Raw genomic sequence first — 144,179 nt, forward strand, 5'->3', positions numbered from 1 at the left:
AACAGGGGATAACTAGCTAGTCTTGAGTTCATTGGACCTCTTGGAGGTGAGAAAATTCAGTGATAATGGTGGTTGGGCTCCATGAGGCTTCTTCCAGGGGTAGACCTTGCCATTTGAAGAGGTACTCCTTGATGGATCGAGATCTTAAGTACTTATCTCATTGCCCAATGATTTCCTCAGGGTATATTGAATGATACCTTCTTCATCTATGGGGGAAGTTTGTCCATATAGTCCACTAAGGTGCCAATGAAGGGTTTCAATATAGCTAACATGAAGCACATTGTTGACTTTGGTGGTAGGGGGAAGCTCTAATTGATAGGCCAAGTCACCAACTCTCTTCATGATCTCGTAGGGGCCATAGAAGCGATGGGCCAGCTTGTTACTACTACCCTCTTTGAGAGTGGAGTAGTGGGACTTAGGCACTTTCAAGAGGACCAGCTCCCCTTCTTGGAATTCCAAATTCCTTCTTTTCTCATCAGCATAGAGTTTCATGTGAGTTTGTGCCTTTTGAAGATCCACTTTGCATTGCTGAAGTAGAACCTACATGCGATGCAACTCAGCCTAACTTTGAGGATCGATCTTATAATTGAATAAGACTGTAGGAAGGAGGCTCTTATACCCATATAATGCCTCAAAAGGGGCTGGCCATTAGTCTAAGGGTGGTATCTAGTGGATGGAGCAAGCTTAGTACCTATAGATGTGAACACTATCTACCAAAAGTTGCTCATAAACTTAGCATCTCGATCATGTATGATGACTTGTGGTAAGCCATGCAACTTGAAGACATATTCCATAAACTAAGTGGCCACCTCAGAGGCAATATATTGGGTCTTAGTTGGGGCATAAAGTGGGCAGCTTTGGTGAGACGATAAGCTACCGCATATATACGATTACAACCTTTCTTGGTCACATGGAGGCTAGTGAAGTTCATTGTGATTTGAGTCCATTTCCCTTCAAGAATAGGGAGAGGTTGCAAGAGGCCAACAGGCCACATGAGTGTGCTATCCTTGTTCTATTGGCATCGGACACATTTGGTCACAAAGTCCTTGATATCCCTCCATAAGCCTTTCCAATGAAAGCTCTTGGCAATCTTGTCATATGTTTTGAAAACACCCAAACGGCCAACAGTGGGATAAGAATGCATCTCTTCCATGATCATAGCTAAGAAGCCAACTATAGCCAAAAAGCCAATTATCAATAAGAAGTGAGTTGTGGGTGAGAAGCTAACTACAACTAATATAAAGAAACCCCCTAAAAAAGGAAAGGGAAAGAGAACCAATGGAGAAATGAAGGGTGCAAATAAAAAAACATGCAATAAAAAGTAGATGCAATATGAAAAAAAGGGCTCAAAGGGTCCACAAGATAAGGGTCATGAGAGGAAAGAAGAAGGGTAGGAAAGTTTTGAGAGGGAAGCCTAAAGAAAGACCCCATAAAAGGCTCCAAAAAAATCCCCCAAAAGGAGAGGAAACTCCAAAGATCTGCTAAAAGGACTCCTAAGAGGACACTAAGGAAGATGACATAGGATACTGCATATCTCCTAAGATACTGCTAGAAAGATCCTAGCTAGGGATCCAGAGTTTCTTAACTTTTATTCATTTCCTCTCTTATAGAATTGTTAGTCTCGAGAATCTTGTATTTTTGTCTATTCTACAAGGCCTTCCACCTTTGATAGTCTCAAAATTCCTAATGAATATTGTAAGTTATGTAATGAGAACTTCGGATCTTAAAGAATACAATAAAGATATTTTTAAGAAAATCAATATGTCTCCTTGTAAGTTTCCTAATCTTAAATGAAGTAAAGCACTAAAAAGGCACATGAAAATTGACAATAGTGGAGGCTTTGAAAATTTTACAATGCTATGCTAGGCCAGCTCATCATATGTATAAGCTTTTTCTAGTCTTCTTCCAATCAATTCACCCCATTAATCCCAAATTGGAATCTCATGTCCATGGTTACAGATAGATTTTGAAGGGCTTCTTTTACATCTACCAATATCCATTTCTTATTTATTGATAAACACTTCAGACCCTTATCCTCTAAATGGATAGGTATAGTAAAGTGATCGTTGCTTTCCTCAAATTCCAAATGAACTTATGCATCCTTAGCCTTCTTTCAAATGGATAGTCAAGTAAAGTGATCATTAATTTCCTTAGATTCCAAAGATACACATGCATCCTTTGCCTAATTCCATCTTTTGCACTAGAAAGTTGAATGTAGTGTTTGTTTTTGAATGTTATATGATAAGGTAATGAGATCCTCTTAAATTTTTTGGAGAAACAAATCACCTTCTTGTACTTTTTTTGTTGACTTTTAGTTTGGTCCAAAGGTTTTAAGAATGCTATATAATAAGGTAATGAGATTCTCTTAACATTTTCAGAGGAACAAATCACCCTTGTATAATTTCTTCATTGACTTTTAGTTTGGTCCAAAGATTGTAAATAATGTGGTGAATGATATTTCCCTATCCAATTGCATTGTTTTTGTTCCTTTCAAATCTATTTCTTGAAAGATTGATCCAAAAACATGAATCAAGATAAACCAAGATAAAATGATTCTCATTGATATCATCCCCATCTTCATAGAAGTTTGAATATTTTTTATGACCTTTAACTTAAAGCTCTAGATGGTTCCATAATTGAAAGTACCCCAATTTTTTAGTGATTGAGATTAGGTAAAGAAAACTTTTCTAACCTTGGAAATTCTTTTGCATTTGTTGGAATAAGTTAAGTTGCAAAGTAAAAATATAAGGTCTCTTAAATGAAAAACGATGAATATAGAGGTGATCAACTGCCAAGACCCATGGACCGCTTATTGTTTCAAGCGTTCCAAGCCGAGCACTAATGGCTACCTCTCACATAGCCTATGCTCTATCCATCTCTACGGGCGAGTCACCTCCTCTCCCGAGCACTTCGGTAGCTCCACAATCCAAGTGCAAGCTTTAAGCAAGCTCCATCCTCAAGCTCCATTTTCGCGAGCAAGACAAGTGAAGAGAAAAAGAGAGGAGAAGATGGAGAGCTTCTCCATCATAGTCCCTCACCCTCACATACTCACTCCCTCACACTCTCACACTCCCTCTCTCAAACACAACCTCAAGCAAGCAAGAATAAGAAGAAGAAGAAGAAAGCTACTTTTGGCCACACACAAGAATGAGCTTCTCATTCACTTTTCAACTTTATATACAAAACCCTAAATTCCTTTCGGGCGGTCATCCCCTTATCCCCTTTTTTACATGGCTGGCCGTAGCTTAGGCCATTTTTCCCATTGTCCTCCTATCTTCTTAGCTTCCTTCCCACCGCCCATCTACTTTTACAATTTGCACGGGTGAGAGCCCGCCACTCTTAAAATAAATCATGGTGCGCCTTGCGCTCTTTTACAAAAGTGTTGACATGCACTTTTTCTTGTGCACCTTTCTCCGTGATTTAGGACTTTCTTGCATTCTTGTGTTTCCAGATTTTTCTTGGCATGCCTTCAACTTTTGTTCCACTTTTGCCTTGGCCTTGTCCTCCATTTTATATTTTTTGGATTTTCCAGCTTGTTCGTTTGAGGGTTAACATTTCTCCCCTCCTAGATGAGTGCCAATCCCATGGCACTCATTGTTGTAGGTAGTAGGCTTGGGCATGCACCGAGATGTGGATGGAAGGGGCTGTTATGGTTTGCCTTGGAGGAGTTTTGGTGGTGGTGTGGATGAAGGTGGTTGGTGGCACTTTGGTGGTCTAATTGGTCAGTGATAGGGTTGTTGAAGTTGGTGATAGGGCTGGTTTTGTTGGGAGTTGCACTCATGGGTTGGCATAGGTGTTGATGTGCTGTGGGTTTTGCGGGCGATGAGTTGTTGGTGGGCTTGCAGGGTGATAAACCATAAGAATGTAGAGTTGATTGTTGATGAAGAGCTGATGATATTGTCGCTGGAGTCTTCAATACCTGCAATTGAAAACCTCTCATGTTTGGTCTCTCCCTAGGGTTAGTGCTAGTCTTCTTATCATGCACAAGATGTAGTTGGATTAGTTTGGGAGACAGGTCAAGCTACCAAGAGTAATGTCCTGCACTTGAGGATCCAAACTGTGTATAGATTGTGGTGCATATATTATGTGAGTGCACGTGCATACTTAGATATTACGTAGTGGTCTGGTTCCTTGTAGCAATGTTTGGATGAAGCAAGGGTTCAATGGGGTGGAAAAAATTATTGATGTTGAGGAGAAGTACACTTGAAGGCTTCATGAGACATCATTTGTGATTTTGTCAATACAATGTAGCATAATTGAGCTCATTGATGCCATAGCTTTTGGTAGCTGGTGGCTACTTGTATTGTTTGAAGAGTATGGTGTACTTTCCATGGTCTTTCATGCCTTTCTTTCCACTATTGATTGCAATGGTACTACTTAGATGGAGTGCAAAAAAGAATTGTTCAAATAGTTTAGGGTGACAAGTCTAACCATAGGCGAGACAAGCTCCCTAGGTGTGTCGTCTAGCCCTTGATGTTCCTTGAATCATTGTGGGGGATATGTAAAGGGCTAGGGAACTAGGGACGGAGCCAATTGACCAAGGTCACTGGACGTACCTAATTCGAGGACCCCTAGGCTGTGCTGTGATTATGAGTGTTTTTTTTTCTTTCTTTCTTTTTTGTTCTGTTCTATTCTTTTCTTTTCTTTTTGTTTTCTCTTTTGTTGATTTCTCTCTTTTTATTTTTTCACTTTTTTTTTGGATGAAATGAATACAACAGATGCAATACATTGAGGCTATCAGCCTTTCATTTGGACTAAAAAATGTTGAGATCCAAAGATTGTGAATAATGGATATGATAAGGATGATTGTGTTACTAGCCTCAATGCCAGAGGAACAGTTGTTGAGACGAAGAGATACATTTGAGATTTTGCAAACCTCTTTGTAACTTGTGAGACATCGGAACAATCAAGGTAGCAACTGCAATGAGCGGAATGTAAGTCTGGGTAAGAAAGGGAGAGTAGCCAATGACTATGCTTCGGGCCATGCTCAAATGCAATGTGTACTTTTTGCAAGGGTGATTTTCTCTTCCAGCAGGGCTTTCGTCAATCACGACTCTTTGTTTCTTGGTATTTCTGTCACTTTCTCCATAATGGTTCTTGTGGGGTTGGTGGTCTTGCGCTGACTTGGACATTGAACGCTTTTGCACAAAGACCTATGTCATCCTACATTCACTTGGCAACTTGTGAGAGTACCTACAAGTCATATGCTTCAACCGTAATGAATAGGTGCAGCTCAAAAAGACATCACTTATCTAAATCCCAAAGTGTTGACTTTGATGCATATTACATGCACTTGATTATCATTGCTTATGTGTGCATGCTAGCTTTGCTTCTTTTGGTATGATTTATACACAGTCACAAAACACATTGTTTATTTGTATACATGTTTATAAATCCATGTCACTTTGTGAGGATAACAACCAATTGTAGAACTTAGGGTTATACTAGAGTGTGGCACATACATCTAGTACTCGTGGGGCAGCCTACTCAATAACAATAAATATTTTGCAACATCGAGTAGCATGGTACCTTGTCTGAGTCTACTAGCAACATGTAGCTCCTCCTCAATGAGAATTTGATCAATCAGAGAGTTCTCTTGGCTAGCTCCGGCTAAGTCCATACCCCGAATCACAGTTAGTACTCGAAAGGAAGTTGGTGCCACATAGGTTGGGTCTCTTTCAGACTATCATTTAGCTAATCGCTCCTCTGAGACTCTCATAATCTGGGCTCCAAGTTTAGTCATTGTAGCGTGGTTTTCAAACCAACATTTTTCAAATTGACTTAGACCCTTTGATTGTCGCTTTAGTTTCTCTATCTCAAAGAGATTTGCTTTGTTGGGGATAAAGGCGCCTCCACCTAGCTGCCCGTGTATTACTAAATTGATAGTACCTGCCATTGCACACACTGTAGGTGGCGGGCGCCCGTCATAGTCACTTATTCTTTATTCGTTTAGTGACAGTTTGAATAAAGGAAGGCCCGACTACACATTGTGGTTGTTGGAGTTTCCACTTTTGAGTCTCTCTCTCTCTCTGTCTTAGCTCTTGCTCTCCATCTGCCATAGCTCTCACCGCCAAGCTTCTTCCTCCTAGGTTCCACTTCCCTTTCAAAGTATTAGAGCAAAGGCATTGAAGCTTGCCGACATTCTCTTCAGCCTGGATTTGAAGAGCTTCAACTCGAGCTTCAATGGCAACCGTGGCACCTTCATTTGCAGGTATGTTTTGATCTCCCGCCTCCTCCCTGAGCTTCCAGACCTTCAATGACTTCTTCTCGGGCTACATCGGAGTCCCCCTCGACATTGCCAAGTGCCCCTGAGGGCTGTAGGAGATCCCCCAGTCCCTAGGACCATCCAATGCAAAATGTGGTGCATTTGTAGGGGGTTGGGCTGATCCCCTCCTGGCATTTACAGCTCCTACTCCGGCTTCGTGGCATTATTTGCAACCTTCCCGACATTCTTCAAACTCCCCGACATTGGATCTTGGCTCTCGGTGATCAATTTGAGTGCTTCCCCCTTCAGCCCTTTGCTGTATACACAGTCCCAGGACTATCAAAACAGGGCAGCACTTGACATTTACTATTTCATGCTTCTTGGCATTGCTCGTTTGATGCCTATTGATGCCCGGTGATGCTCGGATGTTATGTCTATGCTTTGGGACTGATTTGGAGCAAATTTGAGCATTTTTTGAGCTTCATATAACAATAAATTTCTTGCTATAATACAATGGGCTGAAGCTCCTTTACTTGGTGTATGCATTGGTTCATGGATACGGGGTGCTTTCTAGAGGTTTGAATGATCATACCAATGTATTTGGAGGTTGTTAAATGCTTCTTCTTTGGTTTTGGAATGCCTTTGACCTTGTATTAAGCTCCAACTTGGTTGTTCTTCACTGGCATTTGGCTTGAATTGGCATGCTTTGGACCAGTCTATGCCTATTGTCATTGCTTGACATTTAGGCATTTTGTATTTATGCTTTGGTTAGATATGGATGCCATTTGGTTTGCCCATGCTTTACGGTTACTTGGAGCTTCATCTTCAGATATATTTGAGCATTTTGGATCTATTGGGCATTACATTTGGTTGTGAGTTACATGCTCTTTGAATGCTTTGAGGCTTATGCTTTACAGGTCTGAGATAGCTTGGGATTTATGCTCTGGATGTACCCTATTGGGATTTGGCATGTCTGATGCTATGTATTTGATGTATTAGAGCGTTGCTTGCTCTCTTTTCATCTGACTTCACTTCCGGTGGGAGCCTCTTGGTAATTCGGATGTACACAGAGTCTTATTTATAGATGAGCTTGAGCTTGTGGGACAGTTACATGCATTTGCTCTCTTGAGAGCTTTATGTCTGGAGTTTGTCTGTAGTGGGCTGATTTGATATGACTATTGGGGCACACACCTATCTCTGTCATAGGTTTGTTAGTTTGGTATACATCTTGGATGGTTATGTATTGAGCTTCTTGCTCTATCAAATTGTTCTTATGTTCAGTCTCTTCTCTTACCTCAAGACCCATTACATGCATGATTTTTGGACCTATGAGATGTATCTTTCATGATAGGTTATTGGTTTGATAGTTCTTGGTAGCTTCTTGCCCCATGAAACTCACTGTTGGATGTATCTTGTTACATGGCAGTTGCAGTGACATTTGTATCAATGATTGCTTCATTTTGGGATAGTTTTACATACTACTGTCATTTATTATAGTAAGCTAAAACCTACAGATTTTGAGCACTTCTATGAGGGTAATGCTTACTATTTGATGTTATCTTGGCCATATTTGGTGGACAAGTGCTTCTCTTGGTAAAATCCACCCTTTCAGCTAGCTTTAGCGGTGGTTTTAGTGCATTTTCTACTAATTAGCAACCTGCAATTCTACCTTTTTGCTTTTATTTGGGACAGTAAGGCTGGTCATTTGAAAGATACATCTCTCGTTAATATTGCCAAGTTGGATGGTACCAACTATGGATATTGGAAGTCCCAAATATGACAGGTTTTGGTGCAGAATTTGCTAATTAAACCCTTGCATTTCAAGGGTGTCAAACCTAAGGATATGGATAATGATGTTTGGATGGAAGTTGATGAGCTGTGCAAGTCTACCATTATTTTTTCACTCTCAGAAGAGGTCCATCATAATGTTGTTGAAGATGAAAATCAGAGTGCATGGGATTTATGGGAGAAGATTCAGGAGCTTTATGTGCAGCAAAGTCTTGCATCATAGATGTATTGGTTGAAGCAGTTAATGGAACTTCGCATGAAGGAGGGTGAAAGGAATGCAGAAGACATGGGAGAGAAGAGCACACACAATGTAGGTGCTGCCAATAATGTTATAACAACCTTATTACACTTTCATATATATATATGAATAAAGAATATGGGCCGTCACTATACATGGGTCGGCCCAAGGTCCTTTTACCCCAACAACCTCCCACTAAAAGGCCAATGGTCCAGGGAGTGAAAAAACAAAACAAAATAAAAGAGACAGGGTGAGGAATCATGACATCTCACCCAACACCCAATTGGAAATCGAGCTGTGCAATAAGTGTTGGGAATCTCTGAGTCCAAAACATACAAGAGAGGCAAGTGATCCCACAGCTCCATACAACAGAGCAATCCAAGACAACTCATGAGTGCAAGGCAATACATCATCATCATCAGAGTAGTGCATAGCATCAGTGTGGTGCATACAAGACAGTGGAGAGCATCCAAACTCTCCAGGCTCAATCACTGAAAGAGGGCCAATATCTCGGACACAAGTCAGATGGGGTCTCAAGACAGTATGCAGCCTCACCGAAGTGGAAGACTGACATACAACTGTAGAATCAGCCATAAAGCCACTGAACATGCATCAAGAGGCTTGAGAGGCATCTGTGTCTCATAAAAGATAGCATGACGACTGTGTAGAACCTGCTGGGCATCTAAATCCCAAAACCTGTAAGCCGTAAAGTCACCATCTCCATAACCAAGGAGTATGCATTTGCCTGACATAGGCTCATGTGGCATACTGCTGTGACAGCCAAACATCCTCAAGTGATCATAGGAGGGTCTCATGCCACTCCATGTCTCATGCAGAGTAATTACATCCAAAGAGAAGCACAACATCCGATTAACCAAGTAGACTGCTGTCATAAGGGCCTTAGCCCAAAAGCCATAAGACAACCTAACTGTGGCAAGCGTAGAAGCAACCTTTGCTTGTAAAGTCAGGCACATGCCATGAGTAATCCCATAATATCATAGGCATAAGAAATCAATGCCATATTGCTGACAAGAGGTTCGTAAGCTGGGAGAGATAGCATGACTCTCATAATCCATCTGCAAGCATCTAGGCCTGCTACTAGCAGAATCCTAAAATTGTCAAGCATAGTAACATCATCCTCAATTCGTACCAAAGGGTAAGGCCAAACATGGTGGGTACCATGATCCATGAAGGTCACAAAATATGACGCTCCACCAAGTGACTGGCAAGGCATAGGTCCATATACTACAACATGGACTAGATCTAGAGGAGCATGCCTCACACGATCGCCATAAGCCAAAGAGGCTCTGCATGGACCATGAGTACAATCAGGACAAGTAGTATGGAGAAGAGGAGAAAATAAGCCCATAGTACATAAAGAATCCATCTCAGTGTGTCGTACATGGCCTAAGCGACAATGCCATAACAATGCATGTGGTATCTATGTAGCTGCAACCATAGAATCTCCAACATGAGAGACATGCACTACATAATCACTGCCATGTTTGGCACCTATGGCCAATACCAAGCAACCACGATGGATTTTCCAAGAAGTATTCCCAAGAGAGACATAATATCTTGCACCATGCAACTGAGTGACAGAGATCAGGCTCTTACTGAGCGTAGGTATATGCAAGACATCATAGAGCATAAGAGAAGACCCATTTGGCAAAGCCAAGTGTATATTCCTTGTACCAATAACATGACAATCCTGCTCAAGGCCCAAAGAAATGCATTTGTCAACCTCCCTGTAAGAAGAGAACCAAGTTCTATGTGGAGTAACATGACAAGATGCCATAATGTCTAAAAGCCAATCAAAGGTATAGGCCGTATCATTGAGCAAGAAATCTGCAGGGTAACACGATGCTAGGAGTCTAGGTTCAGCTGCATCATCATGGGTAACTACATGCACCATACCACTATCAACAGTGGTCTCACCTATTATATCATTGACTCTGCTCTCATGTCTAGTGCGGCGCAATATTTTCTGCTCTCTAATCCACTTGAAGCATTTATGCTTCACATGCCCTGTCTTTCCATAATGAAAGCAAAGAGAACCTGTAAAACCTGTAGAAGAGGACAACTACTTTGTAATAGCATGAGTAGGGCTATCCAATATATCCAAGGAGCTCAAAGAATCAGGGAAACTCTAATCAGAGAGAATAGGCTCATCAAGAGGACTGTCTGCATGACTAGAAGAGCTAGAAGTCGTCATGGCATACTGCAAAGGGGACTCATCCAAACCAGAAGGGGAGAACAAAAGGCATCAAACCAGAAGGGGAGAACACAACGGCATCAACCACCGATGCAAAAGCTCCCACACAGATAAGCCTAGTAGACAAAAGCATGACATATCCAACCACTATAGCTCATAGCCATAAAAGCATAAGCATGCCTCGGAGCCATAAATGCATAAGCATCTCCGAAACATAGGAGTATACATAACTTTGCAGTGTCTCATACCATGCACTGACATACATGTCCAGCCAAGAACGAAAGGTGGCAAATAAACCTGCAAGAATCAAGCTCCAATAAAAGCCCAAATATCTGTGTAAAAGCATCCAAGTAAGAGGCTTTGTAAAATACATAGCAGTAGACCATGCACATACATGGGTGGCCATAAAGATCAACTGCTCCCTGACATATACGAGCAATAGCAGCCCAAATAACATATATGCCATACAACAGAGAAGCACGACGGCCATAACTGTAAATCCTAAGCACTATCCAAGTCCATTGATCAGTAAGTATCCCACATATCAAATGCAAACGAGCAATCATTGCTTAATAGGCAACTGCCAAAACAAGGGAGCAGTATACTACTCAATACTTGTAAGTGCATCCAAGTAATAGCTAAGATCCATATTCAGAGCATCAAATCCCATATAGCATCCAAGGTCGTAACAGAAAAGGCTAAGTCGTAACGGAAAAAGCCAAGTCAATGTCCAACTTCTCAAGGGAATACTCAAATGAATGTCGAGACGAGCTCAAACAACTACCATCCACAGCCAAAGCATAAAGCATTCACTAAGACATCATAACCTGTACTGGGTAGCCTAGGCATAAACCATGGCATAGATGAAATATTAGTTGCAAATAAGTGATAGTCAAATCCAAATAGAGCTCTAATTTCAGCTCAAAAGCATTCTAGAGCGTAAACAAGACATGTGACATAGTCCAAATACATCATGATATCATACTGAGTAGCCCAGGAGCACTCGATGACCAATAGGCATAACCCAACTGTAGCATAAATAGCTTCAGCCACAATCCAAATGTGAGTAAAATAATGCTCAAACCAAGCTCAAATCAAGTGCCAACTCATAGGCATGCGTTCCTAGACATGTAGGCACCAATCGGGCATAATCGGGCATCAAATGCCAAGACTTGTAAGCATAAAATTGAAGTAACAGGTGACTACCCTGTTTTGGACAGATCTGGGACTGTTTAAAATAGTCAATGGCTAAGCTAAAGTAGCTCCAAATTCATCTTACATAAGAGGCATAACATCCACAAGTGATCCGTTATCAATAGACATTAGTAGAAGCATCACATAAGCCATAGGCATACAAATACATGCTGTCTCAGACCTAAAATCTATTGAAAAATATTATATCATCAAAATTTGGCAAATCTAACATCAACCTCGCGTCTGGAGCGTGCCAAAATCCCAACTTAGACTCTTACCTTGCTTAAATCAGGTTTCAAATGCCCGAGATATGACAAAAAGAGTGATTTTTGAGCCATTTTTGTAAACATGCACAAATAAAACATGAGCATGCTACTGTACTTGAGGGGACAAATCAGGGTGGGTAGGGGATAAGCAAGAGCCCAATGAAGGCGTACAATGGGTCTACACAAACCTAGGATAAGTCCAAGCAAGCGGTGAAGAGAACAAGCTTCAATGATGGAAGCTATGGCTGCCTCTTCATGAAACCCTGCTATTCATGTCAAAGAATGGCTGAGAACTGAGTGAGAAGCAAGATCTTATACCTCGTGTAGATGCTGGGAAGAGCTCGCAAAGGAGTGGCTATGATACTAGTTGAAAGGGATGTAGAAGATGCGGGAGAGAAGAGCACACACAATGTAGGTGTTATCAACAATGTTATGACAGTCTTATTGCACTTTCATATATATATGAATAAAGAATATGGGCGGTCACTGTACATGGGTAGGCCCAAGGGCCTTTTACCCCAATAGAGGGGACCTCCCTTTTGTCTCATTTTAGTCAGTTTCATGCTATCATGAAGAGTCTATTGTCACAGGGTATTGAGTTCAAAGACAACTTGCACTCGTTGTTTTTGCTTGGAACCTTGCCTGAATCATGGGATGTCTTCCATATTGCTATGTGCACGAACAAGCTTGATGGGATGAAAATCAAAGATGTTGAGAGTGCTTTATTAACTAAGGAAATCAACATGAGAAACAATGATGCTTCCTGCTCTTCACATGCATTGACCGTTAGAGGTGGCATAAGTGGCAGGCATGACAATGATCATAAAGGTAGGGACTCTTAGAAGTCCAAGTCCAAGTCACGTGGTCACAATAAGTCCCGTGGACAGAATTCAGATCTTACCTGTCATTATTGTGGGAAAGTAGGACATATTAGGCCACGGTGCCATAAAATGTGCGATGATAAGAGCAAGGAAAAGGGAAAAGATAAAGTGTAGGAAAAATCTTTTGAGCGCAGCATAGTACCTACAAAGTCTAGTGTGAAGATAGAAGAGGTTAATGTCATGCAGGCCACTGATTCACATGATGATTGCATACTTGTAGCTTCTTCATGCAATGCCTTACAGACTTCTGAGATACACTCTATGTATGCGCAGTGCTGGCTCTTTGATTCGGGTGCGTCATTTCATGTGACACCTTGTAGAGATTGGTTTCTTTCCTATCGTACTATGCATCATGTAACTTTAAATCCAAACATTGTAATTTCTAGTTAAAGCTCACATTTTATCTTTTCTATTTGTTGATCTTGTGAGGAATTTTATAAGAGGGAAGGATTTTTATCCAATCGTGGAGCTTGTATGTTATTGGATATCACATGCCATCATCTATTTTATTGTATCACATACACACCAATATAAAGATAGATGGTCCCTTAGAAGGATCCATCGAAGAATAAGTCTGTGGTATTGATGAGATTGAGGTTGGAATAAGAGTAGAGGTAATGCAAAAAGGAGCTTGGAGGAGCTAAGGTGCCAAAACAATGAGAGATATAAGATGAATGCACAAAGGTGATTTAAAAGAGACTCACTTTTTTAAAAAGTCACATCAATGTGATAAAAGAAAGAAAAATGAATGATAAAATATAATTATCAAGGACAAGAACTTTGGTTGGAATTGTCTCATGATGATAAGTTTAAAGGCCACTTTTTATCTTTTTGCTAGAGCAGCATGAAGTTTGGCCAAAATTAGTGTTACATTGGACTGCACATTGCATTGTCATATACTTCTTCATTACTCTCATTCTAGTAAAGACTAATTAAAAGTCTCTTTACCCTCTAAATTGGCCCTAATGGGAGGCAATTGTCATGAGTAAGGTTGTTCAGTGTGATTTAGTGATTGGACAACACTAGTAAGGCTAAGGTAGAGGGAAACATTATCAATATTGATTTGATCTCACAAGCCCATAGTTGGAATGACCCTATACTTACAAGCTCATAGCATATGCCCCATGAGACAATACAATACTTGGTTGGCCATGAGCTATCTATGTCATGAGTAGGGCATATCATAATAGAGTGCTTTTGGCTTTTTCATGATCCACCTTTCAAGTTGTTGTGCAAGTTCCCTTGTAGTTGACAAGCTTGATAGAACACAACCATGCTATTGACCATGACTCCTCACACCCTACTAGGGCACACTTGTGATGAACCTACCCCTAGCTAAGCTAAGGGAGAGGACATTTGGTAGGCTATCCTAAGTAGTGTCATTCAAACCCTTTAGGATTAACCACTTTGCTAGTTGGGAGTCTACCTCACAATAGAATATTTAGCCATGACCCATTAGGATCCACCTAAGGGACTTATGACCTAAGAGTCTCTACCAACTTTCTAGCACGTAGCCATGAAGATCACATTATAATCTATTATAACTAAGAGTAGACTAGTTGCCACATTTGGTTCAAAGAGAGAGAGAGAGAGAGAGAGAGACAAGGGGGAGCTAGGCTCAACCTCTCTACACATGAGGCATAATCTCAACTTCAGTCCCCTAAAATAGTGCATAGTTAGGTTCTAAGACATGGAATTTGTCTCTATTCATATTCTCAATCTTTTAGAAAGCACTTGTCTAATCGTGTCCACCCATCCATCAGACACAATGTTAGCATAAGAATTACCATCCACCCACTTTCCATGCACACACTCAGTGTACTTAATTATCTGAGTACGTTCTTTCTCATTGTCAAATATGTAAAATCAGATCCCCAAACATTCTTTTAAACATTGTTTGTTGAATGTATTTAACCACATACACAAAAACAATGAAAATAATCTTTTCAACGAGTGAAGACATTAATCTTTCCAAGATTCTTCTCTCTTCTCTAGAGAAATAACCAACCCATTATTTTTGGGCACTCAATACTCATCACATTGTACTAATTTTCCCACATTGTACTGAGAGTGGAATTTAGGTGACGGGAAGTGCTTAAAAATAGCTAAAAATTATGAATATCAAGGGAAAAATATTCACCGTCAAAGGCGGCGGCTCGACCTAGGACGATTTTAAGCGTCAAAGTGCTTTAAAGGCACCTAAGCGACACTTGTTGATTTTTCATAATTTTTCAGACAGTCATGCGGGTTGGCACGAGCTACTGGCCAATGCGGGATGCTAAGCCAGACGCCTAGGATTTTTCAGAGCTCGATTCCGAGTCCGGACGGGGAAATGGCCAAGAAACCGGTCAAGATACGAAGAGGTGGACTTATTTTTGGCCAAAGTGGGCATGACCCTTGGGAGCCCAAGAAATTTTATGCAACATAAAAGATAGCATGAAATCGTGGAGAGAGAGAAGATGAAGAAACGTGGGCAGTATGGCGCCGATTTTTGCGCTTGATGTTGATGGATGCTCCCTCCTGCCTGCAAACAACCATGCCAACTGATCACTGCCCCTCATTCCCTCCTGGATGCCAATCATTTCGCCGCCCTTCGCCCGTCGAATGATGCTCTCTTTGAAGACCTCTGATTTCAGTCTTTCTCTCTCCTCCCTCTCTCTCTTCTAAAGGCAAGTTCATGTGGGAAGAAGGAAGAAGAAAGAATGATGGAGGCCTGTCCGGCATGGATCAGATTGCTCCACGGGCTGGAAATGGTGATTTGTGATTGTGCTGGACATGAAGTGCTGCTGATTTCCAAATTTGCAGCCATGGACATGAAACCCCAAAACCCGCAAATAAGCGGTAATTCAAAATTTTCAAAGGAAATTTGAGATGTCATGGCTTTTGATTGATAAAATGTTGTTCATGTGGGCTAAAAAAATTTTATGTTGCTGTTTTCCATGATTTCTTGCTGGTCATAATCAGAAAATCAGAAAAATATGCATCTTGTGGTTCAAAATAATATGCTAAAACACGTAAAATATGGAAAATCAAGGGAAAATGATGGTTTTGGGCATAGAATTGGGAAAGTGAATAGGAACACCAACTAAACTTTCATTTTTGCTGCAAGAAAAAACTAAGGGCCACAGCCCATAACCTATTTTGAATTTTTAGTAATAAAATAATGCAAAAAATAAGGAAAAATACAAGGAAAATGGAGAAAAATCACTAAAAATAGGGGGAAAATGCATTTTAGGTGCGGAAAATTAATGAAAATTAAGAGCAATGTTTGTGAATGTTTGTGGGGACTAAAGCATGAGGATTTTCCTCAGTTCAACCTCACCTTCTTGTTCTAGTGTGTTTTTCCCGCTTTGTATACATAAAATGATGGCAAAATGCCCTATAAATCTATAGAAGAATGCAATATTTGATCGGTGGGAGGATAGAGTAGTTGAAATATGTCTAAATTCTGTGTGAGATGATGGAAAAGTGGCTGATTTCTATGCATAGCATTTAGGACGGATAACAATTATAAAATGGGCCTAGTAGCACGAGGGTTTCCTCGGTGCTAGGTCTGTGCAACGCCGCATAAGAACGGTAGTTGGAAGTCATTAAAAGGATGTTTTCCACATGTGCACAATATTGATTCCATAACTTTTTGAGCACTTGGCATTCACACTATGCATAAATCATGGAAATATTTAAAGGTATCAGAAATCCTGGATGCACAGCAATTGTTTTCATTAGGACCTTGACCTACGTTGAGTGAGAGACAGGACACCCTAAGCCATAAGCTAGTTGTGGGGTCTAGGGAAAAGAGAAGTAAGGACAATGGTACATTCCTGTATACGATTAAATGGTGCCTTGAGTGGACTTTTGTGCGAAATGTTTTTATGTTGAGCGACGCATCGAGGGGCCAATCCCCAAGGTGTAGGAGAGTCGCAGAGGGTTGACGGCATTCAGCCGTAGGAGGAACCCCATGTGTATGTGATTCGAGCCTTTTGGCTATGTGAACGGGACTCCATCTGAGGAGTAATATTGGGTTAGGATCAGTTGGACTACAACGTATTACAAACGCAATGTTTAGGAAGGCAGAGATTTTGATAGATGCTCCTGGCCGCAAGGCCGAGGGGTTGTCTTGTGCGTAGTGACGAGGCCCGGCTAGTGCATGAGCCAGTGCCGGCCCATTTTTAGGTCCATCAGTGGTGCGTCTGCCGGGGGCCGCTTAAAAGTGGCGGTCCTCGAATCCTGGTTGTCTAGGGACCAACTAGCAGTTTATGCCAAAGGATACTGAGATTGATCCGTTATTTATTGATAAGCATCGTCTAGCAGAAATCCAAAAGCAAGAAAGAGACGAAAGAGCTAGGCGACGTGCTGAAATTTTTAGGAGATATTCTCCTAAGCGTAGCGGTGCTGAACCCTTGCGAGGGAGTGGATCTAATGGTCTTGGGGCCACAAGCAGTAAGTTAGGAAAAGGTGGAAGCTCTAGTGCTCCCCTTTCTGCCATAAGCCAGTCCACGTCAATTGCGGGAGGTGTAACCCCACCGTCCCCTATTCCTAGTGCAAATCCAATCCACATCATGGCGCAGCCTATTGCAATTCCAGCAAGAATGACGGATTTACCGGCTCTAGGTTACCCGCTACCCATTTTTAATGGGCTAGTTGAGGAAGATGCCGAACTCCACATTAGGGAGTTTCAAAAGCTGATGTTTAACTATCGCATTCAAGAAGAAGGACATTTAATGATGTTCTTCAATATGACTCTCAAAGGAAGAGCCGCTATATGGTATCATGGTTTAGAAGCCAGAACCATATTGAACATTGATGCATTTTATGGAGCTTTTCGAAGGGAGTTTGCCCCTGAAAGGGGTGGGCAATATTGGTTGTGTGTACTCAACGTGACCCGCCAAGAACCACACGAGGATATTCGTGCTTATGCGAAGAAAATAAAAGAGGTTTTCCGTAAGTTGGACACCTCTATTCCTATCCCCGCAACTGCCCAATTGCAATATTTCCTGCATGGTTTGGACTTTAATATCCAATTGCAGTTGAGTAGTGTCCCCTTGGGGGATATAGATACTTCCACTACACGAGCACAAGAGGTGGAATCCCGACTACAAGCAGCCTATGCTTCTCGAGGCAATTCGAATATGGGTTTAGTATTGGGAAACAATATGGCAATGGCCAATGGCAGTAGTGGTCAAGGGATAGCGATGGCTAACCCTAATGGGAGAGGGAACATGATACAGAATGTCCCTTTATTACCAGCTCCCTCTAGCATGTCGATGCCTACGGACAGTCAAATGGCTCCAAGTGGTGGAGGCCAGGCGATCAATTCTAACACCATGCATGTGGTTCAACAACCTGTGCCTAATCGAATTGTTAGGCCGATGGATCGACATGGTAATGACCAAGGCTATGAGTCAAGTTCTTCCAATGTTCTTGGCGAGGTTAAGGACATGATGAAGCATTATACCGACATGATTACAAAGCAGTATTGACAAATAGCTGTTGATGTCAACTTCCTTAAAAAACAACAAAATTTGATAGGAAGTAGATACCTAGAGGAGGGTGCACCTTCGAGGTTTAGTTGCAAATGGTGTGGTGGGCAGCACTATCCAAGAAATTGCCCAAATGTTAAGTGCGACATTTGTGGAAAATCTGGCCATTTAGCAGCTACTTGCTAGAGTAAGATCAGTTCCCTCCAGCGGGGTGGTCGGCAACTAGGGCCTGTTAATCATCGTGCACAAGGAAATGATTCCCAGCGAGAAGATGGGCCTAAACAAATACTTCAACGACCAAAGACTATAGTGGAGGAGCTACCTAGTGGTAGTGGGGTTAGTTTGATTGAGGCTGTACGCGTTAATGATGCTGAAACCTCTAATCTGTGTGCTGTTCTTACAAGAGGTCAAAAGGGTAGAGAAGCCGACAAGGATAAGCCTATCGACGGAAACCCTAAACAAGGCGACAAAGGAACACAAGTTTTGGATCCTTCCATGGAAGGGGGACCTTTGAAGCCCGTGGAAAGTAAAGCCGATAAGGAACCACCAAAGAAGAAGGTGAAAGTTAAAAAAGAGGCATTAAAGCCAGTTCAGCGACCTAAAGAGCGGATGGTTTGGCGTGAAAAGCGAGCTCTATCAAACTATCATGAATTCGATTTGGCGAGCTCTCTTTGTGAAGTCAAGCCGGATGTGAATCTCTTACAGCTTATTAAGCTTTCCCCAGGAGTACGTAAGGAATTTAGAAAGATTTTATGTACCGGGTATATCGTAGAACCTTTGGGTATCGCGCGAGTTGGTGATGACTGGTTCGAGCATGCTGAGAAGCATTGCCCAAGGGTTGTAGCCTATGTCGATGGGATATTAGTAGACTATGCCATTGTCGACACGGGATCATCTGTTAACATTATGAGTTCTGAACTGATGGAACGGTTGGGTCTTGTGATCCAGAAAGATACCTCCACAATTCTCAGAATGGCAGATGATAGTTTGAGACAGCCGGAAGGCTGCATTACTAAGGTCCATGTCACTGTTGCCAATGTAGAATGCTTGTTGGACTTTAGGGTGATTCGTTTTGCAGGCCGTCCAAGTTACCAAGTATTATTCGGACGACCTTGGATCTTGCAAGCGGACTGCCAAGTGGATATACCCGCCGGTCGGCTAATATTCGGCAGAGGTGCCCATCATGTGGTGGTTGATGCTTATCCTGAGTCCCCGCAGAGTAAGAGAGCTCCTCTATCTTCTACAGAATTGGAGACATTAGAAGATTTATCTGCCAGTGAGACATCATCGAGTGATGAGTCCAAAGAGGGATCCACCACGGAAGACATCTATCAAATCACTTTGAATGAGCCGATAGAGGGCCAAGAGCGTATAAGAGATGCAGATGTTATCGAGCTAGACCTTGGTATGCCTGATGATTCGCGGCCAATCAAATTAGGTTCTATGCTCAGCACAGCAGAAAGGGAGGACTATGTGGCCTTGATTCAAGAATTCTGCGATATCTTTTCCTGGAGTTATGATGAGTTGAGAGGCATCCCTCCTAGTCTTGCTGTTCATACAATTCCGTTGAAAGAGGGCAGTCATCCTGTACGGCAGAAAGTAAGGCGTATGCCTTTCGAACTAAGGGACGGCCTGTTTGAAGAGTTACAGAAGCTTCGAAAAGCGGGTTTGATTTTTCCTGTGCAACACACGGAATGATGTTCGCCAGTTGTGATAAGAAAGAAGAAGAATAATCAAATCCGTTTATGTGTAGACTTTAGGAAGCTGAATAAGCAGTCAGTTAAGGACTACTACCCGTTGCCATTTATTGACCAGATTTTGGATCAATTAGCGGGTAGGGAGATATATTCGTTTATGGATTGCTTTGCAGGATACAACCAAATGGCAATTGCAGAAGAAGATAAGTTGAAAACAACTTTTATCACTGTATTTGGTACTTTTACGTACCATGTGATGGCCTTTGGTTTATGCAATGCGCCTGGTTCGTGGCAACGAATAGCAGATAAGACATTCGGTGACATATCCCCTGAGGAGTTGAAGGTGTTTATTGATGACTTAGGGGCCGCCACCGTGAGAGGAAGGCAGTTGATTATTTTAAGAAAATGCTTCGAGCGCTGTAGACAATTTTGCATCGCCCTAAACCCACGGAAGTGTGTTTTTGGAGTACCTTATGGGCTATTGCTGGGTCATGTGGTCAGTTCGGTAGGAATTGCGACAGACCCCGAGAAGGTTAAAGTTATACTTGCTATGGGTCCACCACGCACTCCGAAAGAGGTTCATAGCTTTCTATCTTCGGTTGGTTGCTACCGTAGATTCATCAACGCCTTAGCAGAAAGAACGTTGCCACTTACAAATTTATTGTCCTTTAGCTGTTCGTTTGTATGGGGTGACCCTTGTAAGGTAGCATTCGAGGATGTGAAACAAGAGCTAGCAAGAGCGCCCGTTTTAAAAGCACCTAAAAGAGGAGAGGTGTTCTATATATTCTCAGCGGCCACCATGTATAGTATCAGCTGCTGTTTAGCCCAAATTTGGGAAGAGAAGTGGTACCACCCGATTGCTTTTGCTAGCCGAAAGCTGGGGATATCTGAAATCAACTATACTTACATGGAGAAATTGTGTCTAGCGATGGTCTTTGGGACCAAGAAATTCAGGCATTATATTCTCTATGAGAAAGTCGTGCTTTATACAAAGGCGGAGGGACTTCGATTATTGATGAACAAGCTACAACCGCCTGATCGTCTAGCAAAGTGGTTGATCACTTTGCAGGAATTTGATTATGAAATCAGGAGTAAGCCACCAAGGTTGCAAGGTATCGTGGAATGTCTTGTGGACTTTGGGGAGCCGAAAGAATATGTGGCTGAAGGTAGTGACATGGAGTCGTTATTTAAAATAGATATGGCATCTATTCCCTCCTGGTATGCTGCAATAACGCATTATTTATCAACAGGAGAGGCAGGATCCGAATTATCTAAAGCTGAGAGAAGGAAAATTAAGCAGCAAGCGTTAAAGTTTGCTTTGATCGCAGGTACATTATATCGGCAAGGGGTTGATGATATCTATCGCCGGTGTGTGATGCCTGATGAGGTGCCATTCATTTTGGAAGAGTGCCATGATTTTGCTTGCAGTGGCCATTTTGCTGGACGGCTTACAGCACAAAAGGCTTTAAGAGCAGGTTATTGGTGGCCTGCCATCTTCCAGGATGCGTTTGCGTATGTCAAGAGATGCAATATTTGCCAATGACATGATAGTCGAGAGAATAGGAAACGACCACTCACCCCTATTATGGCGATACTTCCATTCGAGAAGTGGGGAATAGACTTTGTGGGTCCTAGTACTCCGTCGTCGACTACACAAAAGAGGTACATCATTGTAGCAACTGACTACTTCACAAAGTGGTCAGAAGCACGTGCAACAAGGAAAGATGATGCTAAAGAAACTGCTAGTTTTCTTTTAGAGCAGATAATATGTTGGTTTGGTCCGCCGAAAGAATTAGTGTCGGACTGCGGAACCCATTTCCTAAATAAGGTGATTAAAGGTTTGACAGAGATGTGGCAAATCAAGCATAACAAGACAACCCCATATAATCCGCAAGCCAATGGGCAAGTTGAGAGCACCAACAAGCAACTTGTGGGCATCCTGTCCAAAATTATGTCGGAAAAGAAACGGGATTGGGATAAAAAGTTATATGTGGCAGTGTGGGCTTATAATACGACCTTCAAACGAGCCACTGGCCATACCCCGTTCAAGTTAGTATATGGGGAGGAGTGTGTCTTGCCTTTAGAAATTGAGCTGCCGACTATTCGGTTTGCCATCAATCATTCTTTGAGCGATGAAGACACACTTTTTGAGCGCTTGACGACACTGGCACATTTAGATGAGCTTAAGCTGCAGAGCTTATTGCACCAAGAAGTGGCAAAGCACCGAATGAAGCAGCTACACGACCTCAAAGCCAAGAAATATACCTTCAAGAAAGGACAGCTTGTTCTGTATTATGATGCACGACGTGAATTATTTCCAGGCAAGCTAGAGCCCAAATGGGATGGGCCCTATAGGATCGTTAGAATAGGAAAGAATAAATCCACAGTCTTGTTAGCTGACCTTGAGGGGATAGAATTTAAAAATAAGGTTAATCTTAATAAGATTAAACTTTATTATTTCTGATTGCACTAATGCTATTACTGCCTTGCAGGTCTAGGCGAGATTGATCAAACATCTGCAAGGAAATCGTGATAGAGGTTGATGGGTCGTCTGATCCCTTATTTAGAACACGCATATTTAGAACAGAGGTATCATCAAGGAAAGCTCATTTGGTGGAGCAAAGGATACAAGGTGATTGAGCAAGAAGGCGGGACATTTATTTGGGAGATCAAGGTCTTCTGCCATCACTGCTTACAAATTTTGACGAGCATCCCTGTTGAATTCAATGATGATGGAGGGATGGAGCCTACAGTCCACCCATTGAATATGCTGAATTTCGATTACCATAATTACGAGTAGAGTTCCGGATGGCGGGATATGTAAACCCTTTATGGACGTACACCTTGTACTTTGATGGGGCGTCCAGGGGTGCATGCAAAAAATGAAGTGTCGGAGTTGTCATCCGAGACCCCCGAGGATGCATTGTCATGAAGTTAGCTGGTTATCTCGGGGTGAATTTTACCAATAATATGGCAGAATACAAAGCCCTGATTATGGGTTTGAATATTGCAAAGAAGGGTGGTATCCGCCAGTTATTGGTGAAAGGGGACTCTTAGTTGGTTTTAAATCAACTCAATGGGACATACATGGTACGAAACCCCATCCTTTGTATGTACCATCATACTACCATAGCCCTGCTAGACAAATTTGATAGAGTGTCTTTTCAACTGATTCCACGAAATTGGAATCAGTTTGCAGATGCTTTGGCTAATTTTGCGTATGAAGAAAACCTCTTCTTTAATTGCGGCCCTTGTCCCGATATATCTATTGATGGTGAGATAGGACCCGGTCGTTTGTGGGGTATGCTTTCTGAACATGCCCTCTTTGGCAGACGATGGTTGATCTGGATGATGCAGAGGGTAAGCGAGACTCATCTGCCTTTATTATCTAGGACCCACAGACTGATTAGACGACATGTGATGCGAACACCTCTTGCGATATACTCAGGAGGGATAGGTCATAATTTAATGCACCTAGTTTAGGGCTACGAGCCCTGTTCCCTGGGAATGGTATGCTTTGATGTCTATCATAGTTGTTTCCAGGAGGATATTATGTAGTATTGTTTGATTTCATTAGGCCAAGAGGGCCAATTCAATTTTGTAGTGAAGTGTTTCATTTCATTAGGCCAAGAGGGCCATTTGCATGTCTAGTGCAGGTGCGTTTAATTGGGTTTTTGTTTTAAGTTCTGTGCTAGACAGGTTTGAAGACAAGCTTGGAGGGAGCCTTTGTCGCGGCATCGATGGAAGCTTCTTGTGTCCAATCCAGGTGATATCTCTCCTTTACGAGTACCTTTCTTTCCTGTTATATGTGTATTTGTACTTGTCGAGCGGACACATTTTGGTTGGGGACCGGCAGCCAAGGCATGAAGTCCCAGGTTTAGGTTAAGTGTGTTTGAGGGAGGTCGGAGTAGTCATTGCCTCTTGTAAAGACATTGTCAAGCATCGAAAGACCTGTTTTAGAAGGAAGTCCTAGTGGCCCTGTTCTGCTAGCCTGCTAGGCAGCCGTTCTAGGAGTTCTTGTTAGTAGTGAGGCAGTTAGAGAAGCCTGCTAGAAGCTAATAATGATGATGCCAAGAAACCCTGTATATCTGTTAAGATGAATATAAATACGAAGGTGTATAAAAAGGGGTTCTAACCCCTATCAAAGAAAAGAAAAGAAATGGAAAGATATAAGCAGTTGATCATTGCCTTGCGAAGGCCTGGTAGGTTCCTGGGGACGAATCAAACTCGGGGCCGATACCTTGTCTTCCTAAGGGTGGATTCTTGCTGGAAAAAATGACCAAACAAGGAAGGTTGGAGCGAAAATAAAAGTGAGTGTTAGAAAAGGATTGAGTGTCGCCTTGCGAGGGCTTGGTAGGTTCTTGGGTGCCGAGACAGGTCCTGAGGCCGTTGCCCTGTTCTCCTTGGGTCACTACGCTCAGCTCCCTCCTTTTTACATGCCCAAGTATGTTCATCCAATAACAACCCTAAAAGAAGAAATGTATTGACAGAAAATACTCTTTGATCAGGCTATAGGAGTCCTCGCCTTGCAGGAGCTCCTAGTGGTGTTGTTTTTAGTTGGTAAGTAGCACAGACTACCACTTAGGGCAACCTCTTTGATCGGATTTTTTAGTTTGGCTGTGTTGGAGCAGCTGGTTAGTGACTCACTTCGGATCTTCTATTGGATGATGCTAGGCCTACTCCTTGTGGATGTCATGCCTTGGTTCTGTCCAGGGGTAGGGGAAGCATTGAGCTGAGTTTTATTATATAATTGTTTTGTATCAGTTTGATGCTTCTTTGGTTGTTTATGTGCAGATATGTTCGTGGATTCGACGGGCTGAGTCGCCCTATCCCGTGGTCGCCAATGAGAGCGGAATTTAGGTGATGGAAAGTGCTTAAAAATAGCTAAAAATTATGAATATCAAGGGAAAAATATTCACCGTCAAAGGCAGCGGCTCGACCTAGGACGATTTTAAGCATCAAAGTGCTTTAAAGGCACCCAAGCGACACTTGTTGATTTTTCATAATTTTTCAGACAGTCATGCGGGTTGACACGAGCTACTGGCCAATGCGGGATGCTAAGCCAGACGCCGAGGATTTTTCAGAGCTCGATTCCGAGTCCGGACGGGGAAATGGCCAAGAAACCGGTCAAGATACGAAGAGGTGGACTTATTTTTGGCCAAAGTGGGCATGACCCTTGGGAGCCCAAGAAATTTTGTGCAACATAAAAGATAGCATGAAATTGTGGAGAGAGAGAAGATGAAGAAACGTGGGCAGTATGGCGCCGATTTTTGCGCTTGATGTTGATGGATGCTCCCTCCTGCCTGCAAACAACCATGCCAACTGATCACTGCCCCTCATTCCCTCCTAGATGCCAATCATTTCGCCGCCCTTCGCCCGTCGAATGATGCTCTCTTTGAAGACCTCTGATTTCAGTCTTTCTCTCTCCTCCCTCTCTCTCTTCTAAAGGCAAGTTCATGTGGGAAGCAGAAGGAAGAAGAAAGAATGATGGAGGCTTGTCCGGCATGGATCGGATTGCTCCATGGGCTGGAAATGGTGATTTGTGATTGTGCTGGACATGAAGTGCTACTGATTTCCAAATTTGCAGCCATGGACATGAAACCCGAAACACGCAAATAAGCGGTAATTCAAAATTTTCAAAGGAAATTTGAGATTTCATGGCTTTTGATTGATAAAATGTTGTTCATGTGGGCTAAAAATTGTTTATGTTGTTGTTTTCCAAGAGTTCTTGCTGGTCATAATCAGAAAATCAGAAAAATATGCATCTTGTGGTTCAAAATAATATGCTAAAACACGTAAAATATGGAAAATCAAGGGAAAATGATGGTTTTGGGCATATAATTGGGAAAGTGAATAGGAACACCAACTAAACTTTCATTTTTGCTGCAAGAAGGAACTAAGGGCCACAGCCCATAACCTATTTTGAATTTTCAGTAATAAATAATGCAAAAAATAAGAAAAAATACAAGGAAAATAGAGAAAAATCACTAAAAATAGGGGAAAAATGCATTTTGGGTGCGGAAAATTAATGAAAATTAAGAGCAATGTTTGTGAATGTTTGTGGGGACTGAAGCATGAGGATTTGCCTCAGTTCAACCTCACCTTCTTGTTCTAGTGTGTTTTTCTCGCTTTGTATACATAAAATGATGGCAAAATGCCCTATAAATCTATACAACAATGCAACATTTTATCGGCGGGAGGATAGAGTAGTTGAAATGTGTCGAAATGCTGTGTGAGATGATGGAAAAGTGACTGATTTCTATGCATAGCATTTAGGACGGATAATAATTATAAAATGGGCCTAGTAGCACGAGGGTTTCCTCGGTGCTAGGTCTGTGCAACGCCGCATAAGAACGGTAGCTGGAAGTCATTAACAGGATGTTTTCCACATGTGCACAATATTGATTCCATAACTTTTTGAGCACTTGGCATCCACACTATGCATGAATCATGGAAATATTTAAAGGTATCAGAAATCCTGGATGCACAGCAATTGTTTTCATTAGGACCTTGACCTACGTTGAGTGAGAGACAGGACACCCTAAGCCATAAGCTAGTCATGGGGTCTAGGGAAAAGAGAAGTAAGGACAATGATACATTCCTGTATACGATTAAATGGTTCCTTGAGTAGACTTTTGTGCGAAATGTTTATATGTTGAGCGACGCATTGAGGAGCCAATCCCCAAGGTGTAGGAGAGTCGCAGAGGGTTGACGGCATTCAGCCGTAGGAGGAACCCCATGTGTATGTGATTCGAGCCTTTTGGCTATGTGAAGGGGACTCCATCTGAGGAGTAATATTGGGTTAGGATCAATTGGACTACAACGTATTACAAATGCAATGTTTAGGAAGGCAGAGATTTTGATAAACGCTCCTGGCCGCGAGGCCGAGGGGTTGTCTTGTGCGTAGTGACGAGGCCCGGCTAGTGCATGAGCCAGTGCCGACCCGTTTTTAGGTCCATCATGTACCCTCTCTTCATCTCAAGTCCCTCCAATGCACCCACATCATGCACTATGCTCATTGGGAATTCTTTTCCTATCTTAGTGGACCAGTTTGAGTATTACTCCTAGAGCTCCACTAATTCTCGACTGCTTTAAGAAATAAACCTTCCTTATACATTTGACTCTCATCTAGATGGCAGTCTATACTCTTGATAGTGGCCGGGTGTAAGTTGTGTTGGAAAGACTTAGGGGAGAGTACATGTTGGTCATGATGTTGCCTCATGTAGCGAATCTACACCATCTGTAGTATTGTAGTCTTGCCTCTTGTGATAGTGTTGCCTCTTGTGGCACCAAATCTACACTATATCTTCATATCCTATCTACTTGACTTTTTGCATATGGTATTTCAAACACATGCAAAATCAACCATATTCATCCATAACTAGAAATAGCTTTAACTAGGCCAAAATATATTTATTAGTCACATTCACCCATAATAAGAAATATGGATTTAACTAGGCCAAAATATATTTATCAAGTAATAATTTCACCATTAGCCTTCATTTTCGACTAAAATACTTCCATTAATCAAATAATACTTTTTATTCATATGCAATAACACATTTAATAATACTATAACGTGTCCACATGTAAGAAGCTGGGAAGAATAAGGATTTAGTGTGCAAATAATATTGATGATTATGCCATGTCACATTGACATTGGTATAAAAGGAGAGGACATGTAAATTTTTTCATCTTTTGACACATTAATACATTACTGTCCTTCTCTCATCTTGCTCATAGCTTCAATGGCTTCTTTCTCTTTCCTATCTTTCTCTCTCCTATTCTAGTCTTTCTCTCTCCTCGTCACTCTATTTCCCTCTCTTCTGCACTCTTCCTTCTCTCTTTTGCAGTCTTCTCTCTCCTCTTTCTCTCTCTCCAATCCACTTCTTGAGAAGTGGTATCAGAGCTTTGTCTTTGGTCCATTTTTCATTCTATTTCTATCCAATTTTTCTCCATCAAAATCAACTTTAGACAAGCACTTGACAAAGACAGTGACTAGTGGAGGGTTGCAGACCTTCTACAGTTAGCAAGAGACTAAATCTGGAGATCTTCAAGGTCAGATACGGCAAAGGATGGCTAAAGTAGCAGGTTGTCATCAAAATTTCATGCTATTTGGTGGTAGCAAGGTTAAATGGGAGTTAATCGAGCTTAGTTTGGGGTTAAACTGTGGTTACTTTTCAAAAGAGGACTCTCTTTCCTCTTTCTTCAAGCTTTGGCCAAGCTTCCATGGAGTTTTTAGTAGAGATCTTCTCCTCCTTCACCGATCCTTGCTCCGCTTCAACAATGGCATGCATAATGGCCTTCTAGGCATCAAATCCAATAGGTAGAACAACATTTTCATGACTATATGGATAACCACGTGTGTAGGACAATAGCCCAAAATTTGTGTTGATTATTCCAGCCCTATTCTTCATCAATATTCAGCAAATCTTCAGCACTGATGCTTCTCAATGATCATTGGCATTGTTTACTTCAACTCTCTGATGTGTAAACTCTCAAATGAAGCTATATTCTTCATCCTTTCTCTCTCTTGAAACCCTAGATGAATAGTCCATGGGCAGCCATGAAAGCTTCAGCCCAAGCTTTCATTTCTCAACAATTTCTTGAAGATTCTTCATCAATTCAGCTCGTGGAACAATTTTAGTGAGGATTATTTAACAAATTGCAAAGATTTCAGCTCGTGGAGGATATTGGAGCTCATATTGAAGGTTTATTTTGGGGCTTTTCTTCAAGAGGCTTGAATATTTGGTATTCAAGTGTTCAAGCAAGCTCAAGGCATTGATTCTTCACAAATTTGGTCATATTGGAGCTTATATGGATTGATTTCATGGATCTTTCAAGCTTTATGGTGGATTATGGAGAATTCTTCCATTGATGGGATTGGAGTTGACATTTAGCATCCTCTTCAAGCTTAATCAATGTACTTTTCTTACTTAATCTATGAAATCTCTCAATAATCCACTTGCTAATGCTTCTCCACTTATTGATGAGAGATTATTGATCAATTAATTCTTTCAATTGATCAATAGATCAAAGATTAGTATTATTCCTATTAATCCCAACCCGTTTAATTAAATTTCAGCATTGATTCAATCATATCTCATCATAGATATCATTTGCCAAGTTTGATCCATAACCTTGATTTGTTTGGTTGAAATTCTTTTACCCAAGATGAAATATTGTAAAAGGGTAAGTACTAGCAATCAGTAAGTAATTGAGTTGTATCGAGAAGACCCTCATCTTATCCAAATTTTCAAGAATTCATCCAATTACATCTCATGAAAAGGGACTGAATGAATATATCATAAATGCATTTCATGCTCGTTGATTAGAATAGAATGCCACTGCCATGTTGATATACCCACTGAGTAAAAAGGTGGATGCCATGGGAGATAATGGGACAAAAGAGAGATGACCCTCCCTCGCTATTGAAGATCTTGAAGGGGTGCAATCAACTGACCTGAGGGGAACTTTGCCCACCTCCCGATGACTTGGAGCCCATGTAGGGAGCCTGTCCTACCATTTTATTCCTCACATAGGTACAACAAGTGGAGATTTGAATATTTAAGAGTTTCCAAAGGTTCAAGTACCTTGAGGAGCAAAACAGGGTAAAATAAGGACTTTACAGGACACTACAGGGCATTTACATGTCCTTACAAGTACAAAATTCATTAGTGAAGTATAGGTGTAGGTACTACAAGGTATCCAGAGGTCGTACTCAGCCTTCTATAGGGTTTGGTAGCCATTTGGGGTTACTATTTTACCTTATAGGGTGGAAACATGGTATTCACTAGTTAAAACAGGGTGCAGGCTTGGACAGTTCAAACTCAAAGATTGAGTTGCAGATTTTTTTTTCCTAAACTTGTTATAGCGTGCTATAGCTCATCTCAAAGAGGGAATTCTTAGCTTTGATTTGAACTAAAAAAATTTTGAATCAGATTTTCCTAGCCCAAGTTATAGCCATTTTTTCTGACAGGGGGGTATTGCAGGACTGTACTATTATGGCAGGGCATAAAGGTAAAAATAAGGTCAAAGATGATTATGCTTAGCAAATCAGAGATTCTATATTGGAGAGTATATCCCAAGAGAGACCTGAAGAGTCTCAATAACTTGGAGAAATTGGTGCACTTAAAAATACCTTATGTGCACATGAACAAATGCATCAACAATGTCATATGGACCTATTATCAAGAGTGGAGCAGATGGTTTTATCTACTGATCAAACGAAGTCTTCTATTGAGAAATTAGTGGATTCAATGACTCAAACAAAGGCTTCTATTGAAAAATTGGTGGAATCCAATGCTCAATTATGACTCAGTTCTCCTAGTGGATGCAAATGCAAATGCAAATGGGATCTAAAGAAGCAAAGGAGAAAGCTTATTCAAATAGTGAGCCTTCAACCCCACTTCAGCCATCTAACCAAAATGGTAAAGGTCATGGAATTATTGGACGAAGAGGTGTCCCAAATAGCCAAAATGAAGTAGGTGAAACTTACAAAGGCATGATGACTATTTGGGCGGTTTGAATGGAGCCAACTCCCAAGATTTTGGACTGAATACTCAACTTCCTAGAGGTCCTCTACCAACGGGAAGATTGCATAGTGGTTCTCAGCCACCTATTGGGAGATTTCCATCTCATTTTGGGGGCTCAATTCTTGGCACTCATGATCAGTCTATTTTGGAACAACAACCATTCCATGAAAGAGAGCTGAAAGACATTATCATTTTGGCCAAGTCCAATGGTTAGTCATCTTTACCATCTAATTTAGAGGAGCGGATATCCAAAATGGAATCTTACTTTGACATATTTCCTAAAACTGATGACATGAAGATTCATTTTACTTCCTTGCACTTGGAGGGATTTGTGCATACTTGGTGGAGGTATATTAAAAAGAAGAACATACTTGTAGAGAATTGGAAAGCTTTCAAGACACTTACGGCTGAAGTCTTTGTCTCTCCTCTTGAAAAAGAGAAATTGGCATGGAGATGTTATGGTTTGGAGCAAAGAGGCCTAAGTCTAAGAGAGTACACTAACCAATTTCTCAACCTAACCATGTATGTAGAGAGCATTAGTGATGAGGCTAATCTCCACAAGTACATGTATGGTTTAGAGCCATCAACCGATGTCATGGCACAAAACCCTACTTCTCTTTTTAAAGCCATTGAGCTTGTGGAGCGCCATGGAAGGTAATATAGAAGAGAGTCTTCATTTCAGCCTGGTTTTGGATAGCCAAGAATGGTTTTAAAACAGGGGCAAATTGGTAACATTTATGGCAACAATCGTGTGCCAAATGGAGGCTTAAGAGTGCTAATTTATCCACTGCTCAATGCTTCAAGACCTCAAGGTAATTTCAGGATAGTAAGCAGTCCTAGAGTTGACTTCAAACAAGGGGACAACAAGCTTAAATAGATTTCAACCAATTTGAATCCTAAGTCTATCCCTATGGATCTCTACAAAGAAAGAAAGGAAAAAGGATTTTATGTCAAGTGTGGGGAAAAGTATACACGTGATCATGCCACAAAGTGTGTATACAAAAATGCCAAACCCAAGCTTCAAAGTATGTTAGTCTTTGAGGATCCTGAAGATGAGATTGATGAAGCTAATGCAATTGAACCTAATACTGAAAATGATGATCTTGAGGAAGAAGTTGGGCAAGAGTATTTTTATGATCCAGCCAACTCTTTTCCTTTTGATCCAAGTGGGAGTGTTTCTTTTGACCTAGGTGGGACTTATCATGAGCCAGTTTTGCTGCCACTAGTTGTTCCATTTCCATTGATGCTTGGATAGGTTCTAAGAGCCCTAATACACTTCGTATGAAGGGTAACATTCATGGAAAGGCAGTGTTCATTCTGATAGATAGTGGCAGGACACATAGTTTTGTGAATAAGTCCATTATGGACAAGCTAAATTGTCTTCCCACTGATTTATAGTATCCCATTAGAGTTCAAGCGGCCAATGGTGAAGAAGAAATTAGCACACAAATATGCCCACATGTTTTTTTATAGTAGCTGGCTGAAAATTTTGAAGTAAAAGTAAACCTGATTACCTTGGAAATGGGGACTATAGATATTGTATTCGGTTGTGATTGGTTGATGACATTAGGCAAAATCACTATTGATTTTTAACAGCTGTATATGGAGTTTATCTTCAATGGACAGCTCATCCATTTGCAGGGAATTCCTAGTAGATCAAATTTTCAGCTTATTACCATTCAACAACTCAAAAGGGAGTACAAGAGGCATTCACAAATATTTGATTTACATTTGAATAAAGAAATGGAAGATTATCCCAATAATTTAGTAAGTCATCTAACCTTGACAGCTCTTCTTGAAGAGTATAGGGATTTGTTTGAGGTGCCTACTTCATTGCCTCCTAAGAGAGCAGTATATCACCCTATTGATTTGGAGCCCAACTCAAAGCCAATCAATAAGCCACCTACAGATTATCCAAATGTGAGAGGGAAGAAGTAGCTAAGAAAATCAAGGAGCTTCTTGAGATGGGATTCATTGAACCAAGTTCTTCACCTTATGCATCTCCAGTTTTGTTAGTAAAAAAGAAAGATGGATCTTTCAGAATGTGCATTGACTATAGGGATCTTAATAAGATCACAATGAAGAATAGGTATTCGATACCCAAGATTGATGATTTGCTTGATAAGCTCAAGGGAGACTCGATTATTTACGAAGATTGACTTGAGACCAAGGTATCATCAAATCCGCATGCGAGAGGGTGATGAAATCAAGATTGCTTTTAGGACCGATCGAGGGCTCTATCATTTCTTAGTGATGCCATTTGGTCTTAAAATGCTCTAGCTACCTTCCAGATCCTGATGAAGAAGATTTTGCAGCCTTTCCTCTTTCAGTTAGTCTTCTTTGATGACATTCTGATTCACAGTAAGACTTTACATGATCACTTATCACACATGAGGAGGGGTTTTGATGTATTGAGATATCACACTCTTTTTGCTAAGGAGAATAAATGTTCTTTCATGCAGACTGAAGTGGAATACTTGGAACATATTGTCAGTGAAAAAGGGATACAGGTTGATCCTAAGAAGGTGCAATGTATAAAAGATTGGCCCACACCTACTACTACTGCTACTACTACTACTACTTCTCTTAGAGGATTTCTTAGTCTATCTTCATTCTATTGTTGCTGATTCATCAAGCATTATGTGGCTGTAACAGCTCCTTGACTGACAGGTTGAAGAAGGAAGCTTTCTTTTGGGATGCTCTTGTAGATAGTAGCTTCAACCAATTAAAGAAACTCCTTACTTCAGCTCCTATTTTAGTATGCCCATACTTCTCTAAAGAATTTACCATACAATGTGATGCCAATGTGACAGATGATTTTTGATGCCGAGAAGTGCTTAAAATTAGCCAAAAACTATGAATATCACGGGAAAAATAGACTTTGTTGAAGGTGGCGGTGGCAATCTGTACGATTTTAAGCAGCAATGCCTCAGAAATGCTTAAAAGAGCCACTGGATGGCGGCTGGAGAAATTTCACAATTTTTTAGCATACGAGACAAGACCCTGGGAGATGCCCCATAGTGGAAGACTTCAAGACAGACACCTAGGATTTTTCAGACCAAGAATCCGACACCGAACGTGGAAAAGGGAGTGCCTGGGAGGCCAAGCCCAAATTGACAAGTGTGGAAATGGACTTTAGGAGAGCCCAAAGGGTATGACCCTTTGAGGCTCCCTTTGGGAGCCCAAAAATTGAAAAAACGTGTGGGGGGGGATGCGTTTTTTTCACGAGATGCAGAGATAGGCACCATGAATCCATGATTTGAGGAGGGGGGCTATGGCACTTACAAACAGGGCCCCCAACTGACCAGATACATGATCTAAATTCTATATTCGCTCTCCATCGCTCCAGACCGCTCCTCAATTGGCTGCCTGGTTATGGAGATAAAAAACTAGTCTTTCTCTCTCCTGCATAGAGGCAATTCATGTGTAAGAAATCAAGAAGAGGAGTTGAAGAATGCTTGTCGGGCTGTGATCGGATTGCTTCAAGATGAAGAGGAGGCTGAGGAAAGAGGTTCAGCACTGAAGAATGGTCGTTGATCGGTCTATGGGCTGCTCAAAATAATTATTAAAAAACCCGCAACATGCAAGACACACGGTATGCTCCAATTTTATGAAGAAATTTGCTTGTTTTTGTTGTTTCATGGTCCAAATGTTATTCATATGCGATGAATTTTTGTTTGAACCTTTTTTGTATCATATCATGGTTGAGGGTTGTAACTACAAAAATGTAGAACCCGTAATGATTTAGAGCCGTTATTAATTCTTTAAAACCCACAAAATGTCATTTTTAATGAAAATTAGTGGTTTTTTTCGATTTTGAGCTAGGAAAAAAGAATGAAAATGGGATAAAATCAAAGAAAATGTTAATTTTTAGTAAAAATAATAAGCCAAAACAAATAAATCATAAAATACCTATTTTTCATGAATAATAAGTAGAGAAAAATAGTAAAAAATAGAGAAAATTGGGGTTTTCGTGCTAAAAAAATATGAAAAAATAAGGTTTAGATGCGTGAATGTTTGGCGAGATTAAAGCATGAGGTTAAGCCTCAGTTTGGCCTTGTCCTTTGTGTTATAGTACATGTTTATTGCTCTTTACATACAAAAATGATACAAAACAACCATCTACACCTATGCAATGCAACAACACCTAAATGGTGAGGGGGAAAGGAAGTTTGTGTGACAATCTAATTGCTAAAAAGATACAAATTTCAATTTTTCTATTTTTGCATAGCATTTAGGGATTGTTCTATAATTAAATATAGGTGACTAGTAGCACGGAAGTTCCAATGCTAGTCCCTAAAGCAGCGCATAACGTAACGCTTAGTTAAAATTCATGAAAGGGCCATGTGGTATCTCTTGAAATGCATTGCAATTGATTGATAAACTTTGACCAACGCTAAGAGGACAGGAAACCTAAGCTATAGGTTTAGACGGATGCTTCCATTGGGAAAAGTTTTGTGAGGCAAATCAAAATCTCCTAGAACACTGAATTATGAAAGAGTGGAGCTTGTGTGAATGTTATATGTGTTAGTGGCGCATCTTGGGGCTAATCCCTTAGTATAGGAGAGTCGCAGTGGAGCCATGGCAATCAGCCGAGAGGTGCTTTCCTATGTGTATATTACAAGGCATTATGCCTATATGTTATGGGATCTCTCTTTGAGGAGAAGGGAAGATGAATGTTGCACTACATATTGGAAACAAATGCAAAATCGTTATAATAATTTAGTGTAAAATGAGTCTTAGATGCTCCTGGCCCGCGAGGCCGTGTGGTGGGGTTGTCTGTCGTATGCATGAGGTCCGGCTAGTACCATAGCCAGTGCCGGCCCATTTTAGGTCCCATCAGTGGTACGTCTACCAGGAGCCGCCAACAAGTGGTGGTTCTTGAATCTAGGGTTTTTAGGGACCAAATAGTTGGTTTATGTCCTCTGACAAGCACCGTCAAGCCGAAATACAGAAAGCAGAACGTGCTGAGAGGGCTAAATGGCAGTTGGAGATTGTAAGACACTATTCTCCTCAATGGAGCAACCCATTACACATAAGTGGCAGTGGTTCTAGTAACCTAGGTGTTACGAGTAGCTCTTTGAGTGCAAGTGGAAGTCTTGGTACTTCCCTATCTCCAGTTAATCAACCCACAACAAGTGGGGGTGTAGTGTTGCCTACACAAACTCCTGTTGTCAATTTGATTGTAGCCATGGCATAACCTATCGCAATTCCAACAGGAACACTAGATTTACCAGCATTAGGAGCACTGTTGCCCATTTTCCATGGGTTAGCAGAAGAAGATGGAGAACTCCACATTAAGGAGTTTCAAATGCTCATGTTCAATTATCAAATCCAAGACGAAGGACACCTAATGATATTCTTCAACATAACGTTAAAAGGAAGAGCCGCAGTGTGGTATCACAGTTTAGAAGCTAGAACCATAGCTAGCAATGCCCAATTCTTTACGACTTTCCGTAGGGAGTTTGCCCCTAAGAAGGGTGGACAATATTGGCTGCGTGTTCTGAACGTAACACGCCAAGAGACAAATGAGAATGTCTAGGCATATGCCAAGAAACTAAAGTAAGTTCTTCGCAAACTTAACGCTATATTCCCATTCCAGCGGCTGCACAGTTGCAATATTTCCTACATGGATTGGATTTTAATATCCAGGTGCAACTTAGTAGTATTATGTCGAATCTACCTATGTTACCAGCTCCTCCTACGATGACTATGCCTATGGCTAGTTAGGCGGCCTCGCTAAGTGGTGGAAACCAAACAATGAATCCTAATGTCATCCCAGTTGGTTAGTGGTGCGGATAATTCCTAATCAAGTGGTTAGGCCCATGGGGTGACAGATTGACGATCACGGCTATGAGTCGAGTGCTTCTAATGTCCTGGGTGAAGTTAAGGACATGATGAAGCACTACACCAATATGATCTCTGAACAATATTGACAAATAGCTGTGGATGTCAATTTTCTTAAGAAGCAATAGAATTTGATAGGGAGCCGACGCCCTGAAGAGGGTGGCCCCTCAAGATTCAGATGTAAGTGGTGTGAGGACCCACATTTTCCTAGGAATTTCCCGAATGTCAAATGTGATATTTGCGGGAAGTCTGGCCACTTAGCCACTACCTGTTAGAGTAAGATCAATTCTCTCCAACAAGGGAGTAAACAACCAGGTCCATTTAATCATCGTGCACAAGGGAATAATCTCCGACAAGACAATGGACCAAGGCAAATAGTGCAAAGAGGAAAGGCTGTCGTAGAAGAGTTACCTCATGGTAGTGGAGTCAGCCTTATTGAGGCTGTACGTGTCAATGATGCTGAAACTTCTAATCTACGAGCTGTAACAAGAGGCCAAAAGGCTAAAGAGGGTGAAAAAGATAATGCAAAACCTGTCAAGGGAAGCCCTAAGCAAGATGCTAGGGAAAAGTGAGTCCTGAATCTTGATAAGGAAGGTGGACCGTTAAGACCTATTGGCAATAAAGTCGATCCCGAGGAGGATAAAGGATTGCCAAGAAAGAAGGTAAAGGCTAAAACAGAGGCACCAAAGCTGATGGAAAGACCAAAGGAGAGAATGGTTTGGCGCGAGAAGAGAACTTTGGCTAATTACCACAACTTTGATCTAGTAAGTTTCCTTTGCGAAGTCAAACCAGACGTGAATCTCCTGCAATTTATTAAACTTTCTCTAAGAGTACACAAGGAATTCAAGAAAATCCTGCATATAGGGTATATAGTAGAACCTTTGGGCATAGCTAGAGTGGAGAAACATTGGTTCAATCATGCTGAAAAGCATTGCCCTAGGTTTCCAGCATATGTGGATGGAATATTAGTGGAGCACACTATCGTGGACACTGGATCCTCCGTCAAGATCATAAGTTCAGACTTGATGGAGAGGTTAGGTCTAGAGATCCAAAAAGACAGCTCCACGCTTCTTAGGATGGCTTATGATAGTCTAAGACAACCAGAAGATTGCATTACTAAGGTCCACGTTACAATCGTCATACACCTTGCATCAAGCATGCCATGTGGTATCTCCTGGAATGCATTGCAATTGAATGATAAAATTTGACCAACACTGAGAGGATAGGAAACCTAAGCTGTAGTTTTAGACGGGTGCTTCCATTGGGGAAAGTTTTGTGAGGCAAATCAAAATCTCGTGGAACGCTGAATTATGAAAGAGTGGAGTTTGTGCAAATGTTATATGTGTTAGCGACGCATCTTGGGGCTAATCCCTGAGGTGTAGGAGAGTCGCAGTGGAGCCATGGCAATCAGCCAAGAGGTGCTTCTTTATTGTGTATTACGAGGCATTATGCCTATATGTTATGGGATCTCCCTCTGAGGAGAAGGAAAGATGAACGTTGGACTACATATTGGATACAAACGCAAAATAGTTATAAGCTTTTAGTGTAAAGTGAGTCTTAGACGCTCCTGGCCCGCGAGGCCATGTGGTGGGGTTGTTTGTCGTATGCATGAGGTATGGCTAGTGCCATAGCCAGTGCCGACCTATTTTAGGTCCCATCACAGTGGCCATGGCATTGGGGTTGTTTTGTTATAGAAGCATGGAGTGATTGCCTTTGAACGCCGTAAGCTTACAGATAAAGAAATGGCCATGAATATTTATGACCAAGAGATATTGGCTATCTTGCATGCAATAAAGAAATGACACCATTATTTGTATGGCAGCCAATTCAGGATCCAAAGTGATCACGGGATTCTTAAGTATTTCCTTACCCAGTCCAATCTTACTCCTAAGTAGTGTAGGTGGGTAGATACATTGTAGAATTATGACTTTGACATTACTCATATGAGGGGTAAAGTCAATATAGTGGCTAATTCTTGTTCTCATATGTGGGCTTGCAAAGTTTCAACAATGACTGAGCTGCACAATGATTGGATTGAAGAATTACAGGAGGCTTATCTTTTGGATGAAGATCTTAGCCATATTTTTCAAAAATTACACCAAGATCTCATAGAAGATAACTTGCAATATCAACTTAAAAATGGCCTTATTTGGTTAAATGGCAAGATTACCATTCCTTCTATCTTTTCTTTTACATGAAAAATTATGGAGGAATTACATTCTTCCCCTTTAGCTAGATACCTTGGAGTTTTCAAGACTTATGATAGGATTAGCGAAAGTTTCTATTGGAAAGGGCTATGGAAAGATGTCAAGGACTTTGTCATGAATGTATCCCTTGTCAGTAGAATAAGGATATCACCCATAAGCCAGGTGGTTTGTTGCAGCCATTACCCATTCCTATAGGCAAATGGACACACATTACCATGGACTTCATTACAGGCTTTCCTACAACCAAGAAGGGATGGAATAGTATATATGTGGTGGTGAATAGACTCACCAAAATAGCCCATTTCATTTCAACCAAGACCTAGTTTACTGCTTCTCAAGTGGCCAGTTAGTTCATGGATCAAATTTTTAGATTACATGGATTACCAAAAGTGATTGTTTATGATAGAGACTCAAAGTTCATAAGTAACTTTTGGTAGACGGTATTCACATCTATGGGTACTAAATTGGCTCCTTCTACAGCCTATCATCCACAAACTGATGGATAGACAGAAAGGGTAAATAAATGGTTGAAGACTTATCTTCGTCATTTTTTCTATGATGTCCAAAATTTATGGGATTCTTGGTGAACTTGGATGAGTTTGCCTACAACAACTCTACTCATGCTAGCATTGGAGTTTTGCCCTTTGAGGCTATGTATGGCTATAAGGTTCCCTTACCCACAGTTATCTTTAGTAAAAGAATCAACCCTCATGGGAAAGAAGAGTTGGAAAGAATGCAAACACTTCTTCACTAATGTAAGATGAATCTTAGGAAAGCTCAAGATCAAATGAAGATGTATGCTGATGAGAAGAGGCGGCCTTTAGAGTTCCAAGAAGGAGAATTGGTCTTATTGTAGGTGCCCAAGTCTAGGTACTCTACTTTGAAAGATGGATCTAGTAACAAGCTTGCTCACAGATTTTATGGCCCCTATCGGATCCTAAAGCGCATTGGAGACTTGGCATATAGATTAGAGCTACCCTCTTCCACAAAGATTCATAATGTCTTCCATGTAAGTCAGCTTAAGCCTTTCTATGGTGATCCAGTTGATACAATTGATGAGATGCCACCTATTGATGAAGAAGGTCTTATTCAGGAATTTAGGCACTTACATATGGTCAAAGTACTCTTCAAGAGCTATGTTTTGACACGTGGTACGCCTCATTTGGACACTTCTACTAGAAGTTATGGTAGATTTGGTCTAACAGGGTCTATTTACACAACAAGGTCTAATAGGGTCTATTTACACAACAAGCTATCTACTTCATTTTGAGTTTATCAGTCAAAAATTTTATGGCTCCATAATTTTTGAAGCATTCGTGATTATGTATATAGCGAAGGCTTACGTTTTTTCTTCCATTTTAGTCCATATGTTGGTCATTTTTCACTCATTTTTTCATTTATAAAGTTGTAAAAACAGAGTAGTACTCTATTCTATCCATCCTTTTCCAGTCTTTTAAGTTTGTTTTTGAGGAAAAAAACCTTTGGGATGGAATGGATTGTAAGAAACTGGGAAGAATAAGGATTTAGTGTGAAAATAATATTGATGATTATGCCATGTCACACTGACATTGGTATAAAAGGAGAGGACATGTAATTTTTCTCATCTTTTGACACATTAATACATTACTGTCCTTCTTCTATCATCTTGCTCACAACTTCAATGGCTTCTTTCTCTTTCATGTCTTTCTCTCTCCTCATCACTCTATTTCTCTCTCTTCTGCACTCTTCCTTCTCTCTTTTGCCGTCTTCTCTCTCCTCTTTCTCTCTCTCCAGTCCACTTCTTGACACCACCCTCATGACCGTGTATTTATATAGTTTATATCCTCACCTGTGCATGACCATTCTATATCATCTCCATACTTATTGCAGCATCTACACATAAGAATATTTCAACAAGGCCTCTAATCTTATAAGCGCCTTCTATATCCCATATGTGTTATTTACAAATCCTAGTCTAATGCATTCAGGTACTCATATGCTTATATGATTCCATGTTGTTTTTCATAGGCTTTATCATCATATTGAAGCTTTGAAAGGTTTTCCTATTTCTTTCCTCAACCCTTACCAGTAATGTTTTTTGATTCTTATTGAATCATACGTATACTATAATAAAATTTTCCCTATAAGGAATACCTCACTTGGCAAAAACATAAGGTCTAGATGACCCACTATGTAACTGTCTCATTAGGCATGTTGACCTTTTTTCGAGGGGGCATGGTGGATAGAGAAAAGAAAGGGCATATGATGAGGTAAAAAATATTATTGACTTCAAGAAAGTATTTTGAGAATTTTAGTATTCACCTTCTCTCTTACTCTCAACACTCTTGTATTTTTTTTTGCTCCTTTGTATTGAGTATCCTCAGCTATCTCTTGCCTCTCCTTTCTTTCTCTCTCTCTACTTTTCTTATTCTCTCATTCTCTCTCTATACCTCTATCTCTTTCTCTCTATTGTCTCTTTAGCTCTTCAATCTCTCTTTCTCTCTCTTTGCATGCCACGGTCACTAACACCCACTTATCTCAACATGGCTTCACTCTTTTGCTTCCCATGCTCTCTTCTTCTCCCCTTAGCCTCTATTTGTAGGAGAGGGGAAGATGCTTCTCTCATGTCATCAATATAACTGAGTTGTCATAAGGTTACACAAGGAGAGGGATTTTTTTCTATAATCATAGGAGAATATACATTTGTCAAGTGGTGGCATAAAGAGGGAAATATCTTTTTTGGAAAAGCCTTCATATTAGGGGAGTTTTGAGGTCTCAAAAATACCCTATAAGTGATCTTAGAGAGAGAAAATATTTTGGAAAGTAAAATTATTTTTTAATTTTAAAAACTATTATATTTTGATAAGTAAAAATATAAAAAATTGTTAATAAGTTATTGTTGTGATATTCTTGTGGACACATCAAACCTAGAAATATAGGATACCATAAAGGTAACAAAGGTTTTTATAATAAAGATCTTACTCATCCTCATTAAAGTGAAAACTAATATTCAATTTGAATTTTATTGGACGTTTGATTACCTCACTCTTGTTTCATTCCCCTCCTTACTAGTTTCTACTTCATTTTCCTTCTTGTTTTTGACTCACATAGGTTTTCAATCCAATCTTCTAATCACATCCTTAGCTATGGATCAAACATTCAATGATCTTTGTAGGTCTAGTAAAAGGCCTCTCAATCATTTTCATATTGAGTTGGATAGTGAGTATGAACTAATAAGGAAGAGGAAAAAACCCATAACTATTATAGAGTCTACAAAACATATACTTGGGTTTGAAGAAAAGAAGAAACTTGATATTTGGTTAGATTGCAGGCTATATTCGAAAGATCCTAGCGAAAATAGCACTCCGCCTTTCTTTAATAGCTCTTCATTTTGATGAGGTTCATTAGTGATGGTTATAATGGATTTCTAGGTTATATACTTAACTTAGTTTGTAGAAAAGGATATCCTCGTATTAAAGAGCCATCTTTTATCAAAACATAACAATGAGTTATTGTAGAAGCTAGAGGGTAGTCAACAAAGGATTCATTTTTTGGAAAAATGCATCAAATCTTTAAATGAAAGTAAACTATTTTAGGACTTCGAAATTGACAAAGAGCTCTTAAAAACATTGAGAGTATCAAACAAGGAGAAGGTGGTTGTAGTAAAAGAATCCAAGCAACAATGTATATTTTTTCACTTAAATAATATAAATATGAATTTTTAAATAATTAATTGTATTGATTTATGATGTTAATTTTTTTAAGGTCTTCTCTTCAACCAAATGTAAGTGAAAGAGATTATTTAAAAGCATCTTATTTTTATTATCATTTTCTTCCTTTAGTAATTTCAAAGGATATTTTTTAGAAGAAGAAAATTTAAAAGACAAAGAAACAATGCTTGGAGTCATTTATAAAGGATCATTCTTTGGATACTAAGTTAGTACAAAACCCATTACATTGTATTGGTATCACTTGAGATACTTATATGTAAGTTTTTCCATTTTTACAATCAAATGTGAAGTAAGGACATGTATGCAATTGCATATTTTCAAGGCCATACTGGATTGAACTATCAGACGACAGAGAGTGAATAACAAAGTGATGGAGATTCTGGGTGAATGACAGATGATTTTTTATGCCGAGAAGTGTTTAAAAATAGCAAAAAATTACGAATATCAGGGAAAAAATAGACTTCGTCGAAGGCGGCGGTGGCAATCAGTACAATTTTAAGCGGTAATGCCTGAAAATTACTTAAAAGAGCCATTGGGACAGCGGTCGGGGAGTTTTCATAATTTTTTGGCATGACAGACGAGACCTTGGGAGATGCCCGGCAGTGCAGGACATTAAGATGGACGTGCAAGAATTTTTGGCTTGCAGTTCGGGTACCGGACGTGGAAGAGGGAGTGCCTGGAAAGCCAAAGGCCACAATGGCAAGTGAGAATGGACTTTAGGAGAGCCCAAAGGGTGTGACTCTTTGGGGAGCCCAAACATCAAAAAACATGGGGGGAGAGGGGGTTGCATTTTTTTTTTCTCATGCAAAAGGAGAAGAAGGCACCATGAGACGAAATGGGGGAGAGATGGAAGATGGGGCCAAAAAACAACCCCCCAACTGATCTTGGCCCTGAGATGCTTCTATCCTTCACTCTCCATCGCTCCAATCCACTCCTCCAATGGTTGCCTGGTTGTGGAGATGCAAATCTAGTCTTTCTCTCTCCTCCCTCTCTCTCCTGCATAGAGGCAATTCATGTGCAAGAAATCAAGAAGAAGAGGGGCTAAAAAATGCTTGTCAATCGGATTGCTTCAAGATGAAGAGGAGGCTGAGGAAAGAGGTTCGGCATTGAAGAATGGTTGCTGGTCGGTCCGTGGGCTGCCTAGAATATTCATTAAAAAACTCGCAACACGCAAGACACACGGCATGCTCCAATTTTATGAAGAAATTTGCTTGTTTTTGTTGTTTCATGGTCCAAATATTAGAACCCATAATGATTTAGAGTTGTTACTAATTCTTTGAAACCTGTAAAATGTCATTTTTAATGAAAATTAGTGTTTTTTTAAATTTTGAGTTGGAAAAAAGGAGTGAATATAGAATAAACTTAGAGAAAATGTTAAGCTTCAGTCAAAATAATAAGCCAACATAAATAAATCTTGAAATACCTATTTTTCATAAAGAATAAATAGTAAAAATAGTAAAAATAGAGAAAATTAAGATTTTCGTGCTTAAAAAATATAAAAAAAAAGATTTATGTGCGTGAATGTTTGGCAAGGTTAAGGCATGAGGTCAAGCCTCAGTTTGGCCTCGTCCTTTGTGTTATAGAACGTGTTTATTGTTTTTACATACAAAAATGATACAAAACAATCATTTACACCTATGCACCACAGCAACATCTAAACGGTGAGGGGGGAAGGAAGTTTGTGCGATAATCTAATTGTTGAAAAGATGCAAATTCTGATTTTCCTCTTTGTGCATAGCATTTAGGGATCGTTCCATAATTCAATATAGGTGACTAGTAGCACTAAAGTTTCGCTGCTAGTCCCTAAAGCAGTGCATCACGTAACGCTTAGTTACAATTCATGAAAGGGCTATTTTCCGCACCTCACATGGCTAATTTTTTAATCATAAAATGGTTGTGCACAATTTTCATACACCTTACATCAAGCATGCCACGTGGTATCTCCTGGAATGCATTGCAATTGATTGATAAACTTTGACCAATGCCGAGAGGACAGGAAACCCAAGCTATCGGTTAGACGGGTGCTTCCGTTGTTGTGTAGATTTTAGAGAGTTGAATAAGTAGACTGTTAAAGATTACTACCCATTGCTGTTTATTGACCAAATTTTGGATCAACTAGTAGGTAGGGAAATCTATTCATTCATGGACTGCTTTACAGGGTGTAACCAAATGGTGATTGCTGAGCAAGACAAGCTAAAAACGACGCTTATTATAGTCTTCGTACCTTTTCGTACCATGTGATGGCATTTGGGTTGTGTAATGCACCTGGTTTGTGGTAAAGAACAACCGACAAGACCTTTGGTGACATCTCCCCAAAGGAGCTAAAAGTATTCATTGATGATCTGGGGGTAGCCACCATAAGGGATAGACAATTGATCATTTTGTGCAAGTGTTTTGAGCGTTGCGGACAATTTTGCATAGCTCTTAACCCACGGAAGTGCGTCTTTGGAGTCCCTTATTGGCTCTTGTTAGGCCATGTGGTTAGTTCCATAGGGATTGCGAGACTGATCCTGAAAAGATCAAGGTCATAGTCGCCATGAGTCTGCCACGTACTCCAAAGGAAGTGCATAGCTTTTTGTCATTAGTAGGGTATTATCGAAGGTTTATCAATGCCTTGGCAAAAAGAACGTTGCCATTGACAAACCTATTTTGTCATTTTACATGGAGTGATGCTTGCAAAGTGTCTTTTGATGATGTGAAGCACAAGCTTGCCAAAGCACCTATTTTAAAAGCACTAAAAAGGGGCAAAATGTTCTATATATTTTCAAAAACAACCATGTATAGTATCAGTTGCTGTTTGGCCCAAATTTGGGAGGAAAAGTGGTACTATCCAATAGCTTTTGCTAGTCGAAAGTTGGGCATATCGGAAGTTGGGCATATCGGAAAAGTGGTACCATCTGATAGCTTTTGCTAGTCGGAAGTTGGGCATATCGGAAATTAACTACACCTATATGGAGAAGTTATGCCTTGCGATGGTGTTTGTGACCAAAAAGTTCAGGCACTACATTCTTTATGAGAGGGTGGTTTTTTAAACGAAGGCAGAAGGGCTTCGATTGTTGTTGAATAAGTTATAGCCACCTGGCCATTTAGCAAAGTGGTTAATCACTTTGCAGGAATTTGATTATGAGATTAAGAGCAAGCCACCGAAGCTTCAGGGCATTGTAGAGTATCTTGTGGATTTTGGAGAGCCAAAAGAGGTTGTGGTTGAAGGAAGTGACATGGAAACTTTGTTCAAGATTGATATGGCATATATTCCCTCCTGGTATGTTGGTATAACACACTATCTTTCTACGGGAGAGACTGGAGTTGCTTTATCAAAATCGGAGAAGAGGAAGATTAAACAACATGCATTAAAATTTTCCTTGATCATAGGAAAATTATATCGGCAGGGTGTTGATGATATCTATCGTTGATGTGTGATGCTTGATGAGGTTCCCTTTATTTTGAAAGAGTGCCATGACTCCACTTGTAGGGCACTTCGTTGGGTGGTTAACAGCACACAAGGCTTTAAGAGCTGGATATTGGTGGCCATCGATTCCTTTGAGTACGTTAAGAGATGTGATACATGTCAAATATATGATAGTTGAGAGAATAGGAAACACCCACTTATGCCTATCATGGCTATCCTTCCATTTGAGAAGTGGGGCATTGAATTTGTGGGTCCTATCACCCCTTCGTCTACTACTCAGAAGAGGTACATTATAGTAGAACTGATTACTTTACAAAATGGTCAGAAGCACGGGTGACAAGGCAGGACAACGCAAAAGAGACTGCTTGTTTCCTACTTGAGCAAATTATCTGTTGTTTTGGTCCGTCAAAAGAAATAGTATCAGACCGTGGAACTCACTTTTTAAATAAAGTGATAAAAAGTCTCTGACTAAAGCTTGGAAAATCAAGCATAACAAGATGTCCCCTATAATCCGCAAGCAAATGGACAAGTCGAAAGTACCAATAGGTAGCTTGTGGGTATCCTATCCAAGATAGTCTCCAAAAAGAAGCGGGACTGGGATACAAAATTATATGTGGCAGTTTGGGCGTATAATACGACATTTAAACGAGTCACTGGCCACACCCCATTCAAATTAGTTTGTGGGGAGGAGTGTGTCTTGCCCTTAGAAATTGAGTTGTCAACCATTAGATTCACAATCAATCATTCTTTGGGTGATGAAGATGCCCTATTTGAGCGATTTACGACTATAGCCCACTTGGATGATCTCAAATTGCAAAGTTTGTTGCACTAGGAGGTAGCTAAACATCGGATGAAATGGTTGAATGATTTGAAAGTGAAGAAATATACTTTTAAAAAGGGGCAGTTAGTTTTATATTACGTTGAGCATAGGGAGTTGTTTCTAGAAAAGTTGGAACCTCGATAGGATGGCCCTTACAAGATATTTTGGATAGGTAAAAATAAGTCCACAGTTCTATTAGCTGATCTACAAGGAGTGGAATTTAAGAATAAGGTTAATCTTAATAAGATTAAACATTATTATTTTTAAGTATGCTAACGTGGAAAAATGCATTACAGGTCCATGCTGGGGCTAATTGGAGACCTGCAGGAGAGCTTAAATTGGTTGATGGGGCGATTAATTCCTTATTTGGAGCACCCATATCTCGAGCAAAGATATCATTAGGGGAGGCTTATCTGGTGGAGCAAGGGATATAAAGTGATTGAGCAAGAAGACGGTACCTTTGTATGGGAAATTAAATTTTCTACCATCACTACCTACAAATCTTGACAAGCATCTTTGTTGAGTTTAATAAAGAAGGTGCGACAGAGCTGTCAGTTCATCCTCTAAATATGTTGAACTTTGACTATCATAATTATGAATAGGGGAGTTTTTGATGGCTGGCTGTGTAAACCCATTATGGACGTATACATTATACTTTGATGGAGCGTTCAGGGGTCCTAATAGAAAAGGAAGTGTTGGGGTAGTTATCCGAGATCCCCGACATAGAGTTACAATGAAATTAGCTGCTTATCTCGGGGTAGGATTTACTAACAACATGGCCGAGTATAAAGCTCTGATTATGGGATTGAATATTGCTAAGAAAGGTGGCATTAGGCGGTTGTTAATAAAAGGGGATTCCCAGCTAATCTTAAATCTACTCAATGGGACATATACAGTCCGAAATCCTCTCCTTTGTATGTATCATCGAACTGCTATAACCCTACTTTATGAATTTGAGAGCATATCTCTTCAGCTGATTCCACGTTATTGGAATCAGTTTGCGGATTCCTTAGCTAATTTTGCTTATGAGGAGGACCTCTTCTTCAACTGTAGTCCTAGTCCGGATGTTGCTAATTTTGCTTATGAGGAGGACTTGGTCGCTTGTGGGGAATGTTATTAGACCACGCGTTATATGGCAAGCAATGGTTGATATGGGTAATACAAAGAGTAGCCAAGATCCATCTACCGTTGTTATCCTAGACCCATAGGTTGATCTGACGACATGTTATGCGTACACCTCTTGTTATATATGCAGGAGTTATGGGTCATAATTTGATACATTTAGTTTAGGACTGAGATCCCTATTTTTCCCCTTGGAATGGAGTATATTTTCGTATATTTGCCTTTTTCCAAGGAGGGATTTCTATGAGCTAGTTTGTTTGTTTTATTAGGCCAAGAGGGCCAATTGCTTTAAGTAGTTAATTTCTGATTTCTTTAGGTCAAGAGGGCCAGTTGTTTTCAAGTTTTAATAATCTATCTCTTTAGGCCAAGAGGGCCAGTTAGTTTGCAGTGCAATGTGCCATTTCTTTAGGCCAAGAGGGCCCTATCTCTATTTGCTGCAGGTACGCTTAATGCTTTGTTGTTTTAGTGATTGTACCACACAGATTGACGAAGTCGCTTGAGGGAGCCTTTGCTACAAAGAAGCTTCTTATGGCCATTCCAGGTGGTTTCATCCCCTTTTTGAGTTTTTTCCTTAAGCAATTAATGGTATATGTGCAAGTTTTGGGGACCGGCACTTGAGGCATGAAGTCCCAGGTTTAGGTTAGGCATGTATGGGGGAGGTCTGAGTAGTCATTGCCTCCTGCAAGGCATTGTCAGGCATTGAAAGACTTGTTTTAGATGGGAGTTCTAGTGGCCCTATTCTGTTGACCTGCTAGGTGGCTGTTCTAGGAGTTCCTGTTAATTGTGAGGCATTTAGAGAAGCGTACTAAAATAATGATGGAAAGAGACAAAACCCTAAAGATTTGAAAGACAACATATGAATATACAGAGGTGTGTAAAAAGGGGTTTGACCCCTATAAAAATAGAAAAGGACAGAAAGAAAAAATCCTTGAACTGTTGTTTATTGCCTTACGAAGGCCTGGTAGATTCCTGGGGATGAGACAAGATCCAGGGCTGATGCCTTGTCTTCCTAGGGGTGGCATCTAGCAGAAAAATAAAGAATATAAGAAGGTTGGAGTGAAAATAAAAGTGAGCATTAGAAAAGAATTAAGTGTCGCCTAGCAAGGGCTTGGTAGGTTATTGGGTATAGAGACATGACCTAAGGCCGATGCCCTATTCTCCTTGGGTTATTATGCTTAGCTCCCTCCTTTTTACATGCCCGAGTATGGAAAAATAAAAGCCTAAAAGAAGAAAACTGTGCTTTAAAAAAATATAATACCTTTTGATCAGGCTATAGGAGTCCTCGCCTAGTGGGAGCTCCTGGTTGAGTTGTCCTTAGTCAGGAAGGTAGGTCACACCACCACTTAGGATGACCTCTTTGATAGTTCTTTTTGGCTTGGCTGTGTTGCAGCAGTTGGTTAGTGACTAGCTTCAGACTTTATGTCAGATTATGCTAGGCCTACTCCTCGTGGATTTCATGTCTTTGTTTTGATAGGGGGTAGGGTATGAGTTGTGATGTGTTGTGTTGTGTATTTTTTGTATCAGCTTGATGCTCCTTTTTGTTGTTTATGTGTAGATCTTTTCATGGGATTTTTAATGCCGAGAAGTGTTTAAAAATGGCCAAAAATTATGAATATCAGGGAAAAAATAGACTTCATCAAAGGCGGCGGTGGCAAATAGTACGATTTTAAGTGACAATGCCCGGAAAGTACTTAAAAGAGCCACTAGATGGTGGTCGGGGAAATTTCATAATTTTTTGGCATGATAGACAAGACTCTAGGAGATGCCAGGCAGTGCAGGACCTCAAGACGAACGTGCAGGAATTTTCAGCTCGCAGTTCGGGTACAGGATTGGAAGAGGGAGTGCCCGGAAGGTCGAAGGCCAAAATGGCAAGTGAGAATGGACTTTAGGAGAGCCCAAAGGGGCTCCCTTTGGGGAGCCCAAACATCAAAAAATGTGGGGGGGGGGGGGAGGGAGTTGCGTTTTTTTTTCTCACATAGGAGAAGAAGAATGCGCCATGCCATGAAATGGGGGAGAGATGGAATATGGGGCTAGAAAACAACCCCCCAACTGATCTTGGCCCTGAGATGCTTCTATCCTTTACTCTCCATCACTCCAATCTGCTCCTCCAATGGCTGTGCGGTTGTGGAGATGCAGATCTAGTATTTCTCTCTCCTCCCTCTCTCTCCTGCATAGAGGCAATTCATGTGCAAGAAATCAAGAAGAATTGTGATTGGATTGCTTCAAGATGAAGAGGAGGCTAAGGAAAGAGGTTCAACACTGAAGAATGGTTGCTGGTCGGTCTGTGGGCTGCCTAGAATAATCATTAAAAAACCCGCAACATGCAAGATACGCGATATGCTCCAATTTTAGGAAGAAATTTGCTTGTTTTTGTTGTTTCATGGTCCAAATGTTATTCATATGCAATGAATTTTTGTTTGAACCTTGTTTACATCATGTTCGAGGGCTGTAACTATAGAAATACAGAACCCATAATGATTTAGAGCCGTTATTAATTCTTTAAAACCCGTAAAATGACATTTTTAATGGAAATTAGTGTTTTTTTTCGATTTTGAGTTGGGAAAAGGGAGTGGAAATGGGATAAACTCAAAGAAAATGTTAAGTTTCAATCAAAATAATAAGTCGACACAAATAAATCAGAAAATACCTATTTTTCATGAATAATAAATAGAAAAAAATAGTGAAAATAGAGAAAATTGGGATTTTTGCACTAAAAAAATATGAAAAAATAAGATTTATGTGTGTGAATATTTGGCGAGGTTGAGGCATGAGGTCAAGCCTCAGTTTGGCCTCCTCCTTTGTGTTATAGTACATGTTTATTATTTTTTACATACAAAAATGATACAAAATAACCATTTACACCTATGTATCGTAGCAACACCTAAACGATGAGAGGGGGAGGAAGTTTGTGCGACGATCTAATTGCTGAAAAGATACAGATTTGATTTTCCTCTTTGTGAATAGCATTTAGGGATCGTTCCATAATTAAATATAGGTGACTAGTAGCACGAAAGTTCCGGTGCTAGTCCCTAAAGCAGTGCAGCACGTAACGCTTAGTTACAATTCATGAAAGGGCTATTTTCCGCACCTCACATGGCTAATTTTTTAATCATAAAATGGTTGTGCACAATTTTCATACACCTTACATCAAGCATGCCACGTGGTATCTCCTGGAATGCATTGCAATTGATTGATAAACTTTGACCAACGCTGAGAGGACAAGAAACCCAAGCTGTCGGTTAGACGGGTGCTTCCGTTGGGGAAAGTTTTGTGAGGCAAATCAAAATCGCTTGGAATGCTGAATTATGAAAGAGTGGAGTTTGTGTAAATGTTATATGTGTTAGCGACGCATCGAGGGGTCAATCCCCAAGGTGTAGGAGAGTCGCAGTGGAGCCGCAGCAATCAGTCGAGAGGTGCTTCCCTATGTGTGTATTACGAGGCATTATGCCTTTAAGTTGTGGGATCTCCCTCTGAGGAGAAGGAAAGGTGAACGTTGGACTACACATTGGATACAAATGCAAAATCATCATAAGCATTTAGTGCAAAGTGAGTTTTAGACGCTCTTGGCCCGCGAGGCCGTGTGGTGGGGTTGTCTGTCGTATGCATGAGGTCCGGCTAGTGCCATAGCTAGTGCCGGCCCATTTTAGGTCCCATCAATCAATCTTTCCATATCAAGGCTAGCTTCGAGGGTATGAAAAAAGAAGTTGCATTCAATGAATTTAATAATATTTTCCTTGAGTTTTTCACCTACAATGTTTAATGATCAGATTCTATGATTTGTCACTAGAAGAGGCACAAGGAGTGGCTAGATTTTTGGTTAAACTTGATGAAAGTGAGATTTTGAAATGCACAAAATTAGAGAGATTCTCTATTACCTTGATAAAATAGAGCACTTTTATCAGCTCATTACAATTATTCAATGTGATTTAGTGTTCAATCTTAATACAATATTTGGCGATTAAGAGCATTCGGAGTAGATACATATGATTTTGATATCTTGTATTGGGTTTTTCATCAAATACCAATACTTGATGTTATTAAGAGAAAACACATAGAAAAAGAGGTATTTGTTGAAGGGTTTGGGAACTATAAGATTGAGTTACACATAGCTAGTGACTTAAAGATACTCAAATATATATACAATGTGTTAAAGGGAGCCAACTCCAAATCTCCTTGCCTATATTACATATCCCCAGCCATAGAGTTGAACTCAAGCAATTGGAATAAAGCTCCCTTTAGGCACAACAAGGATCCACAATTTAAGCCAGTCCTAGATATTCCTTTAGTGAATGCTTATATTTGTATACTTGATGTGCTTTGCAGGATAATTGAAAAGCTTGTTCATCTTTATATAGGGTTTGCATGGAAGTTGATTATCAACTAGAACAGATGCTATAACAAAGATTGAAAAAGTCTTATCTACAATTAGTTTACATGGTGGTAATGTTGTTATTGAACCAGATCTTCAAAAGTCTAAGGATAGCAATTGTATCCCCAAAAATCCATCTATTGGTGGAGTGAAGGCTAGAAGGTTCCTAGGCTTTCATGGGAGACTTGGTAAGATAAACTCTAGGAATGGCGGCTCAGCTACTATTATAGATACAATTAGTGGAAGTCGCTACATAATGTAGTTAAGCATCATGCTGATAATGGACAAGCTCGGAATAGAAAAGCCAATGTTTGGAAAACACTAGACAAAGTATTCTGTTATTGTGAAAAAACTAAATGGAATGATGATGATCTCAAAAACTTCAAAAACCAATTAAACCTTTTTAAAAAGGCAATGACAAAAGTTTGGGGTGATCCACACTTCACTCATTATATGATAAAAAGTTTGCATATGTATGGCTCTTCATTATCTAACTCATATAAGATTTTTTAATTAACTTTCTTTATTGGTTAACTATGTAGCATATTTTGTACAACTATGCTCCATATTTTATCAAGAAATATGGATCTCTATCTATTTGGTCAATCCAAGGTATGGAAAATCCACATTATCACAAGAAAAAACAAAATACTTTAAACACACAAGATATGGAGGTGGAAGATACAAAGCAAATAGTTTATTAGAGGTCTTTCAATGGTTCTATAGAAAAATTTGGCACAAATTCAAGCTCAAAGACACAACCACATCATATAATACATCATATTCGGCAATTCAGCAAGGACTATACAAATTATTACCCAAAGAAGAAAAGATGAATATTTAAACTCTTGTGCAATTCAAAGATTTTTAGAATGGTTACAAACTAGACAAAGAGATGGAAAAAGATGGTTTTCAAGGAACCCTTGATATCTTTTTGTCTCACTTTGTTACAGAAGAGTCTCTAGTTTCAAGCAACTCACTAGGGCCTCTAGATGAATCTTTTGTTTCATCCCACTCAATAAGACCTCCACATTTCAAGAGGTCATGTTTTCTATAGCTTGAAAGGCACTTCAAATTCTTAGCATCTCCTACATGGGAGAGAAAATAAGAGCGAAGAACTCCAAAGTATCTTGCCCTAGATCCAATAGATTCAAACATAAAGCCAAAAACTCTTATAGCTTCTTCCTTCCCCACCAAAATTATCTTATCAGATCCTCTATTGAAAACTTGGGATCCAATCACCTTGGAGATAGCTTTCAAAGCCATCATTGGCATGCTTGGAGAGCTTTGTTATTTAAGCTTCCAATATAATGATGACCAATGCCTTGACTTTTTCCAAGCTTCAACAACCTTGAGCCATTGGCTCTTCCAAGAAAGTTGTTCGGATTTTCAATATCTATCTACACAATAAACCACAATAGTGTAAGATGTTAATAGATAAATATCCTATAATATTTGTCTATAATGCATAACAAACTCACATAAACGTCAATGGATATCTTAAAATGATCTTCCATACCTTAAGGTTTTTATCTTATTCAAGAAGACTATCATCATAAATATTTATTGAACTTTGTGGTTTCTCCTCAGATTGGAGACTTCAGTTTCTCTTCAAACCCCATGTCATCAATAGTAGGTCTTTGGTGAATCTATGAGAACTCTTCTTCTATAGGGTAGCCCCTCCTTTTCATATTCCACAATTTGATTAATACATAAATGCAAGGCTACATAGTTGTCTTGAAAATTCTCTCCCTCAACATCAAGACTTGCTTGCAATTCCTATTCATAACTTATAATATTCTTATCATTTTGATCCCTTCCTGCAAGGATTGTTAAGTAGTAATCTTCTCTGAGATAAAAAAGGTGTTGAATATAATTTAGAAATACATCTCTTTTTATTGATGAGATAAGTGGAAAATTTTGGGACACAATCAAGAGGACCTTCAATTTGTATACTCAACTCTATCTCCTTTTCTTTCACTTTTGTAATATTCTCACTTTTAAACAAAGCAACATCAAATCTCTGCACTAGTTGGTTCTCAACATCCTCTTGAAACATTTCCCCCTTATCTTCAATCTCTTTATCTTTACTTGCAATATTCTTTGTCTTCTTCTCTTATATTGTATCCAAAGAAGAATTGCCTATATACTGAAGATATACAAGAAAGTCAACATTCTTGTGGACAAGAAGACATTGATGTTAATCCTGATGAAAAGGGAAATATGCTTCCTACTTCTTGAATTTCTCACATATATGAGGCTAAACCTTGTTTGCAAAGTTGTTTTAGCTACATTGGTAGCTTCCACTACATCACCGTAATGAAAAAATCCTTCACACTCTAGGCCCTACACATGTTTATCATAACAGTCCATGTAATCCTCCAGTTTTTCTTCAAGATCTTTCAAGAGATCTTGCAAATTAAAGGGAACATTTAGCATATCTCTGATGTAGTTGAATTTGGATGAATTTCCAGTTGCATGGAGGAAATCAAAGAGCTTCTCATCACACATATCCTCTAGATCCTCTTCCTCCGTTTCCTCTAGAGAAATCTTCCTTTTAATCATCTTGATTACTCATAGAACAAAATTTTGAAACAACAAGACAAGTTTAGGAATAGAAAGAACCAATCCATATTTACATACATTCAAATAAGTAATTTAGATTTGTATAATTTATAATTGCCTTCAAAAAATAAAAGGCCTTAACTCAAAACGACTCAACAAAAAGTGGCAATACATTTTTCAATCTACATCACTTGGAATATTCTCTTAATATGGATATTTATGAGTTTAGGATTTATAAAATGTGAGTTTATTATCCAAGAAATAAAATATGGCATCAACTTTCGTGTTTCATCCAACATCCATAGTTTATGAGTTGATGACTTATGAAATGTGATGACAGAGGTTAGAGAAGATTTCTGGAGTCTTATCACATTTCATTAAATAAAATATATAGTTCATCAATGGAAAAAAGTAACACACAAAGTAAAGATCGACTCGTTACTCGTACATTTTAAAAATAAATTATTTAATCATTTCTATTGCTTCCAGTGGAATTAAGAATAAATTGCAATACCTGTGCATAAGAGAAATAACTAATAGAAGTTTGTTACCTTAGAAATATATTGCTTTGTGAGCATGAACTGGTTTGGTCAAGAGCATGCATATTCTTGGCATATGATACGCAAGGTATAGGGTTGTGGGAGAGAAAAAGATGCATAGAAGAAGAATTTATGTAAACAATAGCCTGAATTGGCTTTACAATATGCATTGATTTATAAACGGCCACCTTTGGAACTCGCTCAAAGGAAGGTACCATGCACTAATTAAAAAATACTATATTTAAACTAGAAAAAGAAGGCTAAAAATTCATCCATTTCACCTAAAAAATAATGCCATAATGTCCGAAAATATCAATGACATGCGACACAAGTTTTGAGGTGACAATGATATACTTGCTACATGTGTGGAGTAAATTGCTCATTATACTTTGAGGAAAGGTCCTTTTAAAAAGAATTTTCAAACCACAAAGTGAATTTTTAAACCATTAAGCTCCTTTCTTTCTCTCACTTCACCAGTGTTGCAAGGCAACTTCATCATAAGACAAACGTTTCAAATACCCAACACACAATGTAAGATTTCATCACACACAAGGCCCCATTGTGCACTTGGGTTGGCTAAAATACTACCTTGACGAATGGTTTGATGAAGTATTTTCTATACTCTTGGGCTAAAAAGAAAACATTTTCTCTATAGAAATGTAATTTTCTCTTTGACAGATCCTAGCTAGCTCTATATCATTTTTTGTTTACGCATTTTCTCCAAAATAAAACCAAAATTAATTTTTCAACATATGAAACATAAAAATAGTTTCTCTCATGGATATGTATTCATTTTGCATTTCATACATCACATGAAGTGTGTTGTCATACACTTTGAAGCTAAGAACTAGTGTCATTCAAATATCTCATGATAATCTATATTGCCTTCTAATGCTTTTTGCCAAGGTTTCTCATGTACATGCTAGCCACTTTCATTGTATAGGTAATGTAAAGAGGTATAGCAATTATGGCATACATCAAGTTTAGATGATATAATTTACAACTTAGCATTTTTTTGGCTTTCTTTCAAAGAATTTATGAGAAAACATTGTTTATCCACACAGTCTATTCCAATTAAGCTCCAATGAGAACTGAAAACAATCATATTTCAATAATTTAGCAAAATAGAATCTCATAAAATCTAACAGAATATCAAATTACTTACTTTTCATTGTATGAAATTAGGAGGAGTTTCAAAGTGTCAAAGTCAATTAGATTGAACCAATGATCAAATACACTTGCATCAATCTCACTCCTCATATAGTATGAGATAGACAGATCAAGAACCTCAATTTTTTGCAGTATATCAAAGGGGAGCTCATGCATTACACACCTAGCAAAAGAATGGAGATAGTGAGCATAAATATAAAAAATCTATTGCTTAAAAAATATAGTAAGTAAAATTAAATTTGGGTATATTATACCTCATCCTAAAAAGAACAATAGAGTCATTTTCTTCTCTCATTTTATTCTTGATGAGTTGACAAGCAGAGTCAAAAAATATCATATTAGATCTTCTGTTAATCTCACGAGGGTAAAAAGTAAGAGACATTGAAGCCCTCAGGATCAGCCCTTCTAAGAAGGGTAGATAGCTCTTTTTCAAAATATGGTAGCTACTCTACTTCTTTTTCTTCTATCTTCTTCCTTCTATACTCCTTCCATTTATCTGCCTGCTCTTACATGGCCTTTTCCTCTTTCTCATGCCATCTTATGCCTTTTTCATGGGTGACATCTTCAACCTTAGTATCTAGATCACCTTTGTTTTTCTATACAGAGGTACATTGAAAACATTGAAAGTCTTCTCATCAGTAAGGGGGACTAGCTCAAGGGCCGTTGAAAATTTGTATCTCAACCTCTTAAGAATTATCATGTCTTTGTCTATACGTGTAAGCCTACATGCATGAGCAGCACAGATATAGGAATCTTGAAAAAACTCAATCAAAAAATCTTCTACAGTCTCTTGGATATAATTGAGAGTTGTCCTTGTCTATCTAAAACTATCAAGACTATGCTTGTCACAAATTTCTCTAACAAGCCTTTGAAAGGGCAGTTTTGGAATTGCATTATCAAGATCCTTCATTGCACTTCTAATCTCCCTCAAGCATCTAACATGTTATAAAAATCTTCTCCTTGGTTGTGATTTCCTTGGAAGTTTAGAAGGCTTGGAGGATTGACGGATCTTTGAAAACAAGGCCTCTAGGATCAACTTTCTACTTTTTTGCAAACTTAGTTATAGCGATCTAAAATCTTGAGAAAAAACAAAAAAAAACTCAAAATTAAAACAATCCCAAGTCAAACAAGCAAAATTTTGACATAGCCAAGGATCTTATGCATCCACAATTGTTAGAATCACGCTTACCTTCAGATACAATCTTAGATGAAATCTCCACAAGCTACTTATTAGTAGCTTGGGGGTTGTAAGGCATGGTCTTATTATATTTAATCTTTAGAGCTTCCATCAAAGACTTAATAACTTTATTCAAAAATTGTGTCTCGGATCAAACAAAAGCTCCTTAGGTGGACCAAAATGGCAAAAAAATTGTTCTAAAATAAAACTAGTCATTTCCTTGGTATTATCATTCATTGGGCTTCAAACCTTCATGAAAGTCCCAATTTCAAATAAGTGGTAAATATTTGACCATGTGGCTAAATCTTGATCCATATTTGAAAGCAGATTTGGAAAGGTAGCTTATATAACATTTAGGATAGACTCCACCTTTAAGTAAGACAATAAGATTAGACCATGTGGTCAAATAATAAAGGTATTGAGGGTTTCCAAAGTGTATGGAAATTTCCAAATTTCCAAATATAATGTTTCTAGGTTTTCTTGATGTTTTGATCTTTTTTTTTTGTAGGTACTCTAAATATTTTGATATTTTTCTTGCAAGTACTTTAATTTTTATTTTCTTTTTAGTATAAAGCTATAAAAAGATTGATTGAAGTGCTAGAGAAAATTTATTCTATAAAAACCATAAACAAGTTTCATAGCTACTTTATATTATAGGTTGCACTATCCTCATTAGGATGATAATCACTTTTGTGGGTTGGAGAGTAATTGCACATGCCAGAAGATTGGTTAAGTTTATTTATCTCAATGACAATAAACTTGTAAACATAATGTGAAAGATACTAAACTTTAAGATAGAGGTCCAATACAAAATAGTCCATTGATGATAATAATATAGGCCATTGTAAAAAACAATAATGAACTAAAAATCTTTTCTTACAAATGTACATGAAGTAAATAATGGTCAATTGTATAAGACCAAGAACGGACAGTAATGGGGGTTTGGATAATGAAGGAGAGAAGGTGCATGTAATTGCACCACGTGAAGCTATGCCTTCAGCACATAAAGCAACCAAAGCATCAAAGAAAGGCAATATGAATCCTAGAAAGGATGTCTCTTGTTCTAAGAAAAATCCTTAAAAAAATAAGTAGCTTTACCTCATTGCTTGTAAGCCCTTGTGTGTATAAGTCATGGAGATGATTGACAAAAAATTTCCACAAAATTTGTACATGTATTTTATATTGATCGTAAAGAGATATTTTCTTCAATATCTTTACATTGTATATTCATCTCTGTCCTCATTGATACTTGCAAAAAATATATTACAAATGTTAATTAATCATGAAGTGGAGTCAGATATACAACCTAAGTGGATATAATATAATATAAAAACTTACTATTTTTTAATTAAGTTAGAACACAAATGAGCATGGTAGTTCAATATCTTTATTCTGTAAATCCATTCTCACTTGATGTAGCATGAGGTCCACTATAGGATCTTTGCTAAAATTATCAAGATTTTGGTCTAAAGCAATCAGACTACCACTAACATAATGCTTTCTAGCAACCATACATTTATAAGCTATAGAGTCTTGATCTATCTTACATATAATTTTTTCTTCTATCCTAATGTCCCATCCTTCATCAACAAATTGTATGACTATCATACCATTTATGATAATAAAAGCTAAGGATAAAATTTTGAGTAGTAACCATATATTTACAAGCTATAGAGTTTTGTTCTATCTTACATATAATTTTTCCTTATGTCCTAGTATTCCATCCTTCATCACAAATTCTATGACATGATCATATGTTAGTATCTTCACTGAAAGCATGGCCTCTGATCTTCTTATCTCAACATTAGAAAAGAAATCAATAAATATATTAATAGACATGAACAAAGTAACATTGCTTAGCCTACTTGAGATATTAGGTTTTAATGTTCTGTGTATCTCAGATAATATTTAACATCTATAGCCCTCACTAGTAGCTAGACTTGGAAAAGGCCACTTACATCTATTGATCCCCATTGGCTACACTACATGGGGACAATATAAGAATGGTCATAAAAAAATATTCCATTCTTTGCAAGCTATGTCTTCTTTCTACCTTTGTACATTTCTTCTCCAATAAAACCATGCATAACATCAACAATAGACTCGACTAGTTGCCATTCCTCAAGATTAGAGGGGTAGACATCTGCAAGACAAAAAAATGTTAAAATGAAAAATCTTAAACTAGGTCCAAGAAAAGAAAGACTTTAAGAATCAAAATCTTATAATTTTGTCTATGCATTGGAAGATTTGAAGTTCCAAGTTCCAAATATAGCTCTCTATGCATAAACACATGTTGCTCCAATATCTCTTTATATTATTCTTGTTTAGTTAAAGCTTGAAATCTCGAATTCTACCCTTCCAAGAAGAGATGAATGAGCTCTCATATCTTTATCTTTTTCCTCATTTTGCCTACTGCATGGTGATCCAATTGCCTTTGCTAATGATAATAGGAATCCATCTTCCATCTAGTTAGAATAAGTTAAACAGTGATATGGATGTGATTTGGGAGCTTGGATGCCCTTGTTGAAGGTTGAATTTCTGCATCCATGGCACAGAGAGAGAGAGAGAGAGAGAGAGAGAGAGAAAGAGAGAGAGAGAGAGAGAGAGAGAGAGAGAGAGAGAGAGAGAGAGAGAGAGAGAGAGAGAGAGGACTAGACTACCACAAAAGAGGAAAAAACATGAGAGGGATAAAAGAAAGGTGGGAATAAAATTGGTGCCAAACTTTTTACTAATTTGAATTTAGATTAAATCGATCATTATCATTAATCCAGATATATCATCAAATTGAAGTGATCAAGACTATATGCCATTCATACAAAGAATGCCATAATCACAAATATAAGAGGCTAAAAATAGATATTGATAATACAAATTCGTAGTATTATTATGCATATATCTTTTTCTAAAATTATTTTTTACATTTTTTAAAATAGAAGTTCTGTTACCAAGAATTTTCTCCTATTGGTCTAGAGCAGTCCCTCTCTATATTCTAAAAGGCATTTTCAAGACCTCAAAACTCCCCTAATGTGTCATTCTCATCTAAACTTTCCATTGGATTTGAACTCTTTCCTCTCAATGAAGAGTTCTAGTTATAATTGAACTTTTCTTTTCTTTACTAATTCACTGACTTTTCTTTTCTTCCATTTTTTATTTGCTTGCATGCCACAATTTCTCATGTGCTTTCTTGACTAGATCAAGGAGATGTCCACATGTCAACTCATTTACACGCATTCTCATGTGTGTAAATAAATTCATAGCCATATTTGCCTAAATATGAGTTTCCATTGTGTATTTTTTTTATAATGAGCAAATATACACGTGTTCACGTTCATGTAAGTAAACACATACTCATGGAAGATCAAGAAAGCGTTCACATGGGAAAATTTTCCTCATTAGGCGAGTATATTACAACACTAACAAGCTTGATAGACAATAACCATGCTATTGACCATGATTCCTCACATCCTTCTAGGCCACACATGGCATATTGTCATCCACAAGTGAGTGGCTCACCATGAGCTAGTGGAATTGACTCCTAGCCCTTACTTGCCTTGACATGGAGAGGGATTAGACCCCAACTACATTCATAGCTTACCATAGTCTATGCAACCCCACTTCACAACGCATGGCCACCATAACCAAGCAAAGTTGCACCTAGCCCCATTATACAAGTCAAACTTAATCTTGTGAGCCAAGTAGCCCTATCCTACTAGTCTTAGCCTACAAACCTAACCCACAAGGTGTAATGACATTGGGCAAGAAGAATCCCACCTCAACACAGCTAGAAGACATCACCATAACTCAACATGGAGGGGAAAAATATACAAACTTGAAGGCTTCTTAGATGTGGGATAGAAAGGTGAAAAAAAAGAATCACAAGAGTATTAAGAGAGAGGAGCTCCATTGGTAGGCCCTTGGATCCAAAGGGTCAAAATTGATTGTATTCCCAAGCTCTAAGCTCAATATTAACCCTAGTCTTAAGGCTAAATGTAGATTTGGGTCATTTTTTTGTGCTAGCCCCTATTTATGCGGAATCAATTTCATTGGGCCAACTTGACCACATCCCCCACATCACTTAGTCTTGCATAAATTCACATCACATAGACCCTACACACTTAAGCACAAATGCACATAGACCCATGTGCACATTCACTCACCCATTTGGCTATGCTACACATGGACTCAACACATTCTTAGACAATGCACATAGGATATTTGGACTTTATTGAATGTGCCTCTTAGGTTGACTTTCCACAAGTGTAAAAAAACCTTTAGACTCACTAACATAATAATATTCTTTTAAACACACACATGTAGTCTCACTCAACTAGAACCTAGTACACAGTTGTAAATGCATGCTTACAAATTTTCACTCATGGTCGATAGCAGTCATGGGTACCACCATTACATCTTATGACCAAGACATAGGAGTCAACCCACACATCCAACTTAGGCACACTTTGATTTACTAGACTCATAATGATACACTTCATTTAATCATCTCATTTACACCAACATGATAACCCACCCATGTTTTGACCTAGTCCTTTTAGGTAACCACATAGACCCATTGAGGTCCAATGTAGCTACACTCACAATTCTTAGGAATGAAACCCTTAGACTAAATACACTTAGGATCATAGCTCACACCCCAACTTAGGCAAGCTAAGCTCAAGTCCACTCCACTTCTAGAGTGAGCCAATTGAGTTTGCCAAGTCCCTTATATTGAACTGAATGAAACTATTGAACTTGATCTCTCTAGGACACCACCTTTGATCATTCAAAACAAAAAATAAGGATACCTTAAAGTGCTTTGTGTTTGTGGGCTATAAACAAGAAATTCAATCCATCCTCATTGCTCATGCATTGCCCAATATGTGCCTCAACTTAAGCTCACTAAATCACTTGAGCAAGTTTTCCACTTTGTAGAATTATAAGGCTTTTGACTTGATTGCCACTTGTTGTGGAGAAAGCAATTTAAACTTACTCACATAAGGACTAACTACAACAATCAGTGTGGTTCCTCCTTGACCTAAACTTAAGTAGTCATACTTGTTTGAATTAACTAGACTTGCTAGGTGGCTTATCTTTGTCTTAGCTCTTGAAACCAAGAGAGCCTTGTCCAAATGGCCTACCAAGAAACTCTCTCGCTTGCACAAATTGATGTAATTTTCTCATTGAAACCATTTTTCCACATCCACTTACATAGCACTCTAAGTAATTCTCACAAAAAATGTGAGGAGAAAATAGAGTTAGAGTGCCAAAACGAAACAGACCAAACATGAAGCTACCTACTCTTATAGTTTCATAAGAAGAAGAGCCACAAGCATGTCACTTCATTAGTGAATAGTCCAAGTTACCTAGACACTATTGAATATAAGAGTTGAAAAGATTGGTTAAGTCCAAAAAGGCACTAGTGTAGAAGGGGTAAGCACACTTCTTCTTCAATAGATCATAGTTCATGGAAATTTAAAGGAAAGTTTATATGGGAAAAAGAGACTAAACTAATAGATCACGGTGACAAAATCCCCCCCAAAAAAAGACAAAACTTTATAAAGATAGAAAACCTTTAAAAAAAAACACATTGATAAATCCTGGAGTTGAAATGGAGCTTCAAGGGAGCTAAAAATACACACAAACTATGCATACCAAGCTCATCAAGAATTTTATTTTATTTTACAAGAGAAAAATAATAGAAGACCCCAAAGTGCACAAAGAAACTTTATATTTCAAGAAGAATAAAAGTGATCCATTTAGCTAGCTAGAGCCTAAAATTTGAGTTGATGCACACATGAGGTAAACTAGAAATTCTGACTCCAAGATGTTTTAGTCTTGAATGTTTTGAAGACCAATTAAGAATCAATAATATTCTTATCCAAAAAATCATTGATAGGACAACAAAGCTAGCAAGTTGAGAAACATACCAAGGGCTAGCTCATAAGATGGCAAGTAGAATATTGAGGGGGGAGAACATCCCACAAGACCTCTTAGAGTCCATCCAAATCTTTGGAAATGTTGCAATGTTTGTCATTAGCTAATTAATACACAAATTCATACCTAAGAAATTGCAAAATCTCCAAACCGAAGGCAAAGACACTCTCAATTGACTCTTAGGAGTAAACATGGCTACACCAAAACAATGAGTGGAAATGCAAAGAGAAATTGATGATATCAAGATGCTGATCTTGAATTTGGGAGCAATGAGATCATCCAATGGTTCCCTATCAAACCTAGTACAATACCAACTTCTTGATGCACCAACATGCTCCAAGTCAAATGCATGTAGCTAATACCTTGATAACATGACTAGGCAAAACACTTGGAATTAGAGAGTAAGGCAAAGTTTCCCTTGTTTCTAAGTAGATAGATAACTATAGAGAAAGAGACAATCCCTATAGCTTCATAGAATAGTTTGAGTAGGTATGTGAGGCAAACAAGCTTGCAGAAAACTCAAAAAAATCCCAAGCCTTTGAATTGTGATTAACATGATTTACAAACTCATAAAAAACCCAAGCCTTTGAATCATGCTTAACATGATTTACAAACTTGGATGCTACTAAAAAGTCACAATTCTCAACACTCAAAGACCTTGTCATAATGCACTTTGGATCATGCTTAGATGAAAAAGAACGAATGTGATTTACAGACTTGGATGCTATAGAAAAGTCACAATTATCAAAACTGAAAGACCTTTTCATAATGCACTTTACCAAACGTGGATATAGAGACAACCTCATTGTTTAGTTAATGAATGCAAAGTAGTAGGAAGAAGAGACTATGAAGAATTACATGGTTTAAATATGGAGTCTATATAAGAGGATCATACTTATAGCAAGGCCAAGTACAAAAGCTATGACTAAGGCTCTCAACCAAAGGCAAGTGAGATGAGAGGATCTATGAAGCATTGGTCAATAGCATCAATTCAATATCAATGATGTATTGAATTAGGAAACAAATAGATGATCTCTACAAGGAGAGGAGCAGAGGCAAGAAGAAAATATAGACTCAAGAATCCCAATCTAGCTAAAGTAGTAGAGATAAGCTTAATGCAATACAAGAATTTCTTGTTTCCTTCATGTAGCAACAATGATTATAGATTTCAAGACTCATGGAATCTATTAAGCATACAAAGGCCAATAGACCACATATACCTTGCATAGAATTTGGTGGAGACAACCTATCTTCAAGTGCTCTAGATCCACCTATAATGGATTGCCCTAGATCCAATTGAATGTGTCTCACTTGTAGCCACCTTGGCCACGACGTTGCCTGCTATTAAGCCCCAAGAAAGATTATATACCTTGCTCCACATGCAAATGTTGGATCCCAACAATCCCATGTAATGTCTCCATTATGCAACTCAACTCAATAAACAAGTTTACTTAATGCACAAAAAATGTTGAGTGAACAAGTACTTTCATCAATAAAATGTGAATTGTTGACCTTACATATTGTTAAATGCAAGTGTAATTTCGAAACCTTAAAAGACGAAAAATCCTACACCTTCTAAAATGGGCATTTAACATTGAAACCAAGAAAAATTAATTTGGCATAAAAACATTTATCTCAAAAAAGGTAATTCTTTAATTTTATGTCATGTTAATATGATAATAGGAGTGCTTTATGGCTTACCTATAAAAGAAATAGATAGAAAAGCACTTTGGGACAATAAAATAATAGGAGACATGGAATTCAAATTAAGAGTGAAAAAATAAATTTGCATTTAAATTTTTGAGTGAAAATAGAAAGGCCAAACAAAAGCATGATTTTTAGGGAGAAGGCACATTCAACTAGGGTAACTCAAAAATAGAATGCTAAAAAAGTCAATAAAAAGAGAAAAGAATATTATGCTTTTCCTCCCCAAATATCTATTTAATCCTTCTCTATTTGGGCAAAAACCATGGATTTGAATCTTTGTGAGAGAGGTCAAGCCCTAAGGATCTTAATTTGCTCAACAAGAGGATTCTAGCCATACTATCCCTTCAAATCTTCATCAACGATATTATGTCTACAATCTCCTCTAGCATATCAAGATGTTGGTGCTTATCTACTCTATCCTAGAACTCCTCCTCACTTATTCTAGCCCTTGATCTTGTGCACTAAGCCCTAGAGGTGATCTCAAAATGACATCAAAACAACTCTATAAAATGTTTGGATGTGTGCACCCTTGCTTTGTCATGGGTAATCACAAATGCAAGTTTTTGGAGCTTCTTGATTGTGTTTGAAAAGACTATGAATTAAAGGCTATTTTGGAGGACCCTCAAGAATTTTGAAGGGTCCTCCTGTTGAGATATCGAGCTCCACTCGTGATATGCCAGGGTGACCGTTGTGCATTTATGTCACCGACTTGTCAGTTGCAGATGCGGTTGGTACACCATCCATGAATAATAGCTAGATGACAACTATCCTTATCTACTCTAATTCGTGGCTCAGTTAGTATGCCACCTTAGTTAGTTGAGTTTGGTTTGAGACCCATATATAGGATTCTTCTATTTCTATGTACTAGAGCTCTCTTTGGCTTACACAACTAAGAAGAGGAAAACTGTTTTCAGCCTCCACCTCTGTGTGTATTCCCCCATTGTGCAAGCAAGAAAGCTTCAAGTGAGACTCCTTCCTTCTCTCCCACAATCTTGACATGGTATCAGAGCCTTGTTCGTGGTAAGGAGCTCAAGAAAGCAAGCCAAGCTCACGGCGTTCTGGTAAGAGGACCAGTGTTGCTTTCATTTTTCTGTTTGGGAGCAAGTCTCTGCAGGTAGCACTGCCAGAAAGTGCAGGATTGCATTGTCTCAGGTTGAGACGCCCTTCGCGGTGTAGCAAGAGGGCAGTATATTTTGCAGGAAAGGGCTTTAGCTCTTGGTATCCCTGTTTCTTTTTTTTTAAGGCCATTTCGGGGCCTGTTTTGGAGGCGGAAGTTTTCTACACGCACTCAGGAAAAGGCCCAGCTTTATGCTCTGCGACCACTGTTCTACAGGCCGGTGAAAAGTTATTGTAGAAATTGCATTGTATGCATGTGCATAGAGACATTGGGAGTTACAGAATCATCCTTATTGCATGTTGATGCAAAATCGTCACTAGGAAGTGACTGTGTGGTCAAATACCACTTTCATTAGTTTTGCAGATTTGCCCTTGTGAGGCTGAAACTGTGTTCTTTGCAGTGACAAAATTTTTTGCAGTGTTCTGTAATGGCGTCTGATTCTCTTTCACAGATTGTCACTGAAAAGCTTGACAAACTTGACAAGAACAACTTCCAAGCATGGAAGTTTAGAATGACGAATTTCCTTATGGAAAAAGGATATTGGGAATTTGTTGCAGGAAATGAAGAAGAACCAGTTCTTCCTGATGTTCCCAATCAACAGCAAATGCAAGCATTTAAAGCATGGCATGAGAGAGCTAGGAAAGTTATGTACTGGATGTCTATCAGCATTTCAGACTCTATGATTGTGCATATTCAAGATGCAAGTACACCAGAGGAGGCATGGGATACTTTGTCAAAAATGTATAGCACAAATATACAAGCCAGAAAAATGCAACTCAAGCAAGAGTTGCACAATGTGCAAAGAGAAAGTATGAGCATCAATGACTACCACATGAAGGTGAAGAAGATCGCAGATGCACTTGCTTCCATTGGGTCGCCAGTGGAAGATGATGATTTAGTTTTCATGACCTTGAATGGTCTAGGAAAGGATTATGCACAGTTCCGAACATCCATTTTCGTCCTTGAAAGATTTCCTGATTTTGAGGAGTTGATTGCTCTTCTAATTTCTGAGAAGCATAGAAATGGTGGTGCATCTTCTTCAGGAGGAACTTCAAAAGAAGCTGTCTTCTACTCAAATGCTGGAAGAGGTAGAGGCAGAGGTAGAGGAGACCGATTTGGAGGCCGTGATAGAAATCAAAATATGCAGCAAACTCAAGAAAACCAGTCCTATGGAGGAGGACGTGGTAACTCTAGAGGCAGGGGGAGCCAAAGAGGTCGTGGTGGATGGCAAAGAGGCCAAAATGCAGATAGCAATGTTGAATGCTACTACTGTGGTAAAATGGGTCATATGGCTAAAGACTGTTATAAAAAGCAGAATGACATCATGAATGGAAAATTGCAACAAGGGAATTATGCATATTCTAGTAGACATGGTGATGTCAGAAATGAGCATTTGTTTATGGTGCAGCACATGAACAATTTTGTGACAAGTGCAGAAGAAAGCAACGATGTATGGTATGTTGATTCAGGTGCATCAAACCACATGACAGGTCATGTAGAATGGATGGAGGATGCAACGAAAATGGAAAAACCATGATTTGTGGAGACTGTGATGATACTGCACATCCTATTGTGCAGATTGGAAAATTTTCTTTGTCTATGCAGGATGGGAAAAAGAAATACCTATCAGATATATTTCATGTCCCGAATATCACCAAGAATCTGGTTTCTATTGGTCAAATGGTTGAGCAGGGCTTGCAGGTCAGATTTAATCCTCATGGATGCTTTGTTGAGGATATGAAAAATAAAGGTCGCTTGATAGCAAAAGGAAAGAAGAAGGGCAGAATGTTTACGTTGGATGCAAACATGCCTAAATTGAGTGCAGCAATGTTTGCACATGGGACTGGTGTAGTTGCAGATATTGATATCTGGCATAAATGCATTGGTCATGTTAATGTACAGTGACTTAAATCAATACAGGCCCAAAATACTGTTGCAGGATTGCCAAAATTCAAGGTTACAGAAATGCATAAGGTATGTGAAGCCTGTCAATTTGGAAAACATGCAAGGAAACCATTTCCTAGACATGTTCAAGAGAGTGAGAAGCCATTGGAATTAATCCACTCTGATGTGTAGACTACTAAAGCTGCATCTCTTGGAGGCTGTCATTATTTTGTCACTTTTATTGATGACTATAGTAGAAAAATTTGGATGTATTTTATGAAAAAGAAAAGTGAAGTTTTTGGGCATTTCAAAACTCTTAAAGCTATGGTTGAAAAAGAAACAGGCCTGCAAATAAAATGCCTAAGGTCAGATGGAGGGGGAGAGTACCTCTCAAATGAGTTTGCAAGATTCCTGCAGGAGCATGGCATAAAGCAGTAATATTCATGCAGTCATACCCCACAACAAAATGGAATTGCAAAAAGAAAAAACAGGCATATTGGAGAGGTATCTCGTGCCATGCTCAATGAAAAAGACTTGACAGATTTTTACTGGGCTGAAGCAGTTGCTACAACAGTCTACATAATGAATAGGACTCCCACTGCAGCAATACATGGGATAACTCCAGAGGAGAGGTATATTGGTAGGAAACCAGATATTTCTCATTTGAAGATTTTTGGTTGCATTGCCTATGTTCATGTGCTAGATGAGTTGAGATCCAAGTTGGATTCAAAAGCTGAGAAGTGCATCTTTATTGGTTACTCTTTGCACAACAGAAAGGGTATAGATGCTATAACCCTTCTACTCGTAAGTTTACAGTGAACAGAGATGTTGTTTTTGATGAGATGAGTAACTGGTATAAACCAGTAAATGTGATTGATGATGTAGATGCACAAAATGGTAATGCTACACAGAATTCACAACAGCAGTCACAAAATATTAGTGGACTTGGAGCGTCCTCTAGCAGTGGTTCACATTCTTCGCCATGGACAGGCAGATTGAGATCAGGAGAATCTTCTCAAAGCAATGTAGATAGTGGTATGCAGGTATCACGAAAAGGAAAAGAGAAGGTAGATCAACCCATGTTTAATGTGAATGCAGGTCACTCTTATGTGGATGGTGAATCCAGTGGCTCATAACAGAGCATTGATGATGAGTTGGGTATTCCTTCTATTGTTACACCTGGAGTAAGGAAGACCAGGGATGTTTTGAGAGTACCTGGGAGTGAACCTACTTTGCGCAGGTCTACTAGAGCTAGGTATCATGTGGATAGGCTGAAATATGATGGATTTACAGCCATTCACTATGCATATATGGTCAAAGTGATGCAGGAACCAGAACCCACTTCTTTTGAGCAAGCCATGGGAAAAGAAAAATGGGAGAAAGCCATGGATGAAGAAATGAATGCCTTGGAAGCAAATGCTACATGGGAGTTGGTACCTTTGCCTAAAGATAAGAATGCAATTGGCTATAAGTGGGTTTATAAGGTGAAGCACAACGCAGATGGTTCTGTGAACAGATACAAGGCAAGAACAGTAGTCAAGGGGTATGCACAAACATATGGCATTGATTATGAAGAAACATTCAATCCGGTTGCAAGGATGGCAACTGTAAGAGCAGTCATTGCGGCTACATCAAAGGAATGGTCTTTACATCAGATGGATGTAAAGAATGCCTTCTTGCATGGTGATTTGCAAGAAGAGGTCTATATGTAGCAACCACCAGGTTATGTGCATGCTGTTCATCCTAAGTTTGTTTGCAGGTTGAAGAAAGCATTGTATGGCTTGAAGCAAGCACCTAGAGCATGGTCTGACAAGATAGGACAGTATCTTGTCACTATTGGCTTTCAGATTTCCAAGGCAAATTTCTCACTTTATGTGAGAAAAATAGAGAAAGGTATTATGCTACTTGTCATTTATGTTGATGATTTGATTATAACAGGTGACAGTGATGAAAATATCCTTCATGTGAAAATTCTATTGAAGCAGAAGTTTGAGATGAAGGATTTGGGAGAGCTGCATTATTTCTTGGGCATTGAGGTGATTAGATCACCAAGTGGGATACAGCTCTTGCAGAGGCAGTATGGATTGGACATGCTATCCAAATATGGGATGATAGGCTGTAAGCCTATTTCAGTTCCTTTGGAGCAGAATGTGAAGCTAAGCGCAGATGCAGGTGAGCTTTTGGAAGACCCTACTATGTACAGACGCATAATAGGAAGTTTGATTTATATGACTATTACTAGGCCAGATTTGAGCTATGCTGTTGGATTGGTAAGTCAGTTTATGTAGGCTCCAAGGAAACCACATTTGGATGCGGCTAGATGCATACTCAGATATGTGAAGTCCACATTGCACTATGGACTATTTTATGAGACTGGGGTTCAGATACAGTTGCATGGATACACTGATGATGATTGGGCTAGTAGTATTTCTGATAAACGATCTACCAATGGATATGTGTTCTTTTTTGGGAGTGCTGCAGTCACTTGGAGCAGCAAGAAACAGCCTATAGTTGCCTTGTCGAGCACAAAGGATGAGTACAAGGGTGCAGCAATGGCTGCATGTGAGGTAGCTTGGTTGCATAAGCTACTTTATGATATGCATCAGCCTACAGATGGGCCAGTTGTCATTTATTGTGACAACATGAGTAGTATACACTTGGCAAATAACCTAGTCTATCATGCTAGAACAAAGCACATTGAGGTGCATTATCACTATGTGCGGGAGAGGGTTTTACTAGGTCTTATTGATCTAGTTTATGTCAATACAGAGGATCAGGTAGCTGACATATTCACGAAGGCATTGGGCGCAGAGAAGCTGCGCAAGTTCAGAGACGTGCTTGGTGTGCAAGAATTGGGATTGAGCTCAAGGGGGAGTGTTGAGATATCGAGCTCCACTCGTGATATGCCAGGGTGACCGTTGTGCATTTATGTCACCGACTTGTCAGTTGTAGATGCGGTTGGTACACCGTCCATGAATAATAGCTAGAAGATAGCTATCCTTATCTACTCTAATTCGTGGCTCAGTTAGTATGCCACCTTAGTTAGTTGAGTTTGGTTTGAGACCCATATATAGGGTTCTTCTAATTCTATGTACTAGAGTTCTCTTTGGCTTACACAACTAAGAAGAGGAAAACTGTTTTCAACCTCCACCTCTGTGTGTATTCCCCCATTGTGCAAGCGAGAAAGCTTTAAGTGAGACTCCTTCCTTCTCTCCCACAATCTTGACACCTCCCTTGCCTTGTGTGGGTCCAAGTCTTGCACAACATGAAGGAAAACCCTAAACAAATTCAAAGGATCCCCACCCTCAAATTGTATGCATCCTAGACTTGCATAATAGAAGGGGGCCCTTGAGAAATTCGGAGGCCCCCCTCACATTGTATGGATCTTGGACTCGCACTTCATTAGGAAAGGGCATATTGGGCTAGAACAAGGTGAGGGTAGGGCTCTGAGGTCTTTGAGAGCATCCCCCCCTCCAAAGAAAAACAATATCAAACTACTACTGGAGCATCTATTCAGGCTACACATAAGCAATGTAGATTTATTTTTTCTTAAATTGACCTAACATAAGCATTAAAGACTTGATACTTAGCAATATTTTGTTTGATTTTATGATTACGCAAGTGATCAATCGGAAAAGTATACAAATGATAACCTTCTTATGTTTAGAGCCAAGATGTTGGAAAATCTCATCAATTTTGTATCACATAAAAACACTTTGATACTACCTATTTAGATATCTCCCCCCCCACCAAACCCACCACCTAGAGATGTCAAAGTGCCAATACCCACATCTACCCATCCTGACATTATAGGTTTAGATAGTTTGGATCAGGTTGACATAATAAAGGATACCATAGATGATTTTGAGAGTTTGAATGTGCCAAAGTTAGATACAAAGAGAATGCAAAGGATACCATAGATGATTTTGAGAGTTTCAATGTGCTGAAGTTAGATAGAAAGAGAACACAAAGATTGTAGATACTCATGGTAGCCACAAATTTTTTTGTTGAAGTCACAAATTTCCCTCTTGTATATAAGACACATCTTTGTAATCAAATTGTAAAATTATATTTAAAATGAAATTAAAATTATATTTTTTTATTTTTTTCACATTTGTTGCACCTTTATTTATTTCGGATAAGTTGTAGCAGGAGGAAAAGTTGTTTTGTGAGAACATCTCTATGTGAAGTATTTCTCTCTTTTATCTAAGGCACATGCACATAAGGTTAACCATAGTTAACATGATCAAAAAAATCACATGTATCTTTGTTAATCTAACACCATTTTAGATTACATAGTTTGTTTACCTTGCAACCATTGCACTTGAATAGATATGTTGTAGGGATATATAGTTGCTTCCTTGACTCCCTAATTGGTGTGCTTTGGGCCTTTTTGCTCTCTTGCAAACTCCTATTGATGTGCTTTATTGTTAGAAGTGATTTGAGCTTGTTGGGTTTCCTCTTCTCTTGCACTTTTTGGAGGCTTTTCTTCTTTTGATGTTGCCTCTTTTAGTCTTGCACCATCCTAGTTGGGTGTTCTTGTCAAGGAGAGGGCTGAGAGGTGAGAGAAAGAAGACTATAAGAGAGAGAAAAGAGAAGAGAAAATGAGTGATGAGGAGAGAAAATTACTAGAAAGATAGAAAATAAGAGAGAGAAGCCATGAAAGTTGAGTACAAGCAGGGGAGATGTCAAAATTACATGTCTCACACCTTTTATACCTATGCCAGTGTGACAATGTATTATTAATAACTATCTCACTAAGACATGTCTTCCCAACTTCTTGCAATCTATCCATACCCAAAGGTTTTTGCCCACAAAAACAAATTTACAATGGCAAAGAAGGATGGACGAAATAGAGTTGCTAGTTTCAACTATATAGAAGATAAGAAGTGAATCAAGTAATGAAGAATTATTTAATAAAATAAAGACACAAAGGAAAACCTTTGCCATATATATAATTTGGATGTCTTCAAAAGAAATTGGAGCCTTCAAATCTTCAAGAAATGGACTATGTAAAGAATAGATAGCTTGCTGCAAAAAACAAGCCATGCTAAACAAAATTGCCATACCCTCTGATTAAAGTATCCAAATATGATGTGCCATATGCAAAAATGTAGCTATGGAAGAGTACTTTGATGCTATATAGGTGACGTATTTCTGAAAAGTAGGTAGAGTAAATTATGTTCTAAAATAGAATGTTGTCTATACCCTATTTATAACACAACTAGCTCCCATGTTGGACATGTCAACCACTAATGTATCTCGTAGATAGAAAAATTCAGAGAAAATAGAATATGGCCTCCAAGAAGCTTCCTCAAGTGGTAAACCCTTCCACTTGATCAAACACTCAATGATAGAGTGAGAGCAAAGCTTTCTTTCATGCTGACATATGATCTCCTCACGAATGTATGGAATAAGTCCTTCTTCATCCATAAAAAGACAGCTCATCAACTATCTTCACCTACATACCATAAAAGGGTTTGAGCTAAGGCTAACATGAAATACATTATGAATCTTAGTGGAAGAGGGAATTTTCAATCTATATGCTCAGTCTCCAATAGGCTTCAAGATCCTGTAAGATCCATAGAACATGTGAGTAAGTTTATTGTTGGATCCATACTTTAAAGTTGAATAGCGAGACTTGGGTACTTTCAACAAAACTAACTCTCCCTCTTGGAACTCCAAGGGTCACCTCTTCTCATCAACATCCACCTTCATTTGATCTTAATCTTTTCTGAGATTCATCTTACATTGTTGAAGAAGGGTCTGCATTCTTTCCAATTCTTCCTTTCAACAAGGGTTAATCTTCTTACTAAAAATAATTGTAGGTAGTAAGGGCACCTTGTAGCTATACATAGCCTTAAAGAGTGAAACTTCAATGCTAGTATGAGTGGAGTTATTATAGGCAAACTCAACCAAATGCAACCATGAATCCCATGAGTGTTGCACATTATGACAGAAATGGCGAATGTAAGTCTCCAACTACTTATTTACCCTTTGTATCTGACCATCAGTCTATGGATGATAAAGTGTAGAATGAGCCAATTTAGTACCCATGGAGTTGAATATTTCCTGCTAGAAATTACTCATGAACATGGTATCTCTATCATGCACAATCACCTAGAGTAATACATGTAATCTAAAGATCTACTCCATGAATTGACTAGTCACTTATGAATTAGTGAATTAGGTTGGAATTGGTAGAAATAAAATGGGCTACCTTAGTGAGTCTGTCTACTATTACATAAATGCTATTCCAACCCTTTTTTATAATAAGAAAGCTAGTAATGAAACCCACGGTAATATGTGTCCATTTGCCTTTAGGAATAGGCAATGGATACAACAAACCACTTGGCTTATGGGTGCTATCCTTGTTTTGTTGACAAGGCATACACTTCATGACATAGTTCTTAAAATCTCTCCATAATCATTTTCGGTGGAAGCTTTTGCTGACCTTATCACAGGTCTTAAACAATCCAAAATGTCTAGCTATATGCAAAGAATATAACTCCTTAATAATTTTTAGATTGCAAGAAGAAGTAAAGGGAAAAACAATCTTTCCATTAAGCCAAATTAGGAAAATTTTAAGCTAATAATGTGAATTTTCCTCCATGACACCTTGTTTATTTTTTGAAATATATGGTTGAGCTCATTATCTAGAAAATAGGCCTCATGTAACTCCTCAATCAAGTCACTATGTAATTCAGTCATAGTTGTGAAGCCCAACATTCCCACATTCTAGAAAGAGAAATAGCTACCACATTGTCTTTGCCCCTTGTATGAGTGATGCCAAAATCATAATTTTGCAAAATGGTTTTAACCGCACGACGTAAGAACTTTATGGGGAATAATGGTTCTCATAGTATCCTTAGGAATATCGAAGGCGAATGAGCTAGTCTCATTGAAAGATGCTTGTCCTCCAATAATAGAAGCACCCATACTATAAGAAACTCTTCTTCACAAAGTGGCCCTCAAATCTCCTCTAGGGGAAGTAGACATCTGCAAGGACAATGTTAGATATGATCAATGCCCCACCCTCATTAGGTGCTACCAATGATCCATGGTGCTCAAAGTTGTAAGGCCCCCATTATGAGGACAAGCCAAGTGTGAGCCCGGACATTGGTGGAGTCCTGACTTGTATTTCAGATGAGGTCTATGTGACTGGATGGCAAAAAGGTGACCATTGTGGGTCTAATCTTTGGGTTAGATGGAGAGGTTAAGTTGGTAGCAACTCGAGGCACATTGCATTGAGTTGTGTGGTAAGGGAGTTAAAAGGGGCCCCTATTGTGGGGTATAGGAGCCGCGGAAGTGGCCCCTGGCTGCCCCAGTGGCCCCCCTGACGGGGGTCCGAGGGCAGCGCCCCCGGCCCAATGGTAAAGGGAATATTCTCTGGAATATTCCCTGGCCGACTAGTGGAAGCTCATATGGTAAGTCGGTCAGCAGGCCAACCTAATGACCTTCGTGGGCTATAAAAGCTAAACCCCTTTGCAGCCATCTCTCACTCATCTTTCACCCAATCAGAGTTGTTGTTCCAACTAGCCTTAAGCTCTTCACCTATCTTCTGTCTAGATCGCCATCTAAGCTTCACAGAGTGGAAGCACACAGGTGGACAGAGCCATCTTTATATTAGTTGTTTGAAGTTAAAGAATTTAGTGATTCTCCTCTTATCTGTTGTGTACTCTCTATCTCTTTCTCAGATTCTATTCGCTGCGCCGTCTAATATTTTACATGGTATCAGAGCCCAGGGGGCTCTAGAGATTGGAGAGCATGCAAGAGGCAAAGACTTCAACAACAAAGAGAAACTATGTCGACTTCGGGAAGTGGTGCAGGAGGTGCTCTTCACCTATCTTCTGTCTAGATCGCCATCTAAGCTTCACAGAGTGGAAGCACACAGGTGGACAGAGCCATCTTTATATTAGTTGTTTGAAGTTAAAGAATTTAGTGATTCTCCTCTTATCTGTTGTGTATTCTCTATCTCTTTCTCAGATTCTATTCGCTGCGCCGTCTAATATTTTACATGGTATCAGAGCCCAGGGGGCTCTAGAGATTGGAGAGCGTGCAAGAGGCAAAGACTTCAACAACAAAGAGAAACTATGTCGACTTCGGGAAGTGGTGTAGGAGGTGCTCTTCACCTATCTTCTGTCTAGATCGCCATCTAAGCTTCACAGAGTGGAAGCACACAGGTGGACAGAGCCATCTTTATATTAGTTGTTTGAAGTTAAAGAATTTAGTGATTCTCCTCTTATCTGTTGTGTACTCTCTATCTCTTTCTCAGATTCTATTCGCTGCGCCATCTAATATTTTACATGGTATCAGAGCCCAGGGGGCTCTAGAGATTGGAGAGCGTGCAAGAGGCAAAGACTTCAACAACAAAGAGAAACTATGTCGACTTCGGGAAGTGGTGCAAGAGGTGGTGTTGCTGTACCGGCTATTCAAACACTGAGGATTCGTCCACCGACCTTCAGCGAAGGCAAGTTAGATGGTACAAACTACACCTTGTGGAAGTTCAAAATTACAACTATCATTGATTCTTATGAGCTTCTGGAGACTGTGCTGGGGACTGACGCAGAACCACAGCCTACCCCCAACCCATCAAATCCTAGTGTGATGATTCCTCCGAATGCAGATCTTCTACGAGCAACTCCTCCTCCATTAATAATGCACAAAACTCCTAAAAAGTCAAAGCTTGAGGTCTCACCTAAGTATTAAGGGCAGTTACTAGTCCATCAAACTTTTGTGGACAAATCCGAAGACACCTCCGAGCTAGCTCTTCACTAGTCTTTTGTATCCCAGCGTCAGCCATCTGGTTGTGCGGATTCTTAATCCGAGTGATGAATGCTTCAACCGTCTCTCCTTCAGCAAACTTCTCCGCTGCTAGTTGATTCTCCAAGTTTTGAATCCTTGTTTGGTTTCGTGTTTCATACTGACTCCTTAGTACATTCCAAGCCTCTGATGCTTTGGTGACATGCAATTGCAGATTGTCGTGTCAAGAAGGCAGATGAAAAGAATGGTACCCTTAAAAGTAAAGGGAAAGAGACAGCCAATACGGCCGAAGCAGAGTTGGAATTATTCATGGCGACCATTGAGGAAGTGTGCTCCTTGGCGCGCAAGAAGAATCTACCATTGACTCATGGGTGTTGGATAGTGGGGCCTCCCGTCACATGACCAACAAGAAAGGTCTATATAGTTCTATGCAGCCTCTACAAGAATCCATCACTGTGACGGTTGGAAATGATGCTAAATGCCCTACTGCGGGCACAGGTACTATTTCTTTTGTTGCTGCAAATGGTGAAGTCAAAAAGCTTTCAAATGTGTTGTTTGTTCCCGAAATTAGGAGAAATCTCTTATCAATTGCTGCCATAACTGATCTTGGTCATGAAGTGAGGTTCAAGAAGACAGGTGCAGAAATTATTGATAGTGCTGGCACAATTGTTGGCAAAGGAGAAAGAAGGAACAACCTGTATGAGTTAAGTGCTCTTACAGCCACCGCTGGAGTGGGCACAAGTAAGCTTTGGCTGAAAGGTTTGGACACATCGGATTTGCAGTATTGAAGGAGATGCAAAAGCAAGATATGGTTGCTCACCTACCTACAATAATTGAATTGAAGGAACCATGTGAAGCTTGTATGATGGGCAAGCAACAGAGAAAGGCATTTCCACAAGAAAGCAAGAATAGAGCACAGGCTCCTCTAGAGTTGGTGGATGCTGACTTGTGTGGTAAGATGCCTACATAGGCCTTGGGGGAATCTTCTTATTTTATGTTGATTGTCGATGACTATAGTAGGAAGATGTGGGTGTACTTCCTTCGTGATAAGGCTCAAGATTTTGGTAAGTTTAAAGAATGGCTAATACTTGTTGAGAATGAAACGGGGAAAAGTGTGAAGAAATTTAGAACAGATGGTGGTGGTGAGTTCAACTCAAAGGAGTTTGAAGGCTTTTGCAAGAGCAAAGGGATCAAGCGTCAATTGACGACGCCTCACACACCTCAGTAGAACGGTGTTGTGGAACGCAGGAATCGCACCATTGTGGATATGGCAAGATGCATGCTAAAGGGCAAGGGATTGCCTAACCATTTTTGGGCTGAAGCTGTTAATACTGCAGTCTACATTTTAAATCGGAGCTATACAAAGGCTCTCAAGGGAAAAACACCTCATGAGGCTTACACTGGTAAGAAACCATCTGTCTCACATTTCAGAATTTTTGGATGTGAATGTTATGCACATGTTCCAAATGAGAAGAGAAACAAGTTGCAACCAAAAAGTAGAAAATGTATCTTCTTGGGTTATAATGATGAGTAGAAGGCTTACAAATTATATGACCAAGAGGCAAAGAAGATCATCACGAGCCGTGATGTGGTGTTCAAGGAGGGGCCACATACAGTGGAGGAGGGGAAGGCAAGTTCTTCCACTTTATCATCAAGCGAAGATGTAGTCCACTATGAATCTGTCCCGAGAGCTATCCCTATCCTTAAGGAGGAGGAAGCATCATCTTCAGATGATGAGGAAAAAGTTCACCAACCTGACATCACCCCACCGAAAAGCCATTGCCGCGCTGGGTGAAGCAGTTCTATGACCACAATAATCCTATACCTACATCTCTTGAGGAGAAGGCAGATGGACCAAGGAGGTCTCATAGAATAGAGGAGCAAAGGAGGGCTTCTGCTCACATAGTCAATATGGCCTTGATGGTTGAGATTATGAGAGAAGTAAAGGAGCCAACTGACTTAGAAGAAGCACTTGCAGATCCATCATGGAAGGCTACTATGCAGGCGGAGTATGATAGCATAATGAAGAATGACACTTGGGAGCTGGTGGATCGACCAGCAAAGCGGAAGGTTATTGGCACCAAGTCTGGAAGGTAAAGTACAAGTCTGATGGTACCTTAGAAAAGTACAAAGCTAGACTGGTTGCCTAAGGATTTTCACAAGTTGAAGGGTTTGATTTTCAAGAGTCATTTGCCCCAACTGCCAGAATGACCACTATTCGCACGGTACTTGCAGTGGTTGCCCACAAGAAGTGGCCAGTGTACCAAATGGATGTTAAGTCAGCGTTCTTAAATGGTGACCTCAAGGAGGAGGTGTACATGGCTCAGCCACTAGGGTTTGAGGCCCCCCATTCTGAGAACAAAGTGTGTAAGCTGAAGAAGGCATTATATGGGCTAAAACAAGCCCCCAGAGCATGGTACCAGCGGATAGATAAGTTCTTTTTAAACCTAAACTTCAAAAGATGTGCCTCAGATGCTAACTTGTATGTTTACAAGGATGGTAAAAAGTCTGTAGTGATTGTCCTATATGTGGAAGACCTTCTTATTACAGGTGACTATGAAGATATGATCAACCAAACTCGAAAGGCTTTGAGTTCTGAGTTTGAAATGACAGACTTAGGCTTGTTGCACTATTGTTTGGGGATTGAAGTCTGGCAAGAGCCAGGAAAGATCTTCATCTCTTGAAAGAAGTATGCATGGGAGATCTTGAAGGCATTTGGGGATTGAAGTCTGGCAAGAGCCAGGAAAGATCTTCATCTCTCAGAAGAAGTATGCATGGGAGATCTTGAAGGCATTTGGCATGACCGAGTGCAAGGAGATAGCTACACCTATGGAGGTGAATGCAAAGTTGTCCGTCGAGGATACATCAACACTAGCAGACATTGGGAGGTTCTCAAACAAACCTCATGAGAGTCATTGGAAGGCTGGGATGCGGGTGCTCAAATACTTGAAGAAAACTCTTGACTATGGTATCACATATAGTTTCGGAACTTCTCTTGTGGGGAACTGTGACTCACATTGGGCAGGAGACATTGATTCCAGGAAGTCAGTTTCTGGTTATTGTTTCTCTTTGGGTTCAGGAAATTTCTCTTGGATTAGTAAGAAGCAATCAATAGTGGCATTGTCTTCTATCGAAGCAGAGTACAAGGCAGCTTGTTTTGCTGCATGTGAGGCCGTATGGTTGAGAAGGATTCTATGGCATATGGGAGTGCAGGATGAAGAACCAACTGTGCTGAGATGTGACAATCAGAGTTGCATTGCCATTGCCAAAAATCCAGTGTTTCATGTATGCACCAAACATATAGAGATCCAGTATCACTATGTGCGTGATTTGATGGAGGATGGGATAGTGGAATTGGTCTACTGTCCAACAGAGGAGAATGGAGCACATATCTTCACCAAAGCACTTACAAAGGATCTGCTTCAAGTTCATCTTCAAAGACTCAACATTGGGCTGAGGAGATAGTTCACCTATGGGTGGACATTGGGGGGGGTGTTAGATATGATCAATGCCCCACCCTCATTAGGTGCTACCAATGATCCATGGTGCTCAGAGTTGTAAGGCCCCCATTATGAGGAGAAGCCAAGTGTGAGGCCGGACATTGGTGGAGTCTTGACTTGTATATCAGATGAGGTCTATGTGACCAGATGGCAAAAAGGTGACCATTGTGGGTCTAATCTTTGGGTTAGATGGAGAGGTTAAGTTGGTAGCAACTCGAGGCACATTGCATTGAGTTGTGTGGTAAGGGAGTTAAAAGGGGCCCCTATTGTGGGGTCCGGGGGCTACGGAAGCGGCCCCTGGCTTGGGGGTCCCAGGGGGCCAGCGGCCCCCCTGGCAAGGGTCCGGGGGCAGCGCCCCCGGCCCGATGGTAAAGGGAATATTCCCTGGAATATTCCCTGGCCGACTAGTGGAGGCTCATATGGTAGGTCGGTCAGCAGGCCGACCTAACGACCTTCGCAGGCTATAAAAGCTAAACCCCTTCGCAGCCATCTCTCACTCATCTTTCACCCAGTCAGAGTTGTTGTTCTAGCTAGCCTTAAGCTCTTCACCTATCTTCTGTCTAGATCGCCATCTAAGCTTCACACAGTGGAAGCGCACGGGTGGACAGAGCCATCTTTGTATCAGTTGTTTGAAGTTAAAGAATTTACTGATTCTCCTCTTATATGTTGTGTACTCTCTATCTCTTTCTCAGATTTTGTTCGCTGCGCCGTGTAATATTTTACAGACAATACAAGCCTACAAAATTTGTGACCAGAAGCATCTCTACTTCTATGCAAGGTTCTAACAACATCCTTAACACATCTCTCAACCTAAAGAGAAAAGGAATTTCTCTAGAAGAATGCAATTCAATAGCTAAACGCTTGCTATTTGAGTAATCTATTTTCCGATCTCTTTTGAGCAATCTCTTGGCCTCTTAGATTTAATTTCAAACAAAGCTCATGCAAGGGCTCTATATATTTCTTTTTGTAATGGACTATTGGACCTAGTCAAACCCAAAAACTGCTTTGAAGATTTCTTCTACTTGATTAATCCGCCTTTGTGCACCAATGGATCTTTTTGATGACTTGATCCTTCCATCTATTAAAGAATTTACTTATAAACCTCTAGACACTTTTTGTGCAACCCTTTCTTCGTAATTGCAATCTATATACAAAAACTTTTTATTATAAAGACTTCCTTCATGTGGGGACACTTGATTTAAACATCATCAATAATGTGGATCTTAGAAGGATAGTGTCCAAAGGGCTAAATCATTTTCCTTCTAAAAGCTTTAATGTGGAAGAGGACCATGATGATCTGGTTTTACTGGCTTTGAAGAGTTCCTTCATGCTCTCCATTTTAGGGTCAAATGGCTACAAAGAAAATTTCTTCTCTTATATATACCAAAAATTTAATACAACAATACAATCTATTGATGTTGCCGACAATTATGAGTTCAACCCAAATGGGTTCTCTAAAATTCTTGATTAGTTATACATTTGTGGTGTTGACAAATCTTTGAATAACCCTTGTGTTTCTTGGAAACAACTAGTTATCTCTCTTGCTAAAGATAGGTTCAATGGAAATGACCGCCCCATGTAACCAAGATATCATCACCATAACCGATATGCTACATGAATCCCTTCATTGCTTAAACATGGATAAGGTTCCACATATGGGTAGGTTACCCTTCTTCCTAATGGGCATCTACAAAGCCCATAATGAGTATTTCAAATGGATCACTAATGTGTCGAGTTGTAACTACTCTCATTGTACTACCATCCTGGCTGAAGTCCTATCTTCCTGCAAGAAGGAGCTAATGCACCTATGTGTAGATTTCAACATTAAAGTAGGCACACTAACTGGGATTAACATCCAATCATTTTGGGCTGTTGATTCTAGCTATAATAGGTTTTCATAAACTTTCCAAGCAACATTTTTAGTGCCTTCTTTGCTGCCATTGAAAAATAGTATGAAAACATACTACACTATGAGGAATTGGGCCTCATCTCATGATCATCAATACTATCATTAAGTGGGCCATCCACCACAGAAGAAATAAATTCATCTTCCCCTCGAAGAGGAAGATTGTGTGGTCAACTCAAAAGACACTCAAGGACAATTGCGCCTCCCTAAAAGAATGCTTACACCTTAATATTTGGATTATCAACAACTCGTTCATTACCCACAACGGTAATATTAAAAGACAAGCCAAGGGAATTCCTATTGTCTTTAGTTGCTCACCTTTATGGTGCAATCTCTATTTAGCATTCTTTGAATACAATCTTTGCAACAAATTCGCTTCCCTAAACAAATTTGACATCCTCAAAAACTTCATATGTCCTTTTAGGTACTATGATGACCTACTATGATCAATGTACCTAAACCCACAATTTTCTAAAGGGATAAAGCAAACTTAATCTTCACCATCTATAGGGGATCTCCCCTTCAGTTCAGTTACTTAGATAACAACTTATTCTTCTTTGAGACATGCCATTTTGTATCTGTAGCCACTAATTTCCTTAATATGGAGCTTTCTTGTAATAATGATTACATCGTTATTAAGACCTATGATAAAACAAGAAAGCTTGCATTCCCTTGCAATAAATATGATACATTGGCAAGCAATCGTCCCTCAAGTTGGTCACATAAAGTAAATTTTTCCCTTATATCTAGCCAATACTATACTCTAACAACCATGTGGACTCCACCTACAAGAACTTATGCTTACTCATAAATAAATTTACAAAAAATGGTATTACCAAGGCTCATCTTTTGCATCTCATTATTATAGCAATCACCAAGGAATATCCTCACACTAAACTCAACAAGCAACAACTCATGGCCATGATAGGCTGACTATGTATGTAATACGGGACCAAAACCATAGATGTGTGAGTGGTCCTTAGTTGCTACCCACACTCTCTAAGATCCTGAACTTATGGGTTTTTGGAGTGGGATAATCATTTGTAGATCTCAAAAATACTCAAAGTACCAAATCCTCATTTTAGCACTCTATGCTCCTCAAGGTGCATATAAGAAAAAAAACATCCTTCTTTCATTCTCTATTTTGTAAAAGTAGTATTGTTCATGCTGTTCTTACATCCTTAAGGACCAACCCAAGTGATTCTATGGGTCCTTTCCATCTAACCAATTACTATCTATATTTAAATAATCACTCCAATAGGTAGAAAAATGAGTGTTATTACTAATGCAAGTCTTCAAACTTTAGCCCCCTACATTGGGACATAGTAAATAATGCTTCATTTAGTATTAGGTGAAGCCTATTAAAGGCACTACACCTTTTATAGCCATATTGTTTATGTAAGCTTAACCCTTAATCACCAACTTTGATAAAATACCCTATAGATTCATGGTTAAATAAACTAAATGACTCCCAGCTTATCCATAACTCCCAAAGTCCAACAAGAACTAGATTAATTCCAACCATAATAGCTAAGTACATTTTAGGTTATTCAGGGCCAGTAGACATCCATCAACCTCAGGCATGTGATTCAATGGCATGAGTAGGCCTCACTCAATACATGTATCGTGAATGCACTTCTCATATCCAATGTCTCAATCACCAGCTCTAAAAGGTAGCCCCATTTGAAGCCACCTTGGGCTCACACCCTCATCTCATTGCCCTACTTCTCACCTAGGCTTTTTGCCATCCCTGTCTTTTGAGCCTTAGTATATTGCATCATCATGGACCACCTTCCTCTCATCTCCCTAGATCATATCCATGATTTACATGAGCTATAGTAGATGTCTCTGTCTTGGTTTTTGCCACCCTTCTGTAGCTCTGTTGTAATCGTAGCACACTCAGTTCTAGCCACCCTACAATACTCCTCACCCTCTTACTTACAAAAATAGTCACCATATACAATTATCCACTACTAGGCACTCCAATACATGCCCACCATCCCTAGGAGTAGGAAAATGATGTTTGAAGTTGAAATAGTGTCAATTCCATTTTTTGAAGAACGTTGATCTAAAGTTTTTAATACCCTTCATCGCATTTGGTTAACTAGATATCATTTGATGTGCACACAGGAATCCATTTGACAAGAGTAATAATGTTCATGGATAGCCCAAACTTAATAGTCAAACAATCCATTATTTCATGTAAATTAAACATATGTGAGTAGAGGGAGATACTCATTGATAGAACCCAAAGTCCTAACATTTCCTATAACATCATCATGGAGACAAATTTTGATTAAGTTTTTGAACTATTTACAACATAGGAAATTCCAACATTGCAAAATGAAAATCGAGCAAGGATAAGCCATGGTACCTACATGCATACAAAAGAATCAAGTAAGAACCATGATTATTGATGCATATTAAAGGTGTCCAAAACCTTACCTAGTTGTTATCCTAATCACCCCAATGGTGGTTTACCTTGTTGGACTCCATGTATGGTAGATTGTCCTTCCCCAAGCAGTAAGAGAGTTGCAAATATATGCAAATTCAAAATAGAAAAAATGGTAACTTGGAGTCAACTTTAGCCTTGGCTTCATGAGTAGAGGCTTCCATTGGGCATCTTTAAGAGGCATACACCATACAAGGCATTGACTATAGAAGGGTGCTTTAACTAGGAGATAGTATAAGAGGGAAATTATTGTAAGATTAAGGAAAGAGGAATGATATACTATTAGGCCAGGACAGATGTCAGAGTACAAATTGAATCCATAGATTCTTATGTGTATCTATGTGTATCGTTGGAGTAGAGGAGGGGAAATTACATATTAGTTTGATTATTTCTTATCTTTTAGTCTAGGATATCCATGAACATTATTACTCATGTGGAATGGATCATCATGCTTATTGGATTCCTACATTTATCAAAGGATATATTAATTAATGGAGTGTAATGAGGAGTATTAAAAGCGATACTTACTCAAGATGGTGACCTATGCATCCAATGGTGGGTGCGTTCTTTAGAAAATGAAATTAACATTGTTTAAGGTCCAAACATTGTCGTCCTACTTATGGGGGATGATGGGCATGTATTGGAGTACCTAGTAATGGATAGCTCTAGACCCCCGATGGCGGTTTTTGTAAGTAAGAGGGTGAAGAGTATTGCAAGGTAGCTAGAAAATTGAGTGTGCTATGACTAAACAAAATCTGCGGAAGGATGGCAGAAATCAAGAGGGAGACATCTACGGTAGCCAATGTAAATTATGGATATTCTTTAGGGAGATAAAGATGTTTACCAGGTGGTAGTCCCTCGTCTCAAGGGATGGGGATGAGGCCAAATAGGCAGGAGGAAGGTGGTCCATAGTGATGCAAAATACCGAGGCTCAAGAGATGAGGGTGGGAAAAAGTTTAGGCGAGAAGTAGGGCAATGAGATGAGGGTGTGAGCCCAAGATGGCTTAGAATGGGGGTAGCTTATAACTAGAGACAAAGACATTAGATATGAGAAGTGCATTCATGATACATGTATTGAGTGAGGCCTACCCATGTCATTGAATTGTATGCCTAATGCTAATGGATTTTTATGGGCCTTTAATAACCTAATAGGTGCTTAGTTGTTATGGTTGGAATTAATCTAGTTCTTGTTGGACTCGATTGTAGTTGGGGGTTATGGATAAGTTGAGGGGTCATTTAGTTTATTTAGCCATGAATCTATAGGGTATTTTATCAAAGTTGGTGATTAAGGGTTAATCTTGCCTAAACTATATGGCTATTGAAGGTATAGTGTGTTTAATAGGCTTCATCTAATGCTAAATGAAGCATTATTCACTATGTCCTAGTGTGAGGGGCTAAAGTTGTGAAGATTTGAATCAATAATAACACTCCTTTTTCTACCTATTGGAGTGATAATTTGAATATAGACAGTAAGTGTTAGATGGAAAGGACCTATAGATTGTCAAGATTGTGGGAGAGAAGGAAGGAGTCTCGCTTGAAGCTTTCTTGCTTGCACAATGGGGGAAGACACACAAGGGTGGAGGCTGAAAACAGTTTTCCTCTTCTTAGTTGTGTAAGCCAAAAGAACTCAAGTACAAAGAAATAGAAGAACCCTATATATGGGTCTCAAACCAAACTCAACTAACTAAGGTGGCATACTAACTGAGCCACGAACTAGAGTAGATAAGGATAGCTATCATGTAGCTATTATTCATGGGCGGTGTACCAACCGCGTCTGCAACTGACAAGTCGGTGACATAAATATACAACGGTCACCCTGGCGTATCACGAGTGGAGCTCGATATCTCAACACTCCCCCTCGAGCTCAATCCCAATTCCTGCACACCAAGCAGGTCTCTGAACTTGCACAACTTCTCTGCGCCCAATGCCTTCGTGAATATGTCAGCTACCTGATCCTCTGTGCTGACATAAACTAGATCAATAAGACCTAGTAAAACCCTCTCTCGCACATAGTGATAATGCACCTCAATGTGCTTTGTTCTAGCATGATAGACTGGGTTATTTGCCAAGTGTATACTACTCATGTTGTCACAATAAATGACAACTGGCCCATCTGTAGACTGATGCATATCATAAAGTAGCTTATGCAACCAAGCTACCTCACATGCAGCCATTGCTGCACCCCTGTACTCAGCCTCTGTGCTCGACAAGGCAACTGTAGGCTGTTTCTTGCTGCTCCAAGTGACTGCAGCACTCCCAAAAGAGAATACATATCCACTGGTAGATCGTCTATCAGAAATACTACCAGCCCAATCAGCATCAGTGTATCCATGCAACTGTATCTGAACCCCAGTCTCATAAAATAGTCCATACTGCAATGTGGACTTCACATACCTAAGTATGCGTCTAGCCGCATCCAAATGTGGTTTCCTTGGAGCCTGCATAAACTGACTTACCAATCCAACAGCATAGCTCAAATCTGGCCTGGTAATAGTCATATAAATCAAACTTCCTACTATGCGTCTGTACATAGTAGGGTCTTCTAGAAGCTCACCTGCATCTGTGCTCAGCTTCACATTTTGCTCCAAAGGAACTGAAATAGGCTTACAGCCTGTCATCCCATATTTGGACAGCATGTCCAATCCATACTGCCTCTGCAAGAGCTGTATCCCACTTGGTGATCTAATCACCTCAATGCCCAAGAAATAACGCAGCTCTCCCAAATCCTTCATCTCAAACTTCTGCTTCAATAGCATTTTCACATGAAGGATATCTTCATCACTGTCACCTGTCATAATCAAATCATCAACATAAATGACAAGCAGCATAATACCTTTCTCTGTTTTTCTCACATAAAGTGAGAAATCTGCCTTGGAAATCTGAAAGCCAATAGTGACAAGATACTGTCCTATCTTGTCAGACCATGCTCTAGGTGCTTGCTTCAAGCCATACAAGGCTTTCTTCAACCTGCAAACAAACTCAGGATGAACAGCATGCACATAACCTGGTGGCTGCTCCATATAGACCTCTTCTTGCAAATCACCATGCAAGAAGGCATTCTTTACATCCATCTGATGTAAAGACCATCCCTTTGATGCAGCCATAGCAATGACTGCTCTTACGGTTGCCATCCTTGCAACCGGACTAAATGTTTCTTCATAGTCAATGCCATATGTTTGTGCATACCCCTTGACTACTAATCTTGCCTTGTATCTGTTCACAGAACCATCAGCATTGTGCTTCACCTTATAAACCCACTTACAGCCAATTGCATTCTTACCTTTAGGCAAAGGTACTAACTCCCATGTAGCATTTGCTTCCAAGGCATCCATTTCTTCATCCATGGCTTTCTCCCATTTTTCTTTTCCCATGGCTTGCTCAAAAGATGTGGGTTCTGGTTCCTGTATCACTTTGACCATATATGCATAGTGAATGGCTGTAAATCCAGCATATTTCAGCCTATCCACAGGATACCTAGCTCTTGTAGACCTGCGCAAAGTAGGTTCACTCCCAGGTGCTCTCAAAACATCCCTGGTCTTCCTTACTCCAGGTGTAACAATAGAAGGAATACCCAACTCATCATCAATGCTCTGTTCTGAGCCACTGGATTCACCATCCACATAAGAGTGACCTGCATTCACATCAAACATGGGCTGATCAACCTTCTCTTTTCCTTTTCGTGATACCTGCATACCACTATCTGCATTGCTTTGAGAAGATTCTCCTTATCTCAATCTGCCTGTCCATGGCGAAGAATGTGAACCACTGCTAGAGGACGCTCCAGGTCCACTAATATTTTGTGACTGCTGCTGTGAATTCTGTGTAGCATTACCATTTTGTGCATCTTCATCATCAATCACATTTACTGGTTTATACCAGCTACTCATCTCATCAAAAACAACATCTCTGCTCACTGTAAACTTACGAGTAGAAGGGTTATAGCATCTATACCCTTTTTGCTGCAGAGAGTAACCAATAAAGATGCACTTCTCAGCTTTTGGATCCAACTTGGATCTCAGCTCATCTGGCACATGTACATAGGCAATGCAACCAAAAATTTTCAAATGAGAAATATCTGGTTTCCTACCAGTATACCTCTCCTCTGGAGTCATTCCATGTATTGCTGCAGTGGGAGTCCTGTTCATTATGTAGACTGCTGTAGCAACTGCTTCAGCCCAATAAAAATCTGGCAAGTCTTTTTCATTGAGCATGGCACGAGATACCTCTCCAATATGCATGTTTTTCCTTTCTGCAATTCCATTTTGTTGTGGGGTATAACTGCATGAATATTGCTGCTTTATGCCATGCTCCTACAAGAACTTTGCAAACTCATTTGAGAGGTACTCTCCCCCTCCATCTGACCTTAGGCATTTTATCTGCAAGCCTGTTTCTTTTTCAACCATAGCTTTAAGAGTTTTGAAATGCCCAAAAACTTCACTTTTCTTTTTCATAAAATACACCCAAACTTTTCTGCTATAGTCATCAATAAAAGTGACAAAATAATGACAGCCTCCAAGAGATGCAGCTTTAGTTGTCCACACATCAGAGTGAATTAATTCCAATGGCTTCTCACTCTCTTGAACATGTCTAGGAAATGGTTTCCTTGCCTGTTTTCCAAACTGACAGGCTTCACATACCTTATGCATTTCTGCAACCTTGAATTTGGGCAATCCTGCAACAATATTTTGGGCCTGCATTGATTTAAGTCGCTGTACATTAACATGACCAATGCGTTTATGCCAGATATCAATATCTGCAACTACATCGGTCCCATGTGCAAACATTGTTGCACTCAATTCAGACATGTCTGCATCCAATGTAAACATTCTGCCCTTCTTCTTTCCTTTTGCTATCAAGCGACCTTTATTTTTCATATCCTCAACAAAGCATCCATGAGGACTAAATCTGACCTGCAAGCCCTGTTCAACCATTTGACCAACTGAAACCAGATTCTTGGTGATATTCGGGACATGAAATACATCAGACAGGTATTTCTTTTTCCCACCCTGCATAGACAAGGGAATTTTTCCAATCTGCACAATAGGATGTGCAGTATCATCACCAGTCTCCACAAATCCTGGTTTTTCCATTTTCCTTGCATCCTCCATCCATTCTGCATGACCTGTCATGTGGTTTGATGCACCTGAGTCAACATACCATACATCATTGCTTTCTTCTACACTTGTCATAGAATTGTTCATGTACTGCACCATGAACAAATGCTCATTTCTGTCATCACCCTGTCTACTAGAAGATGCATAATTCCCTTGTTGCAGTTTTCCATTCATGATGTCATTCTGCTTTTTATAGCAGTCTTTAGCCATATGACCCATTTTACCACAGTAGTAGCATTCAACATTACTGTTTGCATTTTGGCCTCTTTGCCATCCACCACGACCTCTTTGGCTCCCCCTGCCTCTAGAGTTACCACGTCCTCCTCCATAGGACTGGTTTTCTTGAGTTTGCTGCATATTCTGATTTCTGCCACGGCCTCCAAATCGGCCTCCTCTACCTCTGCCTCTACCTCTTCCAGCATTTGAGTAGAAGACAGCTTCTTTTGAAGTTCCTCCTGAAGAAGATGCACCACCATTTCTCTGTTCCTCAGAAATTAGAAGAGCAATCAACTCCTCAAAATCAGGAAATCTTTCACGAACTGAAATGGATGTCCGAAACTGTGCATAATCCTTTCCTAGACCATTCAAGGTTACGGAAACTAAATCATCATCTTCCACTGGCGACCCAATGGAAGCAAGTGCATCTGCAATCTTCTTCACCTTCATGTGGTAGTCGTTGATGCTCATACTTTCTCTTTGCACATTATGCAACTCTTGCTTGAGCTGCATTTTCCTGGCTTGCGTATTTGTGCTATACATTTTTGACAAAGTATCCCATGCCTCCTTTGGCGTACTTGCATCCTGAATATGCACAATCATAGAGTTTGAAATACTGATAGACAGCCAATACATAACTTTCCTGGCTCTCTCATGCCATGTTTTAAATGCCTGCATTTGTTGTTGATTGGGAACATCAGGAAGAACTGGTTCTTCTTCATTTCCTGCAACAAATTCCCAATATCATTTTCCCATAAGGAAATTCGTCATTCTAAACTTCCATGCCTGGAAGTTGTTCTTGTCAAGCTTTTCAGTGACAATCTGTGAAAGAGAATCAGACGCCATTACAGAATACTGCAAGAAATTCTGTCACTGCAAAAAACACAGCTTCACCCTCACAAGGGCAAATCTGCAAAACTGGCGAAAGTGGTATTTGACTACACAGTCACTTCCTAGTGACGATTTTGCATAAACAGGAACCAAGGATGATTCTGAAACTCCCAATGTCTCTGCGCACAAGCATACGATGCAATTTCTACAGTAACTTTTCACCGACCTGTAGAACAGTGGTCGCACAGCATAAAACTGAGCCTTTTCTTGAGTGCGTGCAGAAAACTTCCGTCTGCAAAACAGGCCCCGAAATGGCCTCAAATCAAAAAAACAAGGTCGCCAAGGGCTAAAGCCCTTAACCGCAGCATATACTGCCCTCTTGCTTCACCGCGAAGGGCGTCTCAACCTGAGACAATGCACTCCTGCAATTTCCGGCTGTGCTACCTACAGAGATCTGCTCCCAAAACAGGAAATGAAAGCAACACTGCTCCTCTTACCAGACCACCGCGAGCTTGGCTTGCTTTCTTGAGCTCCTTACCACGAACAAGGCTCTGATACCATGTCAAGATTGTGGGAGAGAAGGAAGGAGTCTTGCTTGAAGCTTTCTTGCTTGCACAATGGGGGAAGACACACAAGGGTGGAGGCTGAAAACAGTTTTCCTCTTCTTAGTTGTGTAAGCCAAAAGAACTCAAGTACAAAGAAATAGAAGAACCCTATATATGGGTCTCAAACCAAACTCAACTAACTAAGGTGGCATACTAACTGAGCCACGAACTAGAGTAGATAAGGATAGCTATCATGTAGCTATTATTCATGGGCGGTGTACCAACCGCGTCTGCAACTGACAAGTCGGTGACATAAATATACAACGGTCACCCTGGCGTATCACGAGTGGAGCTCGATATCTCAACATAGATTACTTGAGTTGATCCTTATGGATGTAAGAAGAGCATGAAGCATACTACATTTAAAATAGAGAAGAAAGGATGGGTGGGTTTTCCTTGTGTGTATCTTGAGGAGCATAGAGTGTCTAGATAAGGATCTAGTACTTCAAGTATTCCTATCATCCAAGGATAATGTTTATAGATTAAGTATGATTTAGATAATAACACAAAAGTTAATTATTAATATTTAATCAATGTGTGTGTGTGGGTGTAGGGTGGTGTGTAAAAATATGCGGGATCTAGAGCATGGCAGATGCGGAAGCTATGGAGGTTGAAAGAGGAAGAATAAACTCATGAAGACATTGACCTTGACAAAGACAAATTTTCACACAAGTGAATTAGGTTCCAAGATTGAGACTTGGACTCATAAACACAATCTTGTGTATTGACAGTGACAAGACACTTTACTAGAAAGAAAAGAGTACTATCATTGCATTAGAAAAAGAGTGCAAGTACAATGCTTTATAGGAATTGAGTGGTGGCACTTTCTCCTACTATGCATATGGGATTCTGGTCCCGAGCCCTCACTACTCCTTACAAAGGGATTGAATTAGGTGTGATTGCAAATATCTCAACACCCCTCCTCAATCACAACCAGAAGTACAAAGTTTGTAGAGGCTTTAGTGAAAGCAACACCTACAAAGTGTGGGCACACCATAAACATGGCAAAACTCGAGAGGCTGTTGCAAAAAAGGCTAAGTGTGGGTACCACAAACATGATGGACATCCAGAGGCTGTAGTACAGGCCTCATAAAGTGTATAGAGGCTGTAGTATATGGCCAACTGAGGAGTTTACAAGTTTATGTCTAAGGCATTAGGGCTAGGAAATACAAAACTAAAAATTTCTTTCTGAATAAAAGGATTGATGAGGTTTGTCATTATCCTAGTAGTTGTCGTCGTCGTCGTCTTCTTCTTCTTCTTCTTCTTCTTCTTCTTCTTCTTCCTTCGCTCCGTTTTCTTATTCTTCTTTAACTGCAACTAGATAGGCCTTTTGGGACCTCTTTCTAGTATGGCAGAACTTCTCGGTGTGTCCAGTCCTTCTGCAGAAGTCATAGAAGAGCCAATCCCTCTTGCCTTTGTACCTGTTGCCAACATATAATGCATGTTCATCTCTAGAGGTGCTTGGTTCTTCCTTAGTTTTTAGCTTCTTTTCCTCCTCTAACAGTGATGCCTGGATATCAACAAGCTCTCTAACTATATGAGAGATTGTAACTCAAGTGAATTAGGTTCCAAGATAGATTATCAATATCTCATCAAACACGATACATTATCAGTATGAGAGATTGTTTTCAAAATGATCAAGTGTAGTTTTCAAAATCAAACACGATACATTATCAGTATGAGAGATTGTAACTCAAGTGAATTAGGTTCCAAGATAGATTAGCTTGGACTCATAAAGACAGTCTTGATTAACTCAAATTGATAGTTCCATTATATTGAAATGAATGTCAAGTACATGCCTTTATAGCTTTTTGGATAGTACCACTCTCCTCACTGTGCATATGGGATTTTGAACATCTCTTCCTAGAGCATACATCATTTGTCTATCTTCTAGCCTCTTCACGGCATACATTTAGCCTCTATGGGAAAGCATCATTTGCTATTCTCAACACCCCCCTCAAATGATGAGTCTCTACCCTTGCTGGCTTTTGCCCCCCCTGCATGTAAACATGGCCCAGGAGATTAGCTCTTTGGCAGCCTAGTCAAGTTAAGGCTTGAACTTTACATCTTGATAGGGTTTTTATATCCACTTTGGGAAACAAGATCCGTGATGGAAAAATTTTGCAAAAAAATTTGTTTTTAGTAGCGGAAAGTATCTACTTCTTCATGCTTCTTTGGCATTCTTTCTTCTTTGTCTTCATGCTCTTTTTATTCATTGTGCTTCTTATCCCTTTTGTTGATGGTGTGGTACATGCTTTTTGCTCCATACTTCATGACACATTCTTTCTACTTAATGAACTTGGGATGGATACACATGAATACATTATTTTGGCTTAGCAAATTCTCTCTGACATACATGGCTTGGTGATTTTATGAATAGTGTAAATAGATCATCTCTTCTTTGGGAAGGTCTACCATTAATGCAAGGAGGTCTTACTACAAGTAGCTTGGGCAGTATCTAGCTTTTTTACAATGTAAGAAAGGGTTTATGGACAAGAAAATGTGAAGAAGGATTTAAGTTTTTTTTTAAATAAATAAATATAAATTTGGATTGGTTTGAAGGAGACACCGTGAAGAAGGGTTTGTAAGAGGAGGCTTTACTTAGAATCTTCTCGCCTGTCATCGCCTGGATTGATGGGAACATTTAATCTTCTTCTCCTCCTCCTTCATCAAGACGAACTGACTGCACACACCAAGTCCCACATGCTTATCACTCAAATTCAGGGTCGCTCCCATGGCTTCGACGAAGCCAAGGTTTCCGTCTAACAGCAACAGAACCTTGTCACCCACCCCAATTCTTTCCCCCCATGCTCGCATGACAAAGGCATCATTGACTAAAATACATGCGCTGGTGTCTACACTCTTGGCACGGAGTTCATTACCCTTCTCCATGAACCCGGGCAAGTGCTTCTAGGAGCAAGTGGGGGTGAAGGCTCTGGGCACAGCAAAGAAGACAGCCTTCTTGCCCTTGGTGAGGTCGCCTTTCTCCCAATCACTGTACTGTGTTGGCTCTGGTCCTTTTGGACCTTTGATTTTTCCAGTTTCAGAGTTTTTGTATTCTTGTTTTTCATTGTCCTCCTTCTCCTCGTCCTGCAAAGATGGGGCTGATGGCGAAGGTTGTGCCACTGGAAACTCCTCAGAAATATAAGTATATTTCTGCTCTTCCTGGTGGGAGACCATTGTGGAGAAAGCTTCGCTAAGGACGCAAACTCTTTCATAGCCAGAGAACAAGAAGAAGACTTTGGAACGATCAACCTAACGCTAGCTCTAGCCATTTCTAAACATTAAAAACGTCTATCGAGTGTCTAGCACAAATCCTTGATATCACCAAAACTTTTTAGCAGTAGATGGCAATGATAGATCTCTTCTTCATTCTCTTCCTTTGCCGCATAACAAATCTCTGATCTAGATCACAATTCACCAGGCTCTAAAGGTCCCCTGAGAGTGTGGTGTGCCACAGCTGGCTCTAAGATAAAGCAGTTGACTGTGATCAAACTCGTTTGTAGCAGAAGCCCTCTTCTTCTTTCTTTTCTGTGGCTGAAACAGAGTAGCAACAGACCTATCTTTTGAAGTACCAAAACTTATGCTGGAGCATTTGAATAATGTTTGTGAATCAGACTCACTGATGGCTTCAAAGCAAGATGACTTCAAGCCTGAAGTAGATCCCTCAACTTGCCCTCTTGCTTCATAATAGCCACCAACCAATTTTAGCTAAAGAACAACGTTCCTATCTTGAGCTCTATGACCTTGGACCTCTTGAGCTTCTTTACTTCGTATGTAATAGTAAATGGATTTGAGGAGGGATATGGGAGATGATAAAGAAGGAGATTGAGAAAGGTCATACACTAGCTAACTAACTCAACCATGGCTTTGATACAATGTTGAGAAACACAGACCTAGAGCTAGTTATCTATGGTGGACGCAAATCAAACACATGATACATTATCAGTATGAGAGATTGTAACTCAAGTGAATTAGGTTCCAAGATACATTATCTTGGACTCATAAAGACAATCTTGAGTAACTAAAATTGATAGTTCCATTATATTTAAATGAGTATCAAGTACATGTCTCTATAGCTTTTTGGTTAGTACCACTCTCCTCACTGTGCATATGGGATTTTGAACATCTCTTCCTAGAGCATACATCATTTTTCTATCTTCTAGCCTCTTCAGGGCATACATTTAGCCTCTATGGGCAAGCATCATTTGCTATTCTCAACAAACGCAATCTTCTTTAGCATCTTTAAGAACACCTTTCAACCACGACCCCAATATATAATCTGCATCTAATAAAGAATACAACGAAAGGAAAACCCTTTATCCATTAACATATCTTATAAACAACAGAGATTCATAACAAATTTGTAAAGGATATAAGAGATTTCTTCCGTCCATCAATAAGATAGAATCACAAACCACCATCCATCAACCTCTCAATCAGCTCCATCTTCTTCTTCAGCTCCACAGAAGAAGGATAATACACCACAAATAAATCACATAACATACACAAAACTCATACAGACACAATACCAAGTAGTCTAAATGGGACATACCCCCAAAAAATGGAGAGCAAATAAAAAAAAATTCGATTAAGAAAAGATGATACAACCAAGAAAAGACTTCACTTCACACTAGGACAAATATATTTCTTTTTAAACTGCATGCTAAGCTTGAGATGCTCCAGAGCTTTACTCTCATCTACAAAATATTGAGGTACATTCTAGAGAAAATGTAAACAACATATCCCTTCTAGAAAAATAATGAACCTTGTAGGGAAAGCATGTGCAAAGTAATATAGGACATCCATTTGAGCAACAATCATGTCCACATTTGGATTTATGATCAACTGCAAGATACTCTTTCGAGTATTGAGATGAGACTATTGATGCTTGAAAGTAAGATACCAACAAAAGTGAGCAGCAAGGCATACAGAAGTATCCTCAGATTGAACATGCACCCAAGAAAAATGAACATGAGAAGTTGAACATATAGCAGACATCTCCTAGGACCTTGGAATAGGAGGCCAATTAAAAACTGATCCTATCAAAGAATCATGCAACATCCATTGCCTTCTATGAATATCATTGTCATATCTAGGTGTATCCAGCACTGATTGGGGAGGAAGGTTAATGAAAATAGATGGATATGGTAATGGAACAAGGGGGGAACATTGCAAAGGTGGATAATACAAATTATAAAATGAAGGTAAGTGAAGGGATAAAGAAGATGGAAAAGACAAAGAATTCATCAAAAACGTTTGAAGGGATTCCGCTAAGAAAACAAAAGGAATAGGAGGAACTATAGGAAAAGGTTCAAAAGGGGTAGGAGACGATGTAGGACCAATAAATAAAATGATAGATAGTAAAAACAGGAATGTGAGGGGATCCAAAAGGAGTAAAGTATAAAAGAGGAATAGTATTAGAGCTAGAATAAAGAAGGAAAATATACAATGAAAAGCGATAGGACATGAGAGAATAGGAAAGAAGATCAGGATCCAATGAATAAATAGAACAATGAAAATTAAGGGCTCAGAAAAAGAAATCAATAAAGAATGGATGATCAGCAATATAGCTCAACAATTGAGTTTGCAATGGTTGGATATCAGACTTATGAAAGACACTCCGTAAATGATGAGGTTCTAAAGCATCATCCTCCAAAGGCAAATGCCAAGCATGCCCTCTACACCAGGACGTCGGCTAATGATAAGTCTTCAAGCTTTCTAACAAGAGCTCCATTGAATGAACATACATGACTGCTTGCAAAATCACATCCCCCACATAAAACTTCAGATCCTCCTCATCAAGAATTTGTAGATGTCCTGTGAGATACATAAAAGAAAATAGCTGAATTTCATGTGAAACTAGCTCATCCATGAATCTATCAAAGAAAGCTTTTAGTAAATCTGTAGACCATAGATTTGACCATCCATCCTCTCAGGGTTTCAAATCCACATTGCTCAAGGAAATGTACAAGGAAAACCTCTATTGATTATACTTAATCCAAAAGGAGGGGAGAGGTGACACCAATTTAGCATAGTGAGTAAAGTCATCTTGCATACAGTTCATTTGCTGTTGTTCTACCTTAGACAGAAAACCAATCACATAGCTTAGCCTTTTGCGGCAATTGGTCAAGCTCCTCTTTAGAAGATAAGGTAGAAGAAACTACAAGAGCTGGAGGAGGAATAGAGAGAGCAATAATTTTCTGGTTAAGCTCTTCAATAAGTTTCTTCTGGGATTCATTAGTATCTTGAAAATGCTGCAATTGACCCTCATAAAGTACCCAACTTATGAGCTGACTCTATCATGTCCTCAAGATCTGCATTCTTTTCTTTAGTTAAAGACACATTCTCACCTTCCAAGGTAGCTATTTAGTTTCTAACTCTTTGATTTGGGCTTGTTGGGAATCCATCAAAGCAATAGCTTTAGTCATTTGTTTATGAATGCCATTGAGGGTAGCTTTTTCATATGCCAAGTCCTCCAAATCTTTGTTCAACTGACTAGCTAGGGAATCAACCTTGTCTTGTAATGAATTATAAACCCCTGTGTAAATAGACTGAAGATAGGAGAAGTCTCCAATGTAGACTAGACACTAGAAATCAATTGGGAAAGCAAAGGTCCAGCTAGCATCATCTGTACAGAAGAGGGATTTTGCTAATTTAGCTATTCATCCCTTTGGGTAGCAAATAAGTTAGGACAAGACAAGAATGAAGGGAGGGAATTGCTAGAAACAAAAAAGGTAGTGTCCTACATAGGAGAATCTGCAAAATTAAAGCTAAAGAGGGACTTGGCAGCCCTCTGGTACATCTACATTTAGTTCAAAAAAACCTGGGAGGGGGCTTATCCTCTATATCAAAATTTAGCTATAACAGAGAAGGAGATGGAACATAAGGTGGAGGCTATTTCGGAAGAGGATCAGGATTAGCCATTGGCACACCACTAGGAGGAGGGGAAAAAGTAATAAATTTTTGAAGAAAAACACCATCAAAAACATTATTGCCTTGACCCTTTCTGACTCTCTAAAAATGTTGATCCATCTTGGCCAACATGAATGCCCAATTAAGCTTGGCTCCCTCAAGGATATGAACAAGCACAATGAAAATCTCCTTGGATAGACATTTGGAAGCAAGATTTCCAGACATGAATCTATCTTGGAGGAATTGGCATAGTTACTTCTACAGCAGAGAGGAGATATGAGCAACAGAAACCCTAGAGCTAGTAATGACTTTGCTAGACACCAAAGGGGTAGATGTCTCCTTCTAAAGAAGTCAAAGGATCTCCTCAAAGTGACGACTGATTATCACTAGGTATAAGGGAAGCTAAAAGAGGTAGACATAACGCTTCACTTATATTGGTAGTGGATAGGTAGAAGCGTCGGTCATAGAACAAAAACTAGATTTTTTTGTATGAGGCTAGGAAAGAGTAGCAAATCTTGTTGTCCACTAGTAGAAACTTAAGCGCTACAAATGAAAAGAGACCATCACGACAAATATAATCCACCTCTAAGAGAAGGGAATAGTCATGTACCAGTAATGGCACATGTTCGATCACAATCGAGGGAGTCGAGGAAGATGCCATTTAGAATACACAAGATATCCACACACAACTTAACCAAGAAAAATAGGAAAATTCCTGCAAAGCCCAAACAAGCCACCATTAAGAAAAATATCAGGAAAAAGAAACAGAGGAACAAACAAGACCGGACACCAGACTTCCCCAAGCAATCCACATCCTATGTAAAAAATTTGACACGACCTATGCACTCATGCGACTCAAAGCTTCATGCGATGCTTAGATAGGCACCTTGGAACCCTGTAATCAAGCACTCAAAAAGAACAAAAAGTCAAGCACACTGTATCCCCATACACTGACCTGACTCAAAATAGAATCATAGATTTGGACCATCATAATAAACTCAGAAAAATATGACTAACATCTCTGATTAAGAAATCCCAATCCCCGAAAACGTTGGGCGTATACCTAAGGTGCCGTGACATGAATAGGTAAAAACTACACAATTCATTTTATTAAATGATCAATTAAGCTCAATTTATTATTAAATTAATCCATTACTGCATGGTGAGTCATTTGCGTAATCCCACCCTACTTATATTGACTTGACTGGACTGGGGGTCTCTATGAATGCAATTCATTTTTTTAAAAATTACATTATCTTTGGTGCAAAGTGCATACATGCATGACTTTGGGGGTTCATTTTTAATTATAAAATAATTATGTGTATAGAGCATGTGGGTGTGCACTGTGGATTAATTTTAGAAAATTAAGTTAGTTATTGTGCTAAAGTGCTCATGCAACGGCGGGGGTTCCTTTTACAATTAACGGTCGGGTTCATTTGAATTACAAAGTTAGGAAAGTGCTTTGTGTTAATTTGATGGGTGCAACAATTGGGTGATTTTTATTTACAATTACTTGTGTGTTATTGTGCATGTGAAGGAGATAATGAAAGAAAGAACTTGACAGTGTGTGGACACTGGCGAGGTCTGAAGCACACAAGTCCTCATCCCCAAGCAATCCGTATAACATAAAAATTCATGAGTGAAAACACCAGGGTGACTAGGTAACAATTGGCCCCCTGTCAAGTACAAAAATGCTAAATATTAATATCATGAAAAAAATAAAAAGATAAGAGACATGAAAAAATTGGCAAATGGATGTATCATGTGTTGGTTGAGTGTAGGATTTTTTTCATATAAGGGTTATATGATGTTTGTGATTTATTTTTTAGTTGAGTTCTTTAATTTTTTGCTAATTTTTATTTTCTTTATTGTGGGTGGTGTTGGGTTTAGGCAAAAGACAAATTTCAATGTCCTATCACTTTTTTTTTTTTGGGGGGGGAGGGGGGGGGGGGGGGGGGTGCCGGGGATGGAATTGGAAACATTTGGATTGGTCTAATGTTGGGAGTTGTTGGCTATTTGTTTGTTGGTTTTTTTTTAATAGGGCAATTTGGATTTTATGGGTGTGTGTGATGGGAGATGGTCATTTTGTTTTGATCTAAATTGAGTTGGTTTGTTTGTTTTTATGTTTTTTTTTCCTAAATGTGTTGATTTGGGGTGGGAGGTTTAAAGTGTAGGTGGTTCTTTTTTCTTTTTAAATTTTATTTGTTAATGTTTTTATTTTATTTTTAATTTTTTATAAATGGATTATAATTTTTGTTTTTGTTCTGGTTTGGTTTAGTTTGTGGCATTTTTATTATGTTTTTTTATTGTCTTTGTTTTTTCTCAAATGTATGTATGTACGTATTTAATTTATTTTGGTAATTTGTAAAAACCAAAGGGCAACCCAAAGATAAAAAATATGAAAAATAATTATCTTGAATTTGCAAAAATTTTGGCACTAAATTTTCCACTTTTTTTGCAAATTGTGAAAGCATTTTTTCATGGGATAAATAATTTTTTAAAAGCCCAAAGAATTATTTGTCTATCGATTTTTTAAATTCAATATTATTGGGGGGTTCAAAATCATGAAGAAAAGTGTTTTGAATTTTTAGGAAATTTTTAAATGTTTTTTTTATTTTTCATAATTTTAATAAATTTTCATTAAAATTTACAAATTTTTTTTCAACATTTTTGTTGATTTTTTGAGTTTGTTAATATGTGGGATTAAAGTAATCAAAGTTGGGACACCGAATTCCCGACAGCAAACTGCGTGTAAATGGCAAGTCTGCGACACGACGGGTGAAACCATATGCACGTCCTCGCGTGTGAACGAGGGCTTGCAACACACGTACACATGAACGGGATTAACCACACACGCGCTACATGCAAACATGCGCCACCAGCATGCAAAAAATTCGAAGACGCACTCGTGTGCAAATAGTCACAAAAACGATCAACACGCAAAAGCGAGACAGGGACGAGGGGCATGGAAGCAGGTGCGTGTAATGCATGAGAGGAAAGGGGGCATGCGGGGCGAGGTTTGTGTTAAGGGGTGGGAAGGGGTGCTTGAGAAGGGGTATGGGGTGTTTTGGGGGGGGGGGGGGATGTGGCAGGGTGAGGTGGGTGTGGGAGAGGTGGGAAATTGGAGGAGAGGTGAGAGTTGGAGGTGGGGGAGATTGGAGGAGGTGGCAGGAGTGGGAGTTGGGGGAGATTGAAGGAGGTGGTGGGAGTGGGAGGTGGAGGAGTTGCAACAAGGCGACCGCAAAGGTGGAGGCGGGGGCCATAGCAAGGTGGCGGGCAGCACATGAGGGCAGCAAGCGAGCGTAGGAGGGTGGCGAGCAAGGCAATCAAGGCAATGAGTGGAGGCGCTGGCGCCGAGCGGCAAAGCAGTGCAGGTGAGGCGGGCAATACATGAGGACAGCGGGTGAGGCAGTCAAGGCGATGGGCAGGAGGCAGGCGATGACGAGTGGCAAAGCAGAGCAGGCAGTGGCCAAATGGCGAGGTGAGCGAAGGGCGAGGCGGGGCAAATGTGCAGCAAGGGGCCGACGAAGGGACAGAGGGAGAGGGAGAAGGGGGGGAGGAGGATGGAGGGGAGGGAGGTGAAGGAGGAGGAAGGAAGGAGGGTAGAGAAGAGAGGAAAGGGAGGGAGGCAAGTATGGAGGAGATACGCAAGGAGAGGGGAGGAGAAGAATCTCGGAGATAGAAAGAGAGAAAGAGAAGCAAGAAAGGAGAAGAGAGAGGAGGGAAAGGTGAGGGGGTAGTTAGGGTCGGGAGGTGAGAGGGGTGGGTGTTCTTTTTTAAAATTATTTTTAAATTAAGGTATTTTTATTTTTGAAAACTTGGAGCATTTGAAAACAAGAAAGGCGCCCCCTCCTGTCTTGTGCACATACACGGGGCAGGGGTAAAAAGATTTGCATTTCTATGAATGAGAGGGTGGTCGAGCACACATGCGGCCAGATGATGGCATGATAGATGCGACAATGCGCATCAAAAGACGAAAACGGAGGCGTGCGTTCATAAACACATGTGACAATAGGATGAAAAATCATATGAAAATTAATTTTGAAAAATCCGTCTATCGAAAGGTAGTGCGAAAGGAAGGAAGAGTGGGCAAGACAACGTTTGAGACATGCCTATCACATCAAAATGTTGTTCTGACAGAGATAAGACCCATTCACATGGAAAAAATCATATAAACATACCCAAAACGGGAAATAAGAATTAAGATGGAAAGATCTGGCAATCGAAACCCAGCAAGGTGAACACAAAAAATGTATGGGAAGATGGGTAAGGTCGAACACAGTTTCGGGGATGGGAAAGCACGTTCGCATGGAAAAAATGATAAAAATAGAGTCAAAAATTAATACTGAAAAATATGTGCATAGAATTGGAGGGCACTGAAAAGGAAAAATGTGAGGGAAAGCTTGTAGGATAGGGTCTTCAGGTCAAATCACAGTTTCAATGGCATTAGGGGACATTTAGATGGGAAAAATAGAAAAAACGACCACAAAAAGTCACGAAAAATGAATAAAATAAAATTGGTAGGCTGGATTAGGGTGGGGAAAAAGGAAAGTCAGGTAGGGAACTAAGGCAAACAGACTATGTAATTGTAATTAAATTTTAAGGGAATTAAGGCAGGCTCACATGGAAAAAATGTAAAAAATGCACACAAAAATACCCAAAATTACAAAAAAAATAATAACGGACTGATCGAACATCAGAATGATGGGAAGTATAAAAGAAAACTCTTTAGGGGAAGGTGTAGGTTAGGTTTGTCACATTAGATTGTTGTGTCGAAGCAACAAAAAAGCAAATTTGCATGGAAACACGTAAAATGGATAGAAAATGCTTCAAAAATTTAAAACTCATGATCCGTTGCTCAAAACAGGGGGCTGTACAAAAGGACAAGTGACCAGTTTGAAAAGAAAAATAGGATTGTAAGGTCGGATTGGAAGTTTGATAAATGTAGGTTTGTTCTCGTGAAAGAGTTATAAAACAAAGGGAAAAGAAAATGGACAAGAAACAACCCCATGACGGGTTGAAAAGAGGATGGGTAGGTGGGAAAGGGACTCCATTAGGGTAAGATCTAGACTTGGTATATGCAAATCATCTGATAGGGATATTTCTATAAGGGTTTCCATAATAGACGTGTAGGGACATGTCCCCACACTTAGGACCTTAGTAAATCAGATTGACAACATGACAAGGGCCTAACACAGGATCATAACCCATACATGGACGTCCCCACACTTAAAACATGACTAACCCATGAAATTTAAAGGGGTAGGGTTAGAAAAACTTAGCCCAATTTGTAGATGATCGAGGGAAACTATTGATGTCGCATGAAGGATTGTGGTTGTCGACAGGAGGTACCAGGACTTGCCACATCACACTCATTCAGTATGGTAGGGACCACGCAACGGCAACACATAGGGAGGTAGCTTTTGTTTTGTTAAAACATTGGTGAGGTTGTTAATAGCAAGGTATATAACACTTGATCTTGATAGTCACTCATGTGGAAATGATAAATTAGTCGCTCACCCCATAGCTCATGTCACTCGAAGAAGAATGAGTGAAACCCATAGCTCACATCTACTTTAGAAATCGACAAAGGGAATGGCTCAGGGGGAGTATGCCAATGTGCACAATTGATGGTGAATCAGTGTATCCCAACCCATTTGGCATAGGTGCAAGAAGAAAGGCTAGGGAGCCTTATCATGTAGTGTGCCAAAGAAAATGAGGTGTAGAGTGATGGTAGAGGAGGTATGTCCCATGTGAGCATAGGGAAATGAGAACGTACTTATCTCCAAGTATCAGAACGTCACTCAATCCTTACCTCTCAGAGTTGATGAAGGGAAATCAATCAAGCTCAACCCCCCTCTGTCTCACCCTGTATTGATGATTACAGGAGGGCAACCGAGTTCCTCACATCCCATTAATTAAATCCTCATGGCCACTTGTGCTAAGGTTGTATATCTTGTGCACAATTGATGGTGCAATTGTGCATCCCGCCTTGTGCTGACATATGGTGCAAGAAGGAAGGCTAGGGAGCCTTATAGTGCTATACACAAGAACAATTTTGTGCTTTGTGCATTGAGAGGCCCATCCTCTACGTGCAACTCTCCATTCACACATCTTACCTCTCTATTGGATATAAATGGCAAGGACTGGTCACTCATCCCACCCTCTGTCTCACTCTCTGTTGATGAATACAAAGGGCAGCCCACACTCACATCCCCCCCCATCCGATTAGGATGAAAGCTCACATTGCCCTAGGTTTGTTGATGAAGATCAACATCAACAAGCTAATAATGTCACTTGGATTGATTGATGAAGAGGCATACCCAGGGAGGTAGCCAACAAGTCCAATACTTGGAGTGCATGTTGGAAATATCCTCTGTTGAAGGAGTTAGAAGCACTTGATGAGGTTACAGGATTCCGGGCACCAAGGGAGGTAGCTTAGAAACTTATGCTCCAAGATTTCTTTTAGCAATTCGGTTGTCTTGGACTACGGGGTATTACCATCTTTTCCACAGAATCCCCTCCAAGAGTGTGTGCTACCTTGTCTTGGAACGAGGCCTGTTATGACAGGGAATTTCTTCATTTTCTCCCATAATAGTTTTGTATTTATTTATTTATTTTTTCTTTTCTTTTGCCCTACTCCCGAGGGTGTTTCCACATTTTCTTGAAAAATAGGTCGGCATGACAACGACCTAAGTTCTTTTCTCTCATGATCGATATATTTTATTTTATATATTTTTTTCAAAAGAGAAGAATGGAAGGAATGCCATGTATTAGAACCATCCTTGCCACCTTTGATGCATTAGATGGAAAGAAAGCCAAGGAGGGGTGGAAGGTGGTTGTAAGGGGCTAATAGAATGAAACCATATCATCAGGATCAGCAAGAGGGTTATCAAGAGCATTAGATAAAGCTGTATCGACCGTCATCCAAGGAATGAGGAAGCTATCAAAACAATAATTGTTAAGATCCCCAAGGAGGGTCATACTTCTTGAGGTGATAGCCATTAATCAGGAAGAAGGGATCATCAGAAGCATCGACTGTCTGGATTTGGATAGAGCCATTAGGGTTAACGGCAAGTACCTTATATAGGAACACATCCATCTTTGTTGAAGCTTGCCTGGAAACTTGCCAAATCGCGAATCATAGGTTAGGACTAAGTTACCTTCTTTGAACTCATTTTGCTTGATGAAGCTATCATGATAGTCCTTTTTACGAGCTTGTGTGGCTTCCATGCACTATAAGGCCATCATGTGCGTCTCATCAAGACATTCCAGGTGCAAGAGATGGTGTTGCAAGAACTCGTCATCTCCCAAGCATTCTTTGATAGCCATGCATAGAGAGGGTAGCTCAAGTTCAACAAGAAAGATGGCTTCTATTCCACCAACTAGAAAGGGGCTTTTCCTATAGCAGCCTTATGGGAGGTTTTGTACACCCAAAGGGACTCTATAAATTGATGGTCCCAATCATGACAATGTGCCCCAATAGTCCTTGTCAAAATTGAGCAGAGGATGCGATTGGTAACTTTGACTTGGTCGTTGGCTCTAGGGTAATAGGGTGTATCCTTGCAATGGCAGATCTTGTACATCTCTATCAAATTTTCCATAAGATTGTTAAGAAAGTTAGTACCTTTGTCACTTACGAGCTTTAGGGGACTGCCAAAATGGGTGATGATATTCTCATACAAGAATAGGGCCATGTTGTTGCCATCATCTCGCTTCAAAGCTTTGGCTTCACACTAATTGGTTACCTAATTTGTACAAACCAAGATGTATCTATTCTACTTCCGGTTGGTTGGCAAATCAATAGGCCCAAAAAAATCAGTTCCCCACTTCTCAAATGGCCTTAGGGGAAGGATTGGTTGGAGGGACATGGTGGTGGATTTGGTAGGCTTTCCCATTCTCTGACAAGCATCACAATGTTTGCAATAGTCATAGGCATCGCCATCAATATCATGCAAGCAAGGCCTTTTTGGCTGTCGCTTCTCCTGCAAAGTGTATACTGCCACAAGGCTTGTCATGGCATGCTTTCAATACTATGCCAATATCGTCTCTTGCAACATATCTTTGCAATACCTTGTGTTTTTCTTTCTTGTACAAAGCACCACCTAACAAGGTGTAGGGGGTTGATTCCAACATAAGCTTCTTCTTCTCACGGCTTGAGATACATGAGGGGGATACTACTAGGTTGCCAAAAGGTTGGCTATATCTGTATACCATGGGGTAACTATTTCAACTAAAAACAAGGAAGCATCAGGAAGGGCTAGATCACCCTACTCTTCGTCGTTGCTATAAGGGATCCGCGATAGGTGATCATCTAGGGCAGGAGAGCAACCAGGTTTGGTAACCACTTCAAAAGCAAACTCCTGAAATAGAAGGAGCCATCTTATCATTCTTCCCTTCACATCAGTCTTGTTCATCAAGAAGGATAGGACCTCACAATCCACATAGAATTTGAAGTGCATCAATAGCACATAGTGTCAGAAGGTAAACACCATAGCTAGATACTCAAGCTTTGTCACTAAGTAGTTTCATTCTCTGTCAATTACTTTTTGGCTGGCATAATAGATAGGTTGATATAACTTTGAGGGGACCTTTTGGCATAAGACTACACCTAGGTCTTCAACTGATGCACCAGTGTGCACATGGAACTCCATCGTCTAGTAAGGAGGCTGTAGGATGGGTGCCTCAATCAGGCAATGTTTTACAGTGGTGAGTGCCTTGTCACAATCAATGATCCACATGAACTTTGCATATTTTCTGAGGAGTTTATGTAAAGGGACTGTCTTTGTCACAAAGTGTGTGATAAATATTTTGTAATAGCCTAGATGGCCAAGGAATCCCCTCAATTGTTTGAGGTTGGTTGGGGATGTTAAGGCAGCAATCTTCTCAATGTTGCCAGGATCTACTACTATCCCCCATGTAGAGACAATGTGGCCTAAAATAATTCCCAAAGAGACTCCAAAGGCACATTTTTTAGGGTTGAAAGAAATCATGTACTTTCGACATCTGTCAAAGCATTGCTCTAGGTGTCCCCAAAATGCTCAGGAATGAGGCTATACATAACAAAAGTCATCTTGGTACACCTCAATGAATTCATTCAGATGGTTTTGGAATGCTACTATCATTACTTGTTGGAAGGTAGCATGGGTGTTACAGATCCCAAATCGCATCACTCTATAAGCATAGGTTCCCCATTCACTCTAGGTCAATGTGATGTTGACACACTGTGGGATCAATCCCCTTCAGATCTTTGTACGACCATGCAAACACGTCCAAGTTCTCCTTTAGTAGGTCTTGCAGGGCCAATAGTTCTTCTTCTAGAAGATTTATACCCACCTTCAAGTGACATTAAATACCCTCAGCATCCATGAAAGTTAATTGCTTTTCACCTTCGTGGATAAATGTCCCATGAGTTGCTTCAGGGTAGAGATCTATGACTCCTTCAAGGGAGTAGTCTCCTCTTCTAATGATTCACTAGAACCAACTTCTTCTTATAGTGGAGACTTAGCTTGCTCTTTGGGAAGCTGAAAGGGTATCATTTTGCAGTCTCAAGTTTGGTTCGGGGATGAGTTACCTCTTGGCACGAAGACTCGTATTTCGAGGATGCATCCAAAAACATCACATAACAGAAACCTTTTGCATTTTTTTTGAGATACTAAATTGTTGGTTGCTGGCAAGGTACATCGTCATCATCTTCTTGTGAGAAGGGTGACTTAGGGTGGAAAGAGCCATTGCCAAAGGAATGCTTATTCTTCTTAATCTGTTTCTCATAGAGATTTTGCATATGACGTGACTCATTAATCAGTCCAAAGGGTACCATAGTCATTTTGTCAAACAACAATGGATCTTCAACTCCTGAGGCTTCATAAACTTCTTTCTCGTCTTCTCTGCCTTCTCTCGAGTGGGACAGACTCTTTTAGTTCACTTCCATAATCTTTCTCTACATGATCATTTTCATTCTCTTCAAATTTTGTTTCTACCTTTGTGTGGGGGACTTTGTAAGAGAAGAATAGACTCTTTGTTATGTCCTCTACTTTTGCTTTTGTCTATGTCTCTGTCTCTGCTTCTGGCTCTATCTCTGCTATTGCCATGTAACAAGGGGAATGGTACATCCATGCTTCTATCTCACTATCAAAGGTGATTTCAGAAGTCAATTCAGGTGGGAGGTATTCACCCATTGACAAAGACTTTTCTTCTTTGGTAGTTGGCTACACTACCCACTGTCAGGGACTATGCCTCTATTTTCTTGGGAAAGATTTGTTTGACTGCCTCATCGTCTCGTGATGTACTATCTGTTACTTCATTGGAAGAGTCACCCTTCTCACAAGAAGATGATGACAATGTACCTTGCCAGCAACCAACAATTTAGTATCTCACTGGAAAGATGTGACCCTTTTCTTTACATTTGTAACACTCCACCTTTGATCTCTCATCACCTCCTTGGGTTGAAGTTAGGACCAAACTCCCTAGGCTTTGGCCCAATGTCTTGCGTTGTCATTTTGGATTTCGACAAGTTAAATCTTGCTTCTTCATATTTCTTTCTTCTTTCATGCATCTCCTTCAGAGAGAGCAGATATCCTTTGTATGGTTCTTCCTCAAATAGTACGAACACAAGGTTCCAGGGATGGTTGGTTTTTGGGTACATTCAGCGGCTAAATGTCCCGCTTGATGGCACTTTCCGCACCATGTATTAGAATGCATCAGATCTCTTCCACCTCCTACAGGAGTGGATATGTGGGTTGTATTTACCTTCATTGTCTTTTGTTGTTGTGTAATCACATTCATAATCTACTTCTTAATGCTTGCGACTGAACTGGATAGGTAGTCCTTCAAATTTTCACTTCCTGGAGTACTTGTGATAGGGTTTTGGGAAGCTTCTGTGATCACTTCATACACTAGTTGGGTTGATCTAAAAGGTTCTTTTTTCTAGTTCTGATTCAAAGTTTCTATTGAGATTGGGGGTTGTTGATTCCAATTGATAGGATTCCATTGTTGTTGAGTTGCCATTCGGGGAACTATTTGAGGCCATTGCTGTTTTGGTTGAACCATCATTTGAGGCCCGTCGTTTGCAACCACTATGGATTCAGTACACTGTACTGTAGCACTGTTTGCATGTGGGAATAGGGGTAGGAAACTATCCCTTGGATTGCATTTGGTGGGTATGACACTTCTAGCATGGGAAGAGGTAGGACTCCTCTTTCTAAGGCCATTGACAACCTTGCTTCAACTTCAACATACAATCTTGCACCTTTTAGGTAGGATTCCATTGTTGTTGAGTTGCCATTGGGGGAACTATTTGAGGCCGCTGCTGTTGTGGTTGAACCATCATTTGAGGCCCGTCATTTGCAGCCACAGTGGATTCAGTGCACTGCACTGCAGCATTGTTTGCATGTGGGAATAGGGGTAGGAAAATATCCCTTGGATTGAATTTGGTGGGTATGACATTTCTAGCATGGGAAGAGGCAGGACTCCTCTTTGTGAGCCCATTGACAACCTTGCTTCAACTTCAACATACAATCTTGCACCTTCCAGGTAGGATTCCATTGTTGTTGAGTTGCCATTGGGGGAACTATTTGAGGCCACTGTTGTTGTGGTTGAACCATCATTTGAGGCCCATTGTTTGTGGCCACTATGGATTTAGTGCACTGCACTACAACACTATTTGCATGTGGGAATAGGGGTAGGAAACTATCCCTTGGATTGCATTTGGTGGGTATGACATTTCTAGCATGGGAAGAGGTAGGACTTCTCTTTGTGAGGCCATTGACAACCTTGCTTCAACTTCAACAATCTTGCACCTTCCACTGTAGCTTGCAGGTTGCCTAGTCTTCTTAATTCCACAAACTTACAAACTTCTAGTTGTAGGCCTCTAAGAAAAACTCCATTCTAGATGCCTTTATCCAAATGATGGTTGGTCCATCTCTTCAGTATGGATTCCATTCACGAGACATAGGCTTCCACTTATTCACAAGAGGACTTAGGTTCATGAACTCCCCTCACATTCGCTCTTCAAAACACCTTCACACCTGAATTTAGTGAGGAAAGCGTGTCCCATGTGCCAAAATTTCTTGCTGCTTGTCTCTCATACCACTGAAATGTCGCGCCTTTGAAAGTGGCGGGGAATATCACTAACCAATACTCGGGAGTTTTTAGCCGCATATGCTACCATAAACTCTACTACATGAAGATTAGGGTTTTCATTGTACTCTCCCTTAAAAATAGGCAATGGGACTACATTCACTAGCCTGCCATCAATATTTTCAAGATGGATCTAACTAGGAAGGGGACCTTGAGTCACCATGGGGACTTCTGTAAAGAGTGCTACTAGGGCATCAAAGGAGGCTTCTTCTGTTGCTAGCTCGTTCTCAACTTTGATTTTTGCCTTTTCTCTTCTCATGTACCTTTGGACTCATTCTAGTTCTTTCCTCTCGATTGTGCCATTCATCAGGGAGAGCTTTTCCCAGTTGGTCTATACTCAATAGAACAGAATCAGGGAGGGCTTCAATATTTGGAGGACTCTCTTGCCAACATTTCTTCTACTTCCTTATTTTCTACGTCTCTGAATTTAGCTTTCAGTCTATTATGTTGTAGTGCCATCATCAGAGTAATGCTGACTTCTGATGGTTTCAATAGGGTATGTTGTAAAGAATACTCTCTCTATTAACTTCAAGTGAGTTGCTAATTTGACAAATAGAAAATTTTCAATGCACCATGCATCCCACGTATCCTACTATTGAGCATCCATGAACAAATTCCAACTCTTTTCTTCCTTGTTTTCATGAACCTCCACTGACCACGACTCCTAAAGCTTCTTCACGATCTCCCACTTGATGATGTCTTAAGAATTCTTAATGAATGTCAAATCTCCCATAGATAATCATTCTCTCTGTTTTTGCACTTTAGTTTATTCCCAAAAATTTGCTACCAAGATACACATCTCTGTTGCTTCAGCAGGGGGGAGGAAATGGTCCACCACATAGAGCCTACATCATGATGGTAATATGTTTCCGCCATTGTGGAATGAAATTATTGTAGAAAGTGGCTTTGGCAATGAGAATCTCCAATTCTTCACAAGTAGAAGGAACTTTGCAAGCATCCATTGAATTCTTCTCTTCTTGGCAATGCCATTTCCTTCATTTTCAGCCTCTTCTGATGCTTGTTGGTGGCAGTTTTCCCCGGCTCTGTGCACCAAAAACATGAAGCCACAAGAGAGTAACCAAGGAAAGAGGGATTCTATTTCAATAAAATATATCTTATATAATCAACAATCATATTTTTCATATTTCATATGTCTATCACAAAGAAAAGAACACCATGAACAAGAAATGTTCACGCAATTTCATAAAAACAATTCTCCCATGGCTTTAACTTTAACAAAATCTATCATTCTCTTCATATTCTTCATAGAATTATTTGATAAACCAAAATAAAACTCCACTTTTAATGGAAAGATATCACATATGATTCATCTTCAAAGTTTCCATAGGTTTCTTTTACAATCTCTCTTAGATAGATACATTGTTTGCATAGAACTGGTTGTCTCTAACTCTCTCTCTCTCTTTCTCTCAATAGTACATCATATCCTCACTACTACAATGCTCAATAATCACTCATAATAATCATTCTTTGGTCATGAATACCCCTTGCAAGAGGTGTGTCTGACATGAAAGGTCACCAAAGCCACTACAATGACTCTTCACAGCTCACTACTGTCACTTCACTCCAATCTTCTCTTGAGTCTCACAGCAGCTACTTCTTCCACTTTCTTAAGCTCTTTTGAACTTGCATTTAGCTCTTTCCAAGGCTAGAAAAATTTCCCAAAGTCACACATACATTCCATAGAACACCTATAGAGGTATACATAATAGAACAAAATAGGAACTAAGGCTCTACAGAAGCTCAATAGAGGGTTTATAAAAGGTCAACAGAAAGCGTCAGAGCCACATAATTCATACTAAAACCATTCAATGAGCTTTCAAACAACCTCAAACTTTATCAATCATTACTCCATGCTTCCATACAGAAGAAAAACAGAACAAAACAAAAGCTATCAAAACCAAATAGAACCTCAATAGAACCTAACAGAACATCATATCTCTACTGAAAAACATCATGAACTTATTAAAACCATTCCATCCTATCCAAAACACTCTCAAACCACTTCCAAAACAACTAAATATCACACAAAATCCATCAAAAATCAATCATCCAGTCTACAAAAATAATAAAAATAAAAAAAAAGTTCAAGTCATTTCAGCATTCAATAGAGTTTGATTGCTTTATCTCATGTTTGCAATCAGACAGTGGTGGGGAATATGTATCTAATGAGTTTGACAGGTACTTAGCAAAAAATGGCATTCAGAGGCAGCTCACATGTAGTTACACTCCACAGTAGAATGGAGTGGTTGAAAGAAAGAACAAGGTGCTTATGAAGATCGCTCATGCAATGCTGAATGAAAAGAATATGCCACTATACTATTGGATTGAGGCTGTTATGACAACAATGTTTGTGCTAAGTAGAACTCCCACTGCAGGTATACATGACATAACTCCGTACAAGAAACTCTATGGGTACAAGCCGAACATTAGTCACATGAAATTTTTTGGTTGCATTACCTATGTTCATATCCCTTTTGAGAAGAGAAAGAAATTGGATCCCAAAGCACACGTGTGTGTTCATTGGTTATGCATGGGAGAGGAAGGCATATAAATATTATGGTCTGTCTACTAGAGAGACACTATTTAGCAAAGATGTCATAATTGATGAAATCGTTTCTTAGTATGCATCATCTACTACTATTGTACCTGCTGATATGCCTTTAGAGTATGGTTCTAATGTTGTTCCATAGCTGACTGCTTCTTTGTCTAGGCCTATAGGTGATGTATCTTCTAGTGTATCTTTGCATCACCTACTAACAACAATATGTTACTAAGGGAGAGAAATAAGGTAGAAAGTAAAGGAAAAGAAATAGGTTACGATGATATTTCTAGCATGATGACTCCTAGTATGATGACTTCTGATTATGATTCGACTGATAGCCTCGATAGCAAACTTGGAATTCCATCAATGTATACTCCTCCATGTGTTAAGCAAAGTAGGTATGTTCTGCCTCATGAAATAGGGGAATCGAGCTGTTGAGAGTGGAAAAAGACTGAATTTTTGTTATTTTTGAGGTCTGAATGATTGATTTTTAATGGATTTAGAGTGATGTATGGTTGTTAATAGAAGTGTTTGAGAGTTTTTTTAATGATATTGACTATGTTTTGGAAGCTCATGATGATTCTTAGTGGAAATATGAAGCTATGTGATGTTCTGATAGGTTCTGTTGAGGTTCTAATTGGTTCTGTATAGCTTCTGTTTTGTTCCGATTTTCTTCTGTATGAAACATGGATTGATGATTGATGAAGATTGAAATCTTTTGAAAGCTTATTGAATATTTTTTGATATTTTGGAATGGTTTTAGTATGAGTTATGAGATTCTAATGACCTTCTGTAACCCTCTGTAAACCTTTTGTAGAGCCTTTGTCTCTGCTCTGTAACTGCTCTGGTCCTATACTATACTGTTCTGTAGATCTTCTGTAAGTGTTTTGTAGAATGCATGTGTGACTTTGGGGAAGTTTTCTAAATTTTGAAAATGATGAATTTAAGTTCAAAAGAGCTAAAACAAATGGAAGAAGTAGCTGCTGAAGATTGAAGAGAAGACTGGAGTAACAGTGATAGTAGTGAGTTGTGAAGAGACACTGTAGTGGCTCTGGTACCTCTTCACATCAGACATACCTCTTGGGAGGTGCATCCACGACCTAAGAAGGATTATTGAGAGTCATTATGAGATTATTTTAGTGAGGATATGATGTACTATTGAGAGAGAGAGAGAGAGAGAGCCATAGATAGAAAAATCTATCAAAATAGTGTAACTGTATATGAGAGATTGAGAGAGAAAACTATGAAGACATTGAAGATGAATACTATGTGATTGATTTCCATTCAAAAATGGTGTATTCTTTTATGTTCATTGTTATATTGATGGATTCTATGAAGATGTTGAAGATTATGATTGATTCTATCAAATCCGTGGGAGATATCTACTATGATGTTGCATGAAGATTTGTTGTTTTCTTTATTTTGGTCATCAAAAGAATGAAATAAAAGCTTTTTGATGTTAGAAGATAGATTTTCTTGCAGTAGAATCCCCTTTTCCTTGGTGTTCCTCTTGGGGCTCCATGTTTTTGGTGCACAGCCGAGGAAACTTGCCATCCAACAAGCATCAGTAGAGGCTGAAAATGAAGGAAATGGCATTGCCAAGAAGAGGAGAATTCAATGGATGTTTACAAAGTTCCTTCTTCTATTGAAGAGTTGGAGATTCTCATTATCAAAGCCACTTTCCACAAGAATTTCATCCCACAATAGCAAAAACATATTACCATCATGATGCATGCTCTATGAGATGGACTATTTCCTCTTTCTGTTGAAGCAACAGAAACTTGCATCTTGGTGCCAAATTGTTTGGGAACAAACTGAAGAGCAGAAATAGAGAAAATGACCATCAATGGAAGATTTAGTATTCATTGAGAAATTTCCAGATATCATCAAGTGGGAGATTGTGAAGAAGCTTCAGGAGTCGTGGTCTATGGAAGTTCACGAAAACAAGAAGGAAAAGAGTTGGAATTTCTTCGTGGATGCTCAACAGCAAGATATGTGGGATGCTTGGTGCATTGACAATATTTTGTTTCTCTAATTAGCAACCCATTGGAAGTTGGTAGACAGAGTGTTTTTCACAACATACACTCCCCCTCTATAGTGGTTTGAAAGCCTAATTCAGAGATGATGAAAAGAAGGAAGTAGAAGAGATGTTGGCCAAAGAATCCCTCAGAGATTGAAGCCCCTCTCCAATTCTATTATGTTGAGTACTGAACAACTGGTTGGAGCTAAGCCTCTTATGAATGACACAATCAAGAGGCAAGCATTAGAATGAGTCCAGAGGTACATAAGAAGAGAGAAGGCAAAAATCAAAGCTAAGAACGAGCTCGCCAGCAGAAGAAGCCTCCTTTGACGTCCCAAAAGCACTCTTTACAGAAGTCCCCATGGTGACTCAAGGTCCCCTTCCTAGTCAAATTCATCCTGAAAATATTGATGACAGACCAAAAAATGGAGTCCCATTGCCAGTTTTTAAGGGAGAGTACAATGAAGACCCTGATCTTCATGTAGTAGAATTTATGGTAGCATGTGTGGCTAATAATGCCAGAATCCCTAAGCATTGGTTAGCGATATTTCCTGCCACTTTCAAGGACGCTGCGTTTCAATGGTATGAGAGACAAGCAGTAGGAACTTTTTCCACTTGGGACGATTTGAAGTTGGTTTTCCTCACGAAATTCAAGCGTGAAGGTTTTGAAGAGTGGATGCGAGAGAAGTTCATGAACCTAAGTCAGTCCTCTGGAGAAAGAGTAGAAGCTTATGTCTTGTGAATGGAATCCATCCTGAAGAGATGGACTAACCATCATTTGGATGAAGGAATCTAAGAAGGAGTGTTTCTCAGAGGCCTACAACCAAAAGTTTGCAAGTTTGTGGAATTGAGAAGACTAGTCAATCTGCAAGCTGTAGTGGAAGATGCAAGATTGTATGACGAAGTTGAAGCAAGGCTATCAATGACTCCAGGAAGAAGAGTCTTACATCCTCCCATGCCAAGAATGGTATACCCACCAAATGTAGTCCCAGGGACAGTTCCCTACCCCTATCCCCAAATGCAAACAATGCCGCAGTATAATGCACCTAATCCATTGTGGTCACCACAGATGACAATGCCTCAAATGATGGTTCAACCACAACAACATTGGCCTCAAACAGTTCCTCCAATGGCGACTCAATAACAGTGGAACCCTATCAACTGAAATCAACAATCCCAAGTCTCAACAGGAGCTCTGAATCAAAACCAGAACAAAGGACCTTCTAGATCAACCCAACCAGTGTATGCAGTAATTACACAAGCTTCCCAAAACCCTACTACAAGTACTTCCGGAGGTGAAAATTTGAAGGACTACTTATCCAACTCAGTTGCAAGTATCAAGAAAGAGCTTTTGGATGTGATTACGGAGCAGCTATAGATGCTGAAGGTGAATACCGCCAATATATCCACCCCTATGGGAGGTGGGAGAGATGTGATACGCTCTAATACATGGTGTGGAAAGTGTCATCAACCGATACATTTAGCCACTGAATGTACCCAAAAACCAACCATTCTTGGAGCCTTCTCTTCCTAATGTTTGGGGAAGAACCATACACAGGATATTTGCTCTCTGAAAGAGATGCACGAACGAAGATAGAAGGATGAAAATGCAAGATTCAACTTGCTAGAATCCAAAATGAAAACATAAGATATTGGACCAAAGCCTAGGGAGTTTGGTCCTAATTTCGGTCCAAGGAGGTTTCCCTCTCAAAGTTACAGAGGATGACAATCTGGCGGTGGTCAGAGATCAAAGGTGGAATGTTACAGGTGTGGAGAAAAGGGTCATATCTCCCCGAATTGTCCAAACCTTAGACGATCTGTAGATTATAAACCCTTATGCAGCCAGTGCAAAGGAGAAGGCTAGACTGCAAAGGAATGTCCAAGTCCAGCCCCTATGAAGGCCAATGGCACTGATAACAACAAAAGGTACAAGAGTCTGCCTCCAATTTAGTAGAGTTGCAAGTTACCTCTATCACACGTGCCAAGAAGATGCAACCAGTTGTTCAAAACGAAAATAATTATCCTGCCAAGACTATGAAGTTCAACCTGTCAACAAAGGGACAAAGCGATACAGAATAGAACAGTGCAGTATAGAGCATTGCAGTGCCACAAAGAGTTACAGAGACAGTCTCAGAAATAGGACCAGAGGTCCAAGAGATAGATGATACAGAAGCACTTTTAAAAATGGAGGAAGTGCCGATGCTGCCATTGTTAGAAGAAGAAGGAAAGATGAAAATGGGTGTAGCCCCATTCCCCAACCGGCTGGAGAAGCCTGTGGATACTATCAAAGATTATGACTTGGTCAAAGACCTAGACACTTTTAAACCTAACTTAACGTTCCGATAGTTGGCTAATGTTGTCTCCCAGCTGCCGAAAGAAATTCAAAAGCATCTTGACAAGAAGACGTGGACTAACAATCTCTCCTTTAACAGTGACCAAGACCAATAAGGCCCCAGAGCCTGTAAAGGAAGTAGATGTGGCTAATGCCTTCCTCGATCTTGGAACCCTAGAGATTAGTGTATGGATATAAGGATACTTTATTTTAGATGCATTGATTGATGGAGGCTCATCAGTAAACATAATGATGGATGTGACAATGAAGGACGTAGGGTTGCAAGGAATTCAACCTACACAGTGGCTTATCAGATTGGCGGACCAAAGAAGAATCAAACCGTTGGGCATCCTCCCATACGTAAAAACAACCCTTGTAGAAAGAGATTATTGGCTGACATATCTAGTGGTCAAACCAAATTCTTATGGGATCTCATACCTTCTATTGTTGGGAAGACCTTGGCTTTTTGAAGCAAGAGCCAGGATGGACTGGTTCAAAGGAATCCTAACCCTAGGCAGAGGACCCAACAAAGTAGTGTTAAAGTTGTATGGATCGCAAAAAGGCAATGGATCCACATCCATTGAAGTCATAACTGACTCCTCCAACAAGGTAACAGATGGTACATCAAGAGATGAAGAGGCTGCTAAACAGATTTTTTCCAAGAAAACAGAAGCACAGTCCCTAACAGTGGGCACCGTAAGCCAACTGCCAAGGGAAGCAAAGTCCTTGTCCATGGGAGAATACCTCCTATCTCAACTAGAATTGACTTCTGAAATTACCTCTGATAGTGAAATAGAAGCAAAGTCCTTGTCCATGGGAGAATACCTCCTACCTCAACTTGAATTGACTTCTGAAATCACCTCTGACAGTGAAATAGAAGCATGGATGTATTGTTATCCCTGTTACATGATAGTTGCAGAGATAGAACAAAGACATAATAAATACAGAGCAATAACAGATATAGAGACAGTCACAAAAGCAGTAGCTGAGACAGAGCAGAGATAGAGCAGATACAGACCAGAGATAGAACCAGAGACAATCACAGAGACAGTGACTGTAACGGGAATAGAAGCAGAAGTAGAAGCAGACGTAGAGGCAGAAAATCTGCTCTTCTCCTACAGAGCCTCTACAGAAGCAGAGACATGGCTACCTTCCTGAATCATTTGCATGATTTTATTGAGGTGTATCTTGATGACTTTTGTGTCTATAGCTTAATCCATGAGCACTAGGGACACCTAGAGCAATGTTTTGACAGATGCTGAGAGTATGGGATTTCTCTCAACTCCGACAAATGTGTCTTTGGCATCTCCTTAGGAGTTCTTCTGGGCCATATTATCTCTGCACAAGGGATTGCAATAGACTCGGTGAAGATTAAAAAGATTGCCGCTTTAACAGCACCAACAAACCTCAAGCAATTGAGAGGATTTCTTGGCCATGTGGGATACTACAGAAGATTTATTGCACATTTTGCAACCAAGGCAGCCCCTCTACAAAAGCTCCTAAGAAAAGATGCTCATTTCCTTTAGACTGATGACTGTGAAGAAGCCTTTAATACCCTAAAACAATGCCTTATCCAAGCACCTATTTTACAACCTCCTGATTGGATAAAGGAGTTCCATGTGCACACAGATGTATCAGTTGAAGGGCTAGGTGCTATCTTATGTCAAAAGGGCCCTTATAAATTAGATTAACCCATTTATTATGCAAGCCAAAAGATCATTGATAGGGAACGAAACTACACAGTGATAAAACTTGAGTGCTTGGCAATGGTGTTTGCACTGGATAAGTTTCAACAATATTTATTGTCAACTCATTTCAAGTTCTACATGGATCATGAAGCCATGTCCTTCCTAATGAACAAAGCAAATGTTAAAGGATGACTAATGAGATGGTTGCTCCTATTCCAAGAGTTCATTTTTGAAGTGGTCACTAAGCCTGGCCGTTCCCATGTCCTAGCCAATCATCTGTCACGAATCCCTCAAACAGAAGAAGAGGAACAGGATAATTGTGACCTTCCTGATGCTTCATTGTTTCTAGTTGAAACAGTTACTCCCTGGTATGCAGACATAGCCAACCTCCTAGCAACTCAACAGTATTCTCCTGGCACCTCAAGCTGTGAGAAGAAGAAGCTTCTGTTAGAATCAGCCCCCTATACTTTGCTAGGCGGTGCACTATACAAGAGAGGCAAAGATGAAGTATTACGAAGATGTGTTGCAGGGGCTGAAATCAACATAATATTGAAAGCATGCCATGACAAACCATGTGGTGGACACTTCGCAGGAGAAGCGACAACCAAGAAGGCTCTGTTAGCAGGATACTAGTGGCCGACCCTCCACAAGGATGCATATGACTACTACAAGAGATGTGATGCTTGTCAGCGAATGGGGAAACCCACCAAAACAAGTGCCATGCCACTGCAACCCATTCTTCCCCTGAAGTCATTCGAGAAGTGAGGGATTGATTTTGTGGGTCCCATTGATCCACCTACCACACGGAAGCAGAAGAGATACATCTTAGTATGTATGGATTATGTCACAAAGTGGTGTGAAGCTAAAGCCCTGAAGCAAGACGATGGTAACAGCATAGCCCTGTTCATGTACAAGAATATTATCACCCGTTTTGGCAGTCCCCTGGAGCTGGTAAGTGATAGAGGTACTCATTTCCTTAACAAAATCATGGAGGAGCTAACCGAGCTGTATAAGATCCGCCATTGCAACTTCACTCCTTATTACCCCAGAGCCAACGACCAAGTTAAAGTGACCAATCGCATCCTCTGCTCGATTCTGACAAGAATGATTGCTGCACATCGTTGTGACTAGGATGATCAACTTACAGAGGCCTTCTGGGCGTACAGAACCTCCAATAAGGCAGCTACAGGACACACCCCTTTCTAGCTAGTGTATGGTACATAAGCCATCTTCCCTGTTGAGCTGGAATTGTCCTCTTTGCAAGTGGCAGCTAAAGAATGCTTGGGAGATGATGAGTCACTACAACACCACCTCTTGCACTTGGAATGCTTGGATGAGATACAATAGATAGCCCTATAGTGCATGGAAACCACTCAAGTGCGACGCAAGGCCTATCATGACAGTTTCATGAAGCAAAAGGAGTTCCAAGAAGGTGATCTTGTCCTAGCCTATGATTCGTGATTTGGCAAGTTTCCTGGAAAGCTTCAACAATAGTGGATGGGCCCATACAAGGTACTTGCTGTCAATCCTAACGGCTCTGTTCAGGTGCAGACCATTGATGCCTCTGATGGCCCTTTCCTAATCAATGGCTATCGTCTGAAGAAGTACTTCCCTCCCTGAGGATCTTGATAATCACAATCGACCTATCCTTTCCAGTTTGGGCGTCACACTATCCTTCTCGTCATGCTTTTGATAGCCCTTATAATTCTCCTCATGAGGCGGTCTCGTTTTGCTAACCCCTTACAGATACATCTCAACCCGACCTTGTTCTCTTCTCATCTGATCCAACAACGGTGGCGAGGTTGATCCTGACACATGGTATTTCTACCAATTTTTTTCTTAACGAAAAAAAAGAAAAATAGAAAAAAAAAAGAGGAAAAGAAAAGAAAAGAAAAAAAACAAACAAAACTGTTATGGGAGAAAATGAAGAAATTCCCTGTCATAATAGGCCTCGTTCCAAGAAAATGTGGAAATACCCTTGGGCGGGAAGCTGACTGTCGAAAAGGTGGTAACACCCCACAGTTCAGGATAGCTGACTCATCAGCAGTACCTTTCCAGCAAGTAATTTGAAGCCACCTCCCTTTGTGCGCTATTTTTGCAATATCAATCCATCTGTCCTTCTTAACAGACGACCCTTCTTACAAATCATTGAAATACGAGACTTGTTGGCTGCCTCCCTGGGTACACTTTGTCTTCAATATCTTGATGACAACAATAGCCGACATGATCTTCATCACCAACCCCTTGAGTAATGTGAGCTTTCATCCTAACAGGATGGGGACGTGAGTATGGTCTACCCTCTGTATCTATCATAGAGTGAGACTGAGGGTGGGGTGAGTGACCAGTCTTTCCCTTCAAATCAAATGAGAGGTGAGATGTGTGAACGAAGTGTTGCACCCACGGGATGGGCCTCTCAATGCACGATGCATGATCTGTTCCTGTGCACTGCACCATGAGACTCCCTGGCCTTCCTTCTTGCACTGTATGCCGGCACAGGGCGGGATGCATAGTTGGACCATCAATTGTGCACAAGGCATACAACCTCTGTACAAGTGGTGGTGAGGATTACATCAATGGGTTTCATGAATGGGCTGCCCTCTGTATCTTTCAACAGAGCGTGAGACTGAGGGTGGGCTGAGTGTGATTGGTGTTTCTTCAATCCATTATCGTGAGGTGAGGATTGAGGGACATTATGACAATTGGAGTCAGGTACGTTCTCGTTTCCCTCTACACCCATGGGATGGGTCACTGCCATCAGCACAGGACACGTCACTCTGTTCTATACACTACACTACAAGGCTCCCTGGCCTTCCTGCTTGCACATATGCCAGGTGGGGTTGGATGCACTGATGCACCATTAATTGTGCACCTTAGCATACTCCCTCTGCACCATTCCCTTATCTATTTCTAAACCGGGTGTGAGATTTAGGTGTTCATCATTATTTTCTCGAGTGATGTTAGTAATGGTGTGAGTAACTGCTCTTTCATTCCATTTGAGTGATCGTGAGTTGAGTGCCATATCCCTCGTCATCGACGAATTTCCTGTGATTCCTTCAACCAGCTACCTCTCTGGATGCTGCCGCGTGGTCCTTGCCATGAAGGACGTGAGCTATGAAGACACCTGGGTACCTCCTACAGCTGCCAATGATGATAGAAGCCGCAACCTCGATAGTCGACATTCCTCCTCAGTAATATGGGCCAAGTTTTTCTAACCCTACACCTTCTGTTTCTTAGTGATGGTCATGTCTTAAGTGTGGAGACATTCGTGGTTGGTCTGATGTGTGGTACTAGGTCATTGATGTTCAGTTTACCCTTCCTGTTAAGGTTTTAAGTGTGGGGACGCGTCCCTACGCGTCTATGTTGCATTCCCCCATGCATATACCCTGCTATGATCATGCATCTACACCATGACTTTATTTTACCCTAATGGGCTCCTTCCCCACTCATTCGTTCTATTTCACCCTGTCCCCGAAGTTGTTCCTTGACCGTTTTCCTTTATCTTTTGTTTTGAGATTTTTCCATGTGAACGCATCCTATGTTCACTGAGACTCACATCCAACCTTACGCCCGTGTTCGTCCCTTTGAACTGCCCATTTTTACTTTTTGCCAACTCTTGTTCCGACAAACGGTTCTAAAGTTATTAATTTTTGAAGTAATTCCCGTAAATTGAACGGTTTCCCATGTGAACGTATCTTTATTGCTTTGAAACCCTAATTTGATGTGCTAGCCCTGTCCAACCCATTCCCCCTGATATTTTTCCTTTTTACTCCCTATCATTTTGATGCACGATTGGTCCGTTATTAATTTTTGCGTGTTATCGCGCAATTTTTAATGCCTATTTTTCACATTTTTCCATGTAAACATGCCCTGTTTTCACCAAAATTTCAGTTTAATTTAACAACCATGTCCAGCCAACCTTTCCCCCACTTTTTTCTTTTTCATCCCCCCTCTTTTGACAGTCATATTTTTAGTTATTAAAATTTTTGAGTATTTTTGGGTGTTTTTTTGTGTTTTTTCCATGTGAACCCCTCCTAATTTCCCCCACACTGAGTTTTGATGCACTAGCCTTGTGAATCCCTTTCTTTTGGACATTTTTCCTATTTACTGTCCTCTATTCTGGTGCACGGTTCTTCCCGTATTAATTTCCGAGTCCATTTTCGAGTCTGTTTTTGGGGTTTTTTCCATGTGAATGCATCCTATCTTGATCGAAATTGTGTTTTGCCAAGATAGCATTGTTGGACATATTGTTTTGCACATTTTTCCTTCTTTCCACACTTTGTTCCGACGCACGGATTTTCTGATATTAATACATGTATGTGTTTTTTTGTTTGTTTTTTTGCGTTTTTCCCATGTGAACATCCTAATTTGGCCCCGGAACTTGTGTCACATTTTTCTACTATTTTCTCATGTCTCCCAACACATTTTTATTTTTTACAGTTTTTTGATCCGATGTGCGGTTTGAGTTTTATTAAATTTTCTTCCTTTTTGCTATGTGACCGCGTTTCTCATGTGGCGCGTGAACGCGCCTATTTTTGGTTTTACGCGCCTCAAGACGCCCCCATGGTGTCTGTGGCTCGTGTGTCACTACCCCTACCCCATCTGATCCTGCTGATGCAAATTTTTTTATTCTTGCCCTGCACATGTGCACGGGACGGGGGTGCACTTCTTTTTCACACCCATAACAAATTTATCTTTAAAAAAAAAAAACAACAACAACAAACCACATTTTTAAAAAAACACCCACCTAACAAAAAAAAACCATAATACCAAAACAAAATCCACAAAAATAAATAAATAAATAAATACTAAAAATTAAAAAAAACACCCACCTAAAAACAAATAATTTAAAAAAAACCCCACATTAAAAAAAACAACAACATACACATAACCAAACACTAATTTTTTTAATTAAAAAAAACCAACAACACATGAAAAAAAATGGTTACCTAATTCCCCTGTCACGTTGTCCTCTCTCTTCGCGCCCTCCTCCCCGTCCTCTCTCTTCGCCCTCCTCCCTATCCTCCCTCTTCGTCGCCCTCCCTCTTCCCCTGCGTCGCCCTCCTACCCTCCCTCTTCTCCTCGCCCTCCTTCGCCGCCTCCCTCGACGTGGGCCCCTGCTCTCTACCGCCTCCTCCCTCGGCCACCACCTCTTCCCCTCTCTCCCCTCCTCACCTGTGGCTCCTTTGTCGCCACGCCCGCCTGTCGCCCGCCCGTCGCCCTCCCTCTTCCCCTGCGTTGCCCTCTAATCCTCCCTCTCCTCCTCGCCCTCCTTCACCTCTTCTCCCCTCGTCTACGCCCCCACCTCCTTCACCTATTCTCCCCTCGCCTGCGCCACCCCCGCCTCCTTCACCTCTTCTCCCCTCGCCTGCGCCACCTCCGCCCTCACCTCCTTCTTCCCCCTCTCCTCCGCTAGCTCCTCCTTCCCCTCCACCACCTACCACCCTCCTCCTCCTTCCCCTCCACCACCTGCCGTCCTCCCTCCTCCCCCTCCTCCCCACCTGCCCGCTCGGCCGCCCGTCCTTTTGGGCACCCCACCCTACCCGCCTGGCCACCCCTCCTTTGACCCCCCCCTTCTTTTTTCACCCCCCCTCTCCAATTTTAGCCCCCACCCAACTATTTTAACCCCACCCCACTACTTTTAAACCCACCCCACTATTTTAGCCCCCCCCCCCCCCCCCCCCACTACTTTACCCCCCCTCCAATTTTAGGCCCCCCACCAAATTACCCCCCCCCAAACCATTTTTAGTCCCCCCTCTATTTTCACGCCTCCTATTTTTGGCTCTCTCCTCCAAATTTACCTCCCCTCCCACTAACTTTACCTCCCCCTAACTGTGGTTATTCTACCCCTTAATTACCCTAACCTAACCACAGTTGTTCTAACCCTACCCTACCCCACCTAACCACAATCACCCTAACCTTTAGCCCACTCACCCCAGTTACCCCTCCCCTAGCCCCCCTTCCGACCCACCCCCCCTCTTCACCAACAAAAGCCCTCCCCTCTCCCTCCCCTGTTCCCACGCCGTGCGAACCTTAAGGTGTGCGTGTGTGTACGAGTGTAGTTAAAGGGCGTCCACGCGCGAGGACGCGCCTTCGACTTGTTCGTGCAGTGGTGTGTTGCAGTCGGCTATTCACACGCAATCATTTTCCACTATTCACACGCAACTCAAATACCGCCTTTTAATGTCCAAACCCGAAAAACATGTAAAAATACACATAAAACACTAAAAAAATTCAAAAATTTATTTTAAATCCAAAAAATTTCCCAAAAAAATTCAATCATTGCTAAAGTCATTTGCAATATTTTCTAAAGTCGAAATTCAGGAAAATAAATTGCAAAAAATTCAAAACTTCAAAATTCATTCAAAAATATATGTAAAATAAGAAAAATTCATTAAAATTAGTAAAAATTCAAAACTATTTCCAAAAAAAGTTAAAAAATTTTACATATCCCCTTGTCCCTTTTTCTAAATTTTTATCAATTGAAAATGCTTCCATAAATGGCCAAAGTATTATTTGAAGCTAAAACTCTACTTTTAATACCTCCCCTCATGAAAATTCATTTTAAATTCCAAAAATCTGCTAAAAAATCATGGATATATTCAAACACTTTTTTGACACTTGTTGGATTGCTGAAATTCTACCCTTACACTTCACAATATATTCATGTGTCTTATATCCCATTTTAATCATTAAAAAAAACAAGAAAAAGAATTTTAAAAAACAAACAACCAAAACCAAACACTATACACAATACAAACACACCTAGAATACAATTTACATTTTAAAAAACAAATAAAATAAATAAATAAAAATAAAAAATAAAAAAACACACTAAGGTGTTTTATTTTTTCCAGTCAGTGGTTTTTACTTTTTTGACTAGATTCCTTGCATTTGGAACTACTCAGTGCGCGCATCCCTTAACCACAGTTAATTGCTAAAATAAACTTTATTCATCCACTTTCGCTCGCGCTAAACACACAATTTCTAATAATTAAAAATCAACCAACCTTTCACTTTACACGCGCTACATGTGCTTTAGAGGCACTTTTAATTTTTAATAAAAAATGAACCAACCATCACAAAAAAGCACGCGTTGGCAAAAAAACGCTCCACATCACCATTAATTTTTAATTAATGAATTTGCATTTAGAGATCCCAATCTGGGAATCGCAATCCAAGTTTCGTTAAAGCATCGCTTTACCCTAATAAATTGTAATTAAAAATTTAAGAATGAACCGTCATTTTCTTATTAAGATTTATAACTTAATAAAATGTCACCCATTGTTAATAATTTCTTAAAATGAACCCTTCATTAAAACCATTTTCCCTCACTGCACTTTTTTTCCCCTTCTTAATAAACACGCTTCATGGGATGGGCACATAAAGTCCTCTTAGCTGAAATTGTTGGTCAAAGTTATGGTCAGGTTTTGATTAGGTTTTTTATGGTATTATGGTTTGCTTATGTGATACGATTACATGTGCGATTTGTAGCTTTTCTCTTTTTTGCCTGATACGAGGTCTTGGGTGACTGCTTGTTGCATCGCATGAAGTTTTCAGTCGCATATGTGTAGAGGTCATGCTGAATTTTTTCTAGGATGTGGGTTGCTTGGGGTGGTCAATTGGTTAGTTACGTCTGTGTGTATTTCTTTTGGATCGATTTTTTTTAAATAGCTATTTTGGTTGTTTTGCAAGCATTCTTTGTGATTTTCTGTGTTTGTGGTGTGTGTGTTTTCCATCTGAATGGTGCCTCACGCTCCTCCTTCTATCCAATATGTCCCATTGATCAGTAGGGATTATTCTTCCCTACTGGCTTTTGAGCCTATAGCGAAAGCAGGACTTGCAACTTTCGTGGCTGCTTCACTTCCATTGATTCCAAATGATCCATCCCTGTGTGATGAGTTTCTTGCATCATACAGTAAGAAGTCGGGCCTGGTTCGTGGTACTTCCATGGTATTGACACCCTGAGGGTTAGGGAAGGCTTTGTCTCTTTCCTACAAAGGAGAGCCCTTTGTTACAACCAGATAATTATTCTCCAATGATGAGATTCTTAAGCTGTTACAAAAGCAGACCAAAGAGATTCTGGATGTCAAGAAAGTGATTAACACTTCATGCATATCTTTTTCCATGATCACTAATCCTCTTTGGAAGTTAGTCTGCTAGTTTCTCTAAGACAAGTTTATGCCTACCAAAACACCATCTCATTATTTGTCCAAAGAACTCTTCACAGCCTCCAGGATGGTGTTAAAAGGGTTGGCCATTGATTGGAGTACTTACTCGCTTACGAAGATGGACCAACATTTTGTCAAAGTGACCAGAGAGAATGTCACAAATGTCACTTATGGTTCATACCTATATACTTTCTTGACATACTTAGGCCTTAAGAAGGGTGTGTTACCTTCTCCTCCATCTGATCCAGTACCTCCCCCTCCACCTTCAAAAGAGTCAGAACCTATTGGCATAGAGGATCTTGATTTCCCTCCTCCATTGGTCATTCAGCAGAAGCGCTTGAAGCGTGTGGCAGATAAAACTCCCCTAGTCATTACTTCAGTCACAGTTACTGCTACATCTGGCAGTGACCTCCTTGCCTACCTTACATGTAACAATTTATTCACAGCATATAGAGAGGGTTCTTTGGAAATATTAGTCCATTCACTGAACAGTTTAGTGTCAGGAGATGCCATTCCATTCCTTTGTAATGACATCTAGAGTTCGATTGAACTTTTAGTGATAGCTTGTGTTCAGTTGCTATATGCTTCTTTCTATGAAGATTTGATGCAGCTTAAAGACTAGTTGCATAAGGCAACCACAAATTTAGCCTATGCTAAAGATACTCTTGCTGATCTGTTTAAGAAGATGGAGCAGCAGACCCAAATGATTGAGACCCAGAGAGAAGAAATATCTTCTTTGAAGATTCAGTTTAGCAGAAGCTTAGTCAGAGGTCACTAGAGTCTCGGAGGAGAAAGAGAGAATGTCCAAAGAAGCTCAAGAGTTTCAAACTCTTTTAGATGCAAAAATGTCAGCTTTGCAAACTACTCATAATACATTGGAATCACAAGCTTCCCAGATTAAGCAGTTGTAGGACCAACTGGCACAGTCACGGTCCATTCCTCCAAGCCCCAATGTTCCTATGATTCCTTCTATATCTCAGTAGGACTTGGCACTTCTCCAAAGACAGGCCACATTGTGTCCCTTGTTTCAAGATAAAGTGGAAAGATTGCAGTCTAGGATGGATTTGTTATGGTCTACATTTGAGCACTTTCAAGAGTATGTTCCTTCGGACCATTCTTTCTTTGTCCACTATCAGTTGTAGAAGTTGGCCTTCTATATGAAGCTTTCAACAATGGATCTTTCTCTTCTAGAGGATGGTTGGAGTGGGGCTTGGTCTTCTGATTTGCTAACAGAAGTTGTCTGTATGGTCTTTGAAGATTCTGTGACAACGGATACCATGTTGTTGTCTTACATGTATCTAAGAAGTTATCTGTTGATTTCAAATGATGTAGATCTGGGTTGGTATGTGGGGGATGTGGTTTTACAAGCTACCTTATATGTCAACTATTTGGAGTTGAGGATAGATGACATGTTCCAGTGTTATTCTTCAAATGTGGCTATTTGCCCTGACAATTCATGGCATTAAATGATTGAATCTATGGTCCTGAATCAATGTCAGAATACAGCTTCTACTTATGTGCAGAGCACTAACCAATTGAGGGTGGATCTCCTAGCTTATCTTTTTAAGAACCATCCATTTAATTCATCCTTCTTTGATGCCTATCAGAGACGATCTGTTTTAGGTCCCTCTATTCCTAGCCTATTATATTACCAACAAATGGCCCATCGCAATGATACTTATCTTTCCCTTTATAAAACCAACTCAACAGCTTTCTTACCTCTTCTTTTCCAACCTCAAGGTTTTTCTCAAATTCCTATATTTAACTATTGTTCTTTCATCGAAGATCAAGTCTTTTCCCCTTCTCCACCATGCCCTTCTCCATCTATCCATATACCTTCTACTTTTCCTACTTATCAATTGATACCTTTCCTAACTAATTCACTTAAATTTTCAGTCACTCCTTTAGCTTATTCCTCCTTTTATGATTTTGCCTACCCATCTCTTCATCCTCTTTTACTTATTCCACTTCCATCCCTTGTCACTTCTATTTCTCAATCCCCTCAGTTGGTTAGTAGGTACGAAGGATTTGATCAGCAGATTTCGAGAAGAAGAGAATGGAGCTCGACTAATTCTCTCACATAACCATAGATTAATTGGCCATTAATTCGAGGGGATTGGACAATTGCTAGTCAAGCATACCAAAATTACCTCCATTTTGCTCACCAATATTCACAATCTCTAGATCCTTCAATGAGATTGACAGCTCATTTTTCTTGGTATCTAGCATATATGCATAGGCATTCCCATAACGATCAAAAGGCCATTCCAAAGCTTTATATGAATGTCAATGTGAACATTGATTCCCAACAGTTGGATGCCCTATATTTTCATGCCCTATGTCTACCTAGTAGATACCTTGTTTTGCTAGAAAGGATGTGATGCCTTCAGTTCCTTCAAAATCCTCCAAAGAAATTTGTGAATTAGTCCTTCTCCATGGATCTTTTTGAAACCACCAAGCCTTCAAAAGGGATCACCTTCATTGATGCCTTTGCAATGTATTTTGGATGATTCTTAATGATATATATCTCTCTTTTTGGAGGTGTCATTCAGATGGTTGTGTTTTGTGTGTGTTGTAATAATTGTATGTGATGAGTTCGTGCTACTTGAATAATTTGTTCGAGAGCTCTTTTCAAACTATTGATGGTGGATGGAACGCCTATGGTGGAAAGCTGAAGAAGAACCTCTTATGTCCTTTACAAAATTTTTATGATTTTTAATTGCTTATCAGATGTGTTAATGAATAACGAAGTTTTCCTTTAGAAGTAGTTTTTTCTAGAGTACAGGTGATAAGTTGGGGTCGTGGTTTGGCAAGATTATTAAAGATCTTGAAGAAGATAAATTTGAGCTCTTTAGTGAACTTATATTCTTCTTTTCCTTAGATCTCGAGGATGCTTCCTTTTTAAGTGTGGGGATATGTTGAGAATGGAAAAAGACTGAGTTTTGACTGATTTTTATTGTTTTTGAGGTCTGAATGATTGATTTTTTATGGATTTAGAGTGATGTATGGTTGTTAATGGAAGTGTTTGAGAGTGTTTTGGATGATATTGATTATGTTTTGGAAGCTCATGATGATTCTTAGTGGAAATATGAAGCTTTGTGATGTTCTGATAGGTTCTGTTGAGGTTCTGATTGGTTCTGTATACCTTATGTATATCTTCTGTTTTGTTCTGATTTTCTTCTGTATGAAGCATGGATTGATGTTTGATGAAGATCGAAATCTTTTGGAAGCTTATTGAATAGTTTTTGATAGTTTGAAATGGTTTTAGTATGAGTTATGAGGTTCTGATGACCTTCTGTAACCCTCTGTAAACCTTTTGTAGAGCCTTTGTCTCTACTCTGTAACTGCTCTGGTCCTGTACTGTACTGTTCTGTAGCTCTTCTATAAGTGTTCTGTAGAATGTATGTGTGACTTTGGGGAAGTTTTCTAACTTTTGGAAAGGATGAATTTAAGTTCAAAAGAGCTAAAACAAATGGAAGAAGCAGTTGCTGAAGACTGAAGAGAAGACTGGAGTGACAGTGACAGTAGTGAGCTATGAAGAGACACTGTAGTGGCTCTGGTACCTCTTCACATCATACATACCTCTTGAGAGATGCATCCACGACATAAGAAGGATTATTGAGAGTCATTATGAGAGTATTGTAGTCAGGATATGATGTACTATTGTGAGAGAGAGAGAGAGAGAGAGAGAGAGAGAGAGAGAGAGAGAGAGAGAGAGAGAGAGAGAGAGAGAGAGAGAGAGAGAGAGAGAGAGAGAGAGAGAGAGAGAGAGAGAGAGAGAGAGAGAGAGAGAGAGAGCCAGAGATAGAAAAATCTATCAAAACAATGTAAATGTATATGAGAGATTGAGAGAGAAAACTATAAAGACATTGAAGATGAATACTATGTGATTGATTTCCATTCAAAAATGGTGTTTTCTTTTATGTTCATTGTTATTGATAGATTCTATGAAGATGTTGAAGATTATGATTGATTCTATCAAATTCGTGGGAGATATCTACTATGATGCTGCGAGAAGATTTGTTGTTTTCTTTGTTTTGGTCATCAAAAGAATGAAATAAAATCTTGTTGATGTTACAAGATAGATTTTCTTGCAGTAGAATCCCCTTTTCCTTGGTGTTCCTCTTGAGGCTCCACGAACTGTGATTGCATTGGCTATATCAAAGGGCTAGAGATTACAACAGATGGATGTAAAGAATGCATTTTTGAATGGTGACCTAGAAGATGATGTATTGATGGACTAGCTTGAGGGTTATGTACACCTACAATTTCCTAATTATGTTTGCAAGCTAAATAAAGCTCTTTATGGGCTAAAACAGGCTCCAAGAGCTTGGTATGCACACATTAGCAGTAACTTGCAGAGTCTTGGGTTTACAATTGGCAGGGTTGATCACAGTTTGTTTACTAAAAGGACAAGTTTGGTTGTGCTAGTCATCTATGTGGATGATCTCATTATTACAGATGATGATAATATTGGAATACAGGTTGTGATGATTATGCTAAAATCAGAGCTTGACATGAAAGATTTAGGCAAGCTGAAATATTTTTTGGGCATTGAAGTGGTAAATTTAGCCAATGGAATTTGGCTACTGCAAAGACAATACGCTTGGAAATGTTGAAAAAGTATGGCATGATAGAGTGTAAACCACTTGATACTCTGGATCAAAATACCAAATTGGACGTAGATACTAGAGCTAAAATTGCACATATTACTATGTAGAGGGGCAGATGGTCAAACGTTTGATATACTTGACTATCACTAGGCCTGATCTAAGCTATGTAGTTGGTCTTATCTGTCAGTTTATGCAAAAGCCCAGGAAACCACATTCGGATGCGCTAAAAAGGATCATGTGATATGTCAAGGCAAAAATAGACTCTAGATTGTTTTATGCGAAAGATAAGGACCTCTCATTGGATACACTGATGTAGATTGGGTAGGATGTCCTTATGATTATCGGTCTACTAGTGGCTATGCATATTCAGCCTTGGTATGCTAGAGTAGTAAGAAGCAACTGATTGTTGCACTATCTAGTACTGAGGTAGAGTATAGAGGTGCTCCTTTAGCCGCATGTGAGATTGCATGGTTGCTTAAGTTGATGGATGATTTGGATATGCAGGTAGCAATTCCAATGACATTATATTGTGACAACTTGAGTAGTGTACTTTTGGCAACAATTCTTGTTTACCATGCCAGAATGAAGCCTATAGAGATACACTATCATTTCATCCGTGAGATGGTACTCATAGAAAAAGTGGATTTCCTACATGCGAAGACAAATGATCAAGTAGCGGATATATTTACCATGTCACTAGGTAAAGATAAGTTTAGTTGTTTAGATAACTACTTGGAGTACAGTACCTCACTTGAGCTTGAGGGGGAGTGTTGAGATAGTCAAGCTCCTGACACTTATCTACTATCTACTAATAGGAGAGCTTGGTATGTGTAGCTGTCAATCATGTGTGTGTTCTTAATAAGTCGGTACATGACTTAACTATAGTTAGTGGTTAGTTAGTGTGGTCACTTAGACCTAGTTCATGTTGTGTGTTATACAGTTAGAAGAAAAAGATGAATAATATAGAACAATGAGAATAGTCAACTCTCTATTGCTCCAATCCATCTCTCTTTCTTTTGACATGTTTGTTTATATTTGTATGGACTCGTAAATGTGTGTCCTCTCTCTCCCACTCATCATTTTTATTTTCTCTCCTTTCTTTTTTTTCCTCTTGTCTCTCATCTTTCTTCAACTCATATGTTTGCTTCTAAACACACATTTAATTAGAATGAGCAATGTTGAATGGCCTTTGAATATTTTCAAGAAATTGATTCTAAAAGAGGTGAAACTTTTTATACATGTATAGCTACCACCAGGTATAAGCTATTCTCTAACTCAAACTTGGAAGGCACAACTTTATCAAATTAATTACATTTGCAAGTTGCAAATTGGGAACTTTGTATGTGTGTTATGTTCATTTTGACAAATTATGCTTGTGGCAATTGTCTTCGCACGAAGAAGTTTAGGCATTGCATTCTCTATGAGAAGGTGATATTATTCATAAAAAAGGAGAGGTAACATTTGTTGCTTAATAAGCTTCAATCCCTTAACCATTTGGTTGAACAACTTATCTATTTATAAGAGTTTAACTATGAAATGGTAGTAAGCCACCAAAGTTGCATGCCATTGTAGAGTGCCCTATGAATTTTGAGAATTGGTTTATCTGAATTATTGTGAGAAGCTATGCAAGATGGACATTGCCCCAATTATATTTTGAAATGCATAAATAATACACTACCTATTATTGGTAATCTTGCATTCAATCTATCCACCAAGTTGAATTATATAAAACATCCAATAGAACCTTGCATTCAGCCTATCCAAGTTGGAATGTACAAAATCTATATAAAATTCAAACATAAGAACTTTTATTTTCTTTAATCTTTGAGACCTTACATCATAATGGCATTGATGAAGTTTACCACTATAGTGTGGTGTTAGATGATGTCCCTTTCATTTTAAAGGAGTGCTATGATTTAGTATGTGGAGGCCATTTTTTGTTTGATGAATTATTGTCTAAAAAGATTTACATGTCAAATACTAGTGGCCTACTATTTTCCAAGATACATTTGCCCATGTGAAATGGTGTGGCATATATCAAAGTGTTGAGGGTAGAGTTGACTTGATTTTTAGCTATTTTTGGTTGATTTTTAGTGTTGAATGGATATTATGATGACTAATTAGTTGGTTTTGGATGGTTTTGAGTGTGTTTTAGTGAGTCTTGGTTTAGGTTGAGTATTTTTGGATAGCTTATGGAATATTTGGTTTGGTTTGAAGAGTTTTGATGGGTTTGGTTGAATGCATGTTAAGTCCCGATATGTTTTGTTTGCCTCTGTAAGGTTCTATTTTTGTTATGTTTGAGCTTTTTGGTTGTTAATGGATATGTTGGGATATGATTGAAGATGTACTCGATGGTTCTTGATAAGTTGGAGTGGTTTTTCTTTGACTTAAATGGGTTTATTGAGTGTTAATTTTTATTAGCTTTTGTAAGCTTATGTATTCTATATAAATAGTTTGTGTGTCATGTTGTATGAGTCCTTATGTTTGGGATGTATTCCTACCTTGAAAGGAGAAGAATGGAAGCTCTTTGTAGCTCTTTGAGTGGGAGAAGTAGCAATTAAAGACTCAAACTAAAGACTAGAAGTAGCAATGTCACTGATGATTTATGGAGGAACACTGTAGCAGCTCTGGTAACCTTTTGGATCAAACATACCTCTTGGAGGATGTCTCCACAACCAAAGGAGGATTTTGAATATTCATTATATTTTATTCTATTGTACGAGTGATAGAAAGCATGTGAGAGAGAGATAGCCAATTAAGAGGCTAAAATATTATATGTGAGAGAGATTGTGAGAATAGAAAGCATGGATACATTCATAAAAGCTCTAATATGAATTCGTTGTGATTATTTCCATTCAATCATGATAACTCTTTTCTATTCATTCCTCTATTGGTTCGAGGCTATGAAGACTATGTGATGTTCTATTTAAGATAAATTTGCATGAGATATTGTATATGATGTTGCATGAAGACATTGTTGTTATTCCTATTGTTTTCTTTTTGTGGTGTTGTAAAGAGATGGATAACATGCTTGTTGGTGAGATAATACAAATTTTCTTGCAATTTGTTCCCTGTATTCTTAGCTTTCTCTCAAAAGCTGTATATTTTGGTGCACAACTAAGGAAAACTACAATCAACAAGCACCAAAAGAGGTTGAAACTAGAATAAAAAATACCGTTGGAATAGATTTCCTTATATCCCAAAATCATTGAAAAATGCATTGTCAAAGCCACTTTCTACAAGAATTTCATCTCTCAATGGCAAAAATACAATGTCATCCTAATGCAAATCTTATATGAGAAACTGTTCCCATTGTCTTCTAAAGCCACAGAAATATGTATCATTGTAGATAACTGTTTAGAGCAAAACTAAAAGGACAAATGCAAGGAGAATAACCATCCATGGAAGTTTTCGAAGACTTCCTAGAAAAAATTTATTGGAAGATCATAAAGAAGCTTCACGAGTCTTGGTGTTCAATGGAAGTCTACTATAACAAAGAGAAAAGTTGGAATTTGTTTGTCAATGGAAGTCCACTATAACAAAGAGAAAAGTTGGAATTTGTTTGTGGATACAGATAGCAAGATACATGGGACCCCTTGTGCATTGATAACCTTCTGTATGTTCAATTAGAAACCTACTCGAAGTTGGCGAATCATTTCTTCTTCACAACATATACTATTGAAACCCTTAGAAGCTCATATTATCAAAATGATGGCACCATGGCTATCCTCAGATGGATGAACTTTTAGACCTTTAGAATCACATTCCTCCCTCTCTACAATGATATGAAGGCTGAATTCAAAGCTTGCAAAGAAGAAGGAGTAGAAGAAACACTAGCAAGAGAGTATTCTAGATACTAAAGTAAGCAAGAGACCCTATGTTCCCTTCTGTGGAGCATTGAAAAGTTAGGTGGAGCCAACTCTTTAATGAAGGAGTCAATAAAGAGACAAGCATTGAAGCATCTTCAGAGGTATGTGTGAAGGTAGAAAGCAAAGGCCAAAGAGAGAGAACAAAGAAGAAGAGAAGAATCCTTTGATACCCTTACAACACTCTTTACAAAAATGCCAATAGCACAACCGAATGAAGGTCCCCTTCCTAGCCAAGTACATCCTAGAAATGTTGATGATAGACTAGCAAATGTCATCCCATTTTCAAATTTCTAAGGGATAATACAATGGAGACCATGATCTTCATGTACCAGAGTTTATGGTAGCATGTGCAGCCAACAATGCTAGGACCCCAAAGCATTGACTAGTGATATTCCTTTCCACTTTCAAGGGCACGATGTTCCAATTGTATGAAAGATAAGTAGGGGTACTTTTAGCACATGGGATGATTTGGAGCAAGATTTCCTCATCAAGTTAAGGTGTGAAGGCTTTGAAGAGAGGATGTGAGAAGCATTCATGAATCTAAGTCAATTCCTTGGAGAAATAGTCTAACCATAACTTGGATAATGGAATTCAAAAGGGAGTCTTCCTTAGAGGTCTCCAACCAAAAGTTTGAAAGTTTCTAGAATTGAATTCGGAGATTGTAATGGAAGGTGTCAGACTGTGTGATGAAGTAGAGGCAAAATTGGCCACGAATGAAGGATGAGGGGTTCTACCTCCCTCAATGCCAGGAGTAGTCTACCAACCTAGCTTAGTACTCAAGTAGACTATACCCTACCCCTACCCATAGGTATCTACAATGCCCTAGGATGGTGCTCTAGTAGTGGTCACAAATAGTGCCTCCAATGATGGCTTAGCACTACAACAACAATGGTCTCCCAATGGCAAATCAACAATAATAGTGGAACCCTAGCAATTGGAACCAACAATAACCAATCTAACCAAGAGCTCTGAATAAAAATTACAAAAAAAGCCCTTCTTTATCAACCAAGTAATTATATGACATGATCATAGAGATGCCTCCAAATCCCATTGCAAGTGTATTTAGAGGAGAAATTTTGAAGGTTGTATGTCCAAGTTAGTGGCAAATATCAAGAAGGAATTAATGGATGCGATAATAGAGCAAGTAAAAAATCTAAAAGTAAATATTGCTAGTGTCTCTAATCCCATAGGAGAAACATGAGACACCATAAGGTCTAATACTTGGTGTGGAAAATGCCACCAATTGGGGCAATTAGCCACTAAATGTACAAAAAAATCCACAATTCCTCTAGCTTTCTATTCATATTTTCTAAGAAAGAACCACATCGAAGATATATGCTCTTTATAGGAAATGAAGGAAGAAATATTTAATTTGCTAGAATCCAAGATGATAACCCAAGATATGTGATTAAAGGCTAAAGATTTTGGTCCAAGGAGGTTTGTCTCTCAAATCTATAGAGAAAGACAGGTTAGAGGTTAAAAGTGGAATGCTACAAATGTGGACAAAAGAGTCATATTTTCCCAAATTGTCCAAACCCCAAAAGTTCCATGGATTACGAGCCCCTCTACATCAATGCAAAGGTAAAGGCCACATTGCTAAAGGCTAACCTACTCCAACCCCTGTGAAGGCTAACACCATTGGTAATCAATTGAAGGCTCAAGAACCTGTATCTAACTTAGTGGAATTGGATGTAACTATAATTACCCATGCGAAGAAAAGAGAACCATTAATTTCAAAAGAAAATGATCCACCTGTAAGAACTGTGAAATGCAAGCTCCCAACAAAGCCACAGACTAGTATAGTATAGGACAATGCAACATAGAGCACCCCAGTGCCATAGAAGAAAATAGAGATAGTCTAGGAAGTAGGACCAGAGGTCCAAGAGATAGAAGAGATGGATGTACCTCCAATGTTAGAGGAATTAGGAATGCAGCCACTTCTTAAAGAAAGAGGAAAAAGTACAATGGGTATTGCCCCATTTCCTGGTCAGCTAGAGAAGCTAATGGAACACGTAAAAGAGTATGATTTGGTGAAGTACTTAGATACATCCCATTATAACTTGGCATTTGAATGATTACTGATGTTGTCCCCTAGTTGTCATAAAAGGTTCAAAATAATTCTAACTTGAAGAGGTGGATCGAGGATCGTCAACTTGCTACTACAACCAAAGCCAATAAAGCTCTAGAGCTTGTCAAAGAAGTAGACCTAGCCAACACCTTCTTAGATCCTAGCACCCCAAAGAGTGTGGCATATGGATAGAAGGTTTCTTCATTGTAGATATGCTAATAGATAGAGGGCCCTCAATGAACATAATGACTAATATGATTATGAAGGACTTGAGACTGCAAGGTGTGCCGCCTACTCAATGGCTCATCAAACTAGCGAATCAAAGTAGAATCAAGCCTCTTAGCATTCACCAACCTAGCTTGAAGAGATTACTCATTGACTTATTTTCTAGTGAACCTTAATTCTTATGGAACCTCTTACCCTCTACCCTATTGGGAAGACCATGGTTGTTTGGAGCTCAAGTAAGAACTAATTGGTTCAAAGGAACTTTAGTCTTGAGTAGGGGACCCAATAAATTTGTACTAGAGTTGTATGGTTCAACAAAAGAAGATTGCTCTACGTCCATTGAAGTCTCTTTTGATTCTTCCAACAAAACTGCAAAAGGAACATCAACTACCGAAGAAGCCATAAAACAAAGCTTTCCAAAGAGGATAGAGACACAATCCTTGACAGTAGGTAAGTATTGTGAGTCAACTCCCTAAATAATAAAAATCTTTATCAATAATCAAATATATCTTGATTGAACCAAGAGTAACCTCTGAAATTAGTTTTGACATTGAGATAGAAGCATGGATGTACTATTCCTCCTATTACATGGCCAATTAGAGCCACATATAGTAGAATACTTAGAGAAAGAGAGCATGTTCTTTTGCTAAATGGCCAAATTCTGAAGAGGAAGATGTTGCATGTGATGTGAGAAAGGTCATGAAAATGAAGCAAAAGAACTAATTCAAGCATGAGAGAATTCAAATGATAATGCAATCACAATGACTTCAGAGGGGCTGAGGATCCCTTGTTAGTGAATATAATGACTTTGGTACCCGTTGGACTGATTAATGAATTTTATAATATACAAAATATGTATTAAAAATGGATCGAGCAAATAAAGATTTCTTTTACTAGTGTCCCTTGCCAACTTTATCTAGCTTTCTCACAAAAAGATGATGATGGTGCATTGTACCAACAAGAATCAATGTTGCAAAAGAAAAGCAATCTCAAATAGTCCTTTTGTTATGTGACATTCTTAGATGTATCCTTAGAAGATGAATCCTCGAGTAATAAAGTGATTATCCCTAAAATAAAATTAGAAATAGCCCTTTTACCATTTCAACATCTAATAGTATCAAAGGAGTTACAGTTGAAGGAAGAAGAGATTAGTCCTATAGCGGAGCATCCAAAGAAGAGGCAACCCTTTTAAAGGATTTTGACTTGTACCCAAAACCTATATGCAGAACCTTCATCAAAGAAGTGGAAGGTGAAAGGCATTTGATCTTTATTGATGCAGATAGCATCGAATGTCATCTCAAAGTGGGTAGTAGTCTTCATGATGAGGAGATATCAATCATCCAATGACCTAGTAAAAGAGAATTCAGATGTGTTTGTTGGTCTTATGAGGATCTGAAAGGGATTGATCTCACTATATGCCAATACCACACTGATTTGGAGCCTAATGCCAAGCTTGTATGACAATGTCAAAGATGCATCATAACTATTTTTCCTTGTTCAAAATAGAGTTGAAGCTTTTAAAAGTTGAGTTCATTTATCTAGTGATCGATAGTGAATGGGTTTCACCTATTGTGGTTGTACCCTAGAAGAATGGGAAGCTATGAATATGTATGGATTTTTGAAAGAAAGCTGAATTTCAAAACAGAGAAACACCATTTCTCTATTTCTTTCACCAACATATTATTAGACATAGTGGTAGGATATGACTTGTACTCCTATTGAATGGATTTAGATACAATCTAGTGCATATTACAGAAGAAGATTAGTTAAGATGACTATTACCACTGTATGAGGAACCTATGCTTACAGGGCAATGTCGTTTGGACTTTGCAACACCCCAAACACCTTGTAGCATAGCAAGTTATGATGGCTACCTTTCAAAACTATTTAAATGATTTCATTGAGGCACACCTAGATTATTTATGTATCTTCAATCTACTTTGCAAAAGAATTGGGGATATTTGTAGCAATGATTTGATCACTATCGAGAGTATGGAATCTCCCTCAACCTTGGCAAATGCATCTTTGAGTGTGGTGCTGACGTTCTGGTCCCAATGGGTCCGCACACGAAACCCACACAAGAAACATGGCCCGCGGGCACCTAGCACCGCATCGCAGAAGAAGCCAACTCGCAACACATGTCAAGGCAACACGTCGTCGCGTCACAGCATGACCTCGTCGTGTCGCGTTGCATCACGTCACGGGCCGTTACGCCCCATGATATCCCTCGCGCATCACGGCTCGCTCACAGCACGCGTAACACATTTTTCTAACTCGCACAAGGGTAACTTGGTGCTTGGAGTCGTCGAATCGCGTCATGGAAGAGTTTCGGGCTCACAAGGATCCACACTCAACCATCTTAGAACACGGCACCACGGGGGCGACACAGTTTTCTTCACGTGTGTTGCTAGGTCACACAGTCTCTACATAGGGGATAGCAATAGATCCAGTGAATATTGAAAAGATAATAGCTCTAACAGCACAAACCAATCTTAAAAAGTTAAGAGGTTTTCTTAGCCATGTGGACTACTACAAGAGCTTCATTGTGCATTTTGCAACAAAGGCAACCCCAGTGCAGGAGCTCTTAAGGAAATGTACAAAGTTCTTTTGGATAGATAATTGTGAAGAAGCTATTGACACCTTGAAGCAATGCTAATTAAAGCACCTATCTGTAAGAAGTTGGAAAGGAGAGATGCTTAGCGTAAAATTAAAAACAATACATTATCACACTGACATGGTATAAAAGGGAGAGACATGTAAATTTTCAAATCTTTTTGGAACATTAATACATTACTATCTCTTACCTCACCTCCTTCTTCACAGCTTCTATGGCTTCTCTTCTTTTTTCTATTTTTCTCTCTCCTTTTCTAGTCTCTCTCTTTTGCACTCATTTTTCTTCTACAATCTTCTCTCTCCTCTTTCTCTCTCTCCAATCCTCTCCTTGACAAGTGGTATCAAAGCAGTCTTTGATCCATTTTTCTCCTATTTTTCTTCATATTCAGTCCTAATTTTCATCATTAAAAAATAATTTCACACAAGTACTACAAGTACAAGATATGGACAGTGACTACTAGCAATGACTTGCAAGATAACTACAATTGGAAGAAGAAAAATCTAGAGATCTTCGAAGATGGAAGGGACAAAAATGGCAGTGGTCGGATGGACAAAATAATATGTTGTCATTAAATTGTCACACAATTTTGAAGGTAATATGGTCAAATAGGAGTTAACCAGACTTGGAAGAGAAACAAATTGTGGTCACTTTTTAGAAAACAGCTCCTTCTTCTTCATGTCTGAGATCTCTGTGGAACCTTTAGCCCTTCAATCTCATCTTTCTCCATGAATCTTGCTTTTCTTCAAGAATGGATGGTATAGGAAGCTTCCACGGATCAAACTCTATAGTTTTCATACCATTTTGATTAGCTAGGATGATGCCACGTGGAGTAGACAACAACCCAAAATTTATATTGATTTTTTCAACGTGTTCTTTATGATTTCTTCACCTCCTAGAGACAGTGTTGATGCTTCTAATCCATCATTGGCATAGTATACTTCAAGTCTTTGATGTCTAGACTCTCAAATGAGGCTCTATTTCTCATCCTTCTACTCTCTTGAAACCCTAACTATGCAGTCCATGGACAGCCATGAAAGCTTCAGTTGAAGCTTCAATTTCTCTTAATCTCTTGAATATTTTTTGTTGTTTTAGAACTGGGACTTATTTGAGTAAAGATTCTTGAAGAAACTGCAACAATTGAGCAATAATGGTTAAGGATTCATTTTCAAGAGCTTCTGTGGAATCAAAATTTGGGAAAAATGGGCTTAATGCTTCAATCTCAAGCTTCTAAAGCTTCAAGATAGTTTCTAAGCAATAAATACACAAGGATTGAAGATTATTTCAGCAACATTGAGCAAGTAAAGGCTTCATTAAGCATTTGGGAATCATTCAAGCCTTCATCAAGCTAATAAAAGGTATTCCTCTTCAATTCTTAGTCTCTCTCATTCATCGAATTGTCAACTTCATCCAATTGATTGAGAGATTAAATAATTGTAAAATTTTCATCAAACTTCAGCCAATCATTAGTTAAATCAGCCCATTCATGGAATGCATTGTTTACTTGATTCATACTCAATTCAATCAGTGAATTAGAAGCTCTTGCTTGAAGTTTAGCATAACATTTAATCCAATTGATTGATAAGATTGCTTACTCTAATCCATTGATTTGTTGATGATTGTTCATTCATGGAAAAATATATCATAATCCATTATAAAAGGGTAAGTTAGCTGTGAGTCTCTGTAGGGTAAGACCCTTTCCCCATTCATTTTGCACAATTTCAATCCTCTTGCATTCCATGGAAAGAGCTGTATGAAAATTTTAATAATACATATCATGCTAATTGATTGGAGCACCAAGCTATTGCCATGTTGATATTCCCACCAAGGAAAAAGGTGTATGCTAGGGGAGATAGTGGGACAATAGAGAGGTGACCCTCCCCCACTATTAAAGATCCCAAAGGGGTGCAACAAATTGGCTTGAGGGGAACTTTGCCCACGTCCCAATGATTCACAGCCCATGTAGAGAACCAATCCTGCCATTTTATCCCTCACACATGTATAGTGGATAGAGAATTGAATATTGAAGTAGTTCTAAAGACTCAAGTACCTTGAAGATCAAAACAAGGTGAAACAAGGATTTTACACAACATTGCAATGTATATAAAGGTCATTATATGTACCATTATCACTGAATTATAGGTGCATGTACTACAAATTACTCACAGGTCCTATTTAGTTTCCCATATATTTTGGTAGACATTAGGCACTACCATTTTTCTCTCCCAAGTGTAAACATGGTACTTACAAGTTAAAATAAGGTGTAGGCCTAGACAGTTCAGCCTCAGATATTGAATTGCAAAATTTCTTGTCCTAAACTTGTTATGATGTGCTATAACTCATCTTGAACATGGAATTTTTGGCTCCATTTTGAATTAAAAATTTTGAGACTCAAATCTTTCTAGCTCAAGTTATAGCCAATTTTCTAATAGGGGGTATTGGAGGCTGCACTACTATGGCAGAACATAAGGGAAATAGTAAGGCCTAGGATGATTATGCTTAGGAAATTGGAGATTCTATGCTGGAAAATACACCTCAAGAGAGCATTAAAGAGCCTCATATGTAAGGAGAAATTATTGCACTTAATAATACCATGTGTGAACATGAGAGTAGGCATGCTCAAAGGCATATGGAGCTATTATCTAGACTTGAACAAATAGTATTGTCTACTAATCCAACAAAGTCTTCCATTGAAAAGTTGGTGGATTCCAGTACCCAAATGAAGGCTTTGATTGAAAAATTAGTAGAATCAAATGCTCAAATAATGGCTCAATTCTTCCAATGGATGCAAATGCAAATGGGAAAACCAAGGAAGTTAGGGAGAAAGCTCATTCAAACAATGATTCCTCAGTCCCACTTTAGTCACCTAACTAAAATGGCCAAGGTCATGGAATCATTGGATGAAGGGGCATTCCCAATAGTCAATATGAAGTAGGTGTTACTTCACAAAGGGATAATTACTATTTGGGTAGTATGAATGGTGCTAATTCCTAAGCTTATGGGTTGAATCCCCAACCCTCAAAAGGTCCTCTATCATCAGAAAGGTTTCACAAAGAGTACCATCTTATTTTGGAGGTTCAATGCCTACTAATCATAAACAGTATATTTTGGGATAGCAACCCTTTCATGAAAGGAAGTTGAAGGATAAAATCATTTTGGCAAAGTATAATGGTCAGTCATCTTTACCATCTAATCTAGAGGAATGGATTTCAAAACCAGAATCTTATTTTGATATATTCTCTAGAACTAATGATATGAAGGCTCATTTTGCATCCTTACATTTGAAAGGATTTGCACATACTTGGTGGAGATACATCAAGAAAGATAACATACTTGTAGAGAATTGGGAGGCATTTAAGATACTTATGCCTAAAGTCTTTGTTTCTCCTCTTGAAAAAGAAAAATTGGCATGTGGATGGTATGGATTAGAGCAAAGAGGCCTAATTGTACGAGATTATACAAACCAATTCCTCAATTTTACTAGGTATATAGAGAGTATTAGTGATAAA

The sequence above is a fragment of the Lygodium microphyllum genome, chromosome 22, assembly GCF_053477565.2.
Source record: "Lygodium microphyllum isolate KBCC chromosome 22, Lygodium_microphyllum_v1.1.10, whole genome shotgun sequence".
NCBI lineage: Eukaryota > Viridiplantae > Streptophyta > Polypodiopsida > Schizaeales > Lygodiaceae > Lygodium > Lygodium microphyllum.